Genomic DNA, 144,179 nt, shown 5'->3' with positions numbered 1-144,179 from the left:
AATTGCCGAAGGGATAAGACTTATGTTAATGCGGCTTAACGGCAATCAAGAAGAAATACTGATTACTAGTATCTGAACTTTGCTAAGAAGTCACGAAACTTGACAAGTATATACCCTGAGTTTTGAAGGTGTCTGAATGTTACTTAAGAGCTCTCCTTACAATTCGGACAATTACCAAATCTAACTATACGTTAGGACATTCAATAGAATACAATACAAATATTCAATATATTTATTTTTTATTATATTTGTATTAATACAATTTTTTTTAAGTAATTTTTTGTCGAGATTCAATTCTAACTACTATACATGTCATGTCAGTAGCAAACAAGTTCACAAGATTTAAAATGAAATCAGGATCTTTGGATTACGAAAGGGATAATATATTTTAATATATTTTTTGTAGATACATTATGATTGCATGCAAAATTCTTTATACAAAATTGAAATGGAATGTGAGCAATAGATATTAAATACTAGTTACGAGTATAATGTGGTGTTAAATATATAATTTTATTTAGTGTAGTATGTACGAGTATCACCCTATAGTATAAAAGCATGCAATATTATATTTTTAGGTACTGTGAAGTATAAACTTAAATCGAACAAACATTTAAAAATAAACTCAATATTATAATCTCCAGCCGCTTACGAACTAAAACTTACGAAGACAAAAGAAAATCATTTGTCAAAGGTTTAAATTATAATTGAATGATAGGCCTTTTTTAAGCCTCTTGACGGCTAAAAGAATTTTTTAGATAAAAAAAACCGTTTCCATCCTTCAAAACAGAAACTACGTATATCAACAAACTACCTATTCATTCCAACTCTCCGAAGTTGTATAAATGCTCATTTATTATATTTTTTGTTGCTCAATACATATGTAACAAACGGGTCTCCATTGTTTCCCATAAAGTTTTAAGTCATAATATATTGTTTGTCCAAATTTTCGCTAGTCATAATTCGGTTTTACTCAGAAACGCGTAACTTTTCAGGATGGCCATAAAACAAACCAAACTTAGCCTGACCTATCTATAGGATAACCTTACGAAAATCCTGAAAAGTTAACGGTTTCAGAACTATGACTAATGATAATCTAACAATAACATTATGACTTTCAATAATTATGTCAAACAAAGGGACCCCGTAACAAACATTATTGTTAAACCCTTTTAGTAGCGTCAGCTTGTTCGAATATTAAATCAAGAGTAGTATTGCAATAACTTAGGAGAGTCGAGTTTTCAGTTCTAGACAAGCCAAATAAATTTGCTCTTCAATAAGTTTTAGTTGTCACTAATCTCGAGGCCATTTTATACTAGACAATCGATACATTGAATTGCTTGATGCAAAATAAGGGATTAACTTTTTACAGCAAAAATGGCTAGGATTATTGTTTTATCTGGGGTTTATATTTTGAGTGGGTAGATAACGGATATTGACTGAATTTGCAATGAATAGGTATGTTTTGTTTGAAAATCTGTTCGGTATTTAATTGATAAACAGTTAAAATCGACGAATATTATTATATCGTTATATTTTTTGTTTTGATTCATTTCGCATGTCACATGTTTTTTTTCTGAATTATTCAATGATCCAAGACAATTAATAGTTAAAAAAGTGAAATAATAAACTCATTTTTGTGATATTATTTGCACATGAAAATAACCAAGAACAACTAAAGTTCCATTCTAGAAAATTTCACTATTAATTTGGAATACTAACGTCTGAAGAAATTTTATCACACAATATCAATTTAAAGCGCCGCTCCGGATCGGACCTGGTCCAACAGATCTCCTTGGCAATTCAACGGGGCAACGCTGCCAGTGTCATGGGGACGTTTGGGCCGGCTACGGTCCGGGGTGGCACCATAGCCTAAATAGTTTAATTTAGTGGTTAAGATTGACAAAGCCTGTTGCGGATTACATCATTTGTAAGTAGATGACGAAGCCTGTTGCTGATTTGCTTTTGTGTCCACTTGACGAAGCCTGCGTTGCCGATCACGATCTATGCATGGATTTTCTATTTACTGTTTTATTTATTGTGACGTGAAAATGAATATAAAATATTTAAAAAAAGAAAGATTTAAAGCGACAGTTTGAGGCATTTAAATGTGCAATTGCTACCTATTGCTGTTTTGTGCACGTATTTTTACATAAACGTTAAATGTGCAATCATATAATTGCAGTGGAAAATAAAATTAACAAAGCAGTGTTTGTATATAAATACAGGTAATCGGAGTGAATTTCTTAGTGCCCAATTTAAGGATGACTCACGTTAGACCGGGCCGTGTCCGGGCCGGAGCTTCCGGCGCTTACTTTTCTATGACATAACAGGTGATCACGTGATGCTTTCCATAGAAAACGAAGTGCCGGAAGCTCCGTCCCGGACACGGCCCGGTCTAACGTGAGTCATCCTTAAAGTGGGTACTTAAATTTGCTATTATAGTGACGTGGGTAGTGGGTACGTCAGTTTACGTCACCATACTAGCTGTGAAGAAATGTGGATAATATTTAACTTAGGGCACGGACTAGTGTTCTACAAAATACAAGAGTAATAAATAATTTACACAAAAAAAATACTCTACTAGTAATATTGATGATTGTGCTAATGATATAGTAAAATATTTTTATAAACAATAGAAAAACAATAAGATCATAGTCATGTAAAATACGATAAGAATACTGACTAAAGCAGATAATATACCATAATGAAGAAAATGAGGCAAATATATAAGAATCCCAGTGACAAAAGCTGATGCTGATATGATCAATAATGATTATGATCATAAACTTACCAACGTCCTACCTTAACTTCTATCCTACCTTGCAAGCCTTGAGCGTGCTCAGGAGACCTGGCAGTAGGACGGCGGCGATCAGGAGGAGTTTCTTTATCAGGAGAACTGCTAGAAGAATCGGGATTAAAAGCAGTTTGGTCTTCAATGCTGCTAGTAGGGTGAGGAGGGGGACAACGACTGCTAACTTCTTTTTGCGGCCGCGACCTGGAATGAAGAACGATGGGTTGTTAATTATTTTTTTAGAAAAGGTCTGTTGTATAAACATGGTATTATCACCATCGTTAAATAAACAATAATTTATAATTTATTTTAATAAATAAGTTGGAACGCAAAATGCTCTAGTGCAGAAACGTTAGAACAACAATGACCCTCTTTCAGAGCATGAGAAATGAAACGGAATTATTTATCAATGAAGTTGTTATTTTTTGAAATGTTATCATTTAAAAATAGGAATGTTCTGTGTAGAAGTTTTAAGCAATAATATCGCACTTGTATGATTTATGTACTTCTGTTAATATTAACGAGACATTCTGTGGTCAAATAATAGATCATAATAAGATAGGTCATATTATGATCTATCTTTTGACCACAGAATATCTGACTTTCATGCAATAAAAATATTTACACAGGCCGAGATTTCACAGGTTCATAAATAATCACTTGTTTACTCCTTCCTTCCTACAAAGAAAGTCTGAATAACATTTCATAATTGTTCACCTTAGCCGAAATATATCGATGGCAATTTCATTAATGCGAGTCGGACTCACCCACCGAGGGTTCCGTACTTTTTAGTATTTTTTTTTTGTTATAGCGGCAAAAGAAATACATCATCTGTGTAAATTTCAACTGTCTAGGTATCACGGTTCATGAGATACGACCTGGTGACAGACAAACGGACAGAGGAGTCTTAGTAAGGGTCCCGTTTTTATCCTTTGGGTACGGAAACCTAAAAAAGAATTCCCACTATTATTGCTGTCGATTCTAATTTATGACTTCCTTTGAGCAATATCTTTTTTTACTAAAAAGCCTGGGGAAAAGTTTTTAGTTTTTACTCGTAGTTTCTTAAAAAAAAAAACACCGTGCACCATATTAAAATAATAGCAATTAATGAATAAAGCAAATGAATTTACCATAACGTTAAGAATAAACAGTTTTGCTCTCTTTTTCACGGATTATTATTGAATTAGCGTTTTCCCACGAAGCGCTCCGATGACCCGACCTAAGTAATTGATTGTCACAGATGAGGTCTAAATTGCTATTAAATAAGTTGAGAAAGTGTTCTGTTGAACTTTTGATTAATTGGAAAAAGGTAAAAGAAAATTCAGTCAAGGTCGTGCGCGGGTTAAATAAAACATGCATAAAAAGTGTGTTTTGTTTATGAGGTACAATAGATACCTCTTGATTTGGTATACATTTGGGACTACAGTATGGGGTTCTTCAAAAAAGGAGTGTACAGGTTTTTAAAGGGTCGGCAACGCGCATGTAATATCTCTGGTGTTGCAGGCGTCCATAGGCTACGGTGACTGCTCACCATCAGGCGGGCCGTATGCTTGTTTGCCACCGTCGTGGTATAAAAAAAACATAATCGTAATCGTAATTAAATTTACTAATATTTCAAAGCTGGTATGGACCACTAATGTCAAAAAGAAGTACCTACTTAGGGCGGCACGTACTGCAACCCTATGAGGTACTACAGAACATTACGGCCCAAAGAATCTGGAATTTTCTGGATGCAAAGGGCATTAGTCAATAGATCACTGTTTGGTCGACGTGATACGCAAAGGCCCACAACGCCTCAATAAAAAATAAATAAAAAATAAGCTGGTATAAAAATTTGTATCAGTATTTTTTATACTTTTGGTATTCGATAGGTAATTTTAAATATAGGAATATTTCCCACTTCGAGGCTTATAGCGTAATTAGGTATGTCACGCCTTAGAGTCGTTTTTAATGTCGCATTTTTTATAACTTTTCAATGCCAATTATTAAAGTTTTTTTATAAGTAAGGTTCATGAAAATTTACCTAGTATGTTGGGTGGAACAATTCCAAAATTATTGCTTATTACCTATAACTTATTAAACTTATTCCGATAATTCCATAACATGAATTTCGAAACACACTCACCTAACGCCTCTTTGTCATACGTTTACCGAATTCCATGCCTATCTCATAATATTTAATAGACAGCCTGTTTCGCAAATCCCAATCATACCTTCGCCAAAATACAGAAAATGCTAAAACAACGCTAATGAACACTGTGCTCTGTTCCCCTGAAAATAAGGTTCAGAACTTTAATCATATTTTCTTGGAGACAGGAATTTAGAGGTGCCACGCAAATGGTACATTTATCGTAGCTTTAAATTCTTATAACGTCCCGACTTCCAGAATATAGGAGTGCGAGGCGCGAATATAATTTTAGTGCTTTTCGGATTAAGAACGAAAATCAAGGTGTGGGCTTGGCTTTAAACTATGGTTTTAGCGTTGGATGTTAACAAAACGAATCTCTCTTCTTCCTCGCGTTATCCCGGCATTTTGCCACGGCTCATGGTAACCTGGGGTCCGCTTGGCAGGGGGTGCTACGGACAGGAAACCTCCCAGAGTGCCGAGTCCCTTCTCATTCCTCTTGATCAGCTGATCCGGGGGAAAGGGAAGGGCTCTCGGACGGTGCGCCCCGGGGGCCACGATAGGTATCTCTTAGTTTCCAGGTAATTGCTTACCGGTGCTGCCAATGTCCTGTCATGGCGGGGGGTTAGGGGGGTTCCGCAAAGGGTGTCCTCTCAATGAGGGAGAGTTCACCCGAGTGCGTGCCTAAGGGGGCCTTTGGGCCGGGCGACTGCGGTCGCGGATGGGGCCTTCGGGCCGGGCACCTTCGGGCGCGTGAGGGTACAGGAATGACGCTGACCTGTATCCTAGGGGGGCCAGCGGGTGCGGGACCAGCATTGCACGGCTAAATAAATAAAGGGATGAAAATCACACGGGTCTGAGAAGTTTCGGTAGCTCAACTGGTTAAAGTGATCGGAACAGTGTTCCGAAGGATCGAGTTTAGGAATCTTGTCTAAAGGAATTTTTCAGTTTAAGTATGTTTGTATGTCACTTTATTGCACATAAATAAGTTTACACAAAATAGACATAGTAAAAATTGTAAAGTATATGTATAAAGGCGAACTTATCCCTAATAGAGATCTCTTCCAGCTAACCTTTGAGAAAATGAGAGAGGAATAAACACTAAAAGGTGAGAGAAAACTAAAAATTAACATATAACAACATTAAAGTTTTGAACAGACATAAAGTAGGATGAGGTTAATCTGACACGCTCGAGTAACTACAAAAATCCCCCCTTGGGCTCCCCGACCGTAAAGAGAGTCCTTGTGGTTGTACCCTCTCTGGTCTGTTTGCTCGCAGTGTGACCGCAACTGGAGCTTCTACTCTAATTGCTGTAAAGAGCTTAGAAAATGTTCGTCTTTCTAAACTACTCTTAACGCAAAAGCTTGTAAACCGAATTAGAACCTTAAATGTAAGACGTTAGGTTTGAAATTGGCAGTGACAATTGCCGGTTTATAAGACATTTTGATTTGTACAGTGAAATTCTTGATACTTTGCAGTTTATTTACTATTGTGGTTTTTATAGATATAATGGAATAGAATTGTTTATACGTTTTCAATTGAATTTCTTGGGATTGGCTTTTAGATTGTTATATTGGTTTTGACATTGATAGATAGTTTAATATAGCTTCTTCTGATTCTGATTTAATATACATATACAGTGGTACTACGTAAGCAAAATTAATAACTAGCTTAAATCTAAAATAGGCCCTTGAGGCATTGTACCAAGGATGCTGGCGGCATTTCCCCGCTGTATCGCTTCTTCTATTATTTATTTAATTTCGAAGACGATATTAGTTTAGAAAATAAATCTAAAATTTTAAAACTGTTCAAGAGTCAAGAGCCAAAGTCAAAGTTTTGTATGAAAAACTTAAATTCGCTGTATTTTTTTACCTATGGTATCTGAAGCTACATAAACTAATTACAGACATAGATATACCTTATCCTATTGTAAGTACAAAGTTTCAGAGCAATCTAGCTAGTCGTTTTAAAATGAGAGCGGAACTACGTTTGTATGGAAAACCGAGCTTGCCGGGGACCCTTAATCTAAATTGATGTTGAATTACTAAACGCCCATCATACAGCTTACAGCGGACTTACAATTTCATGCTGGTAAAGGCGAAACTGTATAGCTTCCAAATTTAGGCTACATAATTGTTGCCAACGATTTTTCAAAGGACTTCAATATTTACCAGTTAATGAAAAACCTGATCTCCTACTGCTCTCAGACTTTCACGGGACTGAAATTACATCGATGCTGTCTCGAATACGTCGTCAAGATTATAACTTTACATCGGATATAATAATCTCCGGAACTACCGAACGTGTTCTCAGCAGAGTAACAGAGAAAACAGAACACTTTTCTAAAAGAGACTGTGTGATATTAATGTGTGGCGGTAGTGACTTTAATTCTAATTATAATTATATAGATAAAATTGTAGACAGTTTCGAAATGGCATTCAAGCTCTGTCACATACCAATGTTATTGTTTGTAATGTACCCCCGAGCACTGACACAAATTGACGGGTCGGGAACCTCCAGTGGTGGAGGCTGAAGTAGAGGGGGTCACGTTCTTAGTATTTGACATCTGTGTGACTAACAGGCCAATAGGGTATTTGACTGTATTTGACTGTATTTGAAATAAATTAATTAACACCATGCATAAAATAAGGCACCAGAAGATTAATAGAAAAACGTAGACATCAGTTATTTTTAGATACAATTTTATTTTAAACCCCGTATAAAACTTTAAAGAGTAGGTAATTTGATTCTGACGTCACATGCTATTGTACTGTTTCATATTATAATCCATAGTAGCAAAATCGTTTTTACAGTTCTAACAACCCTACAATATTAGTTTGCGTTGTTTTATCACAGAGTTCCCATGGCCACCTCCTGTCTCTATCATCATGTCAGCTCCATGTCATCATAATATTGAATTGCCATCCATTTTACATATGATTGTAAAATTTTAGCTCAACCGGAAATCGGGAAGTGGGTCAAATTTTGCTTCCAAGATTTGACCTACACTAACTAACACATACATAATAAGAGGTTAAGTTAAATAAAACTCACCATCATCCACATCCTCTTCCTCAATAGTCCTCGCTCCTTCCGGCAAGTTCACCTTCATCCCCTTCATCCTGAAGAACTCCTTCACAACCTTCACTGCATACTTCGTCAGTTCCGCCCACTCCGATAAAAACCCTCTCGGTTTACTCACTTCCATTTCTTCTTTCTTTATATTTAACTTATCTACAGTTTCTTGATCTAAAGGTACAAAACTGATCATGTTGTTTGCTCTGATAGTTTCGTTTCCGTTATCGTCGCCGAATAATGTTTTCTTAGCTACTTTTAATGCTTTATATTTGACGCAGGAAAGTGCCTCGCCGCGGAGGAAGCAGCCATCTTTGACGTAGCGGAGGTAACCTTCTTCGGCCATGATGGTATGAAGTGATAGAAGAAGGATAATGACTGTGACGAATGACCTAGGAATCATGGCTGCTGCTTACCTGAAATATTAAATAAATTAACATGAGTTTAATCAAGCTGAGCAGACAATCGTAACTTTAAGATAAACACCATGGCACAGTTTTGCCGTTTGGAACACTTCTTGAGTTAATAAATATGTCAGGGCGTCCGACAGCTGACGCGGATGCATGAAGCGGGTGAGCGGGTTAACGAAAAATAGAATGAGCAACGCTAACTGGCGCGGATGCGTGCGACGGATTTTACCTACAATGGCATCCGCGTGCGTGCGCCAGCGTTATGGAAAATAGCGTCGCTGCGCAGTTGCGCCAACGTTGCGTTAAGCAGCAGCCATAGAGTTGACTAGATGCCGACGATCAGGAGACGCTAGTGGGGGGTGGCTCTTAAGCGCCTTGTCTGTTTACTTTGTTTAACAACAAATTTCTATAAAATAGACATTACATCTTCACAAACTGAAACATAATGTGTAGAGTCACTTCCCGAAATGCCCGTACGGATGTTTACCCCAGAAGTTTTCCTATCTCCGTCCAACTTTGACTATTATCGCTTTTCGCACTTCGCTGGTTATCGGTAATGAATTTCCTAGATAGTTTAATGGATATTTTCTATTTCCATTAAACTGTCAATACAAACAAATAAAAAATTAATAGAACGAACACAGGGAAAATAAGTAGGTACGAAGAAAATAATTCAAAAAACAAAGCTATTTTCCTGTTCTTTCACAATTTGTCTAGTCTCTCTCTATAATAATGTATTTTTTTATAAAGGATCTTAAACGAAGTATCTTAGGAAAAGAGACTTGGACAGTCAGAAGTCCCAGACAAGAAAAGGATACCTAAATAATATGTTACACTTTCTTAAGAAAGTTATTTGCATCCGTGAAACTTTTAATCATAGAGTACGCACTTGACAGAGTAACACCCACGTCTCACTACAATTACAGGATGTCATGTCTGTGTCAAAGTATTTTACTCTGCAATCTGTAGCCAGATTATAATCATCAGATAGTTAATATTTGCTGTAATTACCTATACCAGCTGGTAAAATTCAAGATGGTTGACCAGGTGGTTGCTAATCGACGCTCATTGGGTCATATAACGTTTATAACATACATGACGACGATGATGATGATATCATACTAGTATCTGCCCGCTACGTAGAATGCTGACGATGATTGATAAATCCTATATCCATCCCTCAAACTATACCCTGGATAAGCGTGAATTTTGATGTTTTGATGACTTTTACAGAACTCTAGCCTTATAGCGATATTCAGAGCTTTTAAAAAGCTAAAGCGTTACGTAATGGTCGTGCAAAGTCCTTTTATAGTTCAGATTGATCCTCTAATAGTGTTTACGTAACTGCTACAATACTAGTACTATAAAAATGATTTTGACGCATTATTAGTCCAAAATAGGTACATAAAAGCGCCAGTATTAAAGTCGCCTATAGTACTAATTAGTACTATAATCGTTTTTTGCATATCTATTACAGTGCAGCACTTTAAAGATTCTTTTGTATGATCCTATAAGCGTTCTGAGAGCTAATTTAAAGAACTTAATTGCTCTTTAACTTACAGAGCCAAGACGCTCTGATAAAAACCTTTATAGTACAAGCAGTCACAATGGTTACCATTATAGGCCTACTATATCACTGTTTGGTGATAAAATGCCTTACTTATAGAACCTTTTGTTACTTGTAAAACTTTCTTATTAAAGGGCAAAACTTCAAAACATAAATTTTGTTTCAAAGACATTTTGGAAAAGTTTTTTGAAACGAGCGTTGAAAGTGTTAACTCGGCAGTGGTAATTAAGGTTTTAGTGCGGGAATAAAATTAAGAGGCAGAATAAGGGTTCTAAATTTTTATCGAATCTAGGTAAATAACTTAGAGAATTAAGGCTCCTCGATAATATCTTTTTTAAATAGTGAGGGAATAAAATTAAGAGGCAGAATAAGGATTGTAGGTTTTTATCGAATCTAGGTAATTCGGATAATTTAGGCTCCTCGATAATTCCTTTTTTAAATAGTGAGGGAATAAAATTAAGAGGCAGAATAAGGATTGTAAGTTTTTATCGAATCTAGGTAAATAATTTTGAATTTATTAGGCTCCTCGATAATTCCTTTTTTAAATAGTAAGGGAATAAAATTAAGAGGCAGAATAAGGTTTGTAAGTTTTTATCGAATCTGGGTAATTCGGATAATTTAGGCTCCTCGATAATTCGTTTTTAAATAGTTCTTTTACTTTTATAGGTCTACCGTTTAACATGGTTTAACGGAGGCAGTTGGTAAAAAGTTGTTAGGGTTACGTACCCAAAGGGTAAAAACGGGACCCTATTACTAAGATTAGACTCCGCTGTCCGTCTGTCTGTCTGTCTGTCACCAGGCTGTGTCTCATGATCCGTGATAGCTAGACAGTTGAAATTCTCACAGATGATGTATTTCTGTTGCCGCTATAACAACAAATACTAAAAAGTACGGAACCCTCGGTGCGCGAGTCCGACTCGCACTTGGCCGGTTTTTTTATAGACCGGTTGATGGCTTGGCTGCATGAAGCTGATATGTACTATCATCATCATCATCATCATCACGATTCTTAAGAGCCTGGCTTTTGTCGGTGGACCAACAAGATTTGTACTATTTTAAGTGCATAAACGACCGGTCTGGCCTAGTGGGTAGTGACCCTGCCTGTCAAGCCGCTGGTACCTGGGTTCGAATCCCGGTAAGGGCATTTATTTGTGTGATGAGCACAGATATTTCCTGAGTCATGGGTGTTTTCTATGTATTTAAGTATTTATACATTATATATATATATCGTTGTCTGAGTACCCATAACACAAGCCTCCTTGGGCTTACCGTGGGAATTAGTCAATCTGTGTAAGAATGTCCTATAATATTTGTTTATTTATAAACATACCGACAGTATAGTTAGATACACTATACACTACACTGCTGCATAAAACAATATTTCAAGCAACAGGTTCTATATTCTGCATTTTTTTTTCTGGAACTGTACAGTTCTAATTATTTAAAGATAGATATTACATTGGTACTTCAGATATTTCCTTTTTTTATTTTACACGTAATTTTAATTTTTTTTTTTTACACAAACGATTACACTTAATGAATAATTACTAAATCATCAATACGTTTCCTTTCTTTAACTTATTCAATCCATTAGCACACATCCTCATATCATACATATAAATAACCGTGTCTGCGTATACCTAAAACTTACTTCGCAATGGCACAAAATTGGCAAGCACAAACACTTCACTCCGCACAAATAGAAAAAAAAAAAACAAATTTAAAAATCGAACGCACGCCGCGGGCTCCAGCGGTCCAGTGTCAAGAACGCGCCCCTGATTCGCTATTTAAATGATCTAGAATAAATCAGCGAGCCAATCGGGTGGATTTAAATATGATCCGAATGATTTCGAAATCGTAAAGAACTGCATAGTGGTTGATATCGCGGCTTTGCTTGGGAAGATTAGACCAAGTGCGAGTGAAGATGATAAATAACTTTTTTTATAAATTGTCATAAATAAAATAAAAAAATGTTATTTAAATCTGTTTTATTAATTAACAAAATAATGAGTAGAACGGCAAATGATGATAATAATAACCATAAAGGTGGTTATGCAAACTATTCCTTAAACCCAATTTACATTGGGGCAGTAGGTATTATTGGTTGTTTTTTGGATATACGAGTAAAGTGCTACGATACTCGTAGATTTAATTGAATACGTACCTGGTATCCATGGAGACTATATAAAGGAGCCAAATCTCTATGTATGAAAAGTGTCCATCAAAAAACAGTAATTAAGCGGCGCCACCATACACCGAAATACTACCAAAAAAAACCTACGTAATTTGGTCGGGTTATTTGTTGCCTTACATGTTATACTCACGTCCCAGAGCCTAACTAGCGCCACCGGAGAGATTAGGAACTATTATTTAAAGCTGAAAGCGGTCACTTTTGCAACAATTCTGCCATAAGAGATTGGCATCCTTTCTATACCATCCATACTGGTATCATTTTCATGTGTCTAAATATACTTACCCTTCTGTCAAAAACGATAAATAACACCTTTTCTTCTATCTTTCTAGTTTTCTTGAGTTTTTTTTTTAATTAGAACATAATATAACTTTAACAGCCATAATTATTCCCTGTAGGTAACAAACAAGTTTCATGAATAATTAGAACTTTACGCTTAATGAATCATTAAGTGGCTGAGGTGGGCGTCACAAAGCTTTTAATCTTATGCAGCTACTTTCATAGATGATGTATTTCTGTTGCCGCTATAACAACAAATACTAAAAAGTACGGAACCCTCGGTGGGCGAGTCCGACTTGCACTTGTCCGGTTTTTTAACGCTAATAGGAGGCAAACGAGCAGAGAAATCGGCTGATACAAAGTAATTACTATCGCACTTGGACAACAAGTGTTGAAAGTGCTTTACCGACTCAACACTTTTCTGAAATGCCCCAACTAGCTTCATTGAGTTTTACAAGTCTTTAGGTTAGGTTATAGGCCAAATAATTAAACATGCTGCATGCAAACTAATACACACGCAAACACACAGCCCTTTTTTGATAATTGAGAAACAGACAGACAGAAATGCCAACTTTCTTCAGCCCAGGGCGTATTAGGTACGCAGCTGTGGTTTTGATACCTATTGAATATCACTTGCGTTTTCCTATACGTTCCACACCAGCGGCTAGGATAAGTTATTCTACTTGAGGTCAGCTACCCCGTAGGGCCATGTTTTTAGAGTTCTTTAGGAAGAAACGAGGACAAAAACTGAACACATCATATTAAGCCAAGTTTTTTCAAGAACAAAGGGTATTTTTCGAACTATCAAAATTCAAAACGATTACCCACTGGTATGAAATTTATATATAAATAGAGCAAGTGAATCTGATTTGTTAAATAGAAATTGTGTCAAAAAATAATTACTATTTTCTAATATTTATTTCGTGCATGATGTGAAATAGGTAATTTATTTAAAATATAGGCATCAATGCCACCGTAATGCCGCAACAGTAATGCAGCTGATATCCGAATGTCACATTAACGGACGTTTTGTTATTAAAACCTTTTATAACTTTTTTTATACTTATAGCCTACCTACTATTTCTAATTTTTTTATATGAACTTTCGATTGTATTACGGAACCTTCCACACTTTTACCTTTTACCTCAAACTAAGCCATATTGTACTACAAAATTCACAAATTGACCGGCATAAACTTTCCAACTAGCCATTAGGCCGCGATATGCTCAATTTGGCACAAAGGGCACTGAAGGCAGAAAAGCGAAATGCAACCACAACTGATAAATTATTAAGAATCTACTAATCAAATCCTAGCTTCTAATAGTCATATCAGCCAAGACACTATTTATGAAACGGAAAATGGTTTTTTTATAAAATTTGTACATATTGAAAAGAACAATATGACGTTTGGCTTCTAATAGTCTCCTTCCAGGCACAACAAAACAAGGAGGTCGCAAGACGTACCGATAATGCCAGCGGCGTTATCATGGTCGCGTTTTATAGCCTGTCGTGCCATGCGGCACTTTTGTTACATGTTTGTTAAGTCAAATACTTGTTAGAACGTGACAGACATGGTGACAGACGATAAAAAGGTGACCATGCCAACAGAAGGCCGCTGGAAGAGCTTTTAATCCATGGAGGGATACATGAATACATGGTGACCTTTCTCATATCGCTGAAACGCAAACTCATATCATTAGATCTTCACATACGGCGCTCAGACGTGATCTTTGACTTATGCTCAAAATCCCTCAAGGTTTGCTAGAGAGCCATGGAGCGCAGTATTCTTGGTATCAAACTGACTGACCGAATCAGAAACTTCTAGCTCCAAAAGGAAAGAAGCCAACGTAGCCCTAAGCTTAAATGAGACACCGGGCCATGGGCATGAGGGCCGGACACAAGTCCTCCGTATGCAAGGGCCTGACACTCTTTGATAGAGAAAGATAGTCTTATTGCTATTCCTATAAGAGGGAAGAGAAAATAGTGCCATGCTTTGTCTGTATCACCGACCGGGCATTTTTTCATGGTCGGGTTATGGCATCATAGCAAGGAGGCGATGGCGAAGTACCGAAATTTATAATTTATGGGTAAAAGAGAAAAAGGATTGTGCTGCCATACATTAAATTGTCAATACATGAATATGTCTTTCTCTTACCCCTGGTCGCTCGGTTTCATGTCTATAACTACTTGTATATATTATGTCTATGGCCGTATCTAACTATCTTGTGGGCCGAGAAAACTACCGAGTGGACAACAAACATAATAATATTTTGGCGTCACGGTAAACATGAAGGTGATGGCACGACCTTGACGTCTTTCTTAAGATCGGCCTAATATTGCCAAAGACCGAAATTCTTCAACAAAAACGTTATTTTTGACAGTGGCATTATATCCATAAAATAAATCTGATCACATTATATCCTGTTATTACAATCAGGATACGCCTTCCGAACTTTTTCGAGCTGAAATTTTCCTCCGATAGTATCGTAACGTCAATCAGGTCATCGTAAAATTTATTTTGATTTTGACAATTTGGGGTTCGTCCGTCTAAGTTTTTTTTATACTACGTCGGTGGCAAACAAGCATACGGCCCGCCTGATGATAAGCAGTCTCCATAGCCTATGTACGCCTGCAACTCCATAGGAGTTACATGCGCGTTGCCGACCCTAACACTCCTCTCCCTCGAGCTCTGGCAACCTTACTCACCGGCAGGAACACAACACTATTAGTAGGGTTATTTGGCTGCGGTTTTCTGTAAGGTGGAGGTACCTCCCCAGTTGGGCTCTGCTCTAGATCTGGAATGACATCCGCTGTCCTGTGCCCTACCACACAAAGCGAGATGTCATTCACAGTGCCCATACCTCTCTTTTGGACGTAGTTTAAGGACATACCCGGGTCCTTTTGGACGTAGTTTAAGGACATACCCGGGTCACAAAATACTCCATCAGGGCCCTGTATCTATAATTCAAGACTCAAATCCAAATTTTAGGATATTTTACAGTCTACTGCCTGAATAATTTAGTACCGGTGCCCAAACTATAAACAAATGCTAATTTACGAAGGGCCCTTTATTCTGTTTGATGTTTTACAACTGATTTTGGTATAAAATGTGAGATGCGGCGAAATTTCGGCGTAAATCCTTGAATAATGAATACACCCTATTTAAGACATTGCCCTATTTAAGATTGTTTTAACTTTCAAGTAAACTATTTTAACGCTGCTATTTTTATTGCGAATACAATTAATATCTATTATTCTACTTGGACGAATTTGGGCACAAACCGGTGAAGTTAGGTTCCTAAAAAAGTACCTATCCGTTGAAAAAGTATACAAGTCCTAACCAACTCTCATATGACTTCAGCCCTCCTAAAGAGAGTACTCTCTATTACGCCTATCTACGTTCTGCATACCTATGTATTGAAAATTGCTTTTATTTCCTAGTTATTTGAAAGTTTACACCAAACTGGTCTTTAACTCACCAAAGCATGTACAAACAACAAAATAATGCCAAACGACATCGACAACCATCGAAGAGGTTCTTAAGAAAGGTCAAGTCAAGAGAAAACCCTTTAGTGACGATCGTGCATGAAGAATGTTATGAATAAAATGAATGAGGATTTCTCACGTTATGGCATTTAAAAAAAGGCGTGAGCAAGTTCTTATAGGACACCCCAAGAGTTCTTCTTCTTTTCTTGATGGACTTGAGGGCGGTGTGGGCAACACGGCGGTGTAGCCAATGTCACGTAAAAGGGTAGGAACAAAATAAATGCTCTTAGAGCACGACGCTGTTCGGTGGTTGTAGTTGTCTCGTAAAACCGATAGCTGGATTTTACGAGAAGCACGTGGACTACCGGCCGTTGACTCCAAAATGGTGGTTAAACACGCTTTGAGATTAATAGACTACAGGAACCGCTTACTAGGTGAAATGTGTTTTTGTTTGCTATCGAAATGGCGTTTAAAAAAAGTGAAAATTAATAATTAGAGTACTTAATTAAATCGGAATAACGATATATAAACAGAAAATATACCAGAAAGTTTTTTTATTTTATAAATCACGGGGTCTATTTGTGAGTGAATGATTCCAAAATAATTTTTTCTCCACACCAGATGGTTGCTGGATACATAAGAAATTTGCATTTTATCCACGTGTGGGGCAAAGTAATCAGATGCAAATTTTAAGTTGTTTCCTTATGTTAGCTGGTAGAATTGACTTTTAAGAGTCTCCGGCAAGCTCGGCCGAATTTCACCTTCCCATACAAACTGAGTTCCCTTCTCATTTTAAAACTACGAGTTGGATTGTAATGAAACTTTGAAATTCGTTTATATAGCTCTAGTATATAAAACAATCGAAATAGAGCTAAAACAAGTTTTGTATGAAAAACTTAAATTCGCTGTATTTTTTTTACTATGGTATCTGAAGCTACATAAACTAATTTCAGACCTATATATACCTTATCCTATTGTAAGTACCAAGTTTCAGAGCAATCTAGCTAGTCGTTTTAAAATGAGAGCGTAACTACTTTTGTATGGAGAACCGAGCTTGCCGGGGACTTTTGAATTATGATAAATATTTAATGACGCTCATTTGAATTTGATTTGGTTAGATTTTGTTTAATATCTTACAGTTAATATGTTGATGGGGTTAGTGTGGTGAAAAATTATGTGGTTCACTCGGGGGCAAATTTTGTTTAACCCTCGGGCTTTGAAACCCTCGCAACACTCAAGATTCCATTTTCGAACCACTCGCGCCTTTCGAATCTTTCGCTTGCTCGGGTATCAATGTTAGTACGAGCGGTTAAACGGTTAAACAACAACTTGCCCCCTTGTATAACAAATAACTATTACTTACTTTGTAGGCATGTGTAAGATTTATACCTATTTCAATTTATTCGGAAAAAAATAGATTTATTCCCTTCCCTCCCTTGTACCATACCATACATTCCAGGGACCAACAATTTACCTTTAAGTTGGGATTCCATTTGCGATGTTCAAAAGTTTCCCTTTCAAAAGGGAACTCATGATGTTATTTAGGCAGTTGACGAAAAATGTCTCCTCCATTTGAAGTCCATGTACCAATGTATCCCGAAAACTTATCGTGGTCAGTGTGCCAAAGGGGACCCAAGGAAAAAAGAAAATTTTCGACGAAAAGTACAAATTTCCCAACCCAACTTTTTACTATTTTGTCGTGTAAGAAATGTCAAATTAAGTATATTTTGTCATGTAACATTTTTCTCTATGATCAATAATTGTGGAGATAGGTGAGGTTGTAACCGACAATAGTAGAAGAACATAAGCTAACATGCTCCTCGCTTCGCTCGTCGTCGCACCTATCTTGCCTCTGTTACTTAAATTTTCTAAGTTCCTAACGCCTTTAAAAATTGTCGATTACTATAATAAATACCCCGCCTATCTCCATAATGAAAAATAGAGAGAAATTTCTATCTTAGAGAAAAATTATACATAACAAAAGATACTTATTTTAATATTTCTTACATGATGAAGTAATAAAAAGTTGGTGTTATGTTAAAAAAAAAATACCATTTTTTTTCTGTCCTTCAAAATTATTAAATTTTGGAGTGCAATTTTTCAGTATTTTTTCAAGTAAAACCTGCTTATTTTGACGTATTCTGTAAAATACAATCATAAAAAGGTAGTGTCAATTTGACATCACACCGACGATTTTTTTTCTGTTCTGCGGTGTCAGCATGGTTGCATTTTTATCACATGTCACTATGCCTGTCACTCGCACTTACCTACTTGATAGAACGTGACAGGCATGGTGACAGGCGATAAAAATGCTACCGTGCTAAGACCGCTGGGTACCCTTTGCTACACCCCAACTCTTATCGTTTAGCCGTTTCTAATAAATCAATACAGCTTATTTATGAAAACAATAAAACTACATTATTTTACTCAATACGCAATCATTAACAATGCCCTACAAATTAAATACTACCTCAATAATTAGCCTTCATTCGTGAGCGAATCGACACCGGAATCAGAACACAATTGATTCAATTTGCTACAGCATAATTTCCTTAAGTTACTCGGCCTGATAACTTTTGCTCTTAATGAAACGCGTGGTAATTTCGCTTTTTATTTACTAGAGTGGTAAAGGTCAAATTTGCTTGACGTGATTGGGATTAAGGATAGCGTCGCGGAACTGAGAAAAATATATTATTTACGTACGGGATTTTCTGCGTCAAAAGTCGATACATGTACGCGCTGGTATTAATAAGGGGATTTACGAGATTTCAACCCATACGGAAACAATTTTCTGATAAATGAAGGTACCTTAATTAAAGTGAAATAATATGCCCGATACGTAGCAAAGATATATGCACCGAGAACATAGTTTCGTCAGTAAAAAGAAAATTAATACAATTTATTCCGAACCAAAATAGTTATCCGGCCTTCACCACTGGAGGGCTTCGTCACTTTTTCTTTAATATATGACATGTATTACAGTTTATAAGCTATTCCCATTTGAGAAATCAATAAAATATGGGGTAAGCGGGCCCAACGTGGGTAAGCTAAAAACAACCGTCAAAAAATCTACGATTTTAGTAAAGTAGCGAATATGCAGTCATTAGTTAGGAAATTTATCGAACTAAGATTTGGAACATCGTTTTTTTTAATTTAATTTTCGCTTAAAATCTTCATAGAATAGAAGAAAAGCAAAGGGTTTAACTATATAACTTTTAAAACATAAAGTACTCCAACCATTTTCTGTAAACCTATATATATTTTATTATGTACCGTCAACCGGAGTGAATAGGGATGGCTGGGGTTAATAGGGACAAAACATAAAATGTGATTTACCTGTTTCTTAATGACTACCCACACAATTGATACAAAATATACTGTAATTTTCAATCGAATATTTTAATTCGTGTGGGTATTTTTTAGGAAATTGTCAGGTAAATCACATTTTAAGGTTTGTCCCTATTCACCTCAGCCATCCCTATTCAGCCCGGTTGACAGTATTCTATCTATCTATCTACTGCTCCTGCTGCGAAGGTAAAACCAAAGATAGATATAATTCCGTAATAGATGGATACAGTCTAAGGAAAAAACGTGCCTCGAAAATCAAGAAAATTTGATTCTCGTTCAGAGGGCGTTACTAGCTTTGGCCTACTGTCGTATAGAAGGCGTTGAAGGTTTCGTTTGTTATTTACAATTTTAACGCATATCAGTGAAAGAACATGGGTCAAAATCATAAAAATAATTAATGCAAATAAAAAAAAAACATTTATCCATATTTAAATACATTTTATCGTATTTTTATAAATCGTCATTTTTAGTTTTAATGTGTAGTGAATTTACTGGGGTTACAAAATGTACTATGACAGTATCCCTCTAGTATAAGTTACTCTATGGTAAAACTTATTTGTTAAATGGTTCTAAATAGCTAATTAAGGAGGAACTAAGCCGAGCTATAAGACCGCCTGTTGTTTATCTCTCTCTTGAGTTGCTGTAATCGTTGTATCGTTTTCTATATTGAGGTGTGCAATAAAGAGTATTTGTATAGTATTATAATCGGACTTATCGGACTCGCCCACCGCGGGTTCCGTATTTTTTAGTATTTCTTGTTATAGCGGCAACAGAAATACATCATATGTGAAAATTTCAACCGTCTAGCTGTCAAGGTTCATGAGATACAGCCTGGTAACAGACAGACAGAAGACGGACAGTGCAGTCTTAGTAATTAGGGTCCCGTTTTTACCCTTTGCGCCCAAATAAAACCCATGGCGCCATCTAATTTAACTGTCAAAAGCATGACTAATATTATTTTTGCATCTTATTACCTATTAGTAGTTTGTAAGTATATGGTTATGTTGTATAGACTTGAATTTCTTGTTTTTCATCTCCAGGAGACATTCGCCAAGTGTAGTTATTAGTGTGTAGGTAGAGGAAATTTTCAATTATTTCACAAAGTATCGCGGAGCATTGAAAGTGCCTGCGCGTGCGCACGCAACGGCTCTTAAATTTCACTGCGAGTAAAGAGTAGACAAAGATAACGGGGGCGACACTGCACAGTGCACTTCGAATAAACCTGAGGCTATTTGTCCTGCCTTTGCAAAACATTACGTATTAATTGAAAAATTGGCACTAATCTTGCTACGTAAGGTACCTATAATAGCTTTAAAATGATTTCAAAAATTACATTAAGTTACAAACCAAATTGCAAATCGTCTAGGTTATTATTTGTGTCGCCGTTAGTAATAAACAAGTACACGGCCTATCTAATAGTAGGTACTTGAACACTACGCTTGTATGAAATCTTTAACTCTAGGATAGTCACAACACAAGCGTATTGCCAATAAAAAAATTACAGCCCACTTATCGCCGTACGGATACTGAAGACTTGTGATTGGTTCCGTTTGTCATCCTTTATGGAACCCTAAAAGGTAAATATTAATATATTATATGTATTTATAACAAACGGTTCTATAGGGAGTAATAGCTATACTGCGCCCATTTAGCGCTCAATCTGTATACGGAAATGAAAATCATTCCATTTACTACTTAGTACAAAATGTAACGCGTTATAACTTTACATACTTATATCTAAAAAAGTGATACCTCGATTTAAACTTTGTTAAGTTAAATTATTATCCGCCTGGCTTAGTAATTAATTCCCAAATTGTGCAGCATGTACAGTAAGCTGTAGAGATAACTGATCCTCCCTGGATAGAAACTTGTTATCTATGTAGCTTACTGCATCTATATGTAATTACTCACAAAGACAAGTAATGTTTTACGTATAAAAGATTCTACCGAATTACGCATCTGTTGCTTGCTGTCTCTTTTCCAATGGGTTTACTTTCTATAGCAATCACAGAAAGATTGGTATTCTTGAAACTTGTGACCGATATATTTAAATATGATTAGTAATGCGTAGAAATGTAATGTAATTATTTAAGTTGAAGTAATGGACAGTTCATGCGCTTGCAACTTATATTTTTATAGTAATTCTAAAGACAAAATGTATAATACATCGATGTGATCTCGTTTACGGTAATGACATTTTGTGGGTTGTCTTTTCTCTGCTCGTCAAAAAAAAAAACATTTCAATCAATCAATCAATTAAAATACATATTTCAGGCAAAAATCCATAGATAAAAATTACAAATTTAACTTAAAATACATAAAATAAATTTAAATGTTATATTACAATACAATTACATTAAAAGTGAAATTAAAATTAAAGTCAACTTTAAAATTTTAATTTTAATAAAAAAAATAAAAATTGAAACCGGCCAAGTGCGAGTCGGACTCGCGTTCCAAGGGTTCCGTACATTACACAGTTTAAACAATGTATTTTTTATGTGAAATGTCTGTAAAAAACCCGTAGGGGTCGGATCAAAAACTAAGTAATTAAGTCCGACTCACGCTTGACTGCACATTTCTAATAGGTTTTTCGGTGATCTATAGGTAAATATCTAATTTGTGTATTTTTTTTAAATTTTGACCCAGTAGTTTCGGAGATAAAGGGGGGAATGGTCAATTTTTGCCTATTTTCTTGCATAACTTCTAAATCATTTATCTTAAATATATATAAAAAAATATATTTGAAATTCTCACAATGAGCTCTTTCATTTGATATGTAACACGATACAGTTTGACAAACTTAATTTTTTAATTTTCTCACTTACCCCCCAAAAGTGGCCCCCGTGTTTAAAATTAATTTGTTTACGTTATATGTCCATCTTTTGGGTCACAAACTTACATATGTGTACCAAATTTCAACTTAATTGGTCTAGAAGTTTCTGAGAAAATAGGCTGTGACAGACGGACAGACGGACAGACAGACGCACGAGTGATCCTATAAGGGTTCCGTTTTTTCCTTTTGAGGTACGGAACCCTAATAAAAAATTATATGTGGTAGCTTACTCATTACTCATTATCACTACTTGGTTGAAGGTTAAACACCGACTTTCAAATTCCAAAATTACGAGGTTCTCAATTCGGTATTTTCTCTTAATTTTCAAATTTAATAAAAATGCCTTTACACAATGCGTCTTAGAACTTTAAGTTTACTAAAAATCTAAACAAGTTATGTTTAAAAGTCGCAGACACAAATGTTGGTTAGTCTGAGGTACAGTCTACATCAACTAAACTGCAGTTGAATTTTTTGTTCCTGTTACAGGCCCCACGGTGGGGCCTGCTCTTATAAGTACTGCCACCCGGTACTTACAAGAGCACTAAACTTGTCCGCCGCGCTACCCACCATAATTTGTAATTGGAATTTGCATAGTAAATGTACCCTGTTCATTCAATCTCTAACCACGCTACCCGAACGTCTTTACAATGCATTGAGATTGCGGCATGTACCTAATCACAACCTTTCTGGGGTTGTCCTGGCATTTCTACCACGGCTCACTTTTGAAGGCAAGGGTCCGCTCGGAAACCTTGTCATGTATTTGTTTGTCAGGCATTGGTCTTTACAAAAGCGACTGATATTTGATCTTCCAACCCGGAAGAAAATAAATCGTGCCATGTTCATAATTATGTTCATAATTCATAAGTATGTCACTATTCTGTGTAAATAGTGTGTGTGTGTTTATATTAAATATAAATAATGTGTTGACAAGTAAAATACTTCTATTTTATCAATAAAAGTTTGATTGATTGATTGATTATCATACCCATACCCCGGGGTTATGAGCGCGGGAATGATTTCGTGTAGGTATTTGTAACTTTGTTTATTGTAACATATTTACTAAACTACGAATCAAATTAAATTAGTAAGCTCCAAATGCGCTTAAGAATGTTAAAAATGTTTCTGTTTTTATCTATTTTTTGTCAAATAAATATAAAACATTCCTGCATCCAAAACCCTAAGATATTATGATCATATCAACAATCAAGTTCATATTCTAAACCTGCCAAGGCATTCTATTTTCGTTACCTATTTCGAATCTAACTCGCAACTTTTTAACTAAAGCTAAGTTCTCATTTCAATGACAAAGTTCCAAGAGCAATGAACATTTTGAAAAGCAGTCCGTATCTTCTGAACTTGTATTGTGCAAACTTTATAATAATCGTCGTGCACACTGTGTACTTGAAGTATTCTTGATGGGAAACTCCTAAAACTTTAAGGAGTTTGCGAGTTTGAAGTTTGGAATGTGTCATGACGCAATTTATGGGTTAATACCAAAAATATTACTTTGCTAATCCCAGGTAAGCTTATAAACACCAGACTTCTTCCCATTCTCGATAACTTTGCCATTGCAAAGTATTATTTGTCTTTAGATTATTATTAAGTGTATTTGCCAACATAAGTTATGCTCGCTTTGTATTTATGGGTTATTTTCGTACCACGGTTTTGTTATAAATCATTAAATGTTCATTTATTTTCCTATCAAACAAAACAATATTCATGTAGATACCTAAATAAAAAGGTATAGTTCATTAAGTTCAAGTATGCATTTGACGAGTGGCATTTGGGGGAGGCCTATGTCCAGCAGTGGACGTCTATCGGCTGACATGATGATGATGATGATGATGCATTTGACAATATTTTCAACTTTAGATGGACACTGCTTGGATGTTGTAGGGGTAAAAAACTGGAGGTGGTTTAGCACTTCTAGAACCTAGCCAAAATGATAATTATTTGCAGAAAATGAAAAGAAAAGTTATCATTTTAATACATTTGTCACGTTTTCTGCAAATAATTGTTATCTTGGCGAGGCCCTACACTGCACAAATTATTTTTTAGGATTCCGTACCCAAAGGGTGAAAACGGGACCCTATTACTAAGACTCCGCTGTCCGTCTGTCCGTCTGTCCGTCTGTCACCAGGCTGTATCTCATGAACCGTGATAGCTAGACAGTTGAAATTTTCACTGATGATGCATTTCTGTTGCCGCAATAACAACAAATACTAAAAACAGAATAATATAAATATTTAAATGGGGCTCCCATACAACAAACGTGATTTTTTTGCTGTTTTTTTCCGTAATGGTACGGAACCCTTCGTGCGCGAGTCCGACTCGTACTTGGCCGGTTTTTCAAATAAACTTAGAGTTCATGCAACACACTTTTTAAATTCGATTTGTTGAATTCATATGAAATCGCGTTTTACCGTTAACATGAGTTACTCACTCTACTCAATACTCATATCATTTACACCCGTTATTTTATTCGTATACTTTAGGTATACAAAAAATTTCAGCTCTCTAGCATTGTCCAAACCGAAACTACGAGGGTTCGAAAATACGGCGAAACGTGCCGAGAAAAGATATGCACTGCCTTTTGCCCTTTGTCTCGTCTTGGCGGGGGCACGGCCGTGCCCCCAGATTACTTGAACCTCAAGTCATGAAGTCAGGTAATAAATCTAATAAACAATATTAAAAAATATATATATTAAAATATATAAATATAAATAATATATAAATATATATATATAAATATATATATTAATAAATATATATATATTTTTTACACTGATTTAAACTTTCACGATTTTTACTCATTATTATTCAACAACGACGGGACTTAATCGCGTAAAATAAGTTTTAAATTTACCTCCGACGTTTCGAGGACGGCGTTGTCCCCGTGGTCTCAGAGACCTTATTTTACGCGATTAAGTCCCGTTGTTGTTGAATAATAATGAACAATATTGACGTCTCCCAATAAAACAGCGGATGCGATGCACGCTTATTTATTGCCTCCAATAGTGTTTATCGTAGTACAGGATTATTGAGACGTCGTTGGAAAGATGACGATAATACGACGACGAACAATTTTATATAAATATGTATATCATAAGCGCCAATTTTTTTATTAGCTGTTGAATTTTTTGCGTTGGATTGGGATAACATTTGGCTGTTTTGAGGAGCTGGCTCGGCAGAATAAATACATCACAGCTTGACCCGAAAAAAAAGTTTTTAATTTCCGTTGAGTTCCGAAAAACGTTTTCGTAGCTTACAGAAAATATTTTTAGGACAGTATATCGTACCAGAATAAAAAATATCTTTCTCTCCACCAAAATGTATCGAAATTTGTCGAAATTAAATCGACAACAAATTATATATTGGCCCAAACAAGCAAAACGTGAGAAAAACTTTAATCCACCTACGTTACTAGTTTTGACGCTACAACGATAAGTACACACAACACAAACATATCACAATCTACATGCATACATTATGTACAGTCGAAGGCAAAATTATCGATCCAGACAAATGGCTCAAAAATATGTGATCACGACTTTATTGTCCAAGGTGTAAGAGCCAAAAGTCAAAAGCATTTATTTGTTCAACATAGGTAAGGTACGTACACATATTTTTGAAACTTTGGGAATGTATATATATTTATGCCCTTGACTGTACCTACATAATATGCTAATGTTCTAATGCAAATTATTAATTTAAAAAAAATAGTACTTTGTTAATTCACGAAATAAAAATGTGCGTGTCAATACTTAGGTACTTTCGTATTTTTGCATGCAATTAATGTTACCACCCTCCCGCGAAAATAAATACGCAATAGTTATTTACGATACAAGTGCGGAAAAGAGGAAATTCAAAACGAGTGGCGACTAATTAAAACACGACCGCAGGGAGTGTGTTAAATCGACACGAGTTGCGAATTACCTATTCGCACGTGTATCGTACAACGTTTTACAGAAGGTACATATGGCCCTTTAAACTTTCGACAAATGCACCAAAAGTGCTCTTTTACGCACTAGTGCGAGAAAGTAGCACCATATGTACTGTAATAGCTATTTATGCAACAAGTGCGGAAATCATCTTTACGCACGTGTATCATACAATGTTTTACTATGCATTGTGCGAGTAAATAAAAAAACATATAATGGCAAATAAGTTTAATTATAAAAAAAATCCGCACTAGTGCGAGAAAGTAGCACCATATGTACTGTAAAAAAAAATTGAAAACAAAAAGCACTAGTGCGGAAAAGTAGTACTTTCCGCATGATATGGCTCCGTAGGAAACGCACTTTTCGAGCACATGCATTGTAAATAAATATAACAAACCACCACCAAAAGTACAAAAATAGACACGGGTTTCTTCTATCATCAGGCGGTCTAGCATAAGTTGCGTTTTCGCGCGCGAGTCCATACTTGAACTCGCGCTAGATGTATGGAGTCGCGCGCGAGAACGCAACTCATGCTAGCAGGTCAGGAGATGCTTGATATGTTGACGGTCTGACATCCGGCAACGGAAAAAATCCTTGGTTTCACCATGCACATACTTATTCACATCTATTGAAATCACATTTTATTATTTATACAGGGTGCAACATTTCTTGAGAGTGAGGTGAAAATATAGTGTTATCTAAGTGATCTTCAATCGAGTTATTATAATTGTAATGCAGGATTAAAAAGTAAAACAAAGTCATTAAAATTAAATATTTTTATATCGTGACAACCCTACAAAGTTGACATTTTAAATTGACACGTCATGTCATTCATCGGATCTACTTGCTAGGGTTGAAACATACAGATTTTTGCACTAATGTTTACTACATACAAACTGTATTTCAAAAACGGTTAGAAATATTAACGTGATTAATAAGTGAAAAATAAAGTTTAGTTTTGGCTTCGTACTTCCATAAAAGCAATTCCCCGTTTGCATTAAAGTCCCTCATTCTGTTCCATCCGATATAAAAAGTCAATAAATGTATTGTAATACTACAAAATTTTAACGTTTTTTGATGATTTCCAGAACTCAGGTGTAACAAACATTTTAGATTAAAATTGAAGTTAAAATAGTAATTTTTTTAAAGGCCCACTACTCTGTATTGACTATATTACTAACTTTCTTGAACTCCTTGTATTTATGTTTATTTTAGTTTATTATTAAAAATATCAAGAAGCAAACTATGTAAGCCTATCTCTGTGTAAAAATATACAAATAGAGATTTTTATATAATTTTCACGTAGGTATGATTTAGGTAATCAATGTACAGGCAGTTTGAGCCTTCAACACCATTTTTGTACATTTCTACGAATTCTAAAAAAAACAGGACAAAAGTAATAAAATAAATTTCTTTTGGCCGCAAAAAAACCTAATCCGTCTAATTTGAATTACTTTCAGCCAATAATAGCACAATCGGAATAGGACAAACTGCGAAATCTCTTGGACAGTGATGAAATTTGGTGTATATTATTTAAAGGTCCCTTTTTCATGTCCACACCATTTGACATTTGGGGACCTCGAGAAACCGCAGCCATCTTGGAAACTGGCTTTCGTTTCGCCATACCTATACGTAATTTGAAGAAATCCGTCCAGTATCCTGGACTTCAGGGTGTAGAGAATCATCAGTACTGAAACCCATTACCCTACTTTCTAGTTAAGTCGCAGTCGAGTAAAATGTTGATATTGGGGTAGTTCATGTACAAATGTATGGACATAAGTAAAATTCCTATTCATCTACGTTTCATATCAAGAGAATGTCCCCTGGAAGAGTATAAGTGCTCAATCTGGATTCAGCAAGTATTTTCTACAAGATTTAATTTTTCCGCAATGGTATGACTTTTTTGTGTAGAATTTAATAAATTTCATCACTGTTTAACAGATTTCGCAGTTTGTTATATTCCAATTGTGCTTTAAAGGGAAAGCTAAGCCGTGGGGGCTTTAATAAATCTCTTTTAGATTGTAAATTTGTTTGCTGGAAATACGCGTTCATGTTCTAAGACGCAATGTATTGCAAAATTTGTTATGTTTAAAGGTTGTTTTTTTTTTTTTTACTAGCCTAATTTAGTGTCCCACTGCTGGGCAAAGGCCTCCCCTCGTTTCCTCCACTCGACCCTGTCGTTTGTAGTGTCCCGCCAATCCGGATAAAATGCGTCTAAGTCGTCCCGCCATCTCCTTTTCGGCCTGCCTGCACCCCGGCCAGCACCATCTATGGTGTTCCGTGGGTCCCACTCGGTAACCATTTTGGCCCACCTTTCAGGGTGCATGCGGCAGACATGCCCAGCCCAGTCCCACTTAAGCTTAGCGGTCTGGACACCTACATCTACAACTCGAGTTCTGGAGCGCAGTTCCGTGTTTCTGATTCTATCAGTTCTGCGAACACCTAGTATACTGCGCTCCATCGCTCGCTGGCAAACCTTGAGTTTGGACTTTAACGCCTCAGTTAATGACCATGTTTGAGCACCGTAGGTTAGGATAGGCAGGATACACATGTCGATGAGTTTGCGCTTGAGACACAGGGGAAGGTCGCCCTTCAATAGCGCCTTCATGGACCAGAAGCTCTTCCAGGCGTTGTCAATACGTCTATTGACCTCTATGGTTTGCCTGTTTTCGAAGGAGGCTATCTGGCCCAAGTAAATGTACTCATCAACATACTGTATAAAGTTTGATAAGCAACATTATATTTGGTTACTACGGGTCAGCCGCATTCGAGGGAAGCCAGTGCTGTCAAACTGGTTTAACTTGGCAGATATAATGAATACAAATTTATTTGTTATAACTTCTTAAAATGCAAGCGAAGCAAGCAATACATTAACTATGAAAAAGTTATAATCTAAAAATTTCATAATTTTAAAAAGTTGCTGAACAAATGCTGGCCAGCCCGAGGCGTACAGCCCCCAGTTAAATTGATGATTGATTGAATGATGATGATGATTGATAAAAACTACCCTATGTCCTTTCTCGGTGACCCAAACTACTATCTCCATATAAAACTTTGTCCAAATCGGTTCAGCAGTTTAAGCGTGAAGAGGTTACAGACAGACACACTTTCGAATTTATAATATTAGTATGGAAGTATGGATATGGATTAGAGAATTGTACATACTTTTGACGCGTAGTATGAGCCGTTACTTTTGACGCAAAACGCCCTTCGCTCTTAAAAGGGCCTGCACCATAAACAAGATAGAAAATTATGTCTATTACGAATAACATTGACCTTTTTGCTTTTTGGAGCTGAAAAAACAAATACAGATACATTTACTAGAGATGGCCCGAATATTCGGTAGATATTCGGTATTTAGCAAGTTTTCCGATATTCTTATTCGGCCAAATTCAGTTAGTGCCGTTATAATTTCGGCATTTTTTTTTATTGTTTGTCTTGTTGCAACACTGTAAAGTGTAAACTTTTCCAGAATTTTTCAAGTACTATCTTCATTAGGTTACCTTTTCGAGTAGTTAATAATATACGCTATGTTGTACGTTTAAACGAGCAATTCTTGTATATTATGTATGTTCGGAAAAACATCCACGAATTCAAGCTTAACAGTGATATCCATAACTATAACACTAGAAACAAACATAAACTTGCTGTGCCCGCCCGCCGCCTCCGTAAGGTTAGTACGTCTTTCGTCGGGAACTGTACACGTTTTTATAACAAAGTGCCCGCAGACATAGTAAATTTGCCACATAACAAATTTAAGTCACATGTTAAGCGCTGTTTGTCTAGTAAGGCGTACTATACTGTAAAAGATTTTATAGACGATAAGGATCCCTTTAAGACAGTAGCTTGATCTTGATAGTATGATACAAATTTAAGCAATATTTGTTTTTGTTTTAGTCTTTTTTTTTCTGTGAAATAACCATACTAGTGTCCAGTAGAACTGACTCAAGAGACCATCATGCTCTCGCTTGATTGTATTGTTTTAATTAATTTTAGTTTTGGTCACTTAGAGACCTTATACACCTCTAAGATTTTATTATGTTTTAAATTTATTTTATATGCAATAATACCTTTATTTTTAATGATTCTGACAGGTAGAGACATTTACATCTCTATGTCAATTTAAATTTGTAATTTAGTTATTTATAGGTAGGCATACTTCTTACGAATTATGTTGTGATTATGTGGCGCTATGCCGTCTTTAATGTAACATACAAGCACAAATGTTGTATCTCACTGAATTAATTTACTTTATACATATTAATACAGCCCGGCAACTTGAACATGTCATGCTCGCTTAAAAGTCTTTGCTTACGGTGGCGTCGTTGATCGGGTCGCCACTTTCCCGAATGAAGGTTGAGGGAGACGATGGCTGAGATACGCGTCATACTCGTGAACGGGTGCTGTTTGTGGAGACCGGTCTGTTTAAGTTTACACGGGCTTCATTTTACCTAATTAACTTTACTTTTGAGTGGCATTAACGTGAGGCACTTCATTCGGTTCTTGTCTGTTTGTCTGATTTAATATCTTGTCTTTTTATTAATTATATAACAATTCAAGTCTTGGAGACCCTTTACATCTCTGGATAATTTGATGATCTTTTTTATTATTATATACATTTTATCTCTGACACCTAAAAACTTTTACATCTCTAAACAATTTTAGTACTTCTGTCATAGACCTAGCATTACATAGACCAGCTATACGCGTGCGCCCGTAAGGGATAGACATAGATGACGTCATAAACGTGGGGATACCATATTGGTAAAAATTACCCCAATATTTGATATCACGTTGGGGCGATTACCCTGGAGGCAAAGTTAGCTTGTTTGACGGTATTAAAAAATTGTTAAATAAAATGTCAATGGGCCGCTCTTTTTAGGCGTATGAACAATGAAATACCTCCTATAATTCGCGCAGGTGGTACAAAACTAAACATGTTTAGTAAATAAAATGTATTATGGGTTTTAATTTAAAGAAATCACAAATCGCAATCACACCAATTAATGTACACCACATTTAATCTTCACAACATTTGTTTATTTATTTTTTGGAATTAGAAGTACGAAAAAACTTCGAGGTCAAAATTACCCATAAATATATGATATTTTCATCTGGTATCCCTAACATGATTGTTATGCAGCTAAATTAAGACGAAGTTAAAAATGGCTGACCTCAGACTCCTACCTACCTACGTAATTTGGGCGGATAATTTTACAAATAATGTTTTGTTAATTTGCGTAAATAATTGTGATATTTTTATTGAAATCGTTTGATTCTACATTGCTTTGAGTGTAACGTAATTTTACGATGTTATTCTCACATATTGCGTTAAGAGGAAGGTGTAAAATACCGTACTTACGTGTGAAAGGTTATGATCTCATATTTTTGCTCAGAGCGGCTATTACAGCCGATTACAGAACAATTCACCAGTATATTATCAAAGTTCAAGCATTCAAAACGCTATCCATCACTATATTTCATAAGAGAAAGCACAATTTCATACAAAACAACGATAATTAAACAAGCAACGAACAAACATGACATGTCACGTACTTATTTGTTTGCCACAACCTCGGTTGTGGCAGCGGTGGAAAAGTGAAACTATGACAAGGAAAAACAATAATAGCGCTTTCTCTGCTACTCCTACTGAAAGATACATAAGACTATCCCGTTCGGTCATTTTCCCCCACCACTCATGACCGATCCAGTTATACTAGATTCATGACTTCTGTTATTTGTATAGTTTTTATTAGTTTTTTTTTTCTTGTGTAATTTAACATTTATATTTATGTAATTGTTTTTTTGTAATTTTGGATTAATTTTATTGTTTGTAAAAATTGACATGTAAAAGTGCCCCTGTGGCCTATTTGCTGAATAAATGTTTGATGTTGATATTTATGTTCGGGGATCTTGCAAACGGCTCTAACGATTTCGATGAAATATTGTTTTGCGGTTACCGCGATAGTTATTAAATATAAGCGATATAATCCGTTTTCATAGTTTTGTTTGATTTCGATGAAATCTGCTATATGGGGGTTTCCGCGAAAAATCGATCTAACTAGGTTTTATCTCTGGGAAAACGCGCATTTTTGTGTTTTTATATGTTTTCCGAGTAAAGCTCGGTCTCCCAAATATTAAGACATGTTGAATCCATAGGATCTTTGGGGTGTTGAACATTTATTTGTTAGTTCCTTTGCCTTACTAACTGCTAGTTTCTAGGGAATTGCCTAGAAAGCGATTCATTACTGCTAATGTAATTGAAGCGTTTTCGAATGATTTATTAGAATGTTACAGCTATACCGAATAATTCGCCGAAATTTTCGGCCGAATATTTATATTCGGCAAACCATTTTCGGCCCATCTCTAAGATTTACACAAACCGAGGTGCCAATGGCATTATGGGCAAAGCTGATTGAAGCCAGGAATCGGCTACATTTGTTTATTTACAATTACGCTTTTTTTTGGAACTTCATAAATACGGATGCCGTTTGAACCAATAAATGGGTATTTCTAGCGGTTTTTGTATTTACATCTGCTCATTACATTAAGAATTGAGAATATATATATACCAGATGAAAAGTCAAAACTTCTTCGGAAATAGAACCTGTTTCTGACCGGGTCTTTGTCTAATAATATTGATGATTGATAAAAACTATGTCCTTCCTCGAACCTCGGTAAATTTTCAAAAATTAACTACGGGGTCATGATTAAGTGTATCTTAAAAAAATTCTTAATTAATGATTACACGGATAAATTCTGCCTGGTTTAATTTAAATAAATAAATAAATATAGGACATTCTTACATAGATTGACTAAGTTTCTCGGTAAGCCCAAGGAGGCTTAAATACATAGAAAACACCCATGACTCAGTAACAAATATCTGTTCTCATCACACAAATAAATGCCCTTACCGGGATTCGAACCCAAGACCATCGGCTTCACAGGCAGGGTCACTACCCACTAGGCCAGACCGGTCGTCGGATTTATCGCCCGCATTGGAATTACACACGCAAAAAAATAAAGAAAAAGTTACTATATTTAGGCTGTATTTTCAGATTTTTAGCTTAAATATTTAATATTACGTTCACTTATCTTTACAGCATTTTTACAGTTTGAACGATTTTTACCGACAACAGAAACAACTAACTTTTAAAATGTACCGTGTGAATTTATTGATCTGAAACTGTTGACGATCTCTGATTCATAAATGTTTATGTTCAGTGCGTGTGAGCTGCTGATATGGGTTGGTGGTTAGTAGGTAAAGTATAGTGAAGTCTGTACCTACGATAAAATGTAATAGTAGAATTCGCTTATATATATAGTTCTCCTCATCGTTTTCGATGACGGCGACCCTAAATAAACATTATGGATGTTGTCTAGCGTGAGCCCTAATGTGGCTGGCCAGGCCGAACTTGTTCTTATATGCTCTATTGCACGTGTAAGTAAAGTTGGTCAGCTGCGTTGAACGTGTACACGTAGAAGGGCTTAGGTCTCGCAGGTAGAACTCGCTTAATAAAATCTATTACGTACTCGTATTCCGATTTCTGATCCTTTCTACTTGTTCTCGTAAAAAATTTCACGTTTAATATGATTTAGGGCCGGTGGCACCAAACCGTCGGTCACCGTTAAAGCGTTCGCTAAATTTTATAGTATGGGAATTATAGTTCTGTGCTCAGTGATGTTGATCAGTCTGTCAAGTATGGTTGGTGCAACTGGCACTTAAACGTGAAAAATTTTACGTCCTGCTAAAAATTTCTTCAGAATCTTCTTTAGCGGGTATTTTATTTCGGATACAAATACATCCGTATTACGTTAGTAATAGCTTATATTGGGTGTGTTAGAAAGTATAATTATAATTACAATTGTTTTACTGTATTTCGATGTTTTAGGTTATGTTATATTATGAAATACATTAGGTTCAGTAGTTTACGGGTCATAGTCAAGATAACAATCATTTATCGACAATAATCGATTGGAAAGGGAAATAATCATTTCCATACATTATTTAGATTTCGATTTTTAAACGACTTCGAAATTTTAACTTTTTTCTTTTTTTTATTGTTTATTACCTTTTAAGTGGCGACTTCACTAAAAAACTTTCTAGTTACTTATATATAAAGCGCCTGTAAGAAGATTTCTAGCAAAATTTTTTTTAAGTGATCTTCGTAACTTTACTGACCTAAGCTATGGTCCTAAGAGTGTGTTGAGTACTTAGGCCCACTTGCATCATCCCACTAACCCAGGGTTAACCGGTTAAACCGTAAAACCAGTGTCAATTTGTACGTGTAACCATAGTAACTCCAGGTTTAACCGTTTAACCTCGGGTTAGTGGAATGGTGCAAGTGGCCCTTTAGTCTTAGTAAAAGTACCTAACTTCAGTTTCACGAGTGTTAGCTGAGCGCTAAGCGTTTATATTTTTTGCTGATACAATTATTTTTAGGGTTCCGACATCATTCAAACATCATTCTAATGTCAGTGAACGTTCGAATTGGCATGTAAGCTAATTAAGATAGGAAATTTTTCGAATTTAAACTGTTGTGAGACATACTAACATTAAATCATTTTACGGTTTAGACTCACTTGTCAAACATGTCGCGCGACTCGCGACTCGCGCGAGTGACTAAAACAAGTGAGTCTAAACCGTAAAATGATTTAATGTTAGGAAATTTTTGTTAGTAGGTCTATCAAACAATATTGTAAGTGTCTTAAAGCTATGCTTCGATTTTAGTATTTATTTCCGATGTATGTAAACTTAATGCTTTGAAAAGCAAAATTTTTTTTGGAGTCAAATAGGTACCAAAGAAAATGTAAAATAATTATTTAAGACCCTCCGAGTATTTGGGGCATTTTCTATGAAAAGGGACCTTATTGTCGATGGCACTTACGCCGCACAGCGTCGCGCGGCATTGTATTTATATCGGAGCATCGTTTATAATGGCGTAAGCGCCATCGACAATAAGGTCCCTTTTCAAAGAAAATACCACATTTGGGTCCTACACACTTCATAGTAGGCTTAACTCGTACACGTTTTTCACGTAATGTTAAGAGAATCTTAGCGGCCAACTGCCTATCAGTCCGCCGGACGATATCGGACTGTCAGTTGTTCGGAACTGTCAAATTTTTGTTCTAACTGACAGGCCAATATCGTCAGGAGGACTGATAGTCAGTAGGCTCCTTTAAGTAAATTTTTATGATGCACCCTAACCTAACCAGGTGGGATAAATTTTTTCAGTACTTGAGACACAAATAAGAATAGCTGCATAATATTTATACCTCTAAAGTGTCGTTAATTTTTAGGGTGCCGTACCCAAAGGGTAAAAACGGGACACTATTACTAAGACTCCGCTGTTAGTCTGTCCGTCTGTCTGTCACTAGGCTATATCTTATGAACCGTGATAGCTAGACAGTTGAAATTTTCACAGATGATGTATTTCTGTTCCCGCTATAACAACAAATATTAAAAAGTACGGAACCCTCGGTGGGCGAGTCCGACTCGCACTTGGCCGGTTTTTTAATATATTGTCCACAGAAGTGACCTTGTGACCTATTTAATGAAAATCACTGTCGTTCTAGTACTGTCGTCTCTCGTGGTGGTATCAGCAAGATACCAATACCGCCCAACCGTGATCAACTACCCAAAAAACGCGGCGTTTTGGGCGACGGACTTCTTCGTGCACGGATGCAAGACTTTCCTCAATAAATGCGCTCAGTCGTACAAGTGAGTAAATGTACCATTCGGAATCAGACTAACGTAACAGGGCGGACACGCTATACATCAAAAATTACTTGCGTTTCTATGTGTGAACGGCACGTCTATACACGCGGCATGCGTCATTGTGTAAGTTGCTTAAAAACAGAACTGAGCGGTCGGCAAAAGCTCGTCAATCTGCTGTTGCGGGGCGAGGTAATTCGAATCGGGGCGGGGCAGTGCGTGGCCGTTCTGTATGAAAATACTATTACTTATTATGTGCTTTCGTTCCCACGTATAGTTTTCGCCTTAGCCGAAGCCAGTCGCGCAATGTCGTGGCCAGGACGTAAACCAGCAGCATCGCAGGAAATGTCATACGTAATCAATAACGCTGCCGGGATTTGTGACATTTGTGGCAGCAATGCAGCCGACAGTTACTGTCGCGCAGCAATACTGCAGCAGTAATGCTACCCACTGTATTACTACAGAAAACGTCAAATTTACTCGATTAAATTACCTTTCATTCTGTCAGCAGCAATGTCGCGACGCAGTACCTACTTGTGACTACCTCCTAAGTGACTTTTTGATTCCGGGGCATCGCGGATAGAATGCCGCAAGCGATCCCATGATGCTCCCCTGACGGTAAAGAGGGTGAAACCGCAGATGTTAGTGGGTATTCTCCTCCCCTTCCTCTGGCTAACAAAGGATGTACAGGAGGAGCGAGTCCCACATACCACCCCCCAAAGGGCTTCCCCAGCCCGGGGGTGAGATGCGTAAATGCATTAGTCAACGTCAGTAACAGTGATGTCGACAATAGGCTAGATGACACATTTTCATTAATGGTATCAATCGATCAGGTTTATTTTTAGGATCAAATGTCTATGGGACCCATTGCATTAAAGCAATACAAAAGTCAGAAATGATAGTCAAAGCCAGGCAGTCGTACATCACTCGCGAAACTCTTCCAACAAAACGATAAGTGAACGTGACGTCAAGTTCACTGAGAGCCCATTTTGAATGTATGGACAAAATAAGAAAATTGCGTTTTTGTCGGTGAAATATTGCGTTTATGTATATCATTGCTGTACAATATTTTTTTGGATAAAATGTAAGGAATCGAATGGTACCCTTACTTTTTTCCTTTTCGAAGTTGAAAAATTACTTAAATTTTTCAACTTTAAAGTCCTGTATTTTTGTATTATTTCCATATATCATTTTAATATCTACATTATTGTGATAAATTACTCATTTGCTATCTATGTTACTAGATCTTGTTATAAAATTCAACATGTGGCATCATCCCTATTGTCGCACCTGTCACCGTGGTGAAATAGGGTCTGGATGCATTTATCAGCAACTGGACGGGTAGTGTACTCAATCCGGAAGATTTGAAATCCAGGCGGGAGGTCTTTGCCCAGCTAGGCACTTTATAGGCTATTAAAAAAAAGTGGCTGTAATTGTATCACAGAGTAACCCGTTTTCATAGCTTTTTAGTATAGTTACGAAATTTTAAACAAAAATATCCGTTTAACAAATTATTTACGTAACCCGTTCTAGAATTATTTCCGTCCGCCCGCTAGAAAAATATGATTTGTAGGTAATAATTGCAGATTTATTACTTTGCCCACGTTTGATAATAGTGTAATGTTGCTATGTAAGTTATTACTCGATGTAGAAAAAAAAAAGAAGTTTCTTCTTAATCTGTATGAGGAAATAGGAAAGTATTTATTTTTGCTTAAATAGGTTACTGTTTTCCAATATTAAATACGAAATACACCGTCATTCTGTGGACGTCCCTTTTAAGGTAACGGTAAATACACTTAGGTCACTTTCTTAGGACGTCACTTTCTAGGGATTAGCAGTTCGTATTTTTTTATATCGTCATTTTCTGAAAAAGTAAATTAAATAATTTCGACATTTTAAATTTAATATAAGGGTCATTATCTGAGAATATGTCTGCGGTTGCGACTAATTGCCACGATTTTTCATACATTGTGTAGGGTCGCGGCAATTAGACCGCTGGCATATTATTAAATTTGAGATTGACCGACAAAAGGACAGTACAAAGCTAATCTTAAAAAAAGTTTGTATACACTGAATGATAATTAATATTATAAATATTATTTACAGAATGCAAACCGTCTGCGCCGTTTCATACAACGACGAATACAAAACCTTCCCAAACTACTGTGAAATGCAATATGTAAATTGCAACTCTTGGCGGAGTGAGTATCTCATACGAATTTACATAATAATAGTTCTTCTAAGAAGATATTGACTCCCGCAAGGGTCCCACAAATACATAGGTCTTCCACAATGCAAATCATAGTATCACTACCTCCCTACCTCATGTAGAGAGGCGTTACGAAGTTGTATGCATACTATTTGTATGAGTACTGTAAGTTGTATGCATTCTATTGACTCTATCGCCTATAAACGGGCCCACTGACTATCAGTCCGCCGGACGATATCGGCCTGTCAGTTAGAACAAAAATTTGACAGTTCCGAACAACTGACAGGCCGATATCGTCCGGCGGACTGATAGTCAGTGGGCCCCTTTATTTAGCTCCGGATTGAGCTTTGTACATATTATAAACTGTAATAGATGTCATATGTAAAGAAAAAGTGACGAAGCCCTCCAGTTCAGTTCTAGGGGTTCATGGCTTTAGCCGCGATAGCTAAAGACGCCGGTTCGAATCCGGCCTTCACCACTGGAGGGCTTCGTCACTTTTTCTTTAATATATGACATCTTTTACAGTTAATATTTATATATACATAGTAGTGTGACTACTTAAAAAATACAAATCAAAATATTAAACAAAATAATTGGGTTTGTTTCCAAAGTTGTCTATGTACATACATATTATTAAATTATAATAAGAATGGGATTGAGCATAAATATATACAGATGTAGTGAATACCATCGTATTTTCAGGGAAACGTACTAAGGTCAATCATGCAGTCTCAGTACAAAAAGTACTGATGTTGACTGAAGGAAGTAGGATGACAAATACGAAAGTTTCCGAGAAAATACGATGGCAAAAGATTGTTCACTACATCTGTTTAAGTTAGACGATCGGTCTGGCCTAGTAGGTAGTGATGTGGGTAGTGACTGCCTGTGAAGCGGATGGTCCTGGGTTCGAATCCCGGTAAGGGCATTTATTTGTGTGATGAGCACAGATATTCGTTCCTGAGTCATGGGTATTATGTATTTAAGTATTTATGTATTATATATATCGTTGCCTGAGTATCCATAACACAAGCCTCCTTGGAGTTACTGTGGGACTTAGTCAATCTGTGTAAGTATGTCCTATAATATTTATTTATTTTATTTATACTTATTTATTTATCTGTATTTTTTATTAAGAGAAAAGAGCTGCAAGAGCTGTAGCTTTTCCTCAGTCATCCGTTGACCACGAACGCTGTAAAGGGTTCGAAACATCGGGATGTATTTATTATAAATTCGATATACGCGATATATTTCGTTTCTATATATCTGTTAGTTTTATTTCAAGAGAAAAGAGGACGAGCGGTTCCCCCAACGTAGTCCCCATTTCCCTCTCTGGGTAGCTATTGACATTATAAAAAATATTTTTACAAAACTAGACCAACTTAATTATTATCTAAAGCTTCGTTTGTTTTGTTTGAGATTTTTTGATAAATAACTTTAATGCTAATCAGTTTGAGTTAATGATTAACGTCTTTTACCGGAGACGAGGATGTTTCCCAAACATTTATCAATCAATCAATCAATATATTTTATTTCAGACTAATGTCCATAGTGTTAGTGTACATTCCCTTAAACCTATGTTAGTTAAACCTATACTAACCTATAATAACTTATAAACTAATCCTCTGGATCCCATATGTAAGTACATTGTCCCAATGTTTCCAGAAGGCGCAAGCAGGCGACTCTAACACTAGGCGCACGAGGCTGTTGGAACTGTCTCGCACGCGACGCATCAGGGAGGCAGTTCTTTTGCGTATTATCGCACCGAAGCAGTCCGTACGCGCCTCCGCGAACATACCTGACGCGCTGCAAAAACGAGGCAGTCCCAACAGCATCCTGAACCCATTGTTGTACTGGACGCGCAGGGCATTTAAGGCTTTTTTAGTATAATTTGTCCACAGGCTGCACGTATAAAAAGTTTGCAAAATGCCTTAAATAGCGTTATTTTGGCATTCCCGTTACACCGCGCAAACCTGCGATGCTTTATGCATGAGTTTTCATGAGCTCAGTAATAGCTTTCGTGTTTTCCAAAACTTGACGAATCGTACCACAAACTCATTACATTTTGATGGAAGCCGAAGAATATTCAACGAGCTAAGCAATTTGCCTTAAAACATCCTTCCAAGTTATGATTGCCTTGTTCCTTGCATGTTTCCTGGTCCCTATGCACTTTACCTACAGGCTGATTTTCTTATATCTGATCTTACTTAAAGGAGGCAGACAAACCCGTAATCGCGAAAATAAAATGGCTGTTTCCATAGAAAACATTAACATGCTATTTGCCGAAATATATGCGACAGCAGATTTTTTGAGATATGTTCAAGGTTAGCTCCATAGTAAAAAATGTTCAGTATGTCCTACATAACCCCTCCGAGTCCCCTCAGTCGTAATAAAATCATTCGGTACATAAAAACTGCAGGTCAACTGATATTGTTCATGCTCGCATAAACTACTACCTACCTAGTTGGGATTAGGTCGGGTTCGCAGTATCGGCCCCAACGACTTTTACATGATATTCGTATTGTGAGGCAACTGAAGTAAAGTTCTAAGAACAAATTAAATTGCTTTCTTATGAAAATGTTTTAATTTGTGGTTTTACAAGTAGTCACACTACTATTTAAACAGCATATACAAAGGAAAAAAAAGGAGCTTTTGGTCATTTTTTTCCTTTGTATATATTTTATATGATATTTATTTCATTTATAGTTTGAAGTAGTTATAAAAAAAACGATTTTCCCTTCTCCTTCTTGTGCAAATTTCCCAGATTTACCCGTTTATTTTAGTTCCGTGTAGGTACTTTTTATTTCATTTTTATTTCAGATTGGCGAATTTTCAAGCGCGAGCCTTGCTAAGAATCCTTCAAGATAATTTAAAATAAATTACTGCAAGTAACATGTATTTTTTTTTAACCCAATGATGTTCTGATATTATCAGAATACTATAACAGTTTCAGTTTCAGTGTCACGGTAAATATCCCGATCTATCGACGCATTAAAGTCTAGTGATTTCAGAATACTATTGGCGACCAAGTCCCAAAGTTACACAATTTAGACTATAGATATCTATGAGCATTTTAACCTGTTTTGACTTTTGACTTACGGCATGATTCGAACTTTAAGATACGTCAAAAATTTGCTAAAGATACGACATGTGACAGTGACGTTTTTGTTTGAAGAAACGGCATTTTTGACACTGACATATCCGATCCATATCGTATCTTTAGCAATTTTTTGACGTTCGTTCGAATACTTACACTACCAGTATTTGTGACATATGCCCACCGCCTCCCCTGGCTCGGCCACGTTTTAAGAATACATGATCGCGAAGTAAAAGAACATACTTGGGATGCTCGGTAGGGGCACGCCACGCCGATCGGACGTCCCAGATCGCTGGGACGATGCACTGTTGAAACAGACTTGCGTGATCTCCAAGCCGATAACCAACAACTGAAGGAAGTTTGAAGACAACTCGTTTCGTAGGCTAAGACTCATTTTGGGTCGCTGGGCCATTGAGTAAGTAAGGAAACATATCTACATATAGAATGGAACATTTATAGGGACCAAGCTGAAAGGATAGTGTTAGCATAGTGATAGAAATGTGTTTCTTTAAAAAAATAAATGAATGTTTCCTTTAGTTAAAATGAGCTAGGCACTTTCCCACCAGGGCCCATTATTTTTTTCCACACAGTATATCGTCGCCTAGTAGTACCCATAGTAAATAAAAGCTTTGCTTAAGGGGCCCACTGACTATCAGTCCGCCGGACGATATCGGCTTGTCAGTTAGAACAAAAATTTGACAGTTCCAAACAACTGACAGGCCGATATCGTCCGGCGGACTGATAGTCAGTGGGCCCCTTTAGTTTGGGGATAGGTAGATCTGTGTAAGTGCGTCCCCAAATATTTATTTATTTATGTCAATTAAGTCATATTATACTGATATCGGAATGACATCTAACTTAGGTCATTCAGATATCGGTAATTTCGCTTGTACTTTATCCGTAGGTACATGGAATACCATGTACTGATGATGAATAGGCGCGGGCGAGACGCACGCTAACTAAATAACATGATTTTAATATATCATTCTTTTGTCAGTGTACTTTTGAATTGGCCTGATAGACAGCATGTATAAAACGCCTAGTTCAAACGGTTTACCCAATGTCCCAGTAGATGGCGCTGTTAACTCCGTCAAACTAGCGAACGTTAGTTCAACGTAGTTGAATAAGATGTTAAACTATTTATCTAAACGCATATCATAAACCCTCTATGATGCCTTCAGAATCCGTAAATATAAATAAGTCCCACAGTAAGCTCAATGCCTGGCTTGTGTTTGTCCAGACGAAGTTTATTTAATTTAATAAATGTACTTTTATAAAGTACTTTTAGTAAACAAATCAGTGGCAGTTATCCCAGCACGATTCCGTCTGGCTCGGTATAATATATCTTAATAAATATGCGGCTTTGATTATTAGGCGGGCGGAACGTGCTTCGCATTTAATTTATGGTTTTAAGCCTATATGGTACTGTCAGTAAAACTATTAGCTTAGTACCTTTGCATACAAATATTTATGTACATATATATGTACATGCCGTACTGTGTATGGTACAAAAAAGAGGGGAGGGAATCTGATAGAGCGATAGGTGTCTAAACGATGTCATTTAGTCGTCATTAGAGCGTGCATTTCGTTCGTACTTGTCCGTAATACCTGCATGTGTACTTAACACAGTTAACACGTTGTCGTTTTGCCTATACGAAGCATTATTTCCGCTACATACCGGGAAACCCGTGTTATCGACTACGACGTAGCGGTACGTAGCTCAGCAGTGAATGTTTTAAGTGCTGCGCCAGCGAGACACGCGGTCGAATGATAGCATAACGACATCATGTTGACTGTGAATTTATTTCGAGTAACACCTAAACTATAAGAAATTCAAACAAGACCTAAGTAATTTGATAACCTAACGGATAAGGCTTGTTTCATAATGCCAATAATTTCTGTATGTAGGACATAAACACGTTTTTATGATGTCGCAAAACCAAAAGCAAATACCTACACAAAAATAAACTACACTTTTATTAACTGTACTTTTTATTAGTCAGACTAAAAGCATTTATTTACATGAAAGATATAGTGGTAGTTACTACTAAACTAAATTAATAACTAGCTTGAAAATTAAGCCCTTTTGAGGCATTGCACCAACTACCAAGGATGCTGGAGGCATTTCCTCGTTGTATCGCAATGCTGATACGTTGTGCGTGGAAGCCGCCAGCTCTTCGGTCACCAGTTACGTCAACCATACGCTTCGCGATTTCTGCAAACAACTTGTGCGTGCTGGGACCCTACGAGTATTTCAACTTATCTCGGCCTTCCCTTTAAAACCTTAAAAATATTCAGCACCACACTTATTATATTAAATAAACATTAACTTAGTTTGACAGTGAATCATAAATCAATTAGAAAGTGATTTATTTAAGTGAGTAACATCCTGAGTACCGCCCGGTTTATTTAAAAAGGTTATACAGAATGTTCTACGTTTTGCGGCCTATTTTGCTTAACATTTTGTTAATCCACGATGATTAGGCTTGTGTCGGTCATGAACTAAGAACTATTAATAATGAAATCATATAAAGGACCGAAAGGAACTAAATCTATTTGCACGCTCTATGATCGGTCATTAGGTCTTTTAGTTCAGTGGGATTGGTAAGCGCTTGACATGAGTGAAACAGAAAAAAGAATAAACGAAATGGTTCACAATGACGCTGGCACGAGTACGAATGAGATAAAAGAGTGACAAACAACAGTCCTGAAAAGTATGAAGAAAAATCAAATATTTTTTTCTTTATATTTTAACTTTTTTTATTGTGTCAAGTTTAAATGTTTAACTATCATATAGTATCGTACAACTTGAACTGTAAATCAGTTGCCAAAGGTTTAAAAAAAACTACCGTAAAATCAATTCATATTCATTCCCAGCTCTCAACGACCGAACTGAACTAAAGGAACTAAAAGACCGAACTAGTTCGTTTGACCGATTGACCGAGAGCGGAGCGCTCTCTGTAGTGACCGAGCAGGCACAAGCCTAATGATGATTAACTGAGTACTCAAGCAAAAAATGTAAAAGCTCTGACTAGATTACTTTTTTTTGATCTCAACTGCCGTCGACGCGTCGGCAGGCGTCGGCCGACGCGAGCCGCGCCGAACGACTTTTTCGCTCTTATTGCGCAGACATAAAGCTTTTTCCTATCGGCTTTTGCCGATTCCGCGTTGATATATTTGGGGAGACCCTAAGGTTCAATGCCGCATTCCTTCCCTCATTGTCTCAAGGGAAATGAGTGATACCTACAGCGCTAAACAATACAGCTACTGCAACAAACTGTTACGAAAGCATGCCACCATTAGTCAGCCAGGCGTTTAACCTTTAAATGCATGATTTTCAGAATTCCGTACCCAAAGGGTAAAAACGGCACCCTATTACTAAGACTCCGCTGTCCGTCTGTCAACAGGCTGTATCTCATAAACCGTGATAGCTAGACAGTTGAAATTTTCACAGATGATGTATTTCTGTGGCCGCTATAACAACAAACTATAACTAAAAACAGAATAAAATAAATATTTAAGTGGGGCTCCCATACAACAAACGTGGTTTTCCTGTCATTTTTTGCGTAATGCTACGGAACCCTTCGTGCGCGAGTCCAACTCGCACTTGGCCGGTTTTTCTTTTTGCCTGAAATTAATATATGTGTTACATAATTGTTTACTGATTCTGAAAAAAAAACATCGATTTTCACAGCTAAATCAGTGATAGAATTTATATAGGGTAAATCTTAATTTATGTAAATATACAATTATTGGTAAAAGATATATGAAAAATCACACTACCATTAGAAATTTACGCTATAAGGATGGAAACACAGGCTTTACTAAATACAAATACATAATTTATAAATCTCTCCGTTTTGTTGTCAAAATTAAAACATTTTCCCCTCGTTTACATTTAAGCCATTGTTTTGCTTTTAATCCCTCATTTTCCACAAATAAAAACCAAAAACAATTTTAAAACTACAATGGAAGAAAGGCAGATTTTTACTAAACGGCTGTCGAAAGAATCCAACAGCGCAAAAAGTAAAGAAAATTCAGTCGAGACCGCCTTTTGTTTACCCTACAAGCATTATGTTTACACACGCAAAAAGGTTCGAAAAGGTAAAACGCGATTAAAAAGGGTCGCAACTGTCTTATTTATTCATAGGCTTTGCACTCGATCTGCCAGTCAATGAATTTCGAAAAAAAAAGTAATGGTGTTCTATTTTCAAAAATGTTTCAGCTAGACGAACACTGCTTGGTGCTAGTTCAGTCTTGATTTGGGAGCAAGGGAGGTCGCACGCGTTTCATCCTTTTGCGAAGCTACGACACATTGAAACTTTTGCGAATTTCGAATTTTCAATAACGTGTATTAAAATTAATGTATTTTTTTATATTGAGTAACGTTATTTAAACAAAACTGTTTTTTTTTACGGGAATGCGTGATTTTTAATTGGTGATTTTATTAATGGTTATAATAGTGTTTAGTCAAAATAGGTGGACAAGAGGTAATAGGCCATGTCAGGCATGACCAGCCATACTGTAACGGTCAGACTGTGAATTGGACGTTATGCGTGTACCATATACAGAGGATTTTAACCATCCTGATGCCTTTTTATGATGATATCGTAAGTATTTTTTATATATTTGTTATTAAGAAAAAGCTAGTATTTAATTATCAAAAAATATTAACTGTACCGATCCTTAAAAACGAATTGAACAGCAAAACAGCATTCTGTGAAAATCAGATTTTTTTAAGAACAATTTTTTGTAGAATAAATTTTTTTTAGTAGTTTTGTTATTTTTTTTTAAGTATTTTACTATTTCTTATTTTATTAAAAATATTAACAGATTATATATTTATGTATGTTTTGTAAGATTGGGTCCATCCTTTACAGGAACACGCTTTTAATGCCTCGACCGATAGTTAGACAAGTAAATTGAAATTGTAGATACAGCCAAAGATTTTAATTTCTGACCAATTTTGTACCTTGTCACAGTGACAATAGTACAAGGTTTCTAGCGACTTTCATATTGATTGTATTGTCACTGTGACAACGTACGAAATGGGTCATAAAACCGCGTGTTTTATTTTATTTAACCAATAATACTCAAATTAAACTATAATGAAGCATTTAAATGTTGTTTCAAAACCGTATACAAGACGACGAATTTCCTTATTTTTCCTTTCCTGTTCGGTAGTGAACCTGCCTACAAAGACCTCCTGGTCCTGCGGTCGAAACTTAGAGGCATTTATACAGAGAACAAATTTATGTTTATCACAAATATTTTTTGTTCCTGCGTTAACTGGAGGGATCTCTTCCAAAGGGATAAGTGCCTTTGTACTAATGACGAATGTTATTTTTCCTGTTTTATTTTGATTTTTGTATAATAAATTGGTTTAGGTACTATTACTAAAATACTATAATTATAACCATTGTATTAAAGGTGTTTTATATAATGAACACAAGCCTTATTGAGCTTACTCCACCTAATCCCATAGGTCCATTGCTGTAAGATTGTCCTAAAATAAATAAATAAATATTATAGGACATTCTTACACAGATTGACTAAGTCCCACAGTAAGCTCAAGAAGGCTTGTGTTGTGGATACTCAGACAACTATATATATAATATACAGATACATAAATACATAGAAAACACCCAAGACTCAGGAACAAATATCTGTGCTTATCACACTAATAAATGCCCTTACCGGGATTCGAACCCAGGACCATCGGCTTCACAGGCAGGGTCACTATACCCACTAGGCCAGACCAGTCGTCAAAATAAATATTATTTATCTATTTATTTAATATCCGGACTCATCACTCTTCGAATCGAACAAAACAACTTCTCGCATCAAAATTTGCAGAACTCTTTGTTCACAGAAATCTTTGTCATTTTATTAGACAAAAGGAATTTTCCGTAATAGCAACTTTCGTATTCGTAATAGTATCTCTCGTCTTCGGTTTTTTCGTTCTATATTTCAATTATTTATCCCCATACCCTTTTATTTGCGTGAAGGCTTTCCTTTTCAATATCGATTTGCCTTTTTCCTGTGCTTTTAAATGATCTTGGTAGGTAATAACAAACATAGATATAACTCCGTAATAGATGGATACAGTCTAAAGAAAAAACTTGCCTCGAAAATCAAGAAAATTTGATTCTCGTTCAGAGGGCGCTACTAGCTTTGGCCTACTGTCGTATAGATGGCGTTGACGGTTTCGTTTGCTATTTAACAATTTTAACGCATATATCAGTGAAAGAACATGGGTCAAAATCATAAAAATAATTAATGCAAATAAAAAAAATCATTTATCCATATTTAAATACATTTTATCGTATTTTTATAAATATTTATTTTTAGTTTTAAAGTGTGTCGACAGATGGCAGTGAATTTACTGGGGTTACAAAATTTACTATGACAGTACCGCTCTAGTATAAGTTACTCTATGGTAATAATAAGGTACTCATTTGTAGGTTGTTTATTATAACTATAGAATGGATCATTAAAATTTAATAAGAATGAAGTTTTAATGTACCTAAGTAGTAGGTACACGGATTCGGTAAATCTGTTTAATTTATCGATTCGACCATTTAGCACTGAATCACTTGTAGTATATTTTTTAAATATTTTATGAAAAATCTTAAAATACTCTAACCTCATATTATGCGTAGATAAAAATCTAGTAAAGGTTTTTTCAGCTCGCTGTGAACCTTCATTCGTTTTTCAGTTCTCCTATTCTCGCTTTAAATATTTTCTACATTCTCATTTAAATAACGTTCTTGAACTAAAACTACTGCCATAACTTAATTAATAAATTTTTTGTGTTTGTGTACGTCTTAATTTAATTTAATCGTATATTATTATGTAATTCGTTTTAAATGTTTTAACCTTATATGGAAATATTTTCTGGATTAAATAATTTCATTCATTCATTCATTCATACTAGAATCCCCGTACTGTGATTTAATAGACACTTTTTGTCACATTGAATTTTGAAGTGGTGAAAGAAACCGTTGTGATTTGGAGTCCAGTGTGCTTTTAACAATTTTTGAATTAGGATTTACCAGTCTTAGGTTCATTTTTTCTACTAGTTATAGTATTTTTCAAACAGATTGTATAAGTTTAAGAAACACATTGTATAAGTTACCCCTCTGTGCACAGTAACCCCACTTGACTGTAGGTACTAATCCTAAAATCTTTCAGTTATTCTCTACAGTAACATTATATTGTATTTTTATCTGTAACCACCATCTTTATGGACCATATCGTTCCGCCATTTTATGAAGATCGATCTTGAGTTATGTGATGGAGCGGAAACATTGTCTCATTTATAGGAAAATATTAGGTATTAAAACAGTGTAAATTTTTATTTACATACAAACTAGTGTTGTTAGAAACTCGTATCTTTTTTATTTAAGTTTAAAGTACTCGACACGTTTTTTTACGAGACCCTGCGCTAAAAAGGCTTTCGAGTTTTTTAGGTCCCGAGTACCCTACCCCTACCCTATTGACCCTATTTTTAGCGCATCTCAAAAAAACTAGAGCCTCTAAATAAAGACTCCATACTAGTACATAATCAGTAAAGTATAAAAAGCGTTCTCGTGTGGTAACCTATGAATATTATACAAAGATAATGCAATTTGTTTTTTTTTTTGACGTCAATTTTGTGAATGATTCTCTGGGAACGACGCAAGTACAAAAAACTCGGGTCTAACAAGCTGATAATAATAATGATAGAAAATGAGCGTAAACTTAACTTAAATAACATAGACATAAATTAACTTATTTAAACTAAAACAGCAAAAAAACTAAAATAAGAACGTAATTATAAGTGTAAGGCCTGAGTGGACGCTCGAGTTGGGCGTGCAGCGGAGCGGAGCGTGCAGCGTGCATGTTAAACAAATGCAAACGTATGCGAGCGGCCTTAGTGCACGCTGCTCGAACCCCTTGGATGCTCGACGCCACGCTGCACGCCCCGCCGAACGCTCCGCTTCGAGCGTCCACTCAGGCCTTACACTAAGAAGAACACCCCATGCAGCAGTTCCGTCTGTTTCCTCGTTGTACCGCCAGGGCGATATTACGTTGCGAGAAGCACTCGCCGGCCCTGAGGGCCTACCACGAACCACGTTCGACGTGTAGCCTCTCTGTCGCACTTGTTAACTCGTACGTAAGTGTGACAGGGAGGTAACACGTCGAACGTGGTTGCGGTAGGCCCTTTGGGGGTCTCCTGTGGTGTCCACACGGTGTCCATCAGCCGTGCCGACAGAGCCTTCACAAAAGCCTTCATGTTGGTTTACCAAGGGCCCAGTCTCTACAGCAAACGCCACAAACTCGTAGTCCTTAAGTAAGGACGAGTGCTGTTGATAGAACTCAAGTTACGACTTAATTATACGAGTTAGAAGTATAAGAACAAATTAAATTATTCTCAGAAAATGGTTTAATTTGTTTTTATTTCAAGTAGAAACACTACTATATCACTACATAGTATAAAACAAAGTCGCTTTCCGCTGTCTGTATGTCTGACCCTATGTATGCTTAGAACTACGCAACGGATTTTGATGCGGTTTTTTTTAATAGATAGAGTGATTCAAGAGGAAGGTTTATATGTATAAATTGTAAAGGTTTTGTGTAAATTAGTTGAACTAACCATGCGAATCTGGGGCGGGTCGCTAGTAAATTATACGCTGTGTCTTGGGCACTGGAGACCTTAGTCACTTTCTCTTAGTATATGAAATTTAAGTGAGTAAGTAAGTAAATGTTCTGTATTGCACCAAAATTATACATTCTACATAAGTACATGTATAACCAAAGAAACACACAAAACAAAAGACAATATTTCAGTTATTATTTACAACGACGGGACTTAATCGCGTAAAATAAGTTTTAAATTTACCTCCGATGTTGATGTCAACTTTAGCCAGTCTTCTCCGAGACCACGGGGACAACGCCGTCCTCGAAACGTCGGAGGTAAATTTAAAACTTATTTTACGCGATTAAGTCCCGTCGTTGTAAATAATAATGAGTAAAAATCGTGAAAGTTTAAATCAATATTTCAGTTTTTAATTACATAAATTTGAAAAACAGTTGAGTGATAAAGCAGAGGATTTGTAAGCGGAGGAGTATGTATTATATTATATTGACGTCTAGTACTCACAACACAAGCCTTACTGAGCTTAATGTGAGGTTAGGTCGATTTAATGTACGATTGTTCCGTTATTGACCGAGCGAAAAAGGTCACCGTTTCATTTTGGCAAACATTTTTTTCGTTATTATTTACAACGACGGGACTTAATCACGTAAAATAAGTTTTAAATTTACCTCCGACGTTTCGAGGACGGCGTTGTCCCCGTGATCTCGGAGAAGACTGGCTAAAGTTGACATCAACATCTTCTAGGCGCGCGAGTTTTTCGAACTACCCGCACTTGGTCTTGTTTATTAACTTGAACGTTTTGCGCACTAGGGATGCTACCGGGTCGACATACAACACTGACAATATTCGATTTTTCAACTTTCGATATTTGATTTCGCTTACACTTACTAATGACTGGGTTCCATGTGGATGAGATCTTAAAACCTTCGTCTCGATTGAAATTTCTGTTTCTTGATTTCAATGGCTTCGTGAAATGGGGATTCGTGAGCTCTACTTAACAGCTCACAAGATCCACTAGTTTATTGGTTTTAAGTACACTTACAGATGACATAATGGGATAAATTACTATTTAACTATTTTAGCTACAAGTAGGAGTGAACGTGCCGATTACTTGTGTTAAGGTGCGTTGGGGTAAAATTGAAAGGGTTTCTCATGTAGGGTAAGATGAAAAGACGCCCGTAATGTTTCGGCATATGGACGATTTTTTGTCTTACCCCTCATGAAAAACCCTTCCAATCTTACCCAAATCCATCTTACTTAATTAAGTATTTAATTAGTGGTAGTTTATATTACAACTGAGGGTTTCTGACGTTTAAATAGTTTCTTTAATATCTAATTACATTTTCCTTTGTAAATTCAATTCTTTTTAAGTATATTTTAATCAAATGGAATAGCATAAAAATACCTTATAATTATTATCATTTTGATGGTGATGATGAGAAATAAATTCTTTAAACCCATTTTAATATAATATTTTTACCACTGTAGGTACTTTATTTGGTATTTTTTAACAAGGAACTTAGTCCATTTATTAATAATATAATAAAACAAAACGAGTGCTCTATTATTTTCTGCATGACATGTTTTAACAACCAAAAATGCAAATATTGAATACTATAATAAATAAAAAAACGTATTTAAACCCATAGAAATCAGCGGTATCACATCAGCCGGGATGTATAAAACAGTCAAATTTTTTTTCGCGATTTCGGCATTGGCCACATAGTAAAAATGGTTCAGAATGACATATAAAGTCACTTCGCTATTAAAACTTCACCATGTACCTAAATGTAAAAATATCTATATTAAGCAAGAAACTTCTCAATAATATTTTTATTATTTGTTTACAAACTTACTGTAACTAAACATACTACGAAACAACATTTCACGAAGTTTCCCACTAAGTACTTCTCTAACTCATATCTATATGGGTTTTATCTTAGCTCTTGATATTTGATACAGCTTGATAATGATAAGTAGTAGATTAGGCAGTGTTGTGGCTAAATGAGACACTCCTGGTTATCTCGAACATATGTTGAAGCAACTGTAATTCAATACATTGCTAACTACAGATTGTAATTAATTCATTCGTTCGACCAAATACAGCAAAGTAACAAAAATACAAATTATTAAACCATCAAATTGAGGAGGAAATTTTAAGCAAATAAATTTGGTAGGTACAATCGAGGACTCCCGGTGAACCACTTCAGAATTTTTTTATCCCGATCCTTACGAGCGAGCTAAACTCCGCCTCCCATAGAATAGAGATAACCAATTTCGATACATAATGAAAAGGGTAAAAGCAGGTAATTAGACAAACAATAGGTAGTCAGGACAGTTTACGTATTAGTTGTTGTTGTTTAGGCTTAGCTTCGCCTCCCCTTAAAGATAACCAATTATGATGCATTTTGGATTCCTTATCTTAGTTTGCAAATGCCGGCCGGCACAGAGACAATGGACGAAAATAAACTTTACCTGAGCTAACCTTTTTTTCTTAACACCCACATTTTTAAGTGCCATGCTATTGGTCATCACTATTATGATATCGCCTGACTGTCTGCAAGACGTTTAAACAATTTTTACCCTTAAGGTGGTTTACCGGGAATGTCTTGTACATTTGTATTATTGTACATTTAAAGCGATATACAAATTAAAACTGTAACTATAGGCTATTAGGCTAGGTATGGAAATGGGTTCTCTTTTTTCCACCTGCTCTCACACCAGTTTCCAAATTTATTCATTAAATTCGACTGTGTCAGTGCAAAGATAGTAGGTATGTTATTGCCTCAGACATAGAGTAACTTATACTAGAGCGGTACTGTCATAGTAAATTTTGTAACCCTAGTAAATTCACTGACATCTGTCGACACACTTTAAAACTAAAAATGAAGATTTATAAAAATACGATAGAATGTATTTAAATATAGATAAATGATTTTTTTTATTTGCATTAATTATTTTTATGATTTTGACCCATGTTCTTTCACTGATATGCGTTAAAATTGTTAAATAACAAACGAAACCGCCAACGCCATCTATTCGACTGTAGGCCAAAACTAGTAGCGCCCTCTAAACGAGAATCAAATTTTCTTGATTTTCGAGGCACGTTTTTTCCTTAGACTGTATCTATCTATTACGGAGTTATATCTATCTTTGCCTCAGATAATGGTACTTATCTGTCAAAAACCTTTAGTGACTGAAATAATTTCTCAATGAGTAAGACTTTCATTTATCTTAGATAAGGACAATCTCTATTGGAAAATTTGTATGAGGGTCGTAAATTTAACGAAACGGCAGTGAAATTAATAAGCAAACACCGGATTGACGGGGGCAAATTTGAACTGACGTTTAATAGTGCGAGGACAAATTTGTGTTTGGGTAATTTTAAATGTGAAATAATGGTATATTGCAAGCTAAAATAAATTTTAGCAAGATCAGGTTAAATACGTTTTGGTTTTTAGCGACGTTGTTATGCCTTTTGCTTCGTACGAGTATATGCCTTTGTACGGAAAACTTTTTTCGTGACATATGAATTTTACATTTCTTGCAAAAGTAAGTCGTACCTCTATCTTCTATATCTGAATGGTCAGTTTTCCATGAAAATGAACAATCTTTTTTCTTGCGAGGCATTTTTAACCGACTAAAAAAACAAAAAGGTAGGCGTAATTAATCGGAATGCTAAATAATATTGTTGTACTGAATTAATTATTCAATGTAATTTCAATACTTGTCACAAGTGACTCGACACCGTCAATGTCAGATATCGGTTGTTTATACTTGTGATAAGTATAAATGAAAGAGGTTTGCACACAATTAAATGTATCCAAACTTAGCCATTAGCCATTTTGATAATGATGGATAAAATTGTTTTTTACGATGTCGATAAATTTAGTCGATTTTTAATTGTTCACTAGCACTGGTGCACTTTTGCCCCCGTCAATCCGGTGTTTGTTAATAAGCAATCAAATGCGGATAAAATTGAAGTAAATATTAGGACATTGCGATTGCGAACCATATTGACTCCTGCTCATAGGTACAATTTTTTTTTTTCTATAAAGTTAGATAGTATGGCATAAGCATAGACAGTGTTTTATCATAATTATTATATCCGACATCTATTAGTGTTTGTCCCTTAAATCATAGGATAGCGAAAAGAGCGATGGAATTCACTATAGAAGTTTAGTGGTGTATGGAAATATCGATTATGCAGACAAATGTTATGTCTCTGTTTTGACATTTTGCTGGGACGTCAGTTAGCCGCGACCACGACCAGTGAAACCTGTGTCGAAACGTCGGTAAATAAAGGTAACAAAATAAATTCGCGATAGACCCGTTTGTAAATGTGATTTAATATATGCAGACAAAGTCGCAGACAAAAGCTAGCCTAATATAAATTCGTATAGCTACAGCTGCGGAGATACTATGAGCGTGTAATCTATGCGCGTTTTATAGTATTAATAACAATAAATTAGAACAGAACGAGAACTTTTTTTAACGAGCCTATTAAGTGTCCCACTGCTGGGCAAAGGCCTCCCCCCTAGACTTCCAATCCTCCCGATTAACCGCAGCATCCGTTCAGTTTTTTTAGAAACGCGTCCTGCGGGGCTAAGATGGACGGCTGTCTATCATTTGTCACCATACCTCTGCCGTGTCAGACGTATCTCTGCTATCTCAAAAAACACAGTTTTGAGTAAATCGACTTTAAAGTTTTTGGTGAGCGTGAAAACTAATAAACTCATATATTTCGTGAGTTTATTGAGTTAAGTCATTTTTAATATGTGTTTTGTGTTTCAATAGACGTGAAGAATAATATTTCTTTACTTTTTTTTTGTAAAAATACATAGTTTTTGAAATAAACGCATAAACATAGTTTGGCGTAACCACTGTTTCATACATTTGGTGGTTGCGCGTAACTATGTTAACTTAAAGTTAGACGAGTTCGTTGTATGAGCGCTCATACTATTTCGCGTGGCCACGGCTCGCGGGCTTATTGAGGTTTTCGTTTATCTAAAGTTAGAAGACTACATTGTATCAACTTCTAGTAAAACGTGTAACCAGGGCATGGGGAATATTGAGGTGGTCACGCGTAGTTCTTTTATCTTTAGTTGTAAGAGTTCGTTGTATTAGTGCTCCTAGTAAAACGCGTAACCAGACTACACAAGATAATCCATTTTATAATATGCTAACTCACATTACATACAAGGAGCCCGATTTCCATCAGTCCTTACATCATTGGTTATAAAGTAGATCAATCGATTGGTGGAAAGAGCCTTATGTTTAATAGCGTATGCATGTATTGCATGTATGTATGTATGTATGTATGTATGTATGTATGTATGTATGTATGTATGTATGTATGTATGTATGTATGTATGTATGTATGTATGTATGTATGTATGTATGTATGTATGTATGTATGTATGTATGTATGTATGTTTTTAAGGCTCAACTTAAAATGCACTATCTGTCACTTCCTTAAGCTTGTTAACCATTCGATTACTATCTCTGCTATATTATATATGTATGTATATGTATAGATATTTATATATGTATTTATTTTTAATATTTATTAGTATGATCTTTAATATGTATGTACCTAACTATTTATGTATGTATATTGTTATATATTTATCTGTGCTGATTTCATTTAAAAAATTCTCCTACTCTTGTTATCCGTTTATTTTTCTACCCATTTATTTCTTCCATACGGTAAATTCTACTACCTGAAGGTTGTCTGTAAGAGATCGCTTTTTAGCGATAAGACCGCCTGTTGTTGCTTAGTTCGCTATGTTAATTATAATGTATCTAAATTTGTTTTAACTATGCACAATAAAGAATATATTATTATTATTATTATTATTATTATGTATGTATGTATGTATGTATGTATGTATGTATGTATGTATGTATGTATGTATGTATGTATGTATGTATGTATGTATGTATGTATGTATGTATGTATGTATGTATGTATGTGTGTATGTGTGTATGTGTGTATGTGTGTATGTGTGTATGTATGTATGTATGTATGTATGTATGTATGTATGTATGTATGTATGTATGTATGTATGTATGTATGTATGTATGTATGTATGTATGTATGTGTGTGTTTGTTTGTATGTACTTTATTTAATATTTAATCCCAGTAAGTGTAAAAGTCGGAATTAACGGCAGAAGGTCAGTTACTCCAAAATGTTTAACCGCCTTAAAAAAAAAGTTCTCAGTTTGACCCGTATGTTTGTCCGCGATTATCTCGCGTTTGGCTAAACCGATTTTGATGCGGGTTTCAGGGAGAAGGTTTTAGTATACATAGAGCTGAGCTGATCTCTGGCTGTACCTAGTGGAACTCACGTTTAGTGCAACATAGGCACACGCTGTTTTGGTCATCTAACACGTCTTAATGAGCACTTGGGGGAGCAGTACCCAAGATAAAGATGATGCTGAACCATGGCTGTACCTAGTGGAACTCAGGTTTGGTGCAACGTAGGCAAACGTTGTTTTGGTCATCCGACACGCCTTGATGAGCACTTGGGAAAGCAGTACCCAAGATAGAGCTGATGCTAAACCCCGGCTGTACCTAGTGGAACTCAGGTTTGGTGTAACATAGGCACACGCTGTTTTGGTCATCCAACACGTCTTAATGAGCATTTGGGAGAGCAGTACCCAAGATAGAGCTGATGCTGAACCCTGGCTGTACCTAGTGGAACTCAGGTTTGGTGCAACGTAGCCAAACGCTGTTTTGGTCATCCGACACGCCTTGATGAGCACTTGGGAGAGCAGTACCCAAGATAGAGCTGATGCTGAACCCCGGCTGTACCTATTGGAACTCAGGTTTGGTGTAACATAGGCAAACGCTGTTTTGGTCATCCGACATGCCTTAATGAGCACTTGGGAGAGCTGTACCTAATAGTGGAACTCAGGTTTGGTGCAACGTAGGCAAACGTTGTTTTGGTCATCCGACACGCCTTCACATTTCTCTCACTACACATTCGTAACAAGGCTTTACTTCGTAAAGAACTCATTTTAAAGACTAATTTATCATATTTTGAACAAACAACATAAAAAAACACCGGAACGCTAACTTAACCGGGTCAATATTACGTACGTAATGAAATGTAAATGTGACGTTTTCAATCAAAAGGTACCACATTGTCGCTTACCATAAAGACGAAAATTGGTTGTATCTTTATACGAAAAACCTGTCAGAATGTCCTTATGATAAGCGACAATGTGGTACCTTTTGCTTGAAACTACACAAATAAACAAATACACGTGGCAAGGAGCGACCAGCCGCTCCTTCCGCGCCCCGCCCCCCGCCTCACCGCGAGCCGCCTATCGCCGTACTACCTGCGTGTGGTTACGCGAAACTATGATAACTCGAGATAGTAGATATCCAGTTTGCCGTAAAAAAACTGCGAAGAGTTACGCATAATTATTCTAACTTGAGTTAGAAGAGATACGCATAACTCAATGTCCAAAAATTCGAAAACGTCTATCTTAAAGCATGAAATATCTCAGTAACTAAAGACATTTTTTGAAATTTTGTTTAAGTATTATGTAAAGCATAGTGTCTAGTTTCATTTTGCACTGGTTAGGCGTATCTCTGCTATCTAAAGATAGCAGAGATACGTCTGACACGGCAGACCTGTCACGCTCTAACAAGTACGTAAGTGCGAAAGTGACGCATGATATGACAAGTGACAAAAACGCGACCATGATTCCGCTGCAGGTTGTCCCGCCATCTCCTTGGCACTCACTCCGTGGCTGGTTTATCCCACCTCGTACGTCGTACATGACCTGCCTCGTCCCACTTTAGCCTGGCGGTTTTGACCCCAACGTCGACGATGCCTGTTTTGGTGTCCTTTATCAATTATTCTAAATTAAATAAATAAGCCCCATGTCTTACTAAAATATGAACAAGGGAACCATTTATGGACCATGGACATATGAATATGGACATACACATATACGAGTTTTCAATTACGATTCATTTATTTTGCGTTTAATATATAGAACTGATTTTAATTTAACAACAATATTATACCAATACTACTTAGCAATATTATCATTTTATTTCCAGTTAATATTTTTACAGTCATCTTACAGCCACACTAATTTAAGCGTCAATTAGTGAAATTGTGGACGTTTCAGAATTGTCAATTTTAAGGGCGCTTCAAATCGCAATTAGTGGTTTTTGTTGATTCTGGTGCTGAGTGGCATTTCTGCAAATAAAGGCCTTGTTACTGTGGCGTTTTTGAGTGGTAAGTAATTATTTTACAAGGCCTTGCTAAATAAAAGGCCACGAAAACTTTTCCTGTTTCCATGTTCCCTCTTCTATTTTTGATGGTTCGTAATTGGCACCGTTTTTCTTCAGCTTTTATATTACAACTGAGGGTTTCTGACGTTTAAATAGTTTCTTTAATATCTAATTACATTTTCCTTTGTAAATTCAATTCTTTTTAAGTATATTTTAATCAAATGGAATAGCATAAAAATACCTTATAATTATTATCATTTTGATGGTGATGATGAGAAATAAATTCTTTAAACCCATTTTAATATAATATTTTTACCACTGTAGGTACTTTATTTGGTATTTTTTAACAAGGAACTTAGTCCATTTATTAATAATATAATAAAACAAAACGAGTGCTCTATTATTTTCTGCATGACATGTTTTAACAACCAAAAATGCAAATATTGAATACTATAATAAATAAAAAAACGTATTTAAACCCATAGAAATCAGCGGTATCACATCAGCCGGGATGTATAAAACAGTCAAATTTTTTTTCGCGATTTCGGCATTGGCCACATAGTAAAAATGGTTCAGAATGACATATAAAGTCACTTCGCTATTAAAACTTCACCATGTACCTAAATGTAAAAATATCTATATTAAGCAAGAAACTTCTCAATAATATTTTTATTATTTGTTTACAAACTTACTGTAACTAAACATACTACGAAACAACATTTCACGAAGTTTCCCACTAAGTACTTCTCTAACTCATATCTATATGGGTTTTATCTTAGCTCTTGATATTTGATACAGCTTGATAATGATAAGTAGTAGATTAGGCAGTGTTGTGGCTAAATGAGACACTCCTGGTTATCTCGAACATATGTTGAAGCAACTGTAATTCAATACATTGCTAACTACAGATTGTAATTAATTCATTCGTTCGACCAAATACAGCAAAGTAACAAAAATACAAATTATTAAACCATCAAATTGAGGAGGAAATTTTAAGCAAATAAATTTGGTAGGTACAATCGAGGACTCCCGGTGAACCACTTCAGAATTTTTTTATCCCGATCCTTACGAGCGAGCTAAACTCCGCCTCCCATAGAATAGAGATAACCAATTTCGATACATAATGAAAAGGGTAAAAGCAGGTAATTAGACAAACAATAGGTAGTCAGGACAGTTTACGTATTAGTTGTTGTTGTTTAGGCTTAGCTTCGCCTCCCCTTAAAGATAACCAATTATGATGCATTTTGGATTCCTTATCTTAGTTTGCAAATGCCGGCCGGCACAGAGACAATGGACGAAAATAAACTTTACCTGAGCTAACCTTTTTTTCTTAACACCCACATTTTTAAGTGCCATGCTATTGGTCATCACTATTATGATATCGCCTGACTGTCTGCAAGACGTTTAAACAATTTTTACCCTTAAGGTGGTTTACCGGGAATGTCTTGTACATTTGTATTATTGTACATTTAAAGCGATATACAAATTAAAACTGTAACTATAGGCTATTAGGCTAGGTATGGAAATGGGTTCTCTTTTTTCCACCTGCTCTCACACCAGTTTCCAAATTTATTCATTAAATTCGACTGTGTCAGTGCAAAGATAGTAGGTATGTTATTGCCTCAGACATAGAGTAACTTATACTAGAGCGGTACTGTCATAGTAAATTTTGTAACCCTAGTAAATTCACTGACATCTGTCGACACACTTTAAAACTAAAAATGAAGATTTATAAAAATACGATAGAATGTATTTAAATATAGATAAATGATTTTTTTTATTTGCATTAATTATTTTTATGATTTTGACCCATGTTCTTTCACTGATATGCGTTAAAATTGTTAAATAACAAACGAAACCGCCAACGCCATCTATTCGACTGTAGGCCAAAACTAGTAGCGCCCTCTAAACGAGAATCAAATTTTCTTGATTTTCGAGGCACGTTTTTTCCTTAGACTGTATCTATCTATTACGGAGTTATATCTATCTTTGCCTCAGATAATGGTACTTATCTGTCAAAAACCTTTAGTGACTGAAATAATTTCTCAATGAGTAAGACTTTCATTTATCTTAGATAAGGACAATCTCTATTGGAAAATTTGTATGAGGGTCGTAAATTTAACGAAACGGCAGTGAAATTAATAAGCAAACACCGGATTGACGGGGGCAAATTTGAACTGACGTTTAATAGTGCGAGGACAAATTTGTGTTTGTGTAATTTTAAATGTGAAATAATGGTATATTGCAAGCTAAAATAAATTTTAGCAAGATCAGGTTAAATACGTTTTGGTTTTTAGCGACGTTGTTATGCCTTTTGCTTCGTACGAGTATATGCCTTTGTACGGAAAACTTTTTTCGTGACATATGAATTTTACATTTCTTGCAAAAGTAAGTCGTACCTCTATCTTCTATATCTGAATGGTCAGTTTTCCATGAAAATGAACAATCTTTTTTCTTGCGAGGCATTTTTAACCGACTAAAAAAACAAAAAGGTAGGCGTAATTAATCGGAATGCTAAATAATATTGTTGTACTGAATTAATTATTCAATGTAATTTCAATACTTGTCACAAGTGACTCGACACCGTCAATGTCAGATATCGGTTGTTTATACTTGTGATAAGTATAAATGAAAGAGGTTTGCACACAATTAAATGTATCCAAACTTAGCCATTAGCCATTTTGATAATGATGGATAAAATTGTTTTTTACGATGTCGATAAATTTAGTCGATTTTTAATTGTTCACTAGCACTGGTGCACTTTTGCCCCCGTCAATCCGGTGTTTGTTAATAAGCAATCAAATGCGGATAAAATTGAAGTAAATATTAGGACATTGCGATTGCGAACCATATTGACTCCTGCTCATAGGTACAATTTTTTTTTTTCTATAAAGTTAGATAGTATGGCATAAGCATAGACAGTGTTTTATCATAATTATTATATCCGACATCTATTAGTGTTTGTCCCTTAAATCATAGGATAGCGAAAAGAGCGATGGAATTCACTATAGAAGTTTAGTGGTGTATGGAAATATCGATTATGCAGACAAATGTTATGTCTCTGTTTTGACATTTTGCTGGGACGTCAGTTAGCCGCGACCACGACCAGTGAAACCTGTGTCGAAACGTCGGTAAATAAAGGTAACAAAATAAATTCGCGATAGACCCGTTTGTAAATGTGATTTAATATATGCAGACAAAGTCGCAGACAAAAGCTAGCCTAATATAAATTCGTATAGCTACAGCTGCGGAGATACTATGAGCGTGTAATCTATGCGCGTTTTATAGTATTAATAACAATAAATTAGAACAGAACGAGAACTTTTTTTAACGAGCCTATTAAGTGTCCCACTGCTGGGCAAAGGCCTCCCCCCTAGACTTCCAATCCTCCCGATTAACCGCAGCATCCGTTCAGTTTTTTTAGAAACGCGTCCTGCGGGGCTAAGATGGACGGCTGTCTATCATTTGTCACCATACCTCTGCCGTGTCAGACGTATCTCTGCTATCTCAAAAAACACAGTTTTGAGTAAATCGACTTTAAAGTTTTTGGTGAGCGTGAAAACTAATAAACTCATATATTTCGTGAGTTTATTGAGTTAAGTCATTTTTAATATGTGTTTTGTGTTTCAATAGACGTGAAGAATAATATTTCTTTACTTTTTTTTTGTAAAAATACATAGTTTTTGAAATAAACGCATAAACATAGTTTGGCGTAACCACTGTTTCATACATTTGGTGGTTGCGCGTAACTATGTTAACTTAAAGTTAGACGAGTTCGTTGTATGAGCGCTCATACTATTTCGCGTGGCCACGGCTCGCGGGCTTATTGAGGTTTTCGTTTATCTAAAGTTAGAAGACTACATTGTATCAACTTCTAGTAAAACGTGTAACCAGGGCATGGGGAATATTGAGGTGGTCACGCGTAGTTCTTTTATCTTTAGTTGTAAGAGTTCGTTGTATTAGTGCTCCTAGTAAAACGCGTAACCAGACTACACAAGATAATCCATTTTATAATATGCTAACTCACATTACATACAAGGAGCCCGATTTCCATCAGTCCTTACATCATTGGTTATAAAGTAGATCAATCGATTGGTGGAAAGAGCCTTATGTTTAATAGCGTATGCATGTATTGCATGTATGTATGTATGTATGTATGTATGTATGTATGTATGTATGTATGTATGTATGTATGTATGTATGTATGTATGTATGTATGTATGTATGTATGTATGTATGTATGTATGTATGTATGTATGTATGTATGTATGTTTTTAAGGCTCAACTTAAAATGCACTATCTGTCACTTCCTTAAGCTTGTTAACCATTCGATTACTATCTCTGCTATATTATATATGTATGTATATGTATAGATATTTATATATGTATTTATTTTTAATATTTATTAGTATGATCTTTAATATGTATGTACCTAACTATTTATGTATGTATATTGTTATATATTTATCTGTGCTGATTTCATTTAAAAAATTCTCCTACTCTTGTTATCCGTTTATTTTTCTACCCATTTATTTCTTCCATACGGTAAATTCTACTACCTGAAGGTTGTCTGTAAGAGATCGCTTTTTAGCGATAAGACCGCCTGTTGTTGCTTAGTTCGCTATGTTAATTATAATGTATCTAAATTTGTTTTAACTATGCACAATAAAGAATATATTATTATTATTATTATTATTATTATGTATGTATGTATGTATGTATGTATGTATGTATGTATGTATGTATGTATGTATGTATGTATGTATGTATGTATGTATGTATGTATGTATGTATGTATGTATGTATGTATGTATGTATGTATGTATGTATGTATGTATGTATGTATGTATGTATGTATGTATGTATGTATGTATGTGTGTATGTGTGTATGTGTGTATGTGTGTATGTATGTATGTATGTATGTATGTATGTATGTATGTATGTATGTATGTATGTATGTATGTATGTATGTATGTATGTATGTATGTATGTATGTATGTATGTGTGTGTTTGTTTGTATGTACTTTATTTAATATTTAATCCCAGTAAGTGTAAAAGTCGGAATTAACGGCAGAAGGTCAGTTACTCCAAAATGTTTAACCGCCTTAAAAAAAAAGTTCTCAGTTTGACCCGTATGTTTGTCCGCGATTATCTCGCGTTTGGCTAAACCGATTTTGATGCGGGTTTCAGAAAAGTTATTGTTACATTCTGGAGAAGGTTTTAGTATACATAGAGCTGAGCTGATCTCTGGCTGTACCTAGTGGAACTCACGTTTAGTGCAACATAGGCACACGCTGTTTTGGTCATCTAACACGTCTTAATGAGCACTTGGGGGAGCAGTACCCAAGATAAAGATGATGCTGAACCATGGCTGTACCTAGTGGAACTCAGGTTTGGTGCAACGTAGGCAAACGTTGTTTTGGTCATCCGACACGCCTTGATGAGCACTTGGGAAAGCAGTACCCAAGATAGAGCTGATGCTAAACCCCGGCTGTACCTAGTGGAACTCAGGTTTGGTGTAACATAGGCACACGCTGTTTTGGTCATCCAACACGTCTTAATGAGCATTTGGGAGAGCAGTACCCAAGATAGAGCTGATGCTGAACCCTGGCTGTACCTAGTGGAACTCAGGTTTGGTGCAACGTAGCCAAACGCTGTTTTGGTCATCCGACACGCCTTGATGAGCACTTGGGAGAGCAGTACCCAAGATAGAGCTGATGCTGAACCCCGGCTGTACCTATTGGAACTCAGGTTTGGTGTAACATAGGCAAACGCTGTTTTGGTCATCCGACATGCCTTAATGAGCACTTGGGAGAGCTGTACCTAATAGTGGAACTCAGGTTTGGTGCAACGTAGGCAAACGTTGTTTTGGTCATCCGACACGCCTTCACATTTCTCTCACTACACATTCGTAACAAGGCTTTACTTCGTAAAGAACTCATTTTAAAGACTAATTTATCATATTTTGAACAAACAACATAAAAAAACACCGGAACGCTAACTTAACCGGGTCAATATTACGTACGTAATGAAATGTAAATGTGACGTTTTCAATCAAAAGGTACCACATTGTCGCTTACCATAAAGACGAAAATTGGTTGTATCTTTATACGAAAAACCTGTCAGAATGTCCTTATGATAAGCGACAATGTGGTACCTTTTGCTTGAAACTACACAAATAAACAAATACACGTGGCAAGGAGCGACCAGCCGCTCCTTCCGCGCCCCGCCCCCCGCCTCACCGCGAGCCGCCTATCGCCGTACTACCTGCGTGTGGTTACGCGAAACTATGATAACTCGAGATAGTAGATATCCAGTTTGCCGTAAAAAAACTGCGAAGAGTTACGCATAATTATTCTAACTTGAGTTAGAAGAGATACGCATAACTCAATGTCCAAAAATTCGAAAACGTCTATCTTAAAGCATGAAATATCTCAGTAACTAAAGACATTTTTTGAAATTTTGTTTAAGTATTATGTAAAGCATAGTGTCTAGTTTCATTTTGCACTGGTTAGGCGTATCTCTGCTATCTAAAGATAGCAGAGATACGTCTGACACGGCAGACCTGTCACGCTCTAACAAGTACGTAAGTGCGAAAGTGACGCATGATATGACAAGTGACAAAAACGCGACCATGATTCCGCTGCAGGTTGTCCCGCCATCTCCTTGGCACTCACTCCGTGGCTGGTTTATCCCACCTCGTACGTCGTACATGACCTGCCTCGTCCCACTTTAGCCTGGCGGTTTTGACCCCAACGTCGACGATGCCTGTTTTGGTGTCCTTTATCAATTATTCTAAATTAAATAAATAAGCCCCATGTCTTACTAAAATATGAACAAGGGAACCATTTATGGACCATGGACATATGAATATGGACATACACATATACGAGTTTTCAATTACGATTCATTTATTTTGCGTTTAATATATAGAACTGATTTTAATTTAACAACAATATTATACCAATACTACTTAGCAATATTATCATTTTATTTCCAGTTAATATTTTTACAGTCATCTTACAGCCACACTAATTTAAGCGTCAATTAGTGAAATTGTGGACGTTTCAGAATTGTCAATTTTAAGGGCGCTTCAAATCGCAATTAGTGGTTTTTGTTGATTCTGGTGCTGAGTGGCATTTCTGCAAATAAAGGCCTTGTTACTGTGGCGTTTTTGAGTGGTAAGTAATTATTTTACAAGGCCTTGCTAAATAAAAGGCCACGAAAACTTTTCCTGTTTCCATGTTCCCTCTTCTATTTTTGATGGTTCGTAATTGGCACCGTTTTTCTTCAGCTCTATTTTAAGGCCTCCTCTTTAGTACGTTAAGTACGATTAATTATACCTGTCTCATTTATTCACACGAGGCTTAATCAACACACAAGTCTCTTGTGCGAGATTTAACAAATACAATGTTACGCTGTACGCAACGAAGGTAGTTACGCCGTTAATTACTAATCACCAAGGATTTAGACAAAAGCCGTTAGAAGAGGCCTATGGCGGGCATGTAATAGGCTGTCAATGGTGGGTAGCAGAATAATAGATAGGTATTTGCTATTTGTTTTACAAGTGGGCAAAATCGTTGCTTAACCATTTCTGCTAATATTAAACCCGAGCAAGCGAAAGATTCCAAAATTTAACAGCATGAGTACCTACGTGAGTACGTAATAGTATTAAGTATAAGGCACGGGGGATAAACAAACTTTAGTACCGAGTAATACACAAATTTTTTCGCCACCAGATGAATGCTATAAAAAATTTATGTTTCAATACATGGTATAATAATATACTCCGTCTGGTACTCTCTTCCGAGACTCGCAAACCACGTCACGCGAAAGCCTATGTCATCGTGAACCTGTGAACAGTGTAGGCTTGTGTCAGTCACGTAGTTCGCGAGTCTCGGAAGAGAGTACCTTGATATTATTATACCATGATTCAATATCAATTCCATTTCAAAGTCAATTTCATCAGTCAACATGAGGCAACGACTCAACATTTCCATCTAATCATTTGGTCACTCTTCTTGATAAAATGAAATTTTCTCATCAGTTTTTAAAGAATAATCATTAGATTTTACGAGCTGTGGTGTAATAATTATTTCCGATACGAGTGCGGAAAGTAGGAAATTCGCAACGAGTGAGATTAAAACACGGCCGAAATAATTGTTTTAAATCGACACGAGTTGCGAATTACCTATTCGCACGTGTATCGTACAACGTTTTACAGTACATATGGCCCTTTAAATTTACGTGAAAGCAGCACCATTATATACTGTAAAGAATACTATGCACGGGCCATCTCTAAATCTTGTTCATAAATAACAGTTCGGTTGGCTAAATGATCTGTGATTTTAGTACAAATTTGATAAAACAAGATGATAGAGTAGTATATAGTTTCGCAAATTAAACAGTAATTTTAGTATATCGATATGAAAACACAAAATGTGTTTCACAGCTTTTATACAACACCAGTCTTATTCTTTTAAACATTTTATATCTGTTCTGTGGGTGACTCTTTTAGATCTTTATTTATTATATTTTTCGTCTCAAAAACCTTTAACCTACTTAGAGCAAAAAATAAAAGCTGAAGTTTTATTGGCATTTACTCAATTACAAACCTAATTTCTATACAAATAAAACACAAAAGGATACATGCGTATTTCAAGGTCCATTTTAGTGAAATAATGATACAATAAAATTTCTTTATTGAGCCTGAATGGTAATGACTCCTTGTCTTTACTGTTCTACACTTAGCCAGGACTGTCGTATACCTGTTTCATAACGTTGCATTACTTAGAGAGAGACGGGGTACGTATTCCTTTTAAGGTAAGTCAAACGGTCTAGCCAACCAGTGAACTTGTGACCCAGAAAGTTTTATGATCCTAATAACAGGTTGTAGGAAGCAGCGACGGAATATATATAGGTATGTGGACGAAGCTCTCAGTACCAATAGGTAACAAGAAAACATCACACAAAATAAGTGCCTACTTATTCTACTTAGGTATAGTTAACGCTATCTCTACTGAGCTCGTTCACTTACCTGTACTAACAATGGCATTCTGTTAAACAAAAGCCATTATTTCTTTTGTGTGAGCGCGTGCCCTTAGTGCCTGAGGCTCACACACAATTGGCCACGCGCGCAGGCACAAAGGCCACGCGCTCACACAAAAGAAATAATGGCTTTTGTTTAACAGAATGCCATTGTTAGTACAGGTAAGTGAACGAGCTCAGTAGAGATAGCGTTAACTATACTTTGAGTGTACTAATAAGGGTGATATGGATAGAAATGTAGCCAGTGTAGCTGCTATTTAGATATTTTTGACGAGAGGCATAAAATCATAGACATAGTATAGTAGTTATAGACATGAAACCGAGACAGGGGTAAGAGAAAGACATATTCATGTCATCATTCGCTTGCCCTTGTCCCATTCACTTGGGGTCGGCGCAGCATGTCTTTTTCTTCCATACATCTCTGTCACCCGTCATCTCATCATTCACTTGCGTTACTTTCATATCATCTTTCACACAGTCCATCCACCTTTTCCTCGGTTTTCCTCTCCTCGTACTTCCCTCCACATTCATTCTTAATACCTTTCTTGTCACATGACTTTCATCCCTCCGCATCACATATTCATGTATTGACAGGTAAATGTATGGCAGCATAATCCTTTTTCTCTTTCACTCTTATAAATTTCGGTATTTCTCCATCGCCTCCTACCTATGCTGCCATAACCCGACCATGAAAAAAAAACCCGGTCAGTAATAAGGACTAAGGGTGCATGGCACTATTTTCTCTTTGCTCTTATAGGAATCGCAATAAGACTATCTTTCTCTATCAAAGAGTGTCAGGCCCTTGCCATAAAATGAAGTCGTATTTGACATACAGCAACGATAGTAAAAAGTAACTGATTGCTATCTACATAGTATTTATGACAGTTTTTCAATTATATTTTTTACTAGCTTCATGTATGAACATGAAAAAATTTCATCTTCACCTCGAAAGTAACATCCCGGTGAATTCGAACGTGATAATTACTAGAACGAGAAGTTAGTAATACGAGATCTAATAGATACGTAATAGTTTAGTTCTCAACTAGTTATCTTTTGCAGTTCGATTCGAGAAACCAAGTGTCATTATACTCATTATTTCACGCTACAATTATTGTGACGTTTTTGGATATCCAAAATCTTAGATCTTTCAAGAGGACATTCGGAATCGCGGAATAGAAATGTCAAATTTGAGAGACTCCCATTGATATCTCGTTATCGTTTCTGTTTAATATCTAGTTGATATCTAGATCATTGTTGGAATTAGCCCGATCGTCTCTTCATCATATGACCCGGGTATGTCCTTAAACTACGTCCAAAAGAGAGGTATGGGCACTGTGAATGACATCTCGCTTTGTGTGGTAGGGGTAGGGCACAGGACAGCGGATGTCATTCCAGATCTAGAGCAGAGCCCAACTGGGGAGGTACCTCCACCTTACAGAAAACCGCAGCCAAATAACACTAGACCCTACTAATAGTGTTGTGTTCCTGCCGGTGAGTAAGGTTTCCAGAGCTCAACGAGGGTGCGGAGTGTTAGGGTCGGCAACGCGCATGTAACTCCTCTGGAGTTGCAGGCGTACATAGGCTACGGAGACTGCTTAACATCAGGCGGGCCGTATGCTTGTTTGCCACCGACGTAGTATAAAACAAAAGAAGGAAAAAAACTACTCCTGCATGTACCTACAAATGTGATAACAAATATAATCAATAAATTATGAATTAATCTCCTATTCAAGCGTAGTATGTAGGTATTATTCTCTGGGATACATTATTATACGGTACGGTTATTATACGAATATCAGTGCAATGCCTGAACTGAGTTCTTTAATAACATCGGTATAATAATTTTACCTCTGAAATCTTGCTTTTAAAACCTGGCAAAGTTAGCAATGAACGTGTTATGAACTGAGTATTCAGAACCACGCACATTCTATTAGGTTTCAGCACGTGATGTTACGTTATTGTTGAAACCAGTACGACAGCAAAAATATAAAATTGATAGCATCTAAGTTTTTTTTTTATACTACGTCGGTGGCAAACAAGCAAACGGCCCGCCTGATGTTAAGCAGTCTCCATAGCCTATGTACGCCTGCAACTCCAGAGGAGTTACATGCGCGTTGCCGACCCTAACACTCCTCTCCCTCGAGCTCTGGCAACCTTACTCACCGGCAGGAACACAACACTATTAGTAGGGTCTAGTGTTATTTGGCTGCGGTTTTCTGTAAGGTGGAGGTACCTTGTATCAAACAAGTCTTTATCATGAACGAGAGCTATCGATTTTATAAATAGTATTGTATAGGTAGTTGTGTGGAAATTGTGGAATTACTTGACTCTTGTAAACATTACATATCGACAAAAATAGCTTTATTTTTATTAAAGGCAATTTTGTACCTGCGGTAAATGATAAATAAAAATAACATGAGGTCAAATATGTGTTCATTATGTTTAGAAATACTTAGAATATAATTAGAAATAGAAAATAGAAATACTTTATTTGCTGTAAAACATAAAACAACCTATTACATCTTATTCTAATATATTCTAATACCAAAATGGATTCCACTCAGCTCAGCATATGCCGATGACTAAGATATTTAGCCATGGCGCTGGTTTTCAGGGCAACCAGGGAAAACAATTAAATGAAATAAAACAAAACTAAGCTAATAATAAAACAAAACTAAGCTAAAGTTTTAGATATATTAATTTTAACCCTTTGCAAAGTTTTATTACCTAATACACTATTTATAGCGTTCTTAAATTGTTCATAAAACATGGCAGAGCTAAAGCGTCACCATTTACTATGCAGCCTTAAAGAGCTTTCAGAGTTCAAGAACTAGCTTTCTCATGAACTAGCGTGGCAGGCAGAATGTCGAGATGAATTGTTGAATATTATCTGCACGGTGAAGTGAAAAATGTATGGCATTTCTAGGGATGCCGTACCTCAAAAGGAAAAAAAACGGAACCCTTATAGGATGACTTTGTTGTCCGTCCATCCGTCCGTCTGTTTGTAAAGACTTTATCTCGGGAACGCGTGAAGGTATAGAATTTAAATTAAAAACATAAACCATGCCTACAGTCCCTCGAAGCTGTGAATAAATCAATTTTCTAAGATAACGTTAAAAAAAGATACCTTTATGTCGCAAAAAACGTAAATTTCGACTCTCAAGGGAATCAAAATTGATAGGGCACTTCCCGGTGACCTAGAATTATGAAATTTGGCAAGTAATATCGTCTTACACTACAAATACAGGGAAATATCTGAAAACTGTAAATTTAGAAACTGTAATTTTTTTTTAATGATGAATAGGCAGGCGTTTGACCACGACAGATACCTAACTGTAACTGTGTGTGTAGCTGTGTTAGATAGATGTGTGTGTGGTGAGATTAAAACTGTGTAGGTGTGTGTGTGTGTGTTTTATATATATAGTAGTGTGACTACTTAAAAAACAAATCAAAATATTTAATAAAATAATTTGATTTGTTTCCAAAACTTGTTAATTGTAAATTTGTAAAAAAAACCGCAGCAATGTCTTACTAATTATAGGCCGGTCCGCACAGTTCAAAATGTATGAGAAATCTACATTAATTCTCACATTAGAGATTTTTTGAGATGTGATTACCTATGTTACAAATAATATATTTTGAAAAAAATCTCCACAAAATATGTCAATTTGTTTTTATAAATCCAAATTATTACTAAAATAGAGAAATAAACCAAAACATCAATCCCCACACTAGAGATTTTCTAATATGCTGTTCTCAGGCATATACTCATTAAGTATTTATATTTTCTTCCAGCTTGGCACAGAAACCTGCCCCCAATAACTTTCTTTATAAAAAAAAATTTTTACATAAAAATAACAACTAATGTGTACATAAAAATTACATGTTAATTAAGCTCATTATATTTACTATATTCTACAAAAAAATCTCTAACGTAAATGAATCCGTTTAATTACTATTAACCATTTTTGTTTCGATTTTTTTTTTGTTGCTTATAGAAAATGGACACTCGACTTTTGTTTCACCTTCATAAATCTCTTACTCATGTTAGTGTAATAACAAAAAAAATCTCACGTATATGTAATATTGTATGGAATACAACCATAATTATTACGACGTCCAAGCTATTTAAATTACCCACGCAGGCACTAACTGACGGGTACTGATTCACTGTAGAGAACGTTTGATCGACTTCCATATCTCCGTCTCACTTCAATGTTCGCGGTAGACGATCGGTCCGCTTGAACTGCCGAGAGTTCCCTATGCGGTCGACCGTTAATTCTCCCATGACTAACTTACCCAGTTTCATCGGTACGCGTAACAATTGTTTACGCATGTTTAATTTTGATTGCGCGCTTACTTAACACACCTCAGGCAAAGCTCCGATAAAACGCGCAATGCATTGCGGCATATATCTCACGTATGTCAGCTATGAGGCTATGACATAGCAATGACAGACAGTGGCAGTTAGTGCCAAATTAGAATACAGACTTTTTTACCAACCATAAAGTTTAGTGCAAAGAGAATTTTAAACTCCTTAGTGAAAACCTCACGGTTTGTGCGAAATTGAGCGTTAAGCTATGCTATGCTAATAAAGATGATAGTGTGATTTACGGAAATTAATAATAGATATAATTTATTTTATTGTATAATACATTCCCGTTTCATTTACACCCAATATTATATCTTTTTCCGTAATCAAATGCGTTTATAATTACTGTAACCGTCTGTGTAGTGTACCATAATATACGCGATGGTTTGTCCTCCGGGCCCAAAATCGATGATCCCCTTTGATTATTTATTTTAAATGAACGTCAAAATCCAGACAGGAAATTAGATTTTGACATTTACGGCTACTGCCGTAGCAGTCGACAGCAATGTCGCACTTCAATATTGCTGCAGTCGACTGCATTGCTGCAGAAAACGTGAAAAAGGTCATTCAATACAATGGGTAGTAGGGTTATGAGATGAAATGACGCAATAATGAAACTTTAGTTAATTAACAATATTATATTAAATCATTATTACATACTATTTTACTCGCAAAAAGGTTTACTACCAACATACTTCTTGGTGCCCAAATGAAATAAATAGTACATTTCGATGCTAGTGCGGAAAGTATGTCATTACTTCACGAGTACCGAGATAGGTATCTTGGCAAGACCCGGGACGAGTGAAGAATGACATTTCCGCACGTGTATCGAACGACGTTTTTTAACACAGTTGCGAAAAAATAATAAAAACAACAAGTGAGGAATAAAAACAACAAGTAAGGAATAAAAACTTGGAAACTTAAAACGCCGCTTAGTAAGAAAAAACGCCTCTTTTTTGACAGGCGTTTCGGCAGCTATTCCTTTAAAGTGATATTTTCCAGAATGAACAATAAATGGGCTACATTGTCCATTTTTCTATTTAGTGCAAATCGCCACACTGTAATTGTAACAGGGAAAATTGTCACAAAAAATTACATAACATTTAAATTTTTGTAAACAACTCATTTTTTTTGTATGGAAAGGTCTAATAATTTTTTCAAAAATGAATTCCTCGTTCCTAAATTATACGAAAATGATATATAAGTTGCCCTAGTTGCTAAGAACAGGAAGAAATATAGCATAGATTGGACTTGGCGAGCCGACCCTTTCACCCCCCTTTTGGGGGGCGTTACGATCTCGTGGCTACCGGGCTGAATCAGTTTTATTTGCCCTAAGGAACAATCAATCGTGCCAAGCGGCATCGCCTGAGACAAAAGTGCATACTCAATGCGCTTACTTACCACTATAATTTAATAATCAAATTAATGGGCCCTGGAGGGAAATTCTCTGAAAACCTTAAGTTAGCTCATTTTACTTAAAGGAGACATTCTTTTATTTTTACTTTTTAAAAGTTTTGTTTCTTTTTAAAAATAAAATGAGCTTAAGGTTTTAAGGCACTTTCCCTTCAGGGCCCAAAAAAAAATTCCACACTGTATATTCAGAGCACGTCTTATTCTCAACTGTTAGACCTTAGACTAATATAACTTGATCCCAAGTTTCCTTACAATTATACGTAATCGAGGGCCAGGTTCATACTGGTTTCATGTCGCGATGCGCTCGCTGACAAATACCAAGCGGTAAGAATTGCTGACATTTGCGTCTTTTCACTCTCACAGCTCCCGCTACTAAAAGCATCGGATGACAGGATCGTTGAAAAGGGACAAACATATCGTTTGACGTTACGTTACTCTTCTCGTGAATTGTCAAAATTTAAAATTCGAAATTAGCTTTATAATTTGTCCGGGCGGCTATTCGAAGTATGACTAAGTGGACGGTCCTTACTAACCAGTAAGATTCAGATCAAGCATAATAGATAGTTGTAAGACTTCAAGGGTCTATTTATATCTGACACAGCATCCAGTATTCTAAACGTTTTGTGAATAGATATAAAAATTTGACAGCTATCGTTTTTCATATAAAGACAGACACTTAATGCATTGAACTATTGAACCTTAACGAAATGCCATAAGCCATAAGGTATACTTTCCTAATATACCTTGAGGCTAATTCGAACTTTGTTATTAAAGATATCATTTTTTTAATTTGCGTGTGCGTTTCGCTCGTACTAGTTAAAATATGTTTTGGAGCGAGCGAGACGGTCGGGCGAATGATAACAAAATGATATATTATTGACATCTTAAATAAAGTTCGAATTGGCCTCTGTGAATGCCTGGAAATACCGCATACTTTTTAATTTTTTTATGCTGGAAATTGATTTAATTATCGAGAGAAAAATGAATACGTTATTCTTCCATAACTTGTGCAGTTACTGGCAAAAAACTAGAAATGTCCATTAATTGTGCAGAACATTATTTGCTGTTTGTTTCCAAAATCTTGCTGCTATTCTACAAATATAGTAGTGACTCGGGAGATTTTTAAACATGATCGATACAACTACTTCATAACCACCATAGTAAACTTTTCTCTCGGTGTGGGAGTTCCTCGGTCATGAAAAACTTACAAAATAATAATTTGTTTCAATAAATCTATAATTTACATTATTGTCGAGAGATATTCTGACCGTGTAGTCGTATAAGCTTCATAACCCATTCTACGAAAAATATCTTATGTGAGAATTATTGTTTAAGTAGTATAAAAGATTTAAAAAAAAGTTTTATTTCTCAAAAACGGAAACTGATATCAAGTTGTTACTTTACAGACGGGTATTCAATATGATATAGAATTCACCCATGTAGAAAAATTTGAGTGTGCATTTAATGTAACTTAAACTTTATATTGACTCCACTATTACAGGAGAACGCAATCTCGTCGCGTTGTCAACTTGATAGAGTAGGTTGCAGAGTGGAGTGCTCCAAAATTTGCTCCAAATTAAAATCATTTTGTTGTGGTAGGTATGTTAATATATGTATGTGCCACTATAATATTAGACCCAGCTGCCATTAAATATGGAGCGGACAGTCAGAGGGTGGGCAAACGTTAAAGTGCATTTTCAGATATCTTATAGAACCTCGGCCACTCCGATAGATCTGGCGACTGTACCTAACGGCGCGATTCGGGAAATGAATATGTGATATGTGATGTCCCACGGGTAAAGGTACATTATGGCGGTTGGCGCTTACGCTATTATTAACGCCGCTCCAATTAATATTGGATGGCGCTTACGTCGTATAGCGCCGCAATGTTATAATTTGCGGCGCTATGCGACGTATAGGCACCAGCCGCCATAAAGGTACCTTCTACCGTGGAACGTCACATATCTTTACTATTTCATATCTAGTAAATCTCTAATTAATTTCCCGAATCGGGCCGTAGTCATGCACTGTTACAATATTATTTCCGTGCAAATGTATATAGCTAACATATTTCGTAGGTACGCGTTATCCTACGTTATCTCCTACGTTTCAATCAATCCCATTTTTTTTTTCGCCTTGTCACATAAATAACTCTTTGTATCTCTGGAAATGTGCTCTTTCGAGCAATATGGAAGATAGATTAAGGGATTTATAAAGTAGATGTCGTTGGTATATTTTACGATATGAAACATCATAATGCGTTTATGATATATTTGTTACTAGCGACCCGCCCCGGCTTCGCACGGGTATAATGCTGATGTATTATACATATAAACCTTCCTCTTGAATCACACTATCTACTTACAAAAACCGCATCAAAATCCGTTGCGCAGTTTTAAAGATCTAAGCATACATAGGGACAGATATCCATCCAGACAGCAGGAAGCGACTTTGTATACTATGTAGTGATTTTGATTTTATATCAGTATAGTTATTTCAACAGAAAAATAATTAGATATATAATCATTTTATTATTATCAAGCTCACTACAACACCAACATTCAAACTTGTTTGACCCTCTCTCTCAATATTAATACAAAAATGTTTGTGCTATAATTATACTTCTTTATTGGCTAAACAGAGAGCAAATACTTTAAAACTACAGTTACCTACAGTATTTTTTCATAAACATTTCATTGAATTTCTATAGACTTGTAACAGTTGTAACAGTCCACATCCACTTTGACAATAACATCGATGAGATCTAAAATTATTTTTTGAAAGCTATCTTCACTGTTCATAAAAAAGTAATGAACCTTGCCATGATCAGGGATCTGTCATTAAAACGAATTGTATCTAAAAACATTTTTTTTACCATTATTTATTTTCCATCAAGTAGTATTACCCGAGCGTGACTTCAACACAAAGCCGAAAGTCATTATCATAAAACGAAATCTTTGCGTCATAAATACCCGGTACCCTAAATTCATGTTCAACCCTAGCGATTTCATGTGAATAATTGATTTGGGAGGGCTTTATTTATAAGTACAGTTCCGGCCAATAATATATCACTCACTCATAATATATCATTTTTTTGTAATTGTGAGTGACTTCCACCTCACTGCTTTAGGTAGTCTAGTAGTATTACCTAGTAGGGGCGATGAGAAAAATTGGTCTCATGTAATGGTTTTTTCATAGAGGTTTTTATTAATGTATTGTCAACTTCATTTTTTACTAGAGGTTTTTTAGTAATATTCTGAGTATCCTATTGTAATTCACAGTATTTTATTGTAGTATTCATCATGTATTTGTATAAAATTACTAGGAAAATAAGCAATCTACAAACTACACCTATATTGTTTACTCTATACAAGCTCATAAAAAAACACTGAAAGGTGATATATTATTGGCCGGGCCGGGGTACTAGGTATAATTATGTTAGAGCATTTTCACATTGTCCAATCCGATATCGGATGTAGGATGATTCTTGGAGAAATGCATCTGGTAGCTATCTTTATTTATTTTTTAAACAATTTAAACAATGAATAAATTAATATAAAAAGGCGTTTTAATGTTTACTTCTTAGCTAATTATACGGTTTAACTTACGGTTTAGCTTAGTGTTAGTATGACTCAGGACAGTTTAAATTCGTTTGTTTACTTCTTAGTGATCGTATCCGACATCCGATATCGTATCGTGCAATGTGGAAACGCTCTTAGGGTGGACCTTTCATTGTTTCATAAATATTTATGAATGTATAAACCGAATAAACTAAATGATTGATTGTCTGATTAGATGTTGTTTGGTTAAGTCGTGTTTTGTTTTTAACTAATTTTCATCAAGAGAATAATATACCTATACATCTGTAGACGATACAAATTATTCCATTTAATTAAAAAAAAACATGTTTAAAACTGTCCTAGAGTTGCATATACTAACTGACATTGCTTGAAATAAATAGAAAGATAAGTCTTACAGAGAATAATTTTAGCAACCTACAGAATATTTTATGATTATACTATGCCGATTAAGATTTAAAAAAAAAACAATTTTTACACTAGAATATCAAAACTACTTTTCAGCAGGAACCTACAAAGATAACCTTTTGTACCTTGAGACGCTATTTTTGATGAAAAATGCTCTTGTTCTCTCAAGGAACGACGTGCTCCTTATTTTACTCGTGACTATAATTATAAATGTCCTTTTTCACAACTGGCTAAGCAGCGTTAAAGTAAATCGGGCGAGAGAATAGAAAGGAATACGTAACGGATAGTTCGCATATTTAGCGAATTTCGAGAAAGATGCCTTCTCTCAAGTTTTCAGTTAGGGTAGGGTGCTATAATATACAGTATGTAAAATTTGTTCTACAACGTAAACTTTCACGTAAGCATGCGTTATAAGCTAGGTAAAGTAGTCAAGGCAAGTTAAGCCATTTTTTAAAAATCGCTATGTACTGTTGAAAAATGATACTTACTCTCTATGCTGATGAAAATGAAATGGAAAAATAATATATTTATTTAAATTAACAATATTAGAATTACCTATTTTAAACTTACTGGTAAAGTTAGAATAGATACACCTAATCTCTATTTGCCTCTGTTTTAAATGACCACATTTATTTTGATTACAGATTACTAGCCTTTCCAAAACCCAACCCTCATTGTAAGTTTACGCTGCGATTCCATTTAAATTACACTAACTGCTTGATTAACAAGAATAATCATAACAATCGCTTTAACAGACCAGAATCAGTGCGAAAATACCAACCCGTGTATTCCTACTGCTCGAGCGAGCAAATGTCAGTAGAGTTCCCAGCTAAATCAGAATACTTCTTGAGATGCAGATTCGTCTGGTAAATTGAGATGAAAATCAGGGCAGGATACTAAAATCAAATAAGATTGCAATCTTTATATAATTTTACATCAGGATCATACACATTTTATTGTGTACGTAACTCATTTGCGTCTTTTACGCCAAAGATTTCAAAAGTAAAGATAGGCCCATATGTATAATGCCGAGCGAACATGCCCACCGGCGAAATGTGCATTGTGCACGAACGCTATTTGCGAACCAACGAACTGGGTGCCTAGCCAACGTGCCAATCGTTTACGCTCCATAGCGTAGCGTTGTCATCTCTCTCTATCACTCTTCCAGATTAGTGCGCAGAGACAGTTTCGTTTCGTTCGCTACGGAGCGTAAACGATTAGCACGTTGGCAGGAACCCTGGACCACTTCGTAGTGCTCGTAAAGCCCGTCTTTACGTAGTAAGTAATAATAAGTCAATGATTTACGCTGCATCTTTACAGGCGGGATAACTTTTCTCAGTGCTTGTGAGACGTAAATAAGACAAGTGATATTATAAATAAAATGTAAGGACGGTGAATCCTGGCCCACCGTGATACAGTTCACACTAGTACGGGGGTCAGATGACACTTACTTGCTTGTTGGTTTTGTAGAAACTTTGTACCATATATAAGTTAAAAAAAAAACAATGTAAGTAGTTTAGCACCTTTATTTACACAATAAAATATCTTTTATCTTTTTTATCTTTTATTTCGTTCCCGGTCGGTCGGTAACATATATACTCGTATTTTATTGTCTACTGAGGAGATTTTTTTCTGAAATGTCTTTGACTCATCAACCTAGTTTTTAAATTTGAGGCTATTAAAAGTTTTTGTTGTTGATTGTGTATAGTGACAAGCAATTTGTATGTTAACCGAAGAGCGCAATTATTCTACGCTAGCCTACGCCCCGTAAACGATTGGCATCTTGGCTAGGCACCAAGATTGGACCCGGGTATGTCCTTAAACTGACGTATTATTCAGCCAGTAGACTGTAAAATATCCTAAAATTTGGATTTGAGTCTTGAATTATAGATACAGGGCCCTGATGGAGTATTTTGTGACCCGGGTATGTCCTTAAACTACGTCCAAAAGAGAGGTATGGGCACTGTGAATGACATTTCGCTTTGTGTGGTAGGGCACAGGACAACGGATGTCATTCCAGATCTAGAGCAGAGCCCAACTGGGGAAGTACCTCCACCTTACAGAAAACCGCAGCCAAATAACACTAGACCCTACTCATAGTGTTGTGTTCCTGCCGGTGAGTAAGGTTAATGCCAGAGCTCAACGAGGGAGAGGAGTGTTAGGGTCGGCAACGCGCATGTAACTCCTCTGGAGTTGCAGGCGTACATAGGCTACGGAGACTGCTTAACATCAGGCGGGCCGTATGCTTGTTTGCCACCGACGTAGTATAAAAAAAAGATGCCTACACTACACGCTCGTGCTCGCAAAGCGATTAGAATTAATTCCCAGGTGTTCTGTTAAATATAAAATTACGCATCTGTTCCGCGTTAAATTTTGCGTGTTTTTAATTTGAAAGAGATAAATTTGCTGTTAGATAACAAAGTGGGTGGTATTGTTGAGTGATTAAGGATGCTGGTTTTCAATTAAATTGCCAATTTCAGTATGTATCTTTAATTTTTATTTGGCGTGCTTTCGTACGTCTGGAAGCATGATAAGGTTAAGAACATAATATGTTGTCCATGAATGTACAAGGTTCTTGGGAGCTTTATATTGCTTTTTCTAAAATGAATTTAGTACAGTCCTGCAATAAGTAATATCGTAATCTCGTAAGGGATTCGTACTGCTCGCTCTTACGGCCCGGCCACGACATCGCGCGGCGGCGGCAGCGGCGAGCGGCGGCCATAGGTGGGAACGAAAGGTCCGATCGCTGTGTCTAGCTCCAACCTATGGCCGCCGCTCGCTGCTGCCGCCGCTGCGCGATGTCGTGGCCGGGCCGTTAGAGTTGGTCAAAAACGAGTAGTCTCTCTAAGATTGCATATTCTCGAAAATACATTGTGTACCATTGAGAACCTTTCATGAGACTTTTGCATTTTTTTTTGTTTTTATCTTTTTTTTTATTTGTGTCATTTGTGTGAGTCAATCGGTCCTCGCTAGAAATACAGGCGGCCGGTTGCTCTTTGTCGGATAGAAGCAATATTTGATGTGTAAACTTTTGCATTATTAATTCCAACTTTGCCACTTCGGCTTTTTGTTGTAACGTATAAAACTGCCTGAACATTGGATGTCGTTTCTGAGCCTTAGAAATGTAACGTTATGTGACATTTTACGGTTTCGGTGATATTACATTTTTATACCTTTTGTGGGCCGATTTATATTTCGTAGTTGATTTTTTATTTCGTCAGATTTTGATAACATTTGGTAAAAAGATAGTTCCCTATTTTGTGTAAAATATTTAAGCATGTAAAGAATTTTCGTAACTTAATGGAAAATAAAAAAAAATTGTCCCAAATTGGGATTTCGTGTTTATTCCTCCTAGAATGAGGAACTCTGTGAATGATAATTTTACCAAACTATTTTAAGAAAAATATTGACAATTATACAAAACCCTGCACATTTATTTATTAAGAAGGTTACCTACTTTCGAATAGCGACTGTAGCAGCCATACTGTTGCAATATAACCTTGGATATTGGCTCCTGTGAAGCCAATGCAGAAGATTGCAGGTTCAATTGACGATCGTGATGTGAATTCTTATAATTTTGACTTAGGAAAAGCTGTACTGTAATTTATTTCATAAAATAAATAATTTAATCTAATCTAATCGAATTCCCAAAATTACATGGCCTCTGAAATCTACTGTCCTTAATGTTGTGTTTTGTGTTAGAAATTAGGCATTCAACCTAAACTAATTCTAGGAAATGGAACATAGCACGATGTAAGCCAGAACCCCCTTCAAACAAAACTTTTATGTAATTAGCCGCTCTGTTTAATCTTCTTTGTAACAGTCTCGCTTTGAAACTCTGATCAAACTAGATGAATACCGGGCTTTTATCGGAGTTACAATTAGTTTCCCGATATAATGTTACAGAATATACCTTATGATTGTCTTTATGAATATATTTCCACTAACTTAAAGTGCGTAGAATGTTAAAATTAATATGATAACCAAATCAGACTTTAAAACCTAAAATGAAGTGCTTAAAATAATAGAAAACACTCGCTGAATTGCAGTGCATTTTCATGCATCGATATATGCTATGATAAGTTAGTTTTATTTTGATAATAATATGACTATATAAATCATTTCTTTTTTATTATTGTTGACAGGAATTGTTGGGTTGGGTTGACAAGAATTACCGCTCAAGTGATTATTCATTTATTCCTTCTGTAAAGTGTACAATGGACGCTTCAGCGGCATTTTAAAATCTCAAATAAGTAATTATTTACAAAATGTACTGTAAATTTGTCTATTAGGATACCCTCTGCTCTGAAGAATTGTTTGACATGATGCCAACGGCCGCTTTCTATCACCGCACCGCTCGCCATCGGCAGGGCGTACATCCTCACACCCTAGCACTAACGCACTCAAAAAAGGAGTGTACAGGTTTTTAAAGGGTCGGCAACGCGCATGTAATATCTCTGGTGTTGCAGGCGTCCATAGGTACGGTGTCTGCTTACCATCAGGCGGGCCGTATGCTTGTTTGCCATCGTCGTGGTATAAAAAAAAACCCTATAGCCATTTTCACTCGGATAAAGTAAAGGAAGCCTTTTAGAGCTGCTAAGGTGAAAATGTATTTTCTGTAGCTAATAAAAATTGTTTCACGTCAACGCCGAGAAAATTTCATTACCGCTATGGACAGGAAAAGAAACATCTTTAATAAAGTCGGGCTCATCGCCGCGTTCTTGCTTAGATAAGATAACATTGATGTTAATCGACTTACTATGTTTTTGACCGAAGATGAACACCTCGCTTAATTAGTCCTGGCAACTAAAATATATGTACCTATAAGCAAAGAGAATATATAGGATAGAGGGGAACTGTCGTAGTAAATTTTATAGTCACAGTAAATTTACTGCCATCTATCGACATACGATTAAAACTAAAAATAAAAATATCTAAAAATGTATATATATATGGATAAATGATTTTTTTATTTGTATTTATTATTTTTATATGATTTTGACCCGTGTTCTTTCACTGATAATGTGTTAAATTATGAAATAACAAACGAAACCGTCAACGCCATCTAAACAAGAATAATATAGGCCAAAGGTTGGTATTAGTGGTAGCGCCATCTGTGCAGGAATCAAATTTTCTTGATTTCCGAGGCACGTTTTTTCCTTAGACTTTATTCATCGTATAACTACGGAGTTATATAGGTCTTATAGGCATTTGTGGGGATTAAAAATCAAGATTTTGTGTATAATTAACCCGATAAAAATATTGTATAATTATAGAACTATCTGTTTTAAAAATTCCAAAATCAAAACGTAGTATAAGATATTCTGTAAACTTACGTATTTTATGTATAAATAGTAGTGTCCTCTACACTGATACGCTAAAACTAAAATGCACAAGCTCTAACATGTACCTAAGTTTCATTCTTATGTTGTTGTCGGATGTTGGCCATATCTGGACAGGCCCTTATTGTGTACCTACCAAGGTAAAACATAATAATTATATAACAAGTGCGAGTCGGACCATTACGGAAAAAAACATCAAAAAAATCACGTTTGTTGTATGGGAGCCCCATTTAAATATTTATATTATTCTGTTTTTAGTATTTGTTGTTATAGCGGCAACAGAAATACATCATCTGTGAAAATTTCAACTGTCTAGCTATCACGGTTCATGAGATACAGCCTGGTGACAGACGGACAGACAGACGGACAGACGGACAGCGGAGTCTTAGTAATAGGGTCCCGTTTTTACCCTTTGGGTACGGAACCCTAAAAATCATATGAAAACGTACGCATTTTCCATTTTTCGCAAAATTACCCTAAAAGCGTTTCATTTATTTAATGCTTAACGAGAGTGAATTGAACCCGAATAAAATTGTTTCTTATAACCCTTCGTTTGGGCCAAAATTATTCTAACAGGGTCTAAAATTCATTTGAATGTTTAAGAGCGCTATAACATTTCGGCGTTGAGCGAGTTTAGGTATTTTACGCGCTGCGGCGGGCTGTGCGAGCTCAGTATGCCGATCCCTTCTACCACGTTTTCCCTCTCGCTCGCACTACAATGATGGATTAAATAATCTTGATCCTTCGTGAAGCATACTGAAAACAATTATAACGACACTAACTGTACTTAAATTTTAAAATCCTAATTATTGTTATTTGGTACGAAAATACTAAATCCAGTGCAAATGTACTTACTTTTGTATTATAAAAGAATTATTTTATACTAGAAAGAAATAACGTAAAGGACCTTTGTGGGATTGTCATGTAAAGCTCTCGTAAATACGGCTGACCACTATTCGATCTTTTTCAAAATATTTCACATGCATATTTGTGTGTGGGTTCAGTGTTTTTTTTTTGTAATATATTGCCAGTTCTATTAGCATAGGTTTACATCGCGATTCACTTAAGATTTATTATAAAATTAAATTGTTTTTCTACGCTATAGGATAAAACGGGGGTCCGTCAGCTTGCAGCAGTACTCATGAAAGTCATAAGTATTAAAAATTTTAGAAGAAAAAAGAAAAGTTTTTCTTTTCTGTACATTAGTTCGCCTATTATTCTAAAAAATTTAATACTCATGACTCATGAGTACTGCAGACGGACCCCCTTTTTATCTTCTAGCATAGAAAAACAATTGCCTTTGTGCTACGTAATAATATGGACTATAGCCATACTCTTGCTTACAATGATCTGTCCTCAGCAGTGGAACGTATGATGGCAATATAAACTCACCGAATTTATTCAAAGATTAGTATCATCATTTATCAGTGCAGTGGATTTAGCTGTCAAGGCGTAAAATGTCAAACGGTTTTACTCACAAATACTGTTACGAGTACGAAATTTTTGTCATCAATGTTTAAAGGTCAAACATGTATCAATTAGTAACATAAATGTAAGTACATTTTTGTATAGGGCAACTATTTACTAAAGATAAAAAAAACCGGCCAAGTACGAGTCGGACTCGCGCACCGAAGATTCCGTACTTTTTAGTATTTGTTGTTATAGCGGCAACAGAAATACATCATCTGTGAAAATTTCAACTGTCTAGCTATCACGGTTCGTGTGATACAGCCTGGTGATAGACAGACGGACAGACGGACAGACGGACTGACGGACAGACGGACAGGCGGACAGTCGGACAGGCGGATAGTCGGACAGACGGACAAACGGACAGCGGAGTCTTAGTAATAGGGTCCCGTTTTTACCCTTTGGGTACGGAACCCTAAAAAGTGTAGTTGTTGCTAAACAATGAACGATATAAGGGAAATCTTTACCGCAATCAACAGTAAAGTAGATGTACTTCAGTAGGTGGCATCATATCGTGAAACTGTCAGTCACTCAGAATCAGAGTTCAAATTTCGCCCGGAACAGGCGAAGATTTTTGTTTAAACTTTCAGCTGACATAGTGAAAATAATAGTTCTAGATTAAAATTACGGCATCTAGATGTCCTCTCCGCCGTCCAGAGGCGATTAAAAAGGTCTCCTGGTCTATTCTAATTTCACTCTTTATTTTGAAAAATCAAATTTGTTTAGCAAGTTTTGATGTCGGGGCGGCTAGAGGATATCATCACTTCTTCTTCTTCCTTGTCGTATCCTCATGCCTAATAGCTGAGGGACGTGACGAATGTGGACACTCTCCACCAATGCTCTCCAAGCCGCTGGCACTGTCCTGGGCCCAGTGCATACTGCAATGTGGCGTTTGTCTTGACATTATTCTGTCCGCCCAACGCGTGACCATTATGTCCATCCCTACGCTACATTTCGCACTACATATTATCACTACATATTATAAAACAAAATTCCCCGCTGCGTCTGTCTGTCTATCTGTCTGTATGTTCGCGATAAACTCAAAAACTTTCAAATTCAACGGATTTTCATGCGGTTTTCATCTATCAAACTAATAATTCTTGAGGAAGGTTTAAGTATATTATTTGTTAAGGTTTTGTGTACTTAACCTGTGCGAAGCCGGGGCGGATCGCTAATAGGCAGTAGTAGGAAGTTACGAGTTTCACTTTATTCGACATTCATTCGAGCTAACCAACCAGAGCCACTTATCAGACTATTTAGTGTTGAAATAACAACTTGCTATCTACCCGAACTAACTAGGGACCGTATTGACTTTTTTTTTTTTGACGAGTGATCTTCTCCCCATGCGGGCATGAGAATGCATAGATTAGGTAGATTCCATGAAAGCCGAGCTATCTGCGAGATCGAATTAGAAATGAGGTACACAAGAGAAGCAATGTTTCGTCCTTGTATACGTATAGCATTTAGTAAATCACAGCACATATTTCCGGACCGATACGACCTTCGAAAGAGAGCCTACTCCCAGGCTGGCAACGCACTTGCGTCCATGTGTCCATGGGCGACAGTAATATCTTACCATCAGGAGGTTCGCGACTATCCTCATAAGGCCCACCATACAAACTTTCCCTATTTTTAATTTGAAACTTGTTGAATAGTAGATTAGGGTGACTCAGATTATTTGTTTTAGAAAACAATGAAACAAAAGAAATGCTACTTTATGTGGTTATTTAAAGGTTCGAATTAGATTGAAACAGAGTGTACATTGTAATGCACACTGGGCTTTACGAGGCTTTATATACCGATAGGTACAGTCCTGCGAAGTTGGGGACTTTATAAATGGGTGTAACGGTCAACATTTTGTACTTGAACCCTGTTTTTTTTTTTACACTGGAAAGTAGGATATCTTTTGACGATATTTCTAAAATAGGTAGGACGATATTTATAAAAATACGATATTTCTATCATATTTAAAATAATTTTGGGTAGGAGCAATGGCCATTAAAATTCCATTAAAAAGGTCGATTAAATTACATCGGGGACAAATTGTATTATAATCTTGCGCTTGGAGAATAATGCAAAGATACTAAATTTAATGCTTATTTATAATATAAAGAGCTATGTTAAAAAATAAATGTGACGTTTTCAAACAAAAGGTCGCTTACCATAAGGACGAAATTGGATTGTATATTTATACGAATAACCTCTCAGAGCGTCTTTATGGTAAGCGACAATGTGGTACCTTTTGATTGAAAACGACACAAATACCAAAAAAATGCTCATGGTTGAGGGTTGCGACCACAATATGAGGTCGTTATTTTGTGCACTAAGCCTCTCCATTCTGCACGATTTTCCGCCTTCGTGATAATAGGCGCCTGTATAGATCCCTGGCAGGCCCTCTTTAACGATGACTCACGCTAGACCGGGCCGTGGCCGGGCCGGAGCTTCCGGCGCTTCGTTCTCTATGGAAAGCACCAGTACAACTTTAAAATCACTAACGCGAGTCTATATACGGTATCTTTATAATTGCCGTGCATGGTAAGGCAAAATACTTACTTACCAAGACGCCTTGATTAGGTATAGCAGAAGTTATAGCAACAAGATTAGAAAAATAAAGTGCATCTTGCTATAAATTTGCAATTTACGAAATTATCCCTTTTTAAAGCTGCCCATTGCACTCTCAAAGGAATACAACATTGTCTTGGCTATGGTTAGCTGCTGCAGTGGCTAACCGTGTAACCATATAACATTTTATGACGCGGGTTAGAATTTCCTTTCAGACGGTCCCAAGTTGTTTAATTTGCATGAAAATACTTTGTTGCTAACAAAATATATACTTTAAAGTAAATTTCAAATTTTATTTCAGTTATATTGGTACTTAGCCAATGTTAGTGGGTCTGTAACAATGATTTTGTAGGTAATTAGTCTCATGCATGAAGTTTATATTTGAACGAAATATTATTTATTCGGATGTTTGTTACCGTTATATCATGTTACAAATACATTTCCGTTATTAAGGTGGTTCGACTAGGTTACCCAAAGCTTAAACCCCACTAGATGGCGTCACTTTCGCAAATTTTCAGGTTTTATTTTTTTGTGGAATAGTGTTGGTATCTGTATACTTAAAAGTATGTTTAGCGCACTTTTTACATAAATATTGAACTATTATAATAAACATTGAATACTTCATTAGTGTAAAAAACACTTTTAAAGTCGACAGAGTGTTTCTGTCATGCTATTTCCTACTATTACTCACACATGCAAACAGTGTTTCCGTGATTGCTTGTAGTAGACAATTTCATGCAGTGTAAGTATGCTGCAATGGCGTTGCGGTATGTTCGTGGAAATACGTGCAAGAGGATTCGGGTTCGAGACTGGTACGTCAGGGGTACTTTTTTTTGTCCTTTTTGTGTTATCTTATGTTTCTTATACCTTTTATTCTTCGAATTCTTGTCCGATTCCGATATAACCGAAATATATTTCAGTGATATCGGAAACGGCTCTAACGATTTCGATGAAATTTGCTGTAAGGGGTTCGATCTAGCTAGGTCTTATCTCTGGGAAAACGAGCATTTTTGAGTTTTTACTTATGTTTTCTATTCCTCCCAGATATTCAGTATTATTAATAAATTAGTTTATAACGTTTTATAAAAATATGTGACGTTTTGAACTAAAAGGTACCACATTGTCGGTTGTCGATTAGGTTGATTTCATTTTGAAGCTTTATGGAAATATGACAACAATAAGTAGGTACCCGTTTGGTTGAAAACGCCACATATATTGAAAACCTGACTTTCACAAATCTCACCTTTTTGGGTTCTTCCAACTCAGAAAGGATGGAGAATACTGACGATTCTTAGTAGCACTAGCCCAAGGAAGTCCAGGTTTGTAAGTGTCAGGTATCAGTTTTTTTTTTAAAGCGCTAAATATAGTTCTACAAGTAAAGCAATCCCTTACTGCCCAGCCTCTATAGTATTTTTCAAACTGGAAGGGTACGATGATAGATTTCATCTCCATACAATTTATAACCTAATAATGCCAAATGTTGCAAAATTATATTGAATTGAGATCTATCATCGTACCCTTGTAGTTTGAAATAGTTATTTACGATACAAGTGCGGAAAAGAGAAAATTCGAAACGAGTGGCGACAGATTAAAACACGACCGCAGAGTGTTTTAAATCGACACGAGTTGCGAATTACCTATTCGCACGTGTATCGTACAACGTTTTACAGTACATATGGCCCTTTAAACTTTCGACATATGCATGAAAAGTGCTCTTTACGCACTAGGGCGAGAAAGTTGCACCATATGTACTGTAAAATACTTTTTAGTACATATGGTGCTACATATACGTTACCGCCCTAGTGCGGTAATTAGTACAATACGTGCATATGTCGAAAATGTAAAGGGCCATAATTATGTACTGTAAAACGTTGTACAATACACGTGCGAAAAGGTAATTCGCAACTCGTGTCGATTAAAACACTTCCTTCGGTCGTGTTTCAATTTATCGCCACTCGTTGCCAATTTCCTACTTTTCGCACTTGTATCGTAATATACTAATAATAAAGTAGTAATTGTAAAATAAAATTAAAACTTTTTTTATATTTATTTTTTTGTATTCAAGTAGGTACAGTGAGTAACAATATTGCATGGCCTTCTAATTATAACTATTATAGAAAACGGGATATTTATCATGTTTATTTATATTATTTATTTCTCGATATTTTGGCCGGTCTTGCAAGACCAGTCGTTGTGGAGATCCCTGGGGAGGCCTATGTCCAGCAGTGGATGTCTTGTTGGTGTAGATGGATTCACACAACAAATGAAATAACATTTTTTCATATTTGTTATCCGTAGTTGTCCCTGTACCTGAAAGAAAAATAATATCATGATAGCACAAAATCTCTAATGTTATAGGAAGAAAGATGAAGCAACAATATGGATTCTAATAAAGTTATCATTTACTTACGTAGTAATAATTGTGTTTTTCATTCATAGACAAAATTCCATAATTTTCATCCCCAGGAAATGTTTTATTTTACTTTATTGCAGTGAGGATGTCCTGATTTTTTCTGGCTAATGAAGGAAAACATTTTATTTCCAAGAATGCCTCTTCATTTTGCACAATACCTAAAAAAACCTAGAGTTAGTGACACATTGACTATTCGGCAACCAAAACAGTAATAATTACATTATATAGGTATTGTTCACTGCTTATATCTACCATTACGGAAGAAGTGAGAATTATTTTCTAAAAAGATCGGCACGAGAAAATTACAATGTACAATGAAGGAATGAAACTGTACCTACCTTACGAAACTTCACCATCATGAATTCCGCTTCAATTGAGTCTGAATTTTTCTGGATTTTCGCGGACCAGAACACCGATGATTTTTGTAACTTGATTTAGACGTTGCTACATATATTATTATACTCTTTGCGTTGCTATCATTTTCAATTTATACAAACAAATTGATGTCACAATAAACATGACCCTATGTGTCAGTGTCAACACTGTCAAATAAAAATGCACTAAACGACGGCACTGCAAATCCTGCCAGGTCGGCCAGGCAACGTCGCCAACGTCATAGTGGCAACGCCGCACGCAACGTATTTGTACACGACATTTGTGACACACACATACGTAAAATTGATGAAAAAATTACGTTGATTTATGTATGATTTCTGTATGAAACAAAGTTTTTCTATTAATTTAGCGCAAACGAATATTCGAAAGTAGATAAATGAGCAAATATTTGTGTAGTAATAGTGTGTAGTGCCTTAATTAAAGCAGATTGAATTTTGTATGAAAATCGAACCACCAATACTTAAATAAAAAGTACAAAAATTTGCCCGCAAAAAGCTAGTAAGCGAAACGCGCGAAATGTCACGTAACGTCACGCGTTCGACAGATTAGTTCACATAAGTGTCATTAGTAGCGAACGTCAGTTGGACCGTCGAACGTGTGACGTCATTACGCTCTGTCGAATTCGCGCCAAAAATTATGAGCGTTTCAACCGCTCAAAATTTTTCAAGATTTTAAATATTTTTTTAATAAAATAATGTGAAGGTTTACAAAAGTAATTTTATTTTTTCCGGTGTTCAAACGATATGAATTATGATTACAAAAATAAAAAAAAACATGCATGGAGCTAATTACGTACTGGGGCGCATTCAGATTTAGGAACTGGTTTGAACTGGTTTTGATACGGTACCTTGACGATCGTCTTGGTGATTGGCGCGCATCTCACGCTCAACTTTCACTTATTTTTTTTCTTTTTTAATTATTCATTGCTGTTTCTTTTCTTTTTTTCTTTTTTCTGCGACAATAAATAACTTTATTTTTTATATTTTGTTTTCATTTCGCTTGCGGCAATCAGAGTGAGAGATTCTAGGTCTTATCAAAACAAGATCAAAACCGTAACTGGTTGGTACATCTGAATCAGGCTCTGGATAACCACATTAACAGGTATTTACATTTTTTTAAACGATAAAGTTTGTTGGCAGTTCAAGAAAACTATAAACCCCTAAAGGCGGCGGTCGTGTCAAAGAGGACATAAATAAATAAATAAATATTATAGGACATTCTTACACAGATTGACTACGTCCCGCGGTGGCTCAAGAAGGCTTGTGTTGTGGGTACTCAGACAACGATATATACCTATAATATACAAATACATATACATAGAAAACACCCAAGACTCAGGAACAAGTATACAGATATATTAAGTATATTAATAACGGGTCACTCACGTATTTTAAGTCGAAAACGCTCGACATGTTATTAATATATTTAATATGTCTGTGTCTCACGGAAGTTTTGTTATTAAAGTATACAGATATATTTTGTTACTGAGTCTTGAGTGTTTTCTTATCACAAAAATAAATGCCCTTACCGGGATTCGAATCCAGGACCATCGGCTTCACAGGCAGGGTCACTAATCACTATATACCCACTAGGCCAGACCAGTCATCAGGACATATTCGTAATTGAGGATTTTAGTAGTTTACCCGAGTTTTGTGTTGAAAAATATATCAAAAATCCTGGCTTATTCTGAGAGATTTCAATTGAGTGACACAAAAATTACGAGATATTTTTGCGTGAAAACAGAAAGCTGCGATGACATGTTGACGGATAGCTTCCTTCAGAAAGGTTGAGTCAATCTCCACAAAATGATAGATTTTGTCGGTATTTGGACATCTAAAAATAAACCGCGCACAACTGAGTTTTGCATTCGATTTTTACGTAATTTATTAAATGTGACGTAAATTCTAGGTATCTAGATGTTACTGTTATAAATCATGTTATTACAACATGTTATCAATTGAAGTTTGTGGTCTTAGGTTTAAATCATTTTAAGGACATATTTATTTGTATGATTTATGTTGTCTAATACACACAACACAGGTTTTAATAGTATTTTATCAATTTTGTCATAATATTAATCAAAAGACATCTTATTTGTGCTAAGAGCCCAATAAAATATATCACCTCGGAGCAATTAAATGAATGTGTTTTTAAAGAATTAATTATAGTGGAGTGTTTCATTCGCTCTGTGAATTTTACGGTTTTTTCGCTCACCTAACACAACATTGTAAAATTATTTCCACTCCAACCTTGGATAAATAGATGAAGGTGTAAAAATATGGTACCGCTGTCGCGATAACCCTTTTGTGAGCAGTAAAATGCCAGCTGTCTCGTAAATCTCGTAATAGCATTACAGAAAATAATCTATAGTTTTTCAACATAATAAATCGTCTGTGGTCTTTTTGGGTATTATTATTGTTAGCGAGGTTTTCAAACCAAACTAGAGATACAATTTTACCTTCCATTATTTAATGAGGTCCAGCTGTCTCGTAATAGTATTACAGAAAGTAATCTATATGCAACATGATGTCTGTCTGGTCTTTTTGTGTATTATTATTGTTAGCGAGGTTTTCAAACCAAACTAGAGATACAATTTAACTTCCATTCTTTAAAGAGGTCCAGCTGGTCTCGTAATAGCGTTACAGAAAGTAATTTATAGTTTTGCAGCATGATGTCTGTCTGGTCTTTTTGGGTATTATTCTCTTTATTTATTCTTTTTCTTATGTTAGGTTTTTTATAATATGCATATAAAAGTAAAATATAAAAACACTTACAAAACAATACAAAATACATATAAACAAATTATAAAAAACCTAACCTAGGGTGCCGCCAGCAGCGGGGCAGGGCCCAAGCTGCCGGTGGTCAGGGCCGCAGAGAGAGGAACCGGCGGACTATCCGCGCCGTGTCCAAGATCACCGCCTTCTGCATCTGACCCTTGATCCAACCACCTAGCGAGAGTATTATTATTGTTAGCGAGGTTTTCAAACTAGAGTTACAAGTGTAAGTTCCAATCTTTAATAAGGTTTTGCAAAGGTTCGCTATGTATTATTTGAGGAGTGTCTTTTCAAAAGGGCTTATTTTTGTATGGGTTTCATAGAGAAATAAGCCCTTTTGAAAAGACACTTCTCATTTAATAGTAGGTATCGTCTATTATCTATTACCTACACGCGTGCTTTGTTTCGAAGTTTAGTAGTAAGAGGAAGTGCTTCTATTTATATTGGTTTAGTGTATCCATATATAACATAATTTTAGTCATTATAAAATAGTAAATAAAGTATGAATTAGAAATTAATAGCCCGGGGTATGATTATTATCTTCTTCTTCCTCAGCGAGTGTGCGCCCACTGTTGGGCATACGCCTCTCCTAATCTCCTCGAAACAGCCAGATTTGCTGCTACATTTGCATTTCTTAAGGTGGCTTTTAGTCACGCTAGAGGAAAAGAACTCAAACGAATATCTTCTTTTGTTCTATATCGAGTCTTACGGTGTTAAGTTTAGAGTTGATATTCATTTTTAGCCTTCGTTTCAGTTAAGGCTTTTTATTTTTTGATAATTATTTGACGAAATGGGCCAGCTATTATGTAGCTTGTTCGAGGTCAGAGAATAATCAGTTGCTTTTTTTTTGTGTCTTAGAGTTTAATATTTATTTTTCTGTGATAATGCGGGAAAAACGCGGTCTGTTAAAAACATGATGAGCCCTTTAAATAATATCTTAAAATGACATTCAAAGACGTCGTTAATTCAAACAAATGTATTTTAATACACACCTAAGTTCTAGAAGGCATTAAAATTGACAATAACTATTGTTAGTGAGTTTCCGTCGTCGTATCTAGACCTAAATAAAATAAATATCAAATCGACATTACATTATTCAACTATACCTACACGAATGCCGAGTAGCTATTGGACGTATTGCGGACGTGTTTAGGATAAGTAGGTAGACAACTATATAGGTACACACACACACACACACACACACTTTTCAGTTAGTGAATAATTGATAATTGATTGTAAAATCCCACTTAGGCTGCCTGCTTACTGGAGCGGAGATAAAAATCCACCAATAGAATTGCATAAAATCTCCGCTGCTCTTTGTGCTCTTGGTGGATTTTTATCTCACACACCGCTCCGCTTCCCCGCTCCGCTTCCCCGCTCCGCTTCCCCGCTCCGCTTCCCCGCTCCGCTTCCCCGCTCCGCTCCAGTGGACCGGCAGCCTTATTTATAAAGTTAGGTTCAACTTACGCTACTTAGGCCTATGCGGCGTTAAAAGATAAAACGGCAGACTCAAAAATCTCTACAGAATACTCTTTTTGATTTATTTAAACTATTTTTATTTTTATTTGAACTATTTTCTCATAGATTAGTGAACGTTGTGATTCTCTGTTACGTCATAATTCCTTGTCAAGTTATAATTACTTGTTACGTTATAAAGCACGTTTTACCAATTAAATCGTAAAATCCTCCAATAAAATTTTATAACAAGAGCGAATTTATGAGTGGAAATTGTTTTGACGGGTCTGTACACTTCCACTTGAGCCCCATTTTGAGACAATTTATAAATATTATATTTTATTTTTTAAGATTTTCTCAATTTCTGTATTTTTTTATGTAGTGTGCACATTTTTATTGTATTGTGTAAATAAATGGGGATTTTATTTATAAATTAATAAATATATATTTCGCTGCCACTTACGACATAGTAAGCATTGTTGAATCATGGTAAATATATATTATTTAGGTATGGTATTGCTTATTATCGTGCTTTATTGTCATTTTACATACATACATATAATCACGCCTATTTCCCGGAGGGGTAGGCAGAGACCACGGATTTCCACTTGCTACGATCCTGACATACCTCTTTCGCTTCCTTTACTTTCATAACATTCCTCATACACGCTCGCCGGTTTAGGGTGCTCTTGACCTGGCCTTTCTGCCTGGGATTTCCCCCTTTTTTCAGGATTTTATTGTCATTTTATTTTAGTAATAAATGAAATCATAGGTAACGCACGTGCGGGACACATAGTACATTACGATACAAGTGCGAAAAGTAGGAAATTCGCAACGAGTGGCGATAAACTAAAATACGTCCGAAGGAAGTGTTTCATCGAATCGATCGTGTTACAATTTTGTGTTTTATTGTTATAAATAATGTGGAGATGACAACATTGACAACTGTCACCATACGAAAGCTATGTGATGACTATAGGTTTTTTTTAACCTTAATTAAGGGAGTAAAAGTTAAAACTTGTACGCGGAACGCGGAACCTAGTAAAAACAAAATAATTACCAATTAGGCCGCGAGTAGAACGTAGAACCGACAATAATCGCTCCGCTCCCAACAGCCCTCCACTCTCCAGCCGAGAGCTGACCCAGTTTCACATGATGCCAGTACCTTTAAGATGAGAGGATTAAGTATCGACACCCATACATCTGAGCGACAAAGACTGTAGTGATGTTCCTGACATTCCCAAATTTAAGGAATATTAAGCGATTCTGTTATACTTGCGATTAAATAAATAATATCAAATGTTTTTCAAACAAACTTCATTATTTTTTTCTCATTTCCAAAAAAAGAAATTATATAGGTAGGTAGGTTTCTGTTCTAGATTTTTTTTCGATAATATTCCTTTATACCACACAATATCCGTGGCTAACTATAAATGTTCTTAACCGACTGTTTTACAGCTTGTAGTAAAAAAAAGGTAGGTTATTTGAACATATTTTATGTCATCTAAGCGGTGGAAAATAGAGGGAAAACGAGGAAGGGAAAGACGGAGGATGAACTGGCTCGATAACATCAAAAAATGGACAAACATCAAGGACGCGGCCACGCTAACAAGACTGGCCAAGAGTAGAAAAGACTTTTCAAAGGTGGCCACAGACGCCCGTTAGGGCATGGTAGCAGAAGAAGAAGAAGCGGTGAACAAAAATTGTTATTATTTTTAAAATCTTTTAAAATATACCAATTTAAATAAACACAGAAATCGCGGCACCGTCCATAATCGCTCAGCAGCCCTCCAGCTGAGTGCTGACCCACTTTCACATGATGCCAGTAATTTTTAGTTAATAGGATTAACTATCGACACATCCGTGCACATATCTGGCGACAAAGTGAATAGTGATGATGGTACTAGTGAGTGGTAAATATTGGTGGTGATATGTGGTGAAATTTCAACATACTCAAACTACTAATATACTAAAAGTTACTAGGATTACTGCAAAGCAATATTATTGCAATGCAATATTTCGTATATTCACCGTCAACGCAAGCTCCTGATGATACTCCTCGGTACGGAGTGAAACATGTCGAGCGTTTTTTTTTTACTTAAAATACTCGCGACCCGTAATTAATGCCTGCTCTCTAAAGTAATGGAGCGTGTGGTAAACAACCAGCTCCTTAAGTACCTCGAAGACCACCAGCTAATTAGCGACCGGCAATACGGGTTTCGCCGTGGTCGCGGCGCGGGAGACCTTCTTGTTTACCTCACTCACCGATGGGCCACCGCCATAGAGAGCAAGGGAGAGGCACTGGCTGTTAGCCTGGATATCGCAAAGGCCTTCGATAGGGTTTGGCATATGGCACTTCTTTCCAAACTTGTTATTAACTAACAATATTCATTGCTATGCAGACGACAGCACTGGCGATAGCTGTTATACAGGTCGTGCAAACGCCCCCCCTGAGCAGGTGTCGGAGTGCAGGATGCGACTTGTGTCTGAGATCGAGACGTCCCTTGAACAGGTCTCCGAATGGGGTAGACGTAACCTCGTCCAGTTCAACCCCAGTAAGACACAAGTCTGCGCGTTCTCCGCCAAAAAAAAACCATTTGTCACGGCGCCAAAGTTTCAGGGCATTCCCCTTACCACCGCCAAAAGTATCGGGATACTTGGTGTCGACATTACGAACGAAGTCCAGTTTCGTAGTCATCTGGAACAAAAAGCCAAACTGGCCTCCAAAAAGCTTGGGGTGCTTAACAGAGCCAAACAGTACTTCACACCGGGTCACCGACTTTTGTTATATAAAGCGCAGGTTCGACCCCATATGGAGTACTGTTCTCATCTCTGGTCTGGCGCTCCACAATACCAGCTCCTTCCCCTTGACTCCATCCAACGTCGGGCAGTTCGTATTGTCGGCAATTCCGAACTTACTGACGGCTTAGAACCTCTTAGTCTTCGGAGAGACGTTGGCTCTCTTTGCATGTTCTACCGTCTGTACAATGGGGAATGTTCCGAAGAACTTTTTGATCTGGTGCCATCGTCTCGTTTCTATCACCGCACCTCCCGCCAAAGGAGCAAAGCTCATCCTCACTTCTTAGACACATGGCACACCATGAATAAGCGGGCATCCCGCTCGTTTCTTCCCAGAACGTGCAGAATGTGGAATGAGTTGCCTCCTGAGGTATTTCCTTTGTGCTACGACATGGGATTCTTCAAGAAGCGGGTATTTAGGGCTCTCAAGGGTCGGTAATGCTTAAGTGGCTCCTGTGATGTTGCTTACGTCCATGGGCGACGATGACTGCTTCCCATCAGGCGGCTCGTCTGCTCGTTTGCTAAATAACAAATAAAAATAAAAAAATTAATATATTTAATATGTCAATGCAATATTATTTATTTATTTAATAAGGAAACTAATTTATGCTAAAATGACATTAAATTAAAAAAGTTGAAGTTGTTCATAGATGGCAGCACCAGACTCCGTAGCTATATCGTAATTCGTAATTCCGTATATAAGAAATTCGTTTAGTAGGTGCAAGCGCGCACTGCTTGCCCTTTTCATGGCATTAGCCGCGATAGCTAAAGACGCTGGTTCGAATCCGGCCTTCACCACTGGAGGGTTTCTGATACAGTTTATAAAATAAAAAAATATATAAAAAAGACAGGTAAAATTGGGTTAACGTTATTTGCCTTGTAAACAGGTAGTTTTCGAATCACAATTAGTTTTTTCTATTTTAAGACTTTTCTAATAATGTGAAATGTATGACAATTTAAATGGTCTGTTCAGTGACAAGGTCACAGACAATTCAAACAGGATTGTCCGTATCCTTTGTCACCTATGAGCTGTCATGTCATGTCCCGGTCAATCGTTTCGTCTATTTAGATGCTCGAAGTTTGGACGCCCTGTCACTTTTGCTAGCGGTTAAAGATAATTACGGTTCTTAAAGTAAATACAATTTAATATTTAAAGTATGTACGCCATCAGTCATCGTCAGTATGAAAGCTATAAACGAATAAGAGATCGTCACTGGCCTTAAGGTCCATGAATCCCGATATTCGTCCATATAAATCACGTCCAAACTGTTGGAGAACAATTAAGTACCCAGTGGGGAGCAAAGTAGACACTTTGATTCCTTTATTTCGGGAACATCCCCGTCGCACAACACTAGATGTAGTGTGTGATGTATCTTCGTCAGACGAGGGGTTTAATTATGCCATGTGATGCTTGCAAGTTAATTAACGAGTATTGACAGCATTCATTTATTTTCTTTGATGAAGCGATACGAACAGCTTTTGTTGTTTTGTTGACGCATACTTAGCCGTTCATACAACAAAGTTGCGCTCTCATTTTAAAACGACATTCTGAAAAAACTATATCTGATAAAAAGATTCAATATTATCTTCGGTTACCGCGATAGTTACTCATGAAATAAAACTATGAAAACGGACTAACCCTTTACAGTGTTCGTGGTCAACGGGTGACTGAAGAAAAACTACAATGTGCAAAATTCCCACATACAAAAATAATAAAACTTTGTACTTATGGTTGCCTAGCGGTAAGAGCGTGTGACTTTTAATCTGGAGGCCGCAGGTTCAAACCCCGGCTCGTACCAATGAGTTTTTCGGAAATTATGTACGAAATATCATTTGATATTCACCAGCCGCTTTTCGGTGAAGGAAAACATGGTAAGGAAACCGGACTAATCCTAACAAGGCCTAGTTCCCCCTCTGGGTTGGAAGGTCAGATGGCAGTCGCTTTCGTAAAAACTAGTGCCTACGTCAATTCTTAGGATTAGTTGTCAAGCGGACCCCAGGCTCCCATGAGCCGTGGCAAAATGCCGGGACAACGCGAGGAAGATGATGACTTATAATAGGATAAGGTATATCTAGTATTAGGTTACGAAGCTTCAGATACCAATGTTAAAAATACAGCGAATTTAAGTTTTTCATACAAAACTTGTTTTTGCTTTATTTCGTTTGTTTTGTATACTACAGTTTATACAAATTACAGAACTAGATATACCTGATGTCATTATATGTGCAAAGTTTTATTACAATCCAACACAACACGTAGTTTTAAAGAACGAAACTCCGTTTGTATGGTCTGTAGGTGAAATTCGGCCGAACTTGACGAGGACTCTTAAAATCACTCAGTTTAAAAGAGACAAAAGTCACATCCCCAAGACTGATCTCAGCAAGTAGAAGCATCAGCAACCCGTCTCAATAGCACTTAAGTCGGTCTGCTATTGATTTTCCACACTTAACAGTAACGACATAATAAAATGTAACGTGTCCGTTCTTGGGTGCTTGAGTTGAGAACTTGAGACCCATTTATAGATTACTTGTCCACTAGACAGAGCATGAAGCGGGATACCGCCGTTTAGCCAAAATATTTTTCGCCAAATTTCACTTCCCAACAAACTTACGGCATCAGTTTCATTTCCCAAATGAAATTTTAGCAAGTTTTTATTTCGCAACCATTTCATTTCGCAACCCCATACTTGGGAAATGAAAAGGTTGGGTTAGGTTAGGTTGGATTATGTAAAGTTGGGAAATGAAATTCGGCCAAATGAAACTTTGGCGAAAAGTTGGTTGCCAAGTGAAATTCTGCAATGCAATTTTCGGCGAAAAGGCAGTAAACCGCATGAAGCATCACTACAGGCATTAAGAGAGATGAGAGGCATTAAGAGTTTTGAATGATTCACTGTTAGTTTCACTAGACTTATATTGACCGGGATATGGACCGTGATTACCTCTTGTATTGTTTACAAAACATGCTTGTTTATATGACAAGCATTGATAGAAAACACCAATCGAAACTGAAATCCCGGGCCCGGGTATGTCCTTAAACTACTAAAAGAGAGGTATGGGCACTGTGAATGTCATCTCGCTTTGTGTGTTAGGGCAGAGCACAGCGGATGTTATTCCAGATCTAGATCTAGAACAACCTTACAGAAAACCGCAGCCAAATAATACTAGACCCCTTTTTTTTATAAACTGATCGGCGATTGGCCCTAGTCACACCTGATGGAAAGTGAAGACTGGCCCTAAGATGGAGCTCACCGGTTCAGTAACAGCCTATTCACTCTTGTTTTAAAAAGACCGAGGTCATACCCATACCCCCTACCCATACTCCCTCCTACCCATACCCCTACTCATAGTGTTGTGTTCCTGCCGGTGAGTAAGGTTGCCAGAGCTCAACGAGGGTGCGGAGTGTTCGGGTCGGCAACGCGCATGTAGCTCCTCCGGAGTTGCAGGCATACATAGGCTACGGAGACTGCTTAACATGAGGTGGGCCGTATGCTTGTTTGCCACCGACGTAATATTAAAAAAAAATGTGGAAATAATCATGTGATATTTCATAGTATCGTTTCATTACTGCAAATCCGGTACAGTTTCTTCTTTAACGGAGTCTATATTGATAAGACCTATGTGTGAAATGTTTGTAGTGCTCCATAATGATCTACCAAAGGTAATCTACAAACCCATTGAACCCTTATGTGTACTTGTGCGAACCGTACCTCGTCAATTAGGTATATACGAAGGTGCGGTGGTGTTATATAATATAGCTTCCTGTAACTTATCCTACGCACATAGCCGAAGGCCCGAAGAGTCCGAGATAGACGCGCCTTTCTTTACCTTTCCTGATGTAGTGCATTTTCCCGTTCAAAAGGTGGGGGGACTGCAATCAAAATAAAATACACAGGTACAGTCACATCGTAAATGTGCATAAACCTTTGTATTTACTGTAAATGACCGTAAGTGTACATTTATATTCCAATTCGAATTCATAAAGTTATGTAACTAACATCAAAAATTATTTTTAGCTTTTCAGTTTGCTTAAAATTCCGCTTTTCGTGTTTTTAATTTTTTAATTAATTTATTTTATTGATTTATATGTTATGGCATTGTATGTGGACTATATAGAAATCACACAACGTTTTAAGTCCCCGGCAAACTCGGCCGAATTTCACCTTCCCATACAATCGGAGTTTCGTTCTCATTTTAAAACTACGTGTTGGAATGTAATGAAACTTTGCACATACAATTACATGAGGTATATATAGGTCTGTAATTAGTTAATATAGCTCTAGTATATAAAACAAACGAATACGAGCAAAAACAAATTTTGTATGAAAAACAAATTCGCTGTTTTTTTACTTTTGTATCTGAAGCTATATAAATTGATTACAGTCCTAAATATACCTTATACTATTGTAAGTACAAAAAGACAAGTTTCAGAGTAGAATAGAATAGAATAGAATAGAATAGAATAGAATAGAATAGAATAGAATAGAATAGAATAGAATAGAATAGAATAGAATAGAATAGAATAGAATATTTATTGCTCTCATGTTGGTGTACAGGTCTTACTCTAAGTACAATAGTTCCGTTACAACATGTTACCCTAAAAGGGTATTGCAATTACACGTACATTAAAATATGCAAAGACAGGGGTACATAAATCTTTCAATTATAGTTTGTCAAGGGACTGTCTCATTTACTCTAGCTATAGGTAGTCGTTTAAAAATAAGAGCGGAACTACGTTTGTATGCAGAACCGAACTTAAGCATCATAGGCCTTTGACCTACATGCGTAATACGACTTTTCACAAGCCACGGATTCACAATGTGAAGGTTGAAAGCGCGCTGATGAAAAGAGATGTACGGAATGATAAATGTTCTGCGATAGCATTGAATTTTTCATGCTTAAATAGGGTAATTGGGGTATTTGTTTTCTGGAAGAACGAAAAGGATCAAGGATTTGTGTATAATTTCAATTTATGTAGGTAATATTTTTTATGGTGTTCCGTAAAAAAAAAAAACCGAACACCAATAGATGGTGCTGGCCGGGGTGCAGGCAGGCCGAAAAGGAGATGGCGGGACGACTTGGACGCATTTTATCCGGATTGGCGGGACACTACAAACGACAGGGTCGAGTGAAGGAAAAGAGGGGAGGCCTTTGTACAGCAGTGGGACACTAAATTAGGCTATTAAAAAAAAATATATACAAAATTATTTGATGCATGAAATCCGCCGTCTATACTATTTCATGTTGTAAACTTGAAGCAGATTTAATACATGTTATGTAAATTTAAGTTAAGCTTCGAGCGGGATTTGAGCTAAGCTGATAACCAAATTTTGATAACACGGTTTGTAGAAAAACCCCAGAGCGTAATAAAAAAAAAACATAATTAGCTCCATGCATGAATTTATTTTTATTTTTGGATTCATAATTTATATCGTTGGAACACCGGAAATGATAAAAATACTTTTGTAAACCTTAACATTATTTTATTAAAAAATATTTAAAATTTTGAAAATTTTTGATCGGTTGAAACGCTCATAATTTTTGGCGCGAATTCGACAGAGCATGATGAGGTCACACGTTGGGCGGCCCAACTGACGTTTGCTACTAATGACACTAATCTGTCGAACGCGTGACGTCACGTGGCGTTTCGAGCGTTTCGCTCACTAGCTTTTCGCGGGCAAATTTTTGTACTTTTTATTTATAATTTTGAGTAATTAAATGGTAATTTAAAAACGGAAATGCATTTGTAACATGATATAACGGTAACAAACATCCGTATAATACATATTTCGTTCAAATATAAACTTCATGCATGAGGCTAATTGCGATGGTGACATTTTTTATTGTAACTTATGGAAATGATTTAGAGACTTTTTATTTTGAATTCATATATATTTCTTCCTTATTTCTCTTCGTGGAGCTGGGCGTGGCCTCTACCCACAACTATACTAACTAATATTTATACTCTAAAGAAAAACTTATTTTACACACGAAAAAATAATTACAAATGTTAGGATAAGGGTTATGGGTGACTGATAATGATGTCTGGACAAAAGCTACTATCACCCAAGTAACCTTGCTGCTATCAGACAAAATAACAAGGGATGCGGAGGCAGACATAAACAAGTGATAAAAAATTAGTCACAATTTAACGAGATAACGTTAAAGGCCAGTTGCACCAACCATAATTAACAGACTGATTAACCGAATTTAAACTGTTGTGAGACATATTAACATTAAATCATTTCATTGTGTTAGGTTACCACCGGGTTGATGATGAAAACTAATACTTGTACCAATATTTTAACTTTATTCGTTCGTTACCAACATAATAACGACCAATTTACAATACATATTCCAAGACGTCTACACTGTAACTAAGTAAGGGTCAACTGATACTCTTTTTTAAGCTAATCGTAAAAGTAAAAATGATCAAAATATAAGCTATTAATAAATAATGATCCTTACAAACAGTGTTGCTAACAATTGCGTACGCAACACACGGTCGTCGTGAACGCTGCTCGCACTATTAGTGCTTGAGAAAGGAGACCTAGGCTCTCCGAAACATGTCGCGCGAGTGACTAAAACAAGTGAGTCTAAACCGTAAAATGATTTAAGACTGATTAACGTTAAGCAGCAGAGAACTATGAAACTTTCCATACAATACAATTTAGCAAACGGTAAAACGGTGACAGATGGTTTGGTGCAACCGACCCTAAATACATGTTTTAACAGAGTTTGCTAACAGCTTGCCGGCTCTGTTCTCTACCATTAATAGTTATTTATTTTACTAGGGGGCAAAGGTGTTGTTTAACCGCTAGTGCTAATATTGATACCCGAGCAAGCGAAAGATCCCAATATTTATTGGAATACGCGGAAAATGGAATCCTGAGCGTTGCGAGGGTTTTAAAGAATGAGGGTTAAACAACAACTTTGCCCCTTGTAAAATAAATAACTGAACAAGTTTTGGAAACAAATCAAATTATTTTGTTTGTTTCCAAAACTTCTTCATAGATGACAGCACCAGTCGCTCTAGCTATAACGTAATTCCGTAAGGAATTTGTTTAGGAGGTGCAAGCGCGCACTGCTTGCCTTTAGACTGGTCAAAGACGCCTAGTCTTACTAAGATGGCATATAGTCCAGAAATTGGGACGGGTACCGCCGTGGCGTGGTGGCCTGGGCTCTGTGGTAGGCCTTCACCACTGGAGGGCTTCGTCACTTTTTCTTTAATATATGACATCTATTACAGTTTATAGTTTATAAAATAAATAACTATTAATGGACACTATTAGAGGACAGAGCCCGCAAACTGTTACTTATAGGATTAAACAAATTTGTGGGTTCTGGTGTGCTAAGGACAAGGCCTTTTTCGGGGAAGTGGGGAGACGCATGCGGAAGATAGGTTTGGATCCTCGCTCTGGGTCCTTCCTGATGCAAAGGTTATCCATCGCGGTTCAACGTGGCAAGGCTGCGAGCGTGATGGGCACCTTTGCATCGGGGGCGATTTGTACGGCTGAAATTTGACATTATTATTATTAGTTTCTATAGTAGCTGATGTAGTATAGTTTAGACAGAGTAATTTGTGTTTTATTATTATTATTTTTTATTTAAGAATAATGTTAGTGATTTAGTATCTATATATATAGCTAGTGTTCTTTTATTTGACAATTATATTCAATACCAGTATGATTTGCAGGGTAACAATATAGAAAATTTAAAGTTTATTAAAGTTAGACTTGTCTTCGTGATTTTTTAGGGTTCCGTACCCAAAGGGTGAAAACGGGACCCTATTACTAAGACTCCGCTGTCCGTCTGTCCGTCCATCTGTCCATCTGTCACCAGGCTGTATCTCATAAACCGTGATAGCTAGACAGTTGAAATTTTCACAGATGATGTATTTCTGTTGCCGCTATAACAACAAATACTAAAAACAGAATAATATAAATATTTAAATGGGGCTCCCATACAACAAACGTGATTTTTTTGCTGTCTTTTCTGTAATGGTACGGAACCCTTCGTGCGCGAGTCCGACTCGCACTTGGCCGGTTTTTTTTTCTAACGTGCCAACCTTAACATTTTATTTCATTATTTTTTTTTGTTTAGAGTGGGCCCTTGGAAATAAATAGTCTAACAAGATAAGCAAAATGGAATAAATGTCTTTCTTCTTCTTCTTCTTCTTCAAAATATATATAAGTAAAGTATTAGTAAGTTATTAGTTTTGTAGATATGTAATTCCGCAAGCCATCTACTTTATGCGGTTTATATCTGTGGAAACTTGTAATTATTAATTGTGGAAATTGTATTGTTTCTATGGCATCACCTAACTTGTTATCTATCTGTAAGTTTTTCTAACAAAAAAAAATTGCCCGAATTTTACAACGAAGTTTTTTTACGTTTGTAGAATGTTTATTTCAGAAATTCAGCAGTGACGATGCTAAATGCGGTATAAATTCAATAACGACAACAAATTTCTGCTGTAATAAATTAAATTTGCGTTGTCAAGACTGTGGCCGTAAACATGGCGGCCAATTTGCGTCAGTTTTCAATTTGCGATCAGATCTTGATAGTAAACACCGTTCACAAACACAATAAATCGTCGAGGACTAACAGACGTTATAATTTTAACAATTAGGTTAGATTCAACAGGTTATGAATTAGATCTGGATTAGTTATGGATCCAATCTGTCAGTGTGCAAAGTGACGCTTTTCGTTGAAGAAATGTCACGACACAGAGATCAGATCCATAAGTAGTCCAAATCTAATACATAACCTTTTATTAAAATCAGAATAGATTTAGACTTAGATTTATTTATTTCATAATATTAAATTACAATATAAATTATTTTTACACTAATCTATACGAATTTATATTATGATCGTCAAGTGGAAAATAACAATTGATTATAATTATACAAAAACAATACACAATTTAAAAACCATTTGAATAAGCAATAATACACCTGACATACTACACAGACACTGTGTTAAGCTTCTCGTATTACTCTAGTTTTTACTAACTTGCTCTAGCTTTTATTAATACAGAATTCGATCGATTCTTTCGACTGCCTCGGCCCAAGTGCACGAACCTGGCTAAGTTACTCCGTGTCCCCACCACTTGCTAAAACTACCGTGTTGCCAACAGTATAATGTTATTTTCACAACTACCGCTGTATTAATCGGGGTAACGTAATAATAACACTGATTTAAACTTTCACGATTTTCTCCGAGACCACGGGGACAACGCCGTCCTCGAAATGTCGGAGGTGGGTTTAATACTTATTTTACGCGATTAAGTCCCGTCTTTGTAAATAATAATGAGTAACGTAATAATGTTGCCACAGTAGAATTATTATTCAACTGTTATCTTTAATGGAAACAGAAATAAATCATGACAACTGCATTATGAAGCATTTCCAAGAAGCACCAGGTTACCACACATAAGTACAATTACTTGTAGCTTATGATTTGAGTAGCGCAACTATGGATGGTATAGAAAGGATGCCAATCTCTTAAGGCAGAATTATTGCAAAAGTGATCGCTTTTAGCTTTAAATAATAGTTCCTAATCTCTCCGGTGGCGCTAGTTAGGCTCTGGGACATAAGGCAATAAATAACCCGACCAAATTACGTAGGTTGTTTTTGGTAGTATTTCGCTGTATGGTGGCGCCGCCTAATTACTGTTTTTTGATGGACACTTTTCATACATAGATATTTGGCTCCTTTATATAGTCTCCATGAGCGCAACGAATTGGATTCTACGCCATTTTATAAGTACAGTCGAATTTTATTTCCAACCTATTTTGTACACCTTGTCACAGTAATAATTAATATGAAAGTCGCTAGAGACCTCATATTATTGTCACTGTGACAAAGTATGATATGGGTAGGTAATTCAATTTGTTGACTGTACTATAACAACCCAGGTACACTCCTAAAGCTTAATTTCTGTAAATATTTTAAATTTAAGTACATGAGTATAATATTATTAGTAACTATATTACGCTTACGCTTATTATTCCGCTTTTTATTACGCTTATTTTAGAAATTTCCGACGACAAATTGATGATGGCTATGGCATTTTAAATTCGATAACGCTAACAAACTTCAAGCCCAATTCAGATTTAACAATTTGTTACAGTTTTGATCTTAGTTTGAAATGTCCTTGAAGTTCGCTAACACTGATTTGTGCAGGAAAAATAAAGTGAGAATCACACTTGAGATGCGCACCAATCAGCAAGACCAAAAAGATTATATAGTATAGAGGGTTACTGTCATAGTAAATTTTGTAGTCACACTAAATTTACTGCCATCTATAGACACGATTAAAACTAAGCATGAAAATGTATAAAAATACCAAAAAAATTAATGTATACATTTTTTACGTGGATAATTTATTTATTTATTTGTATTTATATATTCTTTTTATGGGATAAGGGCAAGCGAATGATGATTTATTTATTATTTTTATATGATTTTGACCCATGTTCTTTCACGATAGGCCAAAGGTAGGCGCCATCTGTCCGAGAATAATTTTTTCTAGATTTCCGAGGCATGTTTTTTCCTTAGACTACTCATCTTATACGGAGTCACAAAACCAGTTTAAAACCATAACAAATTATTAAATCTGAAAAAATAACCGTTCACAAATACAATTAATCGTCGACGATGGAGGCCTATTTTAAGAGGCTGGCATGTCAATAACTAAAACGCAGACACTGTCTATAGGTAGTATCGGAGTAAATGAGATAGCACTGTCGCATGTTACTGGGCCTGGGTAAGGAAATAATATGAAAACTATAAAAAAAAAATGTGGACGATTTGTGTAATATTTATCAGTACGGTTTTTACTCACTATTATTTTTAGTCGCTTTTGGCGACATGTTTCGGATTCTTTGGGAATCCTTCCTCAGGCACGAGTGTCCGCGGCGGTTGTGCGTCGTGTATTTTGAAATATGTCTCACGATAGTTTAAATGCGATTTGTGTAATATTACCCGTTAGGCAACATGAAATCTCAATAAGCTTTTAAAAGGTTATTTTTGCCGAAGAAATGGTAAAATCTCTTAGACTACCGAAATATCTACTAGAATGGATGGTAAAGATAGTGGGATTTATATCTTATATCGGTAAACACGAAGAAAATAAAGATACACAAAATTATGAAGAATACGAAATATGTTTTGTTTTGTAATAGGATTTAGTAAAAATCCAGCAAAATGCGTACTTCTAAGGCATTCTCCTAGTTAACCCTCGGAACAAACAGAAATAAATCAGTAATAAATAGGTGCGGATTTTTTTTACAAACTACATATTTTATTAATGTTTTGTATCCGTAAGCAGTACCTACATTTTTTTTTCATATAGGTAAAGCCTGACCAGATGATCAATGTCAAGAGGGCGCTGTTCATGCTTTTGTAGTTGTCGTCCATAGAACTTGCAAACAATGTTAACAAACCGTTTTACCTTCATTACTTCGTAAATGACCTTATCAACAGTCTATATACTTAAATATTTTATTTATTATTTTAAACTTTATTGCACTTAAAAAGTGTAAAACAGGCGGACTTAATGCCATTATAGGCATTCTCTACCAGTCAACCCAGGGCTAAACAGAAAAGCGTCAAGGTGGGTGCACTGAGAGAAGAAACAAAAAAAAAACGTAACTTTTGAGCGAAGTAAAATTTCTACATGAATAATATAATCATATATTTTTTTTTTTTTTTATTTATTTAGGAAACAAACAGTCACATACAGATAAGTTTAAACTTGCAGATATACAATAAGACCTATAGTTCCATTAATTATAACATACTGATATTGATAACAAGTAGAAACAGGGCTTGTTCGGCACTGCCTATAATCATATGCCTATCATATGTTTAATTTATATAATTTTTTAGTTAAATTAAATGTTAATTATTAATATTTCAGCTAAAATAACCTTCGTAAAAATGTTAGGTTATGTGCCAAACGCTAGCAATATCTGTCATATTTGTTTAAATTGTTTGCAAGTTCTATTGACGACGACTTTATAGGGTGACAGTTCAGTATAGTATGAAAAAATTAGTCCCAGTGAAATTCCGTAACATGGCGCGTGATCATATATCCCTGGTCAGGCTTTACCTAAAAACTCTAAGAAGATATGTGCCATTCTCAAGCAAAAGGGTACTTATTGTCGGTTGTCAATAAGGCGCTATTTCCATATAGCATCAATTTGAAATCAACCTTATCGACTAGCTACAATGTGGTACCTTTTCACATATTTGTGTGCTTCGATAAATCTACATACTCGTATAACGGATTTGAAAAGCTTCCTCGCAATATTTTAAAGACGATGTCATTAATGTAGATTTCGGGCCCGTTTTAGAGATTCTAATATACGTTTTCAGCTGGACATTAAAATCGGATTAGAACGATAAAATCTGGAACCCTTCATTTATAAACAACGGACATCTGCTCACTTCTAAATCTATGTAAGAGACCCATAGATCACCTAACCGCTAGATAGCAAATTATTTAAAAAAATATCTATAAAACGCGCAAATAAATGGGACCACCTACTTTGTAGACCGTGCCGGGTCGCTACCGGCTATACTCTGATTTGTAATTAGATTCCAAAAAACTAACCTCACTCAGATCCTTTTTCTTTCGTAATAATGGAAAATATGTAAAGAAGTAAACTCAAATTTCAATTTTGCATACTCTAGCATTTAAAATAAATATAGATGTATTCTTTTAGCTTTGTTTAGTTTCTTAAAACATACGGTAAAGAGAAAAAGTGAGGTTAGTTTTTTGGAATCTAATTACAAATCAGAGTATAGGATGCCGTTAACTTATCTAAATTCTACAATTATTTAAATAATTTCCTCCCTTTTTCGCTCCCGTACTTTTAAATTGCCCTGCCTACGAAAGTAGAGGCTTCGAATCACGGTGAAGGCATTTACTTGTGCACGTATTTATCTATACAACTACTTATGTGTGTAACTATTTATAAGTCTAACTACTTATCTGTAACTTGTAATATCGTCATGTGTCACACAAGTCTTGCTAAGCGTGCTGTCGGGCTAGGTCGTTTTTTTTTTCGGCAAAGTAAGCAACTCATTCGGAACTTTAAAAAAAAGGGACAGCGGCATCACCTATTTTTCACTGCTTCGACGCAAAGCTGCAGTAGTAATGTTAAAGTCGCAATTAAAATGTAACCTTTAAAAATACAAGTATAATATCAAGCAGTAAAAGTGGACAGATGTAGACTTAGTGATGTGCCGTTACCGTAAATTACGAGAACAGAGAGAATCGTCGGGTAAATTACGCGGTAACGTTCTCCGCACGGGTAATTATCGAGAAAGTTGTCTGTTTTTTTTTAAAGTTTTATTTACAGAAATAAGTTCTATTTAGGTAATACAATCAAAGTCAAAGTCAAAGTCAATATAATCTTTATTCAAATAGGCCTAGCAACAAGCACTTTTAAATTGTCAAGTTTTAAATATTACCTTAATCTAAATATCAGAGCAATTTATTGATGCAGTTATTATTATTCTTAAAAACATTGAATTATTATAGATATGTCAAACTTAATAATAAGAATTCACAAAAGGATCGTCAGACACCAAAATTGTATAAAAAATACTAGTCTAGAAACTTTCTAGATTAAAAATCTAAATGTCAAAAAATACAGATTACCTAATATAGGTATTCATTGAATTATCAATTTCATCATTATTAACACAATAATTACTAATTAATTATTTTCAATCACAATCCCACGGTGTTTCATCATTCATGTAGTCTTATGTGCTATAATAGGCTTTAGAGATCAGTTTACGTTTTACTGAATCTGAACTGAAATTTTCAAAAAAACCTGAAAATAGGAACTAGATTAAAAATTACCGTAAATTACGGGGAATCTTCCCCGCGAATGTTTTCGGGTAATTTTTCTAAGAGAAAATTTAGCTTTAATCGATGATATAATTAGATGTTAGAGATGACATACACAATAATATTAAATTATTTTACTAATGTTTAATAAGTAATTAATAAATAAATAAACATCAATATTTCAATAAGTCATACATAATGTGCGAGAAGAGGCCGCGGAAAACCACGAGCAAGCTACACACAACAACTGAAAGCGAAAGCAAATGTCGTGTCTTACAGGGACCTAAAGAACCTGGCCGAGGACCGAGAAAACTGGCGCATACTCCACCGACAAGAGCCATGCTCTTAAATTATGATGATGATGATGATGATGATATATAATGTAGTACCTAGGGCAACTAGGCTTTTGTAATTTTTTCACATTCGAATACGAATTCTACGGGGGGCAGTCTGTGAAACGACCGAAACCCTTTTACAAAGGTCTCTTTTCATATACGTACTTTTATGATGTAAACGTATGTAAATTATCCTAAGCCAAGGGCGTTTTTCAATAGAATTACTCACAAAAGAAAAGGAACAATCGCGATCTTTGCTTAAAAGCATATTTACCTCAAAATAGGGATTTTTTAGTGAGAATACTTGGGGCCACAAGCGTTGCCGACCCTTGAGAACCAGAAATACCCGCTTCTTGAAGAATCAAGGGAGAATTGGACCTTATTGGAATTAAACGGATAGAAAGCATCACGTGATCACCGAAGTTTTCTATAAAAAACTAAGTGTTAGACGCCTCGGCCCGGGCCTGGACCGGCTTAGCGTGAGTCATCATTTAGTCTGGGTTCCTCACAATATTTCAATGAAAAGGAACTTGTAAAATATCAAATGATAAGAAAGTTAAAGTTATAGTTATATAGTTAGTATTAGCTTTCTTAAGTCCGATCCACATTTGTCTGACGTGTCGTGTTGTGTTGTGTCGTGACGCATATCGGTTTCATACATCTAATATGATTGCGTGCACATTTGTCTGACGCAGTGTGCATCAGAGAAATGTGAACCGGGCTATACTCACTAACTTGGTTATGGATTCTTACTTACCAACTTGATTATGGAAGTCACACGTCGCTATAGTTATTCGCGTTAAGAATGCATGACAGTATAGTACATTGTGATACAAGTGTGCTACGTTGGTCATTACACACAAGGCGATATTGTGCGCGCAAGCTGTAAGCGAGCGCGCAATAAGAAAGCCGATGTGTGTGTGTGATCCTGTGAGGGCGTTTAACTCCATCCTTTACCTTTTTCAATTCATAAAATCTTTTTCATTACTCGAGTACTAAATATGGCCTAAACATTGAACTATTATTACTAACGTAATTATAAAACCGGCACAGAGAGTATTTGGCGCCATGAGTTGACGTTGTTTTGACAACAAACCATAGAAGCGGAACATGAATCTCGCGATCTAAACGCGTAAGCGCCATGAATAATACGACGCTTACGACGTTTTGGTCGCGTAGTACAAGTTGTGATTGCGACAATTTCATTATTTGGTATGGCTTCTTTATAATAATAAATAATAGGTAACTCAATGGGCCTAAATGCCCTGAATCCGACATTAGCGTTATAAATACCAGCCATCCATCAAAGCCTCACAAAGCCTGAATGGAATCTTAAAGTTCTGACTGAATCAGGGCGGAAACCTTTGTTCGAGTCTACGAGGCCTATTCTGTCACACGATTTTTTTATATTTTTCATTTTATTGTGACACGACCTTGAGTTAATTTTCATCTTTTTTTAATCATAGGCCACCAAACGAAGGAAAATCGGGGGAAATAATTCGTGTGTAAGAGTATTTTGGCATAGTTGTAGATAAAGGTGACTGAAACAACATACTAAAAGTACTGATGGATGGGGGTGAAGCTGACGGGTAGAGGGGGGTGTAAAGGTCCCTTTTTTAGCTTTCCGTAAATAACTCGTAAACGGTGGCCCATAGCAAAAAATGTCCTGTTACACGAATTATTTCCGCTGAATGGCAATTTTTGGGCTTCGTTTGGTGGCCTATCAAGCAGAAACATCTGCGAGCGTTACTACAATTATTTTAATTAAATGAAAAATTGAAAAAAAAATCACACCGGCACTCAGACCTGCGACTATTGGAACACTGGTACAATCGCTTCTGCCAAGTGAGCCACGGAGGCCTACCAGATGCAAAGATGTTGCTATACGCTACCCTAAGGCGTTGAGGTAAGGAATGGAAAAATTTCGCAAATCTGGTAGGCCTCCGTGGCTCAGTTGGCAGTAGCGATTCGACCGGTGTTCCAATGGTCGCAGGTTCGAGTCTTGCCGGAGGTGTAAATCGGTTCCTTTAATTAAAAAAAATATTTTGATAACCGTGCACCATTGCACCAGTCACCGCTTAAGGTGACGTTCGGATGACAACTGCAGCTACATTACTGTTGCGACGTTACTGCTGCGGCTTTGACTCCGAATTAGGAACCTTATCCATATCCATTTATGATGTTGAAGCCTGCAAGATTCATTTCACACTTATTGGCGCGCGTGAGATGCCTTAAGGATGACTCACGTTAGACCGGGCCGTGACCGGGCCGGAGCTTCCGGCGCTTCGTTTTCTATGGAAAGCATCACGTGATCACCTGTCATGTCATAGAAAAGTAAGCGCCGGAAGCTCCGGCCCGGTCAAGGCCCGGTCTAACGTGAGTCATCCTTTATGACACTACTCGAGACTGTGTCAAAATATGATGAAAACCTTATCAAATTGGTAAATACAGAAGCGGATCCAGACATTAGTTACTCGAGTGTTCACATCAAGAGCAAAATGGAACGGACGAGAAACCTCGCTCTTTGATTTCTTTTTATTATTATTTTTCTTTATCCATACTTTTTAATTTACAAGAACTTTTTAATTTAATTTAAATAACAAGGACTTTTAAATTAAAGACATTGGAAATGTAGATATTTTTCTAAACCGCGAATTAGTTTAGTATTTAGTTAATAAAAAACTGGTCAAGTGTAAGTCAGACCTTGCATGAGTTGCGTTCTCGCGCGCGACTATGTACATACATCCAGCGCGACTTCAAGTATGGACTCGCATGCGAGAACGCAACTCATGCTAGCCGGTCAGATCGACATAATAGCTCACGGTTAGTTTACTAATTGCAAATGAGTATAATCGCAGAAAGTAATTATTTAATGTTGTAACTACAAATTTACAGTTTTCGGATTTTTTCCTTTACTTATACTACATGGAATTGTTTCTTGTCACCTTTTATGATTCTGTCAACGGGAAGTCCCATAGGGTTTTGATACCATTGCGGGCGTCAAAATATGCGCCATAAACGGAGCGTAAACGGTCGCCTTATAAAGGGCAGGGTGGCTAAAAAGTAAGTACATTCCCGTTGCCAGGAGGGTTTTGGGATTATACTAAGCACTTTTACTATGGGACCAACCAAGAAATCAGTATAATCCCAAGGAGTGCCAAGGAGTGGAACGCCCTGCCCGAGTCTGTTTTTCCGCATGAGTACAATCTGGCTCTTCAAGGCAAGAGTTAATATGTATCTCATAGGTAAGCTTGCTCCACCGCCTCCACCGTAGACCGCATCATCACTTACCATCAGGTGGGATCGTGGTCAAACGCCTGCCTATTCATCATAAAAAAAAAACCCAAAACCTCCCTGGCAACGGGAGTGCACTTATTTTTTAACCACCGTGTGCCGTGTACACAGCTGGTCAATGAACCAAATTGTCAGTAAATAAGAACAAAACAAACTATACTCATCCTTTTCTTTTGGGTGCTAGTACTAGTGTAAGATAAAGATAGTATGGTTCTCTCTATGTTTGAAATAAGATAGTCCTTTGACAAACTATAGATTGCGTTGACTTAGAAGATTTTTTTCACTGTTCTAGGGGGTAGCAAGGTTCTGAGTGTTTAAAATTAAGAAAAGAACAGACGGACAACTAAATGATCATATTAGGGTTCCGTTTATTTCTGAGGTACGGTACCCTAAAAAATATGAGAGTATTTATTACGTTCTCAATCCATAGGTACCACATCGTGGCTTGCCATAAGTACGCTCTGACAGGTTATTTGTATAAAGATACAAGCCAATTTCGTCCTTATAGTAAGCGACAAAGTGGTACCTAAGATTGAGAACATCACATTTAGTGTTTCTAACTACATGTTGTACCTATATAGTCAGCAGCAGAAGTAGCTAAGCAGAATAACACGTTCAGAATGATCTACACAGAACCTTATTCTCTTCACATAGTTCGTGTGTAGATCATTTTAAGCACTCGGCCCGCGTAGCTACTTTTGCTGCTAAATGTACATCGTTAACGTTTGCGTCATCATTAACAATCTTTTGCAATATTAAAATGAATATAGGATAAACACGTAATGACCTTCGTAGTAATCCACTAGTATAATTAGGTAACTAAGCTGCCGAATTTATCCTGAATTATCCCGGGCGATCACCCCAAATTCCCGGATATAAGCCGCTGTACGTGACAAATTACTGTTACTGATACATTGTACTTTCAGAGATATATTTGGTGAAGTAACTGTTATCGTGTTACAACGTAAAAGTTAGGCTCAGCATGTGTAAAGTAAAGTAAGTAAGTAAATCATTTATTCTGCCTAAAATATGGTGCATAAGTTGGTTATACATATACATGAAATACAAGATTCACTAATTTTACCATCAACTGGCATGCAAAATAATACAAAAAATAATAAAAATAACAATAAAGAACAAAAGAAATAAAATATAAAACAGAATCTAACATACTACCTATACAACTAGATATTTACAATGTCAATATTAAAGATGTAATGGCGCGCCTAGCCGCGCATTACAACATCATGCAACGGCCACGTGACAGACAGCGGAGCTACCTATCGAGCCGCGGCCACCGATCGAGTGCCAGCCCACTCGCCCCACCCGCCGCGCGCCGTGCCGAGAGTATAAAAGCGGCGCGCGCCCATACAACAGCGTCAGTTGGGCTCACCGCCTTCCGCAGTGAGGACAGCTGATCTCCCGGTCGAGCCGGCGTGTTTTCAGACGCGTAGGCACCCGGTTGCCCTCCGACCCTTCCTGATTCCCGTAGCCCAGTCAGAGCCGGCGTGTTTTCAGACGCGTAGGCACCTGGATTACGTAACCTGTCCTACCCTGTATCTTGGTCAGAGCCGGCGTGTTTTAGACGCGTAGGCACCCTTAATACTCCCTATCGCCCTGGTCAGAGCCGGCGTGTTTTAGACGCGTAGGCACCCTAGGCGCTCCCCCCCGATTCGCATATCCTTCCCGTCTCGCCATCCCCTTCACTCTTAGGGGATACCGTTCCCGAATCCGCGAGTAGCTTAGGGTCCGCGCCGTACCGTTGCGATAATTAGAAGCCACCCTGCGTCGTACCTAGCTTAGGATACCTAGACCTAAGGAATCTTGATTTATAATAAACCGGCATAAAAGCCCGCCGATTTGTATTACAGCATTAAACCTGTGTTTCCTCTCTCCTCTGAGCTAACTAGGAAACCCTTGCTCCCGTCTGGAACAAGGGAGGTGTATGAGGCCGCGCCCGCCCCGGCGAACGTGACCCCATCACATCTGGCGCCCGACGAAAAAACTCACGTAGGAGTCCATAAGGTATCCTGGAAGGAACCATTGCTCGAGAGAGGACAGAATAAATAAATAAATAAATATTTAACATATACCGCCCCGTGTACTCATATATTCCATACAGCCGCTACACGTAGCATCACCGCACCGAGGCAACTGGGACTGTCGCATCCCGCCCACCCGTAGAGTACACCTAGCCCGCACAGAGGTACACCAGGACCCCCGACACGCTCCATCCAAGTAATAAGGTTAAAAAAAAAAAAAAATACCGTATACCGCTGCTTACCGGTAGGTATTAGAAATGCCTACAAGTTGGATATACCGACTGAAAAAACCCGAATTAATACAAGAAGCCACGGCACGTGGCGTACCGACTGAAGACTTAACCGTAGAGGAGATACGCAAGGGCTTGGTGGAGATCCTGAAAGAGGAAGAAGCCGATAAAATGGCGGAAAACAATGCAAAGGTGATCACAAAATTAATAAAAGAATGGAACCTCTCGTTTAAAACTACAGACAACGCTGTCGAGTTCATCGAAAGATTGGAAGAGCTCATCGACGCCAGCAAGGTCGGAAAAGAGGACATACTGCCCGCACTACCACGCATCCTGCAGGGCAGAGCGCTCCTGTGGTACAGAAATTACGTAGACTCATGGACCGATTGGAATCAATTCCTGCAAACATTTAAGCTGTACTACTACCCGGCCAATTATGAAGAGGATCTCATAGCCAAAATTGTCACTAGAAAACAAGGAGACCAGGAGAGGTTTACCGACTACGTCACAGACATTCTGACGCTGATGCGTAGGTACGGAAGTCTCGACGAAGCAGCGAAGTTACACCGCATCCACGAGAATATGTTACATAGCTACAAGCTATACATCAAAAGGCAAGACTATAAGACCTTACCAGAACTATTGAAATTAGGAACCGAGTATGAAAATATAAGGACACCCACGTACGGTGCAACGACGTCGCCAGGAGCGTGGCGAGACGCCAGCGACAACAACAAATGGAGGGAGGACAAACAAGCAAGTAGCGAACAAACGACCCAAGGTAGGGACGACCGACGCAGCGACAACCAGAAACCGAAACCCGAACCGAGAGAGAGTACGAGCCACACAGTGCATCCGAAGTATGACCCCAAGACCAGCTGCTGGTCCCGTGGGAAACCGGGACATAACGCAGACGCCTGCAGAGGCAGGCGCCAAGTATTTTGTAGCCAGTGTGGAAAACTGGGAGTGCTAAGCAGGACATGCTGCAAGAAAGCAACCTGGATAGGGCAGGAAAAGCTAGGAGCAGCTGACAGCCCACAGGCGAGCGACAACCGCATATACACCGATTTGCACATAATGGGAAGAAAATACCGAGGCGTAATAGACACAGGATCCACCAACTCGTACATCAACCAGCAAGTATATAATGAATGTAAGAACATCGCGTACCAAAATAAGCTAAAAACAAGAGAAGTAATACTAGCGAATGGGACCAGGACACAAACCCACAACAACTTGTTGGTCGACATAGAAGTCAAAGAGGTAAAAATCAGACACTGGCTGAGGGTGCTGCCGTCAGCGATGGACATTATAATAGGAATGGACGTCCTGAAACGACTTGGAATGTCAATAAAATGGCCAGGAGAGAGCCAAGACGAAGAAGACCCCGATGACAAGAATACCCAGAGAAAAAAACGGAAAAACGGAGAGGACAAGCAAAAAGTAGACACTCCAGAAGAAAACCAGAATAGCATAACCGCCGAATCCAGTCAACAGCAGTCAACCACACCGTTCACAAAGGTACATCACAGAATAGAACTAAAGCACACAGGACCCGTAAAACAGAGATACAATCCGCGAAATCCGAAACAGCAAGAAATAACCGGCAAACACGTGAGTGACATACTTCAACAGGGCGTGATCGAGAGGTCACACAGCCCACATAGTTTCCCCGTGGTACCAGTGGAAAAACCGTCAGGTCAGTACCGAATCCGTGTAGATTACCGTGAAAATAACCAGATATCCGAAGAAGATGCGTACCCGCTATCACAGGCACATTTCGGTAAGATTGCCCAGATATCCGAAAAAGGTAAATACACAACAAACCGAGTCCCGCACCGCCGAGCAAAAGCGAACCTTACACAACACACACAGAGTCCAGCGATAAAATACAACCGGAAGAAGAAAATTAGAAAAACAGAAACCACGCAGCGCGGACACGAACCGACTTCAGAAATGGAACATGGGACCCTTAAACGTCAATTTAATACATATAAAGTCTATGAAAAATGGCAACGGAAAAGAAATAAAATCTTGGACCTGTTTTACCATATAAGGATCGAACCAGCTCTGGATTTTGAGTATTACCACTATTTCTTATATATTTATCCTAAACATCGTGAGAAAACGCATACATCCGCGAAGAAATTCAAAGGTATATATGTGAAGTCCCCAAACCGCATTGGGCTAGCGTGGGGACTATATAGCCCAATCCCTCTCGCGCATAAGAGGAGGCCTGTGCTCGGCAGTGGGACGTATATAGGCAGAAATATTTATATTTATTTATCCTCGGCCTAAGCTCCCTCCATTCTAGTTTCGAAGAAATTGTAGTGTCGAATTAAACTCAGCCATCGAAATAAATATTTTTGCACGTCCAGTTGCCGCTTATCAAAAATGTATTTGCTAACCTTCGGTTGAATTAAGCATTGATCGATTACTTTTTAAATGGGTTCTATTTTAAAGTAAATATTTACATTTCTTTTTTGTTTCAGCGGCTGGATGCCAACATGAGTCTGACGTTTAACACGTCCGCAAAATGGCTCATCGACATGGCGAACCGGACCGTTATCAACCCAAACACCCTGATAGAAAAATTCTCCCAGAACCGAACGGTTGACGAACCTACTAGAACCCTTCTTCTGACCTTTTATGGAATCCTAGTAGTTATTGGGGCTGCTGGGAATTCGCTGGTCGTTATTTCTGTAAGTATTAATATTAAAATATGTTTAAGTTACATTATTAACTCAATTTAGCAAAATGGCTCATCAACATGGCAAACAGCTGGACAGTCATCAAACAGAACACCCTCATAGAAAAATTATCACAGAACCGAACGGTTGACGCACCTACCCGAACACTACTTCTAAACTTCCATGGTATCCTGGTAGTGACTGGGGCTGCTAAGAATTCACTGGTAGAATTAAAATATAAATACAATAACAGATAAGAAGAAAATGGCTGGACATGGCTAAACGGACCGTCAACGAATATACAGGGTGGCTCGCACTTTACCATTCTCATTTAACGCTACGTATGAACATTAAAATTAACGCTGATGTGACCGTTATCAACCTACGTATACAAACGTTTACAATTCCATTAGTATAAATAAAATAATTTCAGTAAAAATGCTTTTAAAAACCTACAGTTTACTTCCACGTTGGTTTTAATGACGTATTAAATTTAATGGGTTCACGCAATACGCCTGTTTTGTCCATTTACTCACTTTAATAGAAGGTAGGTAATGGTTTACCAAAGGTTTACTAACTCTTCTTCTTCTTCTTCGTCTTTGCCTTTTTCCCATTATTTGGGGTCGGCTCTCCTCGTTCTCATGCGCCAGGACCGTCTGTCCTGGGTTGTCTGTGGATTTAATTGGTCTCGTTCTAAATCCTTTGACACAGTGGACCACCAGTAGCAGGCCGGCGCCCTGGTTCGCTAACCAAAGGTTTACTAACTGTAAAATACCTTCATTGGAAGTAGAGAGGTACCAAAGAGCGTCCGCTAGCTGGTGCGGGTGCAGAGAGTGAAATTGTAGGTAAAATCCGCCACACGCGTCTGCGTCAGTGCGGCTGGGCTGGGGCGCTCATACTATTTTTCAAGCCGCTCGCCCGCTCAGTGCACACGCGCTACGCGCTAGGACGCCCTAAATGTTTTAAGGACTTAAAAGCTAAAGCGTGTGCTATACGGTCGCTGACAAGCCTTCAGACCGTCTGACCTTGGTTTAACCTTGGTAATGTTTGTATGAAATTTTGTTGGAAACAACTGTCTACACGGTCCGTCCAGACCAAGGCCACGCGGTCCGAGAGGCTTGTCGGCGACCGTCTAGCAAGGGCTTAAGGCAAACAGAATCTGCAGTATGGGGTTTTCAAAATAGGAGTGTACAGCTCTTTAAAAGGTCGGCAAAGCGGATGTAACACCTCTGGAGTTGCAGGCGTCCATAGGCTACGGTGACTGCTTACCATCAGGCGGGCCGTATGCTTGTTTGCCACTAATGTATAATAATAAAAAAAACAGTGTTACCGAGGGTATGTTATATTACGTTGTTCGAAGACGCCCTACAGAAAAAAAATTACTTCCATCAAATTTAGGTTGTTGAGTGTTAGCGGTTCAGTAGCTGGTAGTTGCTTTTAGTAGTGTTCGTGACTACAAGTAGCCACGATGGATTGCCATGTTGACTAAGGAATGGTTATAACGTGTCAATGAGACTAATTATTCATTAGCTACAGTTTCACGTCAGTTCACTGAGTAAAACTGTTGACGGTATTTTAGGTCATGATAAATAATAAACCTTTATAAGCTTTTTACTAGTAAAATGCAGATCTTAATATGTCGTTTCTTTTCCAGGTAGTCCGCAAGCCCCAAATGCGAACAGCCCGCAACATGTTCATAGTCAACCTCGCCGTGTCGGACGCGCTCGTCTGCTGCTTCGGCACCCCCCTGACCCTCATGGAGCTGCTAACTAAGCACTGGCCGTTGCCGGACTGGTCGTGTCTCTGCAAGGCCACGGGCGCCATCCAGGCTATTTCGATCTTCGTCTCCACTATCACTATCACGGCCATCGCGCTGGACCGATACCAGGTAATTATGTTAAGCCGCATTCACATTTGTCTGTCGTGTTGTGTCGTGTTGTGTTGTTGTGTTGCATCAGGCATCAGACAAATGTGAACGCGACCGTATTAAATGTATGAAACCGATACCCGTCACAACACAACACGACACAACATGACAGACAAAATATGTGAATGCGACTTATTTCAATGAGACACACAAACCTAGCCGATGTTTTGAAATAACATGAAAGACATAAACATTATAATAAAATAATGGTTAACTAATTCACAGTATCAAAATCGTATTAAACTGAACGTGGACAGATAGTTACAATTAATAAGAAAAATGCCGATGTAGCATGTAGTAGTGGCATGTAGCATGTCAATTTTGACACTGACATATCCTATCCATATCGTATCTTTAGTAAATTTTGGACGTATCTTAAGGACTTCCGTTTCGAACGCCGTCTTGATAGTAGCCTCGTGATTAATTCCTTTGTTTTTGATTAATTGGTAGTGTGCAGTGAATGGAGAATTAATCCCAAAGCGTGTTTAACCACCATTTTGGAGTCAACGGCCGGTAGTCCACGTGTTTCTCGTAAAATCCAGCTATCGGTTTTACGAGAGCTCATATACAACTACGGAACAACGGCGTGCTCTAAGAGCATTTAGAATAGAATAGAATAGAATAGAATATTTTTTATTCGTAAACACACAGACAATAGACATACATTTAAAGAACATAGTGAAAATAAAGTGTCACAAAATGGCCCCATCTCAGCATGCTGCTGGCGACTTCCAGCGCTGATCTTCCGATGAGACCATCAGGTGAGAATCACGGAAGGTAACAGACAAAAAAAAGCAACATAAAATATGGCGAAAAATAAAATTACACATCGTTTACACAAACTAATACAAAAAGAGATACAATATGACGACATAAGAACATAACATAAGTACATAACATTAAGTAGACTTACACGGATCAACCGACCGAACGTGTACCGGTCCGGTTTTGGTATTTCTACCTCTAACCGTGTCTGGCTAGAGCCCCAGAAGCCCATAATTTTATTGTTTACCTTACACTGGCTGAAGAAAACCAAGAAATATTAATTCGATCCCACGTGGATCCCACTTTGACGTTGGCGAAATCATCGACAGTATCGATGGAGCCATACTACTTAAAGATTGATTGATTGACGTATCTTAAAGGTGGAATACATATTTCGAACTGTGGGTAACATGGTGTAGCATGTCCACTTGTCACTATTCGAGCCGCTTGATATTCTGACAAGTTCTCCCAGATCGGCTGCACCTGCTGCAGCATCCAACCCCGAAAGGTGACAATTGAAGCTGCAGAAGCTGCTGTTGAAGCTGTTAACTGGAGTTAGTTGCTAAATGTCGAAAGAACTCAAAAATCCTCAAATATCATACGTTAAAGAGCCTTGCTTTTATCTGACATTGATATATTGACCGGCCGTGTCCATATATGTTTCCACTACCATTAGGGCAATTGGTTTTCAACAATATTAGGTGGCTGCTTATTTTGAGTGCGGATTCGACTATACAATCTTTTTAGTTCTGACGCTTAGACATTTACTTTTTAAATACACACCTTTAATTTTAATACCCAATTCTTAGTTCGTTTGTTGTTTAGTTATAAAGTATTTTCTTTAGTAATTAACATAGTTTTTAAGATTTTTACACTAACACCGTTATGGATCAATGATCTGAATTAAACGATTTTTATTAGGGTTCCGTACCCAAAGGGTAAAAACGGGACCCTATTACTAAGACTTCGCTGTCTGTCTATCTGTCTGTCTGTGTCTGTCCGTCTGTCACCAGGCTGTATCTCATGAACCGTGATAGCTAGACAGTTGAAATTTTCACAGATGATATATTTCTGTTGCCGCTATAACAACAAATACTAAAAACACAATAAAATAATTATTTAAGTGGGGCTCCCATACAACAAACGTGTTTTATTTGCCGTTTTTTACGTAATGGGACGGAACCCTTCGTGCGCGAGTCCAACTCGCACTTGACCGGTTTTTTTATTTTATTTATTTACTTACACCTGTAAATAATTTTACAGGCATTAAATAATGCCTGTTTTATTAAACAGACAAATAAGTAGGTACTATATTATAAAAAAACTAGTCCGATAACCCGAAACTAAGAGATAAGTAGTAGTCCGAAACTAATTTCGATATCAAACACAGTACCTACAATCAGGAGGGATGAAAGACCTCCATTCTGACTTGAACTATGGTAAGTACATTAATAAAAGGGTCTGTCGCGAATTTATTTTGTTACCTTTATTTACCAACGTTTCGACACAGGTTTCACTGGTCGTGATCGCGGCATGAAATTTAATGTGAGTGTAATGTGTTCAAAGCGCGAAGGTTTTAAATGTTATAGGTACTTATTAACGGTCTCACTCTATTTGAACAAAATAACTTCAGAAATTAATGTCTTTCATCCTTTCCCATTGTTATCTGGGGTTAAAAACTAATCAACACTATTGCTAGATGCATTTCATGAATTTCCTTCCGAGAATACTCTTGAAAACTTGTTTAAAACAGAAAAACGTTACAGAAAATCACAAAGACTGTCCATTTACACAATGGTCTGCAGTAAAACGGGATTGAATGGAACCGTCGGGTGCCGTTCGGTTATACAATGTGTGGAACAGATGATTTAAATTTAAATCTAACTGCTTCCAACTACTTTCATTGTATAATTATGTTCGGTATGGACACTATGAACAGAAATAGCTATCGCTACGCTGCCACGAAGTGCTGGAATAATCTTCCGCCACCAATCCGACAGAGCAGTACTATTGGTTCCTTTAAATCAAGACTCAAAGCGTACCTAATGGACCAACAAAGTTTTGCTGCCTGAAGCTAAATATTTAAAAATTCCGGATCCCGTCATCGTCATTATTACCTATTCTGTTCTTTAGTTACTCACCAGTTGTTATGTATATATATATATAAATTCGATGTATATATTTATATTAGTCACTCAATATTATTATGTCACGTCGTCCACAACGTGTCCCGTCCCGCACTATGCTGTCCCGCACACTCCGCTGGCTCCACAGAAAACCAACGCCGTTGACCACGCTAGTCGTGCCAGCTGCACAGCATTGCTGAGTGGAGACCATTTCGGCTTCACATCTCTATTTATACTGTTTTGTTTATCTTTGTCTTGTATTTGCTATATATGTGTTGTATTGATGTGTTGTCTGAATAAATAATTTCTATTCTATTCTATTCTATTCTGTTCTGTTCTGTTCTGTTCTGTTCTGTTCTGTTCTGCTGTTCTGTTCTGTTCTGTTCTGTTCTGTTCTGTTCTGTTCTATTCTATTCTATTCTATTCTATTATATTCTAAATACTACCTATAGTTAGTATAGAATAGAAGTTATTTTATTTTATTCGTAAGTAGAAAGGAGATCCTTGGGAGAGGCCTTTGTCCAGCAGTGGACGTCTTTCGGCTGAGATGATGATGATGATGAAGTAGAAATACAGAAGAGAAAATTATATAAAACAGAATAACATAGGAAGGAAAAAGTACGTACGTGTGAACAGTCACACTGTGCTACTTACTTTACCATTATTAGCTCTTAAATATCAATCCGGTCTATGATTATTGATTAGTCTTAGGGTTTGTCTGTCAATTTATTAGCGCCAATCACTGCTACACCCTTGTATAACCTAGATACAGGGTGTTATTAAATTGTAATACGGGACTTAATCGCGTATTTAAGTTTTAAGATCTCATCCACATGGAATCCAGTCATTAGTAAATGTAAGCGGAAACAGTCGATAAATCAAATATCGTTAGTGACAACACTCGACAGAGTACGCACATTCCTAGTGCGCAAAACGTTCAAGCTGATAAACAAGACCAAGTGAGGGTAGTTCGAAAAACTCGGCTAGATGTTGATGTCAACTTTAGCCAGTCTTCTCCGAGACCACGGGGACAACGCCGTCCTCGAAACGTCAGAAGTAAATCCTAAAAATTAAATACGCGATTAGGTCCCGTTTTACAATTTAATAATGTGTAGATCCAGGATGTTATTCCCGCATTGAAATGACTAGAGTTCTAGTTAACACACGGTCTAAATGTAGTTGGATGTTTACTCGTAAATTGTGATGTAGTTACGGCGCAGGAGTGGATCCGTGCTCGATTTTATTGCGCTGACGTCATTCTTCGCTAACTAAGTAAAGATCCATATTTCTAATGAGGTATCGTTCGCTAGAAATTTATTATTCTATATATACAGTTTTACATTCATGCCAGTTTCTCGCTGTTATTCCTCTCGTTGGTACTTTTATTCTGAATACGTTATCTTTCTTTCATACACCATCATTTTAAATACTGTGGGTGGGACTCGCACCTATCACTATCTACGCTATTTATTGTTTATTCTTATGAGACAGGGTAAATAAATTTACATTTTTTTTATTATATTTCAAAAATTACAAGTTTTGTTATATTTTACAAAAATATGGATAAATATTTTTTTTGCATTAATTCCTTACAATAGTTAATTAGTAATTTAGTCAAACCCGTTTGTTATCGCTTTCGCGATAACGAACAACAAAATATACATTTGTATTCCATTTCTTCTACTTCTTTACAATATTTCACAAATTTTTCTCTTACATTTTTATTTTGTATCAACTCTTTCAGGTTACTCTCTTCTAGTTTGATATCTATCCATCTCTAAATTAATACGTTCTCTGCCAAAAGACGGGACAGTCGGTGATTATGTGCAGTATGCTTTCTGAAACACACAAGCTGATGACTAGAGATGCTCTAGAGACTGCTAGAAGGCATTGAGTCCGCCTTTTGTTTTGCGCAATCAATTTAAAAATAAATACGGAGATAAGTCACAAAGAGAACACTGGCCAAAACATCTGTTTTCAGTTTACAATGTGATTTAATAAGTTTTATGAAAGGGACTGGGTTATAAAAACCTGTAGATTAGATTAGGTCTAAGCGAAGCAATAAACAAAGGACGACATTGAATATTGTACCGCAAAATTAAGAATCCCTGAGCGCCCTGAGCTATAGTGTGATGAAGATTCTAGTTTATAAAATTGTGCACTCTCTGTATTCGTAGTAAGTATTTCTGTGATTAGTGATTACAGATATTTTACGAAGCAGCTAAATTCTTGGGCAGTTTGGTATCAGCTAACAATTTTATTAGGCAATTGTGTTCAAGTTTGTTCTTTGATAAATTACTTTTCTTTGTCATTCGCTGTTTGAAAGGGCCAAGGCGTCGCTGCGCGTACAAAAGTTGCTATGTGATTTTTAACGATTTGAACCTTATTTCTATACGCATATGCTCCAAAAACAGCGTAGCGCTTATTTCAATATTTAAGGATTTATCAAATGTAGGTAAGTATGTGACGCCTATACAATGAATGCCCTTCCTATAATCGCTAACTGGAATAAATCACATAACTACATTAGCTTATTTGAACAGCAATTACAGAAGTGTGCTCGCTATGTGATGCTTGACACATAGCGATATTTTCTACAAGTTTATTTAAAAATGATTAGATGCGCTTGCTCCCGATATGTAGTTTCTCGCACATAGCGATATTTTTATACTAGTTTCAGTCGATGTTATGTTTCTTAGACTGTGCGTTTTACTATACATAGCGGGATTTTCTTATAACAATCGAGTCTACCGTATATAAAACTATTATCTACCCTCAAGTTGTATACAGGTACCTACTAAACATGATTATTTCATGTGAAGCGCTAGTGGCCTAGCTGTAAGAGCGTGCGACTTTCAATCCGGAGGTCGCGGGTTCAAACCCACGCTCGTACCAATGAGTTTTTCGGAACTTATGTACGAAATATCATTTGATACTTACCAGTCGCTTTACGGTGAAGGAAAACATAGTGAGAAAACCGGACTAATCCCAATAAGGCCTAGTTTCCCCTCTGGGTTGGAAGGTCAGATAGTCGCTTTCGTAAAAACTAGGGATTAGTTGTCAAGCAGACCCCAGGGTCCCATGAACCGTGGCAAAATGCCTGAATAACGCGAGGAAGAAGAGTTGATCTTGATATTTTTTGCCTATATTTTCAAAAGCCCGACTTTTAATTGATTGCAGGTTTATTTCGGAAATTATTTAAAACTCAACTTTGAAATTCCTTAATAATCTTTTTTTTTGTTGACAAAGGCCCTCCGGCTTGGGGAGCCATTTGGTGGATATGTGGGACTCCCTCCTGCAACCATCCTCTCCTAGTAAGAGGAGAAAAGGAGATATACCCACTAAAAGCCACTCCGGCGCTCACCCTTCTGGCCGTTTTCAAGGAGGTGCGGGATGCCTGAGATTCTACTCCTTCCGGCGGCCCTGGCTTATCTTACTCCGGAGTACCCACACCGCTGGAAAGGAGAGTCATTGACGCTTGACCCACTGCCAATCGTGTAGCGCCGTGTAGTGCGGGCCCCCACAGCCCGCTGGCCCTGCTAGGGTTTAGGCGGACAGCAAATTGTGCCCATCTTCTTCACCGCCGTCTGCGCCGGTTCAGGTGCGCGTCGTCAGCTCCTACTCTCACGCTCCCTTTCCGCGTTTTGAAATGACGGTTTCGCAGAAAAAGGCAACTGCGTTCCATTTCCTTTCGCTGCCCAACATAGTCATTAATACGTTGCGCAGCGAAACGTTCCCTAATCCAAGAGCCGCCGTCGTGGTGCGACACTCTACGGCCCAACATTTGCATTCTTGACTGCAGTGTACCTCTATGGTATGAGATCCATAGCGAAAGCCCTCCAGGTCGTCCTTCTTAGCTTTGCTGCATCCGTTCGTGCCCTTGTTGACGCGTCCTCGGCAGTTCTTCGGGTGCAGGGAATTCATTTAGGGCCCTGCACCTGACCCTCTCCCTGTGCGCATCGGCGAGTATCAGAGCCTCTAACTATCACTAATTTTTTGACAACTTTAACCATGAAAACAACCTAACTTCACTGTGATTACTTACTTAATATAGGAATGCAGGAGAAAACCAATGACAGTCCATTATAAGACTGTCATCTGATATTTGACTGTTGAATAAGTATATAAGGGAAGTTCGAAAGTAGCACCGGTAACGGAGAAGATGAGGAGTAGTAGGTTAGCGCCGTGGTATGGGCATGTAATGAGGAAAGATGAATGTCACATAGGCAAAACAATGTTAGGGATGAATGCTGATAGACGGAGAGCGGATGGTAGACCCAAAAAAACGATGGATGGATTGTGTGAAAGAGGATATGAGAAAGAAAGGAGTGTGCTGAGGTGATTAAAGATAGAGGAGAATGGAAGGGAAAAACATGTTGTGCCGACCCCACACAACGTGGGATAAGGGCAGGAAGAAGAGAGTCCTTAAAGAGATGAGACTTTTTACATTTCGAGATTTTAAAGGCAACATTTTGATTACAAAACTAGAAAAAATAGATTTTTATCGTTTTTCTCCTTGCTTCGTATATATGTATATTATTTGATTACTTATTGGACTGGAAAATAATTATCAAACCAATTTAAATGAGTTTACCTAGGTAAACATATTTAGTTCAAAGATATTGACTGAAACAAATTGATCAAATGGGTTTAAAGTAATAGTTATAATAAAAAACGCATTTAACTGATTTGCAAGACCGAAGTGATCCCATAAGTGTTCCGTTTGTCAAAACAAAGTTTTGCATGGAACACTAAAACGTACGTAGATTATTAATTCACGATTAAAATTCAATTATATTGAGTTAAACAGCATTTTTTCCTGTTTTATTGAACGCTCACATCATATTATTAAATAGCCATGTGACGACGATAAAGAACAAAAAAAATTTAGGTCCTTAACAATTAAATCTAACAATTTTTTTTTAAAACCATGTAATGGTAAGACACATAGAGGTTATTTATGGGTCATAAATTATGACCCAAACAAAACTCGCTATGTGACATATTTATTTAAAAGATTTTTTTTTCATATTATTAAAACTAAAATATTTTTTCATGTTATACCTTAATGTATGTTAAAGTGCAAATACTTTTGTCACAAAAATATTGATTCATTTATGTCCAATAATAATCGAAATAAACAGTTTTTTGTGTCTCCTGTACTGTAAAGTAGGTTAAAAACACATGGCGACTTTTGTACGCGCAGCGACGATGGGCAACTTTGTATGGAGACTGGTCCAAAAAACCAACAGAGTTGAGTTATCTCATTAGATAGGTATTTCTATGTACTTCATTTCGTTCTATGAGCACCAAGCGGAATACCATTGCAGATCTGAAATATTGGTATTTTAGTCAAAATGTCGTCACCCTTATTACCTACCTAGGCGAAAAAGTCCAAGTAAATTAATTGTTGCCTGCAGATGTCCGCGCACCGCCGCGCCGGGCGAGCGCGGCGAATGGTTTGCCGCGCTCGCCCGGCGGTGGACTCTAGTCTCTATTGCCAAGGTAATAAGGGTGACGACATTTTGCCTAAAATACCAATATCTCAGTTCTGCAATATAATTCCGCTTGGTGCCCATATAATGAAATATAGTAGATAAAAAGTCCTATTAAATGAGATAAGTCTCAACTCTGTTGGTTATTGGACTATTTTGACGTAAAGTCCTTTGGAGATTATTGTCTTTTCTTGTAGAGCTGTAAAGTGTAAATCGACCAGATGAAATGAAAGTGGAATTCTGGTCAAGAAATTTCTCTAATCAGAAAGTATATTATTATAATGGATGGCATTATTCACATGATAAAATAAGCGACCGACACTTCAGATTTTTGCAGAAAGCATCACGTGATCACCAACCGACTATTTGTGTGTTGGAAGCCTCGGCCCGGACCCGGACGGTTCTAGCGTGTCGCTCTTAATGCTCAATCTATAGTTAAGGCATTCTGTGATTGTAATGGGTCTATCATAACAGATTTACGTATGTCTGTAACGACGTGTTGTTAAACAAATGCTAATATCAGAAACTTCTAACGAAAGGTGAATCTAAACACTGCCTAAATATAACTCGAGATCAATAGTTCTGCTATTCAAACCGATACGTTCTGAAGCATAATAGATTAATGTTATACAAAAAAAACGGACAAGTGCAAGTCGGACTCGCCCACCGAGGGTTTCGTACAAATTTAACTTATCTCCTTTTTTTTCCTGTACTTGCAGTGTGAGAAAAAACTACTTGTGTACTTGAAGTGTGTGTGGAGTGTGTGTTCCGGAGAGGTATGGAAGAAAAAGACATGCTGCGCCGACCCCAAGTGAATGGGACAAGGGCAAGCGAATTATCACTTGCAGTGTAAGACGACATTACTTGCCCAATTTCATAGTTCTAGGTCCCTTGAAAGATGAAGTACCCTTTAAATGTTGATTCCCTCGAGTGTCGAATATTTATACATTTTTTGCGGCATAAACGGCCGTATCTTTTTATCACGTTAAGTTTGATTTTTTCACAGCTTCAAGGGATCCTAAGCCTGAGTACATGGTTTAACAGACAAACGGACAAAGTGATCCTATATGTTCCGTTTTTTTCCTTTTGAAGTACGGAACCCTAAAAACAGCCATTTCGCTTTTTAACCAGGTTTTATGACTTCTGTCAACGTCTTATACTACCTCCGCTGTCTTGCGCGGGTGCACGGAGCAGTTGAGCGGGTAAACGCCAAATAGTATGAGCAACGCTAGCTGGCGTTGAAGCGTGCGGTGCGATGGATTTTACCCACGATGGCACCCTCCCGCGTGCACCCGATATTAATATTTTCTGACGGGCTCTTTTACTCTAGGGGTAGGTAATTAGAGCGGTAGGACTGTATAGGGGGAATCGGATGGTAGCCTGGGGAAAATCCAGGAACCTTCCGCATCACACAAGACGGTTTTGCTACGCTGGCACCCGATCAAGTCGGCGTAGGGCCTTAAAAGTGCCTTCGCCCTCTTGCGCGGATGAGCGGGTGAACGAAAATTAGTATAAAGGGGCCCACTTAAAACAAAAATTTGACAGTTCCGAACAACTGACAGGCCGATATCGTCCGGCGGACTGATAGTCAGTGGGCCCCTTAAGTGTATGGGCAACGCTAACTGGCGTGGACGCGTGCGACAGATTTGTAACCGCCTGCACTCGCGCAAAACAGAAGAGCGGAGGCACTAACAGGTTTAAAGAAACTATTTTAAAAAAATATTTAAGAATCTCGACCAATTTTTAATAATGTCCTCTCATGAAATTTAAAAAGTTTTGAAATTTAAAACCAATGCCGATGTCGAAGCAGTAAATGCGTTTGAATCCAATTTAATGAGATACAAATTATTACAACTTCATTGAATTTATTCCTACTACAAAATGAAAAATTTACATAGTGTTATGTTATTTGGTTCTTTTTTAGGTAAAGCGATCCTATCATACGAAAAATCAGAAGGAAATTGGAATAAGTTCAAATATGTCCAAATATTCGAAATTAAATGCTTAAAAAGAATAGGGCATCGTTACGAACGTTAAACACGTTTCAATATTGAGCTCTATGCTCTTACGTTTAAGGTTTATTTTAACCTGTCTCGTTTGTAAAATAATGATATTTAAAGGTAAGATTCCGAGGGTTCTGGCGAAATATGCAATTTTATTCGCCCAATTTGATTTGAATTGTGACTATGAATTATTGTAGTATGAATTATCTCAGATGATTTTTTCCGGCTCGGGCCCTAATTTGTTTAACAAAAGGTATTGTTTTCTTTATGCAGTGGTTACACTGCTTACTGCTAATAGTACCGACATAAGTAACGGGAACAAGCCCGTTTAAAAAGCAAATTTACCGTACTATTTATTTGGTTCAAATTCATGAAACAGCCCATTCGGAGATAACACGTTTTCTTATCTCCAAAGAAAATACCACCTTGATTATTCTCTGAATGAGCTGTCACATAATTTGAACCTTAATACTATCACGCATGACGCACGTGCGTCTTTGGCACGTGCTGAAGCCCGCTCTTAAAATAAACAAAGGCTTTTGTTTAACAGATTAGGGCCCGAGCCTGAAAAAATCATCTGAGATAATTCATACTACATATGTATTCAAAGCTTTTCTTTATTTTGATGTTTAGTGATATCTGGTAACTAGGTATTTTGCCATTTTACCGACCCTTCGGTTTCGGTTTAAAGAAATTTATTGTCTAAGAAATTACAGAAATTTCACTTATAAGACAACTTATAAATAACTAACTTAAAGTAATTATTTACAAATAACGCAATAAGCAAGCACTTATGATAATGTTTAACAATAAGCAATTGCATTTTCATGTGAACTAAAATTAAATACAAGAATAAAACTAAGAATCGACCCTAATGGTCTTAACGTAAGGTTTAGATTTAATTGGTTAGTAATAGGAATATATATGAGGGTATATTTTTTGTTCGACTCATGACTGCCATGACTGCCCTTAGGGGACATTACAAGATTACAAGCTGTTCATTATCAATTATTATCTATTAGTCCAGTCCCTTTAGAATTTTACAAGTTCATACTAATATAAACTTAAGTTCATACATAAACACGTTACGGTCGCAAAACTGTTCTTCTGACGTACCTAATGTACGGAAAATAATCTGTTTCAAGTAAACAACAAGTGAATACGACTCTTAAATTTAAGCTCGGCCTAGCCTATAAATTGTACACAAAACCACGCACTTAAGTAAAATTCTTAATGTAGTCAATTTATCGAATTATCCCATTTACGTCCGCTGCCACTTAGGTAAGAATTTTTTTCCGTCCATTCAGGTCATCTCTGAACTAATTAACCTAATTGCGTAAGCGCAATGAATTTAGCGCCTTACGACGTTTCGTTCGCGTGGTACAGATTGCGATTGTGACAATTTCACTGTTTGTTATGGCTTCTCTACAGTAATAATATCTCAATGTGTGAAAGAGGAAGCCATGTGTCATCACAGGCCTTTGCGTCTTGCTGTTTAGACAGCGGGTTTGGTGACTGGAGGCCGATGCGTGAGCGGCACGACCTCCCACATTTTTATTAATAGGATATTTGATGACTACTTTTACTATCATTTTGATGATCAGACGATTTTATAAAGTAATGTAACTAGACTAGCAGCATCAAAAGTAGCAAATATTCAAGCCTAAATTAGTTAATTTATAATTTATCACTGTCTTACAAACACATACGTCTCAATGACAGATTAAAAACGATTAATTTATTACTTTTATTAGCTAGTTGAGGCTTGTAGCGCATTTATGAATAAATGGCTAAGTCTGTTCAATACTTCAAACCTCATTAAAGCCAAATCATAATTAATAATGTAAATATGTTTAATATAAACTTTAAAATAGAGCCTAAAATTATCAAAACAATTTAATTAAAAGTTAACAATTTAGCTATAAATACACTAGTGGCTTTGTGAGCTGTAGGTATCTCTATTGTTTCCCATAAAGTTTTAAGTCATAATGTATTGTTTGTCCGCATTTTCGTTAAGGGGCCCACTGACTATCAGTCCGCCGGACGATATCGGCCTGTCAGTTAGAACAAAAATTTGACAGTTCCGAACAAATGACAGGCCGATATCGTCCGGCGGACTGATAGTCCACTGACTATGCCCCTTTAGTCATAATTTGTTTTTTCTCAGAAACGCGTAACTTTTCAGGATTGCCATAAAACAAACTTAACCTAACGTCTCTATAGGATAACCTTGCGAAAATCCTGAAAAGTTAACGGTTTCAGAATTATGACTATCGATAATCTGACAATCATTACATCATGACTCAATAATTATGTCAAACAAAGGGATCCCGAGCTTTTTTCACTTTAAATTTGTTAAGCTTAGTAGTAAACACTATTGCAACATAAAATAAACTTAGAATAAATTTAAAAGTGGAAATAATACTGCTTTGGGTGAGACGAACTCACGGCCTCTGGGTGGACTATTGCAACATGTTATACCAAACTTGACACACTGCCAATAGGGGATATTACTGCAATGTTCTGCCACCAGAGTGCAGGACTAGCCTTTTGTAAACCATAGAGTAACTTATACATACTGTACATTTAACAGGTTTTTGACAAGTTTTCAGAAATAATAAAATATGACATTGATGCATCAAGGCGGTTTGCTTACAGAGGACCTACCGGGAAACACGAATCCGAAAATTCGCTATCTGCCTCTTTATCGCTCGAATATGCAAGAGTGACAGAGATGTTAGATAAAGAAATTTTCTTGTTTCACGCAGGCGCGGATCCAGCCCCCAAAAAAGGTTGTGGTCACAGCCACACGAAAATCGGCAAGTAAGAGTCAGAGTACGAACTCGCTCATGAACAATCATGACTCTTGAACGATCATCCCGATCTCAATAGACCGTATAAGTGTGACGTCACATGTGTTGTGTATTAGGGGTACCCCCCTAATGATTCCCCTACCAATGTTTCGCAGATTATCGATTCACAGACAACATTTTGCCAAACATCTAACTTTTAGACGACATTTGCTAGTTTTACCGTTCAATTCGCTTCTGTGTTAATTAGAAGAACAATTATTGTAAGATTTTATGCATTTTTTTATTAAAGATTTCGTTAAGTAGTCGACAAGTTCAAATCCAATGGTGAAAAATAAATATACTGCTCCTAAAAATACTGTCTAGATATGTAGGCCTATTCGCAAAGCACATAAAAAATTAGAAGAGTTATATAATATACTAGCTTTTGCCCGCGACTTCGTCTGCGTGGAGTTAGTGATTTTTTTATCAAATCTGCATTTTATCGATTCCCATAAAAACTACCCTATATATGTCCTTCCCCAGGACTCAAAATAATTATCTCTATACCAAATTTCAACTACATCGGTTCAGCGGTTTAAGCGTGAAGAGCACAGACAGACAGACTTTCGAATTTATAATATTACTAGTTTTTGCCCGCGACTTCGTCTACGTGGAATCAGTAACAGCAGCTAGAGTAAGTTTAGCGCCTGGAGAAAGTCTTGTAGCAATCATTCAATTCGAGCATAATATGCACACAAATTATCAGACAACTAATTAATTATCTCAATTCCACCATGATTCCACCCCGATTTTCACCCTCTTAAAGGATAATTTTCGGGATAAAAACTATCGTATGTCCTTCTCCGGAACTCTAAACTATCTCTATGCAAAATTTCAACTAAATCGGTTCAGCTGTTTATGTGTGAAGAGGTGTGAGGTGTGTTGCACCACAGACAGACAGACTTTCGCATTTATCATATTAAGTATGGATGGTAAGTATTTTGTTTTTTGCCAATATATCATAAACTATTAATATTTAATAAATGAAAAACATTCCTAAAGGTACTTATTAAATTCGTATAGATTAGCTTAAAATAATTTATAATGTAATTTAATATCATGAAATAAATCAATCTGAATCTAAATCTATTTAAAAATTTAAAAAAAGTTAAAAAAACTATGGTGTATTTTAAACATGTTAAAGAATGTAACTGTTGTTGGGCAATTATTAATTAACACATTTTTCTCGAAATTTCGGCTTTGTTGTAAATTAATAAAATGTTAAAATAATTTGCGTAAAAATATTTTTTATACATAGTTTTAGTTTACGAAAAAGACGTAAGTTCAAGATTTTTTTAAAATTAATAATTGCCTAACTTATAAAAAAAATATCTTTAAGATAAATTTCTAACAGTAGTACATGCTTTGACGTGTTTAATATACATCACATTTTTTCAGTTTTAAATGAATTTTGAATACCTTATAATTAATAGAGTTAGAGTAGCGAAAAATGGAATCTTGAGCGTTGCGAGGGTTACAAAAAGGGTTTCACCACACCAGCCCGTAGAAAATATTTACTTTAAGATATCAAACAAAATCAAATCCAAAATCCAAATATTTATCATTCTAACTAAATCATCATTTAAAAGTCAATTCTACCAGCTAACATAAAGAAACAACTCAAAATTTGCATCTTATTAATTAATTTAATTTAAAAATTGTAATAGATGTCATATATTAAAGAAAAAGTGACGAAGCCCTCCAGTGTCCGGCCTTCACCACTGACACCACCACCACCATATGACATCTATTACAATTTTTAATTTATATATAGTAGTGTGACTACTTAAAAAAACACATCAAAATATTTAATAAAATAATTTGATTTGTTCCCAAACTTGTTAATTTAATTTAACTTTTTCATCACTTTTTGAACAATCAGCCTTTACCAGCTGGTGTGGTGAAAATTTTACAGTTAAATTAGTAATTTAGCAATTGCATTACTTACATCATTGATTCATTGAGTCATAGATAGCACTTTTTATACATAGATAAATATAAAACTGAACGCTACGCTAACTACGCTAAAAAAACTCCTACAGGCTGTAAATTAAAAGCTGGCATTATTTTAGGAAATTGTACTAATATTTATGAATGTTTAAGATTTATAAGACCCATAACTCCCACAAGCTAAAAATAATTGCCCCTGTTAGTAAATAATCTTTATTCTTGCAAATAATTATGACTCTGTGGCCAGCTGATATTAACATGCAAGAATTTCTAATGAATACCACATGATCACTCTACTTACTGGTAAATGATGATATCATGATAAAACGATCATTCTATGAAAAGTAAATCCGCGTATCAATATTATGCCAACTTCTCTGCGTACTGAAATTTCTGCGAAAGCGTGTGCGAAAAATCGGCGTAATTTTACTCGGGGACTCAATTAAGGTTGTGGGCATGCCCATCGTGCCCACAACGGTGGATCCGCGCCTGGTTTCACGATAGACCCTCAAATTGTGGTAGTGGCGCCTTGGCGTCCCCTACGCAGAGTTTTGCGTAATATTCCCTATTAAGTAGCACCAGTCCAGTGGTCTATCTCGTATAAAACAATTGGCTTGCTAATCTTTAGATATATTATAAACATTGAATGCAGCGATAGGCCTCAAGGGCACCAGTAACTGAGGGGTCACATAGATCACTTACCTGTAGATGAAGTATATTGACTCTGTGTACGATTGTGTCTCTGCCTGCCAGCACACAGCTACAGTATACAGCTAAAGTCAGTCAGACAACTGTCAAATAATTAAATATAGTGCTGCTGCTCTTGCTGAATTCATTATTTAGCTGATTTTTATTCTGATATGTATATGTTTCTGCACCTACCTATGAAAGATAAAAATGTCTGATTACCGATTACTAAGAGTTAAGAGTCTTATATTATAGTATATATTTTATTATATAATGTGCTATAAAACATTAATCAGAATAGGGAGCTAAGTATGAATCCTGCAAGGGCACTACTGCTAAAAATTCTAGCGCTGTCACCGCTTTTATTTCTCACATCGTGCATTTTTTACATATCAAAATTACAAAAATAAAGTAAAGGAACTAGGGAATAAACAAGCAATTTGCTTAGTTTGGGGCTAGGTTGAGCTGTGTAATAAAAAAAAATTTATTAAATATTTTGATTTGTGTTAACTATAGGTACTTGTCCACTTTTTCTTTAGTGTATGATATCTATTTCAGTTTATAAAGTAGAAGTTTTAATACTCATTTCACATACCTACGCATCTCAAATGAGTATTCAAATGAATAGTCGTAAAAGTGGACGCCGACTTTTACGACTGCGCTGAAATTAAAAACAGAAGTATTTATTGATTTAAGTTGAGTTATAAAGGGGTAAAAATATAGTTCTAGTTTACAGTTATTCGGGATGCAACTAAGTAAAGTTAAATGGAGAAAACTGAGGATCGAGTTGTCATACAGTTTTAAATTTAAAAAGGAATAACGGAAATCCAGATTAAAACTGTGTTGCATCGTGCCATATGGGACTCTTAACCTTTTTTTAGTACCGTTCGCATTTGGGTAGATGTTTTCTTATGAAGACGACAAAGCGCCAATGGTGTGTCCCAGAAGTTGGAGACCAAATGAGGTGTATATCCCAGAAACGATCAAACATGTAAAAATACTGTATAGTGTACTTAATGCTATTTAAATTGTTCAACTTATTTTATTTTATTTTATTATTAAGTACTACTTCTTTTGGCGCTTTAACTTTTAAACTGTATCTTGATATGGGTGTACGAATGTACTTTTTGCCTGAAGTAAAACTTTATTTATTTTATTTTATTTTAGACCGTCGATAACGACCTAGGGAGACAGCGGAGATTGTAAACAGCTCGCCGAAATAAGTTTTCAATATATTACCGGAGTATTTGTTAAAAAGAAGCAGCGGCAGCCCCTAAAAACGATAACTCGCCGATTCACACGGCTACCGTTGCGATGGCAAAAAATGTAAGAGTTTTCCTTCGAATTAATACTCCATTTTCCACATTTAAAGGATTTTGATCCCTGCGACTTAGCATGTGTCCAAATTTCATAAAGTGGCGAATACTACAAAAAAAATCCATTGACGCCAATAACGGCTATTTTGAGGGCCTTTACAGGAAATTATATGAAAACGGAAAAATGGCCCCGAAAAGTCTTGGTTTAGTTGTATCGAGCTAGAAGGAGCATAATAGAAAAATAGATTAGTCAGAATCAAATATCTTTATTTTTTCGTCTTCATTTCGGAAACTTATCGACCCGCCCTCGTACGTATCAAAATTTCTGTGAGTGTAATACTTAAAAGCCTTTGGGTCCACAGTGTCTACTGTCAGAAACCGTCCACTGTGTCAAGGCGTTTACTATGTCAGACAAAACTTCCACTGTATCAGCATGTCTATACTGTGTCAGAATGTCCACTCGACCAAAATGTCCACTTTACCAAATAGTCCATTCTATCAAATTACATGTTATTCATGTTTTAAATCTATGTATGTTGGTTTCTATTGCGCAATCTAAAGAGGATCGTCTACTGCATACACATATTGATTTTGTATGGACTCCATTTATCGGTATATCATCGAGAGTCTGGCGTAATGAACAAATACCGACACACTACAGATAAAACCACTTAATATGATAGCGTGCCGCCTATAAAACATTACATGGTTAATATTCGTCGGTGTCATGGAATACTACTTAATTGGTTAGGATAAAAAAGTTTTACGGTTTAAGCATGGACCGGCCCGCTATCCCTTATCGGGGTTTTATAAGGGTATTGCATAAGGCTTAACTCACCATACCCTTTGCCAGACGAAACCCTTTGTTTTGCTTTTAAAAACCCTTATATAAAGCTACCACATTTGAGTAATCGGTAGCCCAAATACCCTTACAAAACCCTTATCACCCGCTCACCAACACCTTGCATATTGCTTATAAGGGTTAGCCTTATAAAGGGCTTCCCTTTTAGCATATAAGCGTGCTAATTTAAGTCGTCTACCTTGTTCATAAAGCACACATTACTTCGAATCCGAGCGATCGTCGGCGGCGACGGCGGCGTTCTTTGACTAGGCACGTATTTTCTTTCCTTTTCATATACTACCGTAGATATATACTAATCCTGTCTCTTTCACGCAAAGGGAAACCTTTATAAAAAGCGCTTAAAGATAAGGGTAACCCTTATTAAGAGCTAGCCTTATTTTTGGTTAGCTTTTCGGTAAGGGTTAGTCAAAGGTAAGGGTATGAATGGGCTTGCAGTTCAAAAGGGAAAGTCTTTCAATGTGTTAGCCGTGTTTAAGTGTCGCCCATTGAAAGGGTTTTATCGCGGAAAGGGTTGTCCGGTCCCTGGGTTTAAGGCTAACTCTCGTTTAAGGCCAGAGCACATTGACTGCATGAGTGTAGAAGTGAACATGCGTTAAAATGTTGGAGGATCATAAGGATCTGTATATTAAAACGCATACATGTGCGCAGCAGTGCGTGCACATGCACGTGCCCATCTACGCACACATTTCTAATATGCACAGGCATTTAATTATTTAGCAATTTATACAACACAATTGCAAATATAAATTTTATAAGACATTATCATTATTATTTATTGTTCAGAACACATACAGTGATACATAAAGAATATAGATATCAGTTACAAAAATATATAAAAACAGACCTAGAGGTTCATAAATGTAAACATAAACATCATAAGATACAAAAGCGTTTTTGCGAAGAGGAAATAAGTAAAACATTAAGTATAAATTATTTTATCAACAACAGTTTGGATCTCGTTTGTTTTTTTAAAGCAGCACGATTGAAAATGAAATGAAAATGAAAAAAATGTTTATTTGTTAACAATAGAGGGTACAGTTGTAAAGGTTGGAGTCTTCTAGTAAGTATAAAATACCTGTGACAGAAGACCCCGCTCTTCCACAACATCACGTGTAGAACTTAATTAACAAATATAGAGCAAGATTGTTGACTAAAAAGAAAAAATAAAAAGAGTGCATGGATGGATCGATGTCACAGAAATACTCATTACAGTTTTTCGATACTCGTTTGAAAAAAGCATGTCTAGAAGAATTAGTGCGTGCGAAACTCACATAAAACAAATTACGAGGACGTAAGGAGCAATGCGGTACATTAAACATAATATGTGGTATTTTCTATAAAGAGGGACCTTATTGTCGATGGCACTTTCGCCATTATTAACGATGCTCCGATATAAATACAATGCCGCTCGACGCTGTGCGGCGTAAGCGCCATCGACAATAAGGTCCCTTTTCATAGAAAATGCCTCATATTTCTTGATATCAAGATATTGTAAAAACTCAGATGTAAAATATCTCTAAATATCTAATTACACAAAAATTTGTCATTTGTTTGTTAAACTGTGCTGTAAAATTTTAATAAATAAGTAAAATAACACAAGGGTTTTCTGCATGGCTACCACCAGCTTGACACTGACATATTTGCTAATTGTACATGCATAAGAAACTCATGGTGCTCGTAAAACATACACGATAGTAATAAAACATGTCTCTATCCTCGGTCGCTGTCCCATTACAAAAAGTTTTTGCTGTTTATAATCTTAACATGCTCCCTTTGTTCACAGCTGATCGTGTACCCTACAAGACAAGGCCTCCAGACCATGGGCGTCCTCATCATCATGTTCTGCATCTGGCTCATCGCCTTCTTCCTTGCATCGCCCCTCTACATGTTTAGAAACCTCAAGACCCACAACATCGGTCTCATTGGCATGGACTCCTTAAGCTTCTGCATCGAGGATTGGCCTATCGCCAACGGACGGGCCATGTACTCTCTCTTTAGCCTCATATTCCAGTATCTCCTCCCAGTTCTAGTCGTAGTTATGGCGCATATTCAAATTCATAGAAGACTTAGAGGAAGAAGACGAACGACTAGAAAAACTCCAACTATCTTGATAGCTATTGCTGTAACTTACGTTATAAGCTGGCTGCCGTTAAATGTTTTCAACTTGGCAGCGGATTTCTCGAAAGAGCCTATCTTGGGAGAGGATCAAATGATAATCACATACGCTATCTGTCATATTATTGGTATGTCGAGTGCCGTGTCTAATCCACTGCTATATGGATGGCTGAATGATAATTTTAGAAAGGAGTTTGAGGAGATTCTTTGCTGTTGTCGGAAGAAAGGGCAGAAGAAGGATCAAAGAGGGAAGAGGAAGATAGATACCGAGTTGACGGCGTTAGCTCAACTTGAGCAAACTGTAACGACCAATACGAAATCTTCGCACTGCTCTCAAATTTTCTGACTAAAAAGCTGCTGCAAATAGCATGAGCATAGCAGCATTGAAATGCAAAGCATATAAAATGCTTGTCAATTCGAACACTTCTAGCTAAGGTGTACAGTTCCTTTCTATGTTATGTTGTGTTAAGTGAATTGTAATCTATGTGAATAATTGTATAGTTTGTACATATGTAAATGTTATTGTTTGTACTTTACGTTTTTCTGAGCCCAAAACGTAGATTACTTACAATGTCGTGTTAATATTTTATAATAAAATTAAATATTATTATGACGATGTTATGCTTTTTTTTCCTCCTCCTTCTTCTGTTTTCTTTAGCAGTTTTTTTATTCATTTAAACTTCATTGCACAAAATATCTACAACAATGTTTAAATGACGACCTTAATCCCAACAAACATACTCTACCAGTCAACCTTAAGGCCAAACAGAGACAATATTTCTAAACATGTAGTTTCTAAAAATGCATTTTCGATTCCTTTTCTTAGTTTGCAAATGCCGTTCGTCACAGAAACAATGGACGGTAATAAACTTTACCTGAGCTAACCTTTTTTTTTCAACACCCACATTTTTAAGTGCCATACTACTGATATCACCTGACCGTCTGCAAGACGTTTAAACGATTTTTGCCCTTAAGGTGGTTCACCGGGAATGTCCGCGATTGTACCTATGTCCAGCTAGAGGTGCAGAATAGATAAGAACTTCACACTTATCAGTTTCCTCTAAGGTGTATCAAGATATCCATAGGGATATGCAGATATATTTCTGGAATATCAGAGGTAAGTAATTAAACGCGGTAACGCAGCGAGTGTAATGGGTACCATTTTGCACCGGGTGTTGCGCGAGGGGAGGTCTCTTTGAGTAGTTTTATGATTTGAGTACATTTTTAGATTTATTTAGGGTTTTAGATTTAATTTAGTTTTATTCTTAGGTTTATTAAGTTCATAGGTGCAAGTTCCGGACAAGAAAACCTGGGCGGTGGGGTGTACCTTTGTTCGTTGCCGGCCGACCGCAGAGTACCCCAGGACACAGAGGCCTCCGTCCACAAGACAACAGCTCTAACCACGGCACTTCCCTCATCGGTCCCCATCAACCCGGAACGGCAGCGGCGCGACCAGCTAGCGCGGCAGGGGAGTACCGTACCTACCACGGAACCAGATAGGCTTAAATTTAAATTTTAACGGACTTCACCACGACCCTCGCTCGGCACGTTCCTTTTTTTGTAAATAAATATTTTATTTGAAAGCGTCTGGGTGTTTTCATTGACCACCCAGCCTTACCCGCTTCAGTCAGTTGTTTGTAATGGTAGTTATACCTATTTAATTTATACAATATTAAATGATTAGTAAATAATAGAATCAACAAATGGTGAACCTATAAATGTTTTCATTTACTTTACATTTGAAGCCGATGGTCCCGGGATCAAATCCTGGTAAGGGTATTTATTCGTGTGATAAGCGCGGATATTTGTTTCTGAGTCATGAGTGTTTTCTATGTATTGAAGTATATATAAATATGTATATATTCAATCAAAACAACAACATCACAACAACAACAGGGACAACCCAGAACAGAGCTCTCTGACGCAAACGTACAAGGAGACCCGACCCCAGATGAGCTGGGAAGAGGGTTGGCCAAAGAAGAAGAAGAAAAAAATGTATATATTATATATATCATTGTCTAAGTACCCACAACATAAGCCTTATTGAGTTTACTGTGGCACTTACAGGCATTTAGGGTAAACTCGCCTTATTTGGTGACACGCCTAATTCGGTGATACAAGTTTTGAAGCATGACACCAAAGCTAGTAAATTAGGGCCTTTTAAATGGGCCTCACGGCAAAGCCGCCGAAGCCGTGAAGCCAGGGCCGGATCGAGGGTAGAGCGAGTGGAGCGGCCGCTCTAGGCGCCGGATGGCAATGAGGCGCCAAAATGGCGAATGAGAAAAAAATAATAAGTTTTAAAAGACGCGACTGTGCCGCGGGCCCAAAATACGGTTAGTTTTGCTTTTGGGTAAAAAGCTTCAACGAAGGGCGCCAAAACCCGATTTCGCTCTACCCTGATCAAGGACTCGGGCCGGCACTCTGTGAAGCCGTGAGGTCCCATTTAAAAGGCCCTAATTCACTAGCTTTCCTGGGTGTCATGCTTCAAAACTTGTATCACCGAATTAGGCGTGTCACCAAATAATGCGAGATTACCATATTATGTATTTTAGTGGATGTTTTAAATATAAATGTCCTAAAACATCAGACGATAGTAACGATAGTTTTTGCCCCTGTAAGATTCTAATAGCAACTCAGTTGTTCTCTTGTCATATATAACGTCGTTTTTTGCAAGGAGTTTGTGTTTTCCATAACCATTAAATTCAAGCTATAGAAAAAACACATTATTTTTTTATACAAATGGATAACAATGACGTTAAATAAACGTTTTATTCAATTAGGGCCACTTCCACCATCCCACTAACCCGGGGTTAAGCGGTTAAACCGTTAATCAAGTGTCAAATTGTACACTAACCATGATAACTTCAGGTTTAACTGGTTAACCCACGGTTAGTGGTGCAAGTGGCGCTTAGAAGGCTTAAAGAATGATAAAATGTCTTATGCGCAATAATGTATAGGTCATAGATGTAGGTAAAAAGGGGTAGATATGTGACGTTAATAGTTGACAAAACTAAAATCTGGTCCAGCACCCACACATTTGCAAATACTACACACCGTTATAATGTATATGTGCACAACGAGCAACAGGGATAACCGAATACAGTTAACACAACTGTGCAAGCGAGACCCCTATATTTTACGTATTGCTCGAGGTGCAATAGAGATAAACTTATAACACATACAGATGTGTAGGCGAGACTTACATACTTCTTACATTGTCGTCTTAAGGTGACATTAAGTTATTTAGATTTTTTTAAATATCTCGATTTGATATTATCTAATCTTAGTCCGTCTCTCTCACGCAAATATATGAGCGAGCGAGTTGCACTGAGATTAATATCGAATCATTGAGTATCATATTTAATTAAAGCATGAAATTGACCCTCGTTTTATACTTCTAGTCAACAACTACTGGTCAAGTATTCGCCATGTTAAACTAACGTATCGCCGCAAAAAAACCAGTATAAAGATATGATCTCTGGTTACGCATAGGCAGTAGGGATCTCGAGGTTTCACTTGAAATGGTTCGACCGAAAAGACACGCTTGGGAAGAGATTATACAATTGCAGCTTATTCCTGAAGCGGGCATGCCTAGTTGACAGTTTTGACACTCGGATAAACGTGTTTCT

General features: G+C 36.8%; 3 protein-coding genes across 3 annotated transcripts in view; 2 read left to right on the top strand and 1 right to left on the bottom strand.

Moving 5' to 3' along the window:
- The window catches only part of LOC134750634 (uncharacterized), a 12,262-nt gene extending 399 nt beyond the window's left edge, over nucleotides 1–11,863 (bottom strand). The window contains exons 1-3 of the mRNA XM_063685853.1: nucleotides 11,623–11,863; nucleotides 7,974–8,410; nucleotides 2,823–2,998 (exon numbers count right to left, since the gene is read on the bottom strand). Coding sequence (XP_063541923.1) covers nucleotides 2,823–2,998; nucleotides 7,974–8,397 — 600 coding nt within the window. The 5' untranslated portion in view covers nucleotides 8,398–8,410; nucleotides 11,623–11,863. The remainder of the gene's footprint in view (nucleotides 1–2,822; nucleotides 2,999–7,973; nucleotides 8,411–11,622) is intronic.
- A 21,354-nt stretch (nucleotides 11,864–33,217) lies between these two features.
- Nucleotides 33,218–40,862, top strand: LOC134750675 (uncharacterized). The gene is made up of 4 exons (XM_063685908.1): nucleotides 33,218–33,310; nucleotides 35,626–35,770; nucleotides 37,871–37,965; nucleotides 40,791–40,862. The coding sequence occupies exons 1-4, from the start codon at nucleotides 33,292–33,294 to the stop codon at nucleotides 40,820–40,822; spliced, it is 291 nt and encodes a 96-aa protein (XP_063541978.1). The 5' UTR covers nucleotides 33,218–33,291; the 3' UTR covers nucleotides 40,823–40,862.
- A 4,480-nt stretch (nucleotides 40,863–45,342) lies between these two features.
- LOC134750528 (neuropeptide F receptor) lies at nucleotides 45,343–141,166 on the top strand. The gene is made up of 4 exons (XM_063685724.1): nucleotides 45,343–45,677; nucleotides 118,255–118,464; nucleotides 120,107–120,340; nucleotides 140,219–141,166. The coding sequence occupies exons 1-4, from the start codon at nucleotides 45,657–45,659 to the stop codon at nucleotides 140,894–140,896; spliced, it is 1,143 nt and encodes a 380-aa protein (XP_063541794.1). The 5' UTR covers nucleotides 45,343–45,656; the 3' UTR covers nucleotides 140,897–141,166.
- The last annotated feature ends 3,013 nt before the right edge of the window (nucleotides 141,167–144,179 follow it).

Source organism: Cydia strobilella, chromosome 20 (genome assembly GCF_947568885.1).
Source record: "Cydia strobilella chromosome 20, ilCydStro3.1, whole genome shotgun sequence".
Classification (NCBI taxonomy): Eukaryota; Metazoa; Arthropoda; class Insecta; order Lepidoptera; family Tortricidae; genus Cydia; species Cydia strobilella.
The sequence above is the reverse complement of the archived record's forward strand: the minus strand, read 5'-3'. Positions and strand labels throughout refer to the sequence as shown.

What these genes read in the sequence shown, in the direction of transcription:
- LOC134750675 (XM_063685908.1), top strand. An exon ending in AAATGCGCTCAGTCGTACAA is followed by an intron (nt 35,771 to 37,870) that starts GTGAGTAAATGT and finishes TATTATTTACAG; the next exon opens with AATGCAAACCGTCTGCGCCG. An exon ending in AAATTGCAACTCTTGGCGGA is followed by an intron (nt 37,966 to 40,790) that starts GTGAGTATCTCA and finishes TTTTTATTTCAG; the next exon opens with ATTGGCGAATTTTCAAGCGC.
- LOC134750528 (XM_063685724.1), top strand. Translation starts at nt 45,657, where the DNA reads ATGCCTTTTTATGATGATATC. An exon ending in ATTCGCTGGTCGTTATTTCT is followed by an intron (nt 118,465 to 120,106) that starts GTAAGTATTAAT and finishes TTTCTTTTCCAG; the next exon opens with GTAGTCCGCAAGCCCCAAAT. An exon ending in TCGCGCTGGACCGATACCAG is followed by an intron (nt 120,341 to 140,218) that starts GTAATTATGTTA and finishes CTTTGTTCACAG; the next exon opens with CTGATCGTGTACCCTACAAG.